General features: G+C 39.4%; 6 protein-coding genes and 1 long non-coding RNA gene across 17 annotated transcripts; 5 read left to right on the top strand and 2 right to left on the bottom strand.

Annotated features, from left to right (window-relative positions):
- Window positions 1-14,166: 14,166 nt before the first annotated feature.
- Window positions 14,167-35,352, bottom strand: pgbd5 (piggyBac transposable element derived 5). The gene is made up of 7 exons (XM_047602582.1): window positions 34,312-35,352; window positions 27,146-27,576; window positions 23,397-23,531; window positions 20,221-20,401; window positions 18,404-18,601; window positions 16,575-16,680; window positions 14,167-15,665 (listed from the first exon to the last, which is right to left on the bottom strand). The coding sequence occupies exons 1-7, from the start codon at window positions 34,697-34,699 to the stop codon at window positions 15,470-15,472; spliced, it is 1,635 nt and encodes a 544-aa protein (XP_047458538.1). The 5' UTR covers window positions 34,700-35,352; the 3' UTR covers window positions 14,167-15,469.
- A 143-nt stretch (window positions 35,353-35,495) lies between these two features.
- On the top strand, window positions 35,496-44,322 carry cog2 (component of oligomeric golgi complex 2). The gene is made up of 18 exons (XM_047602581.1): window positions 35,496-35,658; window positions 35,972-36,133; window positions 37,553-37,618; window positions 37,696-37,776; window positions 37,995-38,098; window positions 38,345-38,453; window positions 38,674-38,853; window positions 39,088-39,209; window positions 39,529-39,655; window positions 39,763-39,902; window positions 40,744-40,805; window positions 41,047-41,198; window positions 41,330-41,515; window positions 41,610-41,682; window positions 41,790-41,932; window positions 43,066-43,205; window positions 43,387-43,570; window positions 43,691-44,322. The coding sequence occupies exons 1-18, from the start codon at window positions 35,602-35,604 to the stop codon at window positions 43,787-43,789; spliced, it is 2,187 nt and encodes a 728-aa protein (XP_047458537.1). The 5' UTR covers window positions 35,496-35,601; the 3' UTR covers window positions 43,790-44,322.
- A 468-nt stretch (window positions 44,323-44,790) lies between these two features.
- On the bottom strand, window positions 44,791-48,851 carry agt (angiotensinogen). The gene is made up of 7 exons (XM_047602583.1): window positions 48,685-48,851; window positions 47,016-47,472; window positions 46,523-46,889; window positions 46,185-46,309; window positions 45,903-46,051; window positions 45,563-45,719; window positions 44,791-45,469 (listed from the first exon to the last, which is right to left on the bottom strand). Exons 2-7 carry the CDS (start codon window positions 47,430-47,432, stop codon window positions 45,293-45,295), a joined length of 1,392 nt encoding a protein of 463 aa, XP_047458539.1. The 5' UTR covers window positions 47,433-47,472; window positions 48,685-48,851; the 3' UTR covers window positions 44,791-45,292.
- A 2,299-nt stretch (window positions 48,852-51,150) lies between these two features.
- LOC125018921 (proteoglycan 4-like) lies at window positions 51,151-102,533 on the top strand. Of its 10 annotated transcripts, none has more exons than XM_047603360.1 (19): window positions 51,151-51,336; window positions 72,909-72,938; window positions 73,220-73,315; window positions 73,517-73,537; window positions 73,674-73,706; window positions 73,871-73,897; window positions 93,243-93,338; window positions 93,540-93,560; window positions 93,695-93,721; window positions 95,667-95,693; window positions 95,967-95,996; window positions 96,279-96,374; window positions 96,576-96,596; window positions 96,734-96,766; window positions 96,931-96,957; window positions 100,786-100,881; window positions 101,083-101,103; window positions 101,249-101,281; window positions 101,570-102,533. In XM_047603360.1, the coding sequence occupies exons 1-19, from the start codon at window positions 51,285-51,287 to the stop codon at window positions 101,602-101,604; spliced, it is 822 nt and encodes a 273-aa protein (XP_047459316.1). In that variant the 5' UTR covers window positions 51,151-51,284; the 3' UTR covers window positions 101,605-102,533. The 10 variants fall into 10 exon arrangements, with proteins under 10 accessions (XP_047459316.1, XP_047459319.1, XP_047459315.1 ...); XM_047603359.1 differs by lacking the exon at window positions 51,151-51,336 and adding an exon at window positions 72,091-72,152; XM_047603358.1 differs by lacking the exons at window positions 51,151-51,336; window positions 72,909-72,938; window positions 73,220-73,315; ... (1 more) ...; window positions 73,674-73,706; window positions 73,871-73,897 and adding exons at window positions 91,150-91,242; window positions 92,000-92,029; window positions 92,311-92,406; ... (1 more) ...; window positions 92,765-92,797; window positions 92,962-92,988.
- Window positions 53,643-54,837, top strand: LOC125018923. Its single transcript, XR_007114005.1, has 4 exons — window positions 53,643-53,730; window positions 53,894-53,920; window positions 54,078-54,098; window positions 54,811-54,837. It is a non-coding gene; the product is annotated as an uncharacterized LOC125018923 (long non-coding RNA).
- LOC125018918 (deleted in malignant brain tumors 1 protein-like) lies at window positions 55,037-62,918 on the top strand. Of its 2 annotated transcripts, none has more exons than XM_047603354.1 (14): window positions 55,037-55,208; window positions 55,960-55,986; window positions 56,563-56,583; window positions 59,782-59,808; window positions 59,966-59,989; window positions 60,104-60,199; window positions 60,284-60,319; window positions 60,395-60,539; window positions 60,740-60,945; window positions 61,370-61,545; window positions 61,649-61,879; window positions 61,973-62,133; window positions 62,451-62,695; window positions 62,784-62,918. In XM_047603354.1, the coding sequence occupies exons 1-14, from the start codon at window positions 55,130-55,132 to the stop codon at window positions 62,828-62,830; spliced, it is 1,521 nt and encodes a 506-aa protein (XP_047459310.1). In that variant the 5' UTR covers window positions 55,037-55,129; the 3' UTR covers window positions 62,831-62,918. The 2 variants fall into 2 exon arrangements, with proteins under 2 accessions (XP_047459310.1, XP_047459309.1); XM_047603353.1 differs by having other exon boundaries at window positions 59,963-59,989.
- Window positions 79,122-81,995, top strand: LOC125018920 (CUB and zona pellucida-like domain-containing protein 1). Its single transcript, XM_047603356.1, has 9 exons — window positions 79,122-79,278; window positions 79,366-79,401; window positions 79,477-79,621; window positions 79,822-80,027; window positions 80,454-80,629; window positions 80,720-80,951; window positions 81,045-81,204; window positions 81,527-81,771; window positions 81,861-81,995. The coding sequence occupies exons 4-9, from the start codon at window positions 79,913-79,915 to the stop codon at window positions 81,905-81,907; spliced, it is 975 nt and encodes a 324-aa protein (XP_047459312.1). The 5' UTR covers window positions 79,122-79,278; window positions 79,366-79,401; window positions 79,477-79,621; window positions 79,822-79,912; the 3' UTR covers window positions 81,908-81,995.
- Window positions 102,534-103,387: the final 854 nt, after the last annotated feature.

The raw sequence follows: 103,387 nt of genomic DNA, 5'->3' as shown, positions 1-103,387 counted from the left end.
GCAAGTCCCTCCAAAATCAACCCAATATTCTCAGAATAGAACACGTTGTTATCAGAGATCGAAGAGATTCCAGAACAGCTGACACAAAGTTAAAGATAATATCAGAAATTGAGGAGGGTTTCATTTCAAGACGCTACGTTCATTTTAAAAAATGCTGCCTCAGGTGAACTGTCGAGTGGTTAGAAAATGTTACAGGCTGGAAATGTCGGAGCCTCATTATGGCGCACCGTTCGCGTTCCTTGCGGAAAACTGCTCAGGGGTGAGGTGGGTGAGGGGAGGGGAATGTAACCTCATTTCTGGAGATGAATGTTGCTGTTGTTAGAATTAACCTCAATTAAGGAGGAATTATTAATTGTACGCAAGGGGCCAAAGACCTCCATTGACACCCAATGAATGTCAAGAATCACATGTTTGTTTCATGTTGTTGTATCAAATCAACATTGGGCCTAAAGGTTAGGTGTGCAATCGTTCAATTTTCTTTTGAAACCGCACTGAGGCATGAAAAGTATCCATCTGTAGTGGTTCCTCCTCTTCACACTGGACATTTGAAAGGACCCTGTGTACTTCCTGTGTAACAGACAGAAGCAGAAAGTGTGGCTGTGTAGCTGCTATGAAGCTTTGGCTTTAATGCTCGGAAGAGGAAGAATGATTAAAAAAATATGTTTCGGTGTCATATCTGTGCCTGAATACTATTTTAAAAGTGATTTGATACATGGCCATTATAGCAATACATAGCAGTATCACTCAGGAGGTAATGTATCCACATGTTTCACATTACCTTCAATATCCCTGTTTGTATTATGCTTACAAGGTTCATATTCCAATTCTTTTATTGGAATAACCACAAAGCAATCATCACAGGGTCAGGTTATGTTCCAGCATGGCAGCACTGTTTGATTTGTGTGACTAAAGGTAAACTAAAAGGGACACCGGCGTGAAATCTGGCACGAGTTCTGCACCTGACGCAGCGTTTAAAGGCAGCAGGACACACGGACACAGTGGAAATAGAAAATAAGAGTAGATATACAAGTAGTTCACTCTAAAAAGAAATTCAGAGGACCTGTTACAACCATTTAATTAAATGCATTGTCGCAATACAAAAGTAATAACAAAAAAATATTGATTTAGATTAAACTAAGTTATAAACAATATTTGATGCGTTCAGTTGACTCTGAGATCAGCTTAATATCGTGTGCAGTCTTAACTGATATTTATGCGTCACTTGGCATTGTACTGGTTTAATGTTCTGGTAACTTAACTTAAAAGTCACCAGATGACTCAGTATTTTTAATTCAAGTGTCAGTGCCACTCTAAAAAACATATCTTTTCACTCAAACAAAGAAAATCAACGCAACAGTTTCCATTAGTCTTTTTGAGTTCCGACAACTTCTCACTCCCTATTTAACCAACAGACTGAGTTCCGGGAATTATCTTTTCTTCTATGAATCAGTCAAGATGGACGACTTAGCCTAGTCCACTGTCAGTCATAACACAAGTGAGAATTATTCAGAAGTGAAATCATACTCACCCTGAAATGTTCTTTCCATCAGCGTTGTTCAGGAAATGTACGAAATGTAAATGTTGTTTCGTAATTATGATCAAAAACTAAGCTAATGAGCGCCAGTAGCTCAATAACTAAAAGGTTGGTGGTTTGATTCTGTCCATTGTGTCTTTAGGCAAGACGCTTAACCCACGTTGCTCCCAGTGTGAACTCTACTAGTGTATGATTGCGAGAGCGTGATGTTTGGTGCAGATTGGCATCCACGTTTCCGTCAGTCTGCCCCAGGGCAACTGTGACAATTGTGGTAGTTTACCATTACCAAGGTGTGGCTGTGCTATATAAAACTGATGCACTATTATGAACTATTATTATTATTATATAATTTTAAAATGCACGTCAGCTTACAAAACTGTGTTCATTACTTGGTTAGTTAAGCACATAACACTTAAAAAGTCCTTCAAGATAATGTGAAGAAACTATTTGAAACACCTTAATTTTTATGAGTTGTCTACTTAAAAATGACTGTTAGCTACAACAGTTGGCAAACATTAAGCGAGTTATAACTAAAAACAGTGATGGTTGCAGAAGAAAAGATAATTCAATGTATTCTGTCGGTCAAAAGTCGTTTCATGAGAATTGTCGTCGGAACTCGGAAAGACTAATGGAAACTATTGCGTTGATTTTCTTTGTTGAGTGTTGCACTATATTAGCTCAAACGCACATGCTGCTTTTCTCTGGTGACATTACACATGGCTTCTAGCAACTGCGGGGTGTAGGCGTCAGGATCAACGTGTCAGTGTTATTGATGGATTAGGGCAAAAATAGTGAACTCTTCCTAAAATTCTGCTTAAAAAAGGGCCCCATCTGATTCAACCCCCCTCCCTTTTTCACCAATCAAACAGTAGATAAGGCCAGTCGGCTGACATTACTCTGACTTAAATACATTCTTAGTAAAGTTGTTGTTTTAGGGTTGATTTAAGAGGCCAAAATATCTCAACAGCAAAATATCCCTGAGACGTCTCAGCTGCTGCTCTGAAGGGTGAAGTCCTGTTTTAGTCACGATCACAAGTTGCCGTATTAAATGAGTTCACTTCTTTGCGACTGCCTCTGCGTTTGAATCATAGCAGTGTTCACAGTAAGCTGTCAAAGAGTTACGACATCGCACCGCAATGAAGCAAAAGATGACAAACCTTGCAAACCATAAACCTCCATCGTGGTAACAGATCGACATAGGTCCCGATAAGGAACTATTCAGGCGAAGGTTCTGGTAATAATTGATCTATTCTGTCAGAAATCAGTTGCGATATCTTGAGTCACTCTGGGCCACATTTCAGTGGTTCCGCCGCATGTAAAATGAGTGCAAAGGACAAACTCATTAGGCCTCCCTCCGTATCAGGCAAATATATTTGCACCTGCAAAACACTCCAGGTGACACCCTGAGTGGGCCTTCAGAGGACGCAACAAAACCCTTTTTACTTTCATGCTGGATGTATGGAAGTGGATGCCTTTCTGTGGGCTCTTATCATGATTTATGGAAAAAAATAAAAGCCCCTACAGGTCATACATTGTCCATATACATGCACTTAATCACGGCTGTTTGCTTATTGTAGACTCCTAGATTCCTAGCTGGACTGTACCGAACCCCTCCCTCACCAAACAGCTAATAGTTTCCTCTTGTTTTCTCACATGTTTTACAGCCTCATAGATTAGAGGTGATGAAGCACATGTGGTCACCATTTGTTTAGTCACATTGTCTTATAACTGGAAGCTTCCATCCAACATGTCAATCGGCTGGTGGAATTTGAGCACATTTGCTCGAATGCTGTACTTCAATTGGGAACACTGCTTGAGTATTTCAGTGTACTTCTACTCATCTTTCACATTTACCACCACTGCCAATGAAAATGTTTTACGTCACTAGTTACTCTCCGAATTCAGATTCATTGCGTAATGTTACCTCTACTAATACTTTTTGAAAGTGTGACTGAAGTAAAACTTAAGCAAAATATTTCAATACTTGTCTCAGTCACATGCAGCCTACACTCTTCTCTTCTCTTCTCTTCTCTTCTCTTCTCTTCTCTTCTCTTCTCTTCTCTTCTCTTCTCTTCTCTTCTCTTCTCTTCTCTTCTCTTCTCTTCTCTTCTCTTCTCTTCTCTTCTCTTCTCTTCTCTTCTCTTCTCTTTGGATCTTCTGCTGACGAAAACGAGCAACATATGCAACTGGAAAAGTTACATTTTTTCCCTGTGCACTAAGTTATTTTTTTTTTCCAAATATGTTGTAGGGACCACAGTCTTTATTTTCAAAGTTATAACTCAGAAAACAGTTGATATTTATTGTGAAAGTAACCAAAAAAAAAAAGACATGTTCTGCATTCTGCATAACAAACACAATCCATGTGCATGGCAATAATGTTCTCTTACATTCCTCAATGCCTACTTAGTCCATCCTAAATTATACTGGCGTTAACACACACACACACACACACACACACACACACACACACACACACACACACACACGTGTGGACAGGAGGGAAATGATATGCAGTGATATGTAGTGATATGCAGTGATGTGCAGTAGCGGGTCAGTGGGTTGGAGCATGAACATACGACGAGAGCAGTCGATGAGTGGTACCTGCTGCTGCTTAAGCTGCTCATTGTTCTGTCTGTTGTCGCTGCGTCAGTTCGTTCCGTTTCAGAAATCTCTGTGGGGGGACTTAAAATTCTTGTTGCTCATACACTTAGAGAGACACAAAAGAGTCTTTGTATTTAGAAAATAAATAAAATAAAATAAAACATGATCTCAAAATTTGAAGTCCTACTGAGGCCGGGCACTTGAGACTACCTGGCATTAAAACAGTGTTTCACTTGAACCATTTCACATTAGGCCAGATGTAAATCAATGAAATGATGAACTATTTCCCAGAAAGCAGAAACTAGTCACATATTAAAACCGAGTTTAATAAAAGGATTCTTCACTAATTCATACAGGTTAGTCTGGTTTGTGTTGGGATAGTGATTCATTATTTCACAGATCTGTCTGACATGTTAAGAGCTTACAGTCATATGAGGTTTAGTTATACACACACAGTTTCTGGAACAGTTCCTCCCACAGTACAAACACATTCAAGTTACTGTACGTTGATTAGAAACCTAATAGCACGTAGGAGTAATGTCGTTTATCTCTGATAAGCTCAATGATAAGCGGTAATATCCATGAAATAGTTCTGTTGAACATATATACAGGCTTAGTAACAAGCTGAATCAGGTGTGTGCAGCCAAAGTAAATAACCATGAAGGTAAATATGCCTAGTGTATAATTAAAGCCCATCATCAGCACAAGATCCACCCAAAGCTTGTGCCACTGATGGCCCCACATCTGGAGCGTTCTTTGTCCTTTTACAGTGTAATGGGGACATGTCACATGACAAGAGATTTTTTATTTTTTTTGATGCTGCTCGTTTATCTACAGCAACAGAAACACTGTTACTATGTCCCCCCCACTATGTCCAGTAATAGCGATGACTAAATTTAATGATGTCATGAGTTATGATTCAGTAGCTGTAAAATTCACCATGGCTTCCTTTATTTTCTAAGCTTCAGCTTTATGTGCGTGCGTTGTTTTTTTGTTTCACAAAGTTTCTTCCCTTCCAACTTTATAACTTTAAAGACAGAAGAAAATATGGCATAGGCTACGTAAATATTTCCTGGTCGCTTAGACAGGTCAGACCGTGTAGGAGTCACACGCAGGCAAAAGGTTTGATTCATTTAGAGAGGGTGTGACCAGAAATCTAGTTATTGATTAGCTTAAAATTATTAAAGTTTCTATCGCGTAAACTTTTAAAAGTCCATAATAAGACCATTATAAATGTTCTAACTCTGGCCTGGATGAGTAATTTTAGGGAGTAACTGGTATACAGCGTCCTCAGCTATGTTACTTTGACCAGTTAGATACTGCACTGGTGCAACTGATGATCAGCTATCAGCGAGTGCAGTTAAACAAGCTAAAGTTCTGGCGAGTTACATTAAAAAGGCACCCAGCTATGGGAAAACTCAGTATCTGGCAGCACGCACAAACACACTGACAGACATGCAGTCTCTTGTAGCTAAAGGATAAGCACATAATTCTCTATGTGAATAGTCATTACATAATGAAAAGAAGTTTCTATAGCTTGTCCTAACCTGTCTGACCAGAAACTACCCTGTGTACACAGTCGCAACGTGTGTGCATGAGTACCAGACACATGTTGTACAGCTTGTTGTGGGTGGACAACCATGGCAGATCTGCTTTATGAAAATAATAAGCCCCCTTTCACCCCTTCTCATTACCCCCCTCTCTCGCCTCCCCCTTCCTTCCGATGAGATAAAACATTATCCCATTATACGATGAAGGCCTCTGTCGTGCCTGAATCCCCCTGCTGCAGCCAAAATATCCCCTAACACCTACACACAGCCACTGAACACATGGCGCAGCCTGAGGAGGCTAGGAATCACACATCCCCTACCTCACGGCCCCCTCCTCCCCCGTCCTCTCTCCCCTTTCTTCTCTGGCAGCTGTGCGTCATTTTAAATGTTTTCTATGAAACCTGGTATTCATAACTGCAGCTCATGATTCCACCCTCGAGTCCCACTAATGTTGTAATGGCAACAGTTTAATCTGTACGGTGTTGACCCCGAACTGTTGTTTAGATTTGACCTGAGTGGGAGAAAAGAGAGCACACTCACTACAGCTGGGATCCATTGTTTCCATGAGAAAGCATCTATCTATCTATCTATCTATCTATCTATCTATCTATCTATCTATCTATCTATCTATCTATCTATCTATCTATCTATCTATCTATCTATCTATCTGGAGAGAAGCTGGTGAGTCATGAGGCAGCAGCAACCAGGAAGGAAACATGGCAGATAAGTGTTAGATCCCCTCACACACACTCTCATACCACCTGACTGGAAAAACAAAAAAAACAAAAAAAAAACAGAAAACAAAACGACTCCATGCAGAGAGTTTCTCGACACCTACATGCAAAAGACTCATCATTACAGGGGGCTAATTAGCGTCATCGCTGCCGCTGTCAAAAGTCCAACCGACAGCCCTACTGACGCGTGCTCCTTGAAACACAGCGGCCTCGTCGCCGAAATCATATTTCATGTCAAAACAAGTGGCTGACATTCTCCAAACAGTTCTCCTCCAGGCACGTGTAACAGTGTTGCAAGAGGCCAGCAGCCAGGTTGTTTAAAAAAAAAAAAAAAAAAAGACATGGTGGGGGGGACCGTGGTTAATCATTGAACATAATCTAGGATGCCTTTGACAAATAAATGTGCAATTAGACAAAAACATAACGATTCAACGTTATTCAACGATTGCGCGATTTCACTGTTTCTAGAAATGACTCAGATTGCGCAGGTGACGCCTCATGACGCAACACTAACCTCCGTAGGCCAGCTATCGAAAGAAAACCATAAATATAATCATTAGATCAATGATTACACACATGTCTGTGTGTGTGCATGTGTGAGCGCGCGAGTGTGTGTGTGTGTGTGTGTGTGTGTGTGTGCAGGGTTAAGAGCTTGATTGAAAGAAGGTGGGCTGAGAATGTCATAACCTTGCACTCATAGGATGGGTGGAGACTCTAGACACTGTGGAGACAGAGGTTATAAACTTGGAAAGAACGTTTTGTCACGAAACTCTATTGTGATTCCTCTCTTATATTTCAGATGAGTAATGTTTTATAATAGCGCACGGAAGCACTTGTCTGTTGGCATTGCACAGTAATAGGTGGCGTGTCACGTGCGTTTTACAGTGTATAAGGAGGAGCAGAACATAACAACGCGACGGGGACAATATAACACATCATAAACCCCGCTTGAACTGTTATTTTTTACTAAATGGACTATATATATATATATAGTTTAACAGTTAAGTTTTGTCGGTGCCACACAACATGCTCCTCTCACAATACTATGTGGTGTTATTGCTGCTGTTGATTCCTCATTGTGCGTTTCCCTCCCTAAGTCACTGGAATCCTATTGAAATACGACAGAAATCCAGAAATGTTTAAATCGTACATTTAAACATGTATGTTCACAGAGAATCAAAATGAAAAAAAGGCATTTTTCCTTCTTGAAATGAGTGATGGGACTTGAAAACATGACAATAAAAACAGACTACTGCAGAAAAATAAGTTAAAAGTGACTTAATTTATTTATTTTTTGCCAAGGTATACTGCTACATGTTCACACGCATATATTAATTTGACAAATGTATTCATTTTGTTGATAGCTTTTATTGCAAATTCGAATTATTAATATGAAGTAATGTGCTATGATTCAGTATCGCAGATTAAGCTGCATTATGGTGTTTAAAGTGGATAAAATAACAGTGGTTACAGATGAATGCCTCCACAGTTATGATCCAGTTAAAGGCAAGTCAGGTTTATTCACGCACTGTAGGGCATATAATTTAAAGTGCTTTGCACAGAGCAGAAGAAGAACGTGGATAAAAGCAATGAAAATAACAACAAGTCTAAACAAAGCAGAATATTAAAAGACAAAAAAAATAATAAAAATACATAAGGAAGCATAAAAAAATATATGAATATGAAAACAGTCTTGACAAACATCTTCAAATTCAATCAACTTTTAATTCTGCAAGAAGAACTGAGAAACTGAAAAAGCTGTGAGTGCTGAGACCAATTTCGTCATGTGCCTGCGTCTCCTCTGCTCAGGCCTCTCCTGTGTTTGTCCACCTCAGGGAGTTGCTGGTGGTTGTGCGAGCCCAGGAGACGAGGAGCTGCAGCCCTATTGATCTTTCTTTTGTGTAACTTCTCCACAGGCCTCTCAGTTCTGTGTAAATCATTATGATTTTTTTCCCCCCTTCATGCATGGGAGAGAATCGGGCCCTCGTTCTCCATCACTGCCTGTTTTTTTCTCTGACTCTGTCTCACAGACACTCACTGCACCGCACACACAGTCAGAGGCAGGGATAATATTTTCCTTGAAAGCTTCTTGAACTCTGCAGATGGGAAAACATGCCACTATTTTCTGCCAAACTGCTTCTTCTCTGAGGTTAAGTTACCTCCAGTTTTAGGAGGTCAGCCAGACAGTGTGTTATGGAGCATGTCATCAATAAGGAGCAAAAATAATTCAATTACACAGTCTCACTTTGGTGCCCAGACCGGTCATAATCCATTTACCTTCAGAGGTGATCAATAGGTTGACGGTGGGGGTGAGTATGGAAATTGTGTTTTGCTGCCCTCTACTGGTTTTGTCTCACATTACCTCTAATGTGGACTATCAGTTACATGTTTAACCTCCCTCCACTCCTCATTTCCGTAACTAATCATATTGTCTTTACGTAAACAGTTATGAACAGATGATTTGATCATTTTGGACAGATGGAAATGAATTAAAGTCCATCACTGAAATACACTAGGCATCTACTGGTGTAAGATATATATATATGTTCTATATATGCTATAACTTGTCACAGAACTGATTAAATGAGATGAGATGAGATGAGATGAGATGAGATGAGATGAGATGAGATGAGATGAGATGAGATGAGATGAGATGTACAACAAAACAGAAATCTCTTCAGGTGACAGCTATCCTTTTATGATTTTGTGACATATTTATTAGGTGTTATCTTATCAAAGTAATTTTTCCCGTTAACAGCGCGGGTTGGCAGTTTTTTCTTCTACCAACAGCCTTGAGGCTGATGTAGAGATAGCTGTCTTTAATTGAATCCAGAGCCAAACTGGTTTCTCAGCCTCTCCTCCCTTCCTCCACTTTGTCTTGTCAGTCCAATCAGTACTTAATATTTGAGTGGGTTTGGGTTTTTAGGCACATTTACCACTCTCCAACTTCCTCTGAGTATTTGAAGTAGGAGTCAGGACTTTTCATTTTCACTGCACATAGTCCTCTCAAATAGTTTTGAAAGCCGAAAGGGCTGAGAGTAAATTCACTGTTGTATTGTTTATATATATATATTTCATTTCTTAAAGGGCTGAGCACCAAGTGTGACCTACTTTAACTTATCTTCTCCCCACTGCTCTTCTTCCGCAATCAAATTTACATGTCACGGTATTTAACGATTCCAGTGAAACACTAGGAGTAAATGTCAAGATAAAGAGGGCTAGAAAGCTATTTGTGTGCAGTTCCAGTACACAAAATACTTTCCATCAAACACAACAAGTCTCTGGACAGCTTTACCAAACCAGGAACATTTATTAGATACTGTGTGCAAAGTGGTGGTTGTTTACAGAGCTCCGACAGAATCCAGTGAGTGCGAGCTGGTGGAAAGCTGTTAAGGTTTACACACAACTTTTAAATTTAAATCATGACTGCTTCAAAAAAAAAAAAAAAAGGAAGCACACACAACACAGCGCACACACACACACCAGTCCTTGGCAGGAAGTTTAGGAGCTGGGTGAGGGCACAAATGACACGGTAGAGTTGGTCCTTTATAATACAGCTCATAACGGAGGGTCAGACCAGGTCAGAGATGACACGAGGACCAGTCCCATCACAGCCGAGTGGAGCAGGCTGGATTTGAAAGTGGACGTACGAGTTTGTGAAAATCAAACCTCAGCACACATTGACATCCCTTAGGCTTTTTGTCACCTAGGCAACTGAGGAGCGGCTCCTCGGGTTGAACAACAAACAATTTGTACAGTACAGAGAATTTCCAGCAAGCAGCTTTTTTTTTCTTCTTTTTCTTGAGTAACAAATAAAGAAAAGCAATTTCACACGGTAGTTTTGCATCTCATGTGTGCACAAGTGGATTCTCCGATCCCACAGAAGATTTATCAGGGGACGTGTGGGGTCAGAGAAGAGAGTATTTGATTTCACGCCAAAGGCAAGGGAGTCTTTGTATTAATATCTGGTTTCAACATTCTCTTATATTATTTGGACGTCTAGGGTTGATTTGAGTCCAAAGGGAATTTTTTAAATTAATATTAATATCAGTTGCATTTTCATAACTTCAATATTTTCATAACATCAAAGGTACCACAGGTGCAGATCTGGACCCAGATTTTCTTGGGATTTTCGATCGTTTGCCACAGAACAATAAGCTTCTCCAACTCTTCGACAGCTCTCTCGGGGAAAGGGCGACTTTTAACGAAGACACATTTACACGACAACCTTGTATGACTCTCCGTCGTTCTAGAAAAATTTGGTCCGGGTATTTTACACGTACTATTCCACCCAACTTTAACGTCACAGGCACGCACACACTCTCTACCCACCATTACAAACTCAGAATAAGTAACAAAGCTGGCCCGGGAGTATTATTATTTTAGTGGTATGTTATATGAGCCTGGTGTTCACAACAAATACAGCTCAGTGTATAGCGGTTTGATAGCACCTGTTAAGGTTAGATAAGTTGATTAACTGTGTGTATGCTTTTTAAATAAGAGAATATACAGTGCTGTTAGTTATGAAGCCCTGAGGTCAGCCGTTTTAAGATGTTGTCACCGCTATGATTCTTTCTGACAGCTGTCTACGCCCATGATGACAGAGGTCTGAGATGGCACAACGACACGCACAGCGCACAACACGCGTGGACATCATCTTATACACGACTGCATTTCATTACAACAAAACAACCGACAGTCTAATTTCATCTGATTGACCTAAATGGATGTTTTTGACACCTCTGCTAATTATAAAAGTAGATAAAAACATCAACACCGTTTTAGACGAGTCCATTAAAGTGACACTTGAACTTTTCATATCTACGGGTATAATTAGTTTAATGGTTCAACCATACAACTTTCCCACACAGTAGTTCACACGTGTGAACAAAAATGAAAGTTGTTACTTCTTCTGAACCCCGTAATATACAAATACATTCATTCAGATCTATTTGAAATGTTTAAAAGAGTGAATATTGTGAAGTTTTTCTTCACCTGCATAAAACATTTTCTGGATCTTAGTTTCTACTGTGGACGTGGTCATGTACTGTATTTCTCTAATTTCTATTATCAGCATCAAGCGGGACTTGTTATCTATTTATTTATTTAGTTTTAGTTCTTTAAACCTGTATGTTCCAGTCATTCACATCAACTTTATTCCTGGACACCAACAACACCGAACCACTGCACTGACCGCAATAAATGAGCAGAAAAGGCACATTGGAAACATCTGACTCATGGCTGATCAATGGAGTGAGCTGACTGGAGGAGATTTCTAAAAGCACCCCAGAGGTCAACCTGAGAATTTAAAACAATGCCATGCGTTTGATCTACATGGGGCTACGGAGCAACCGTCCATCTGAACAAAGGCATCACAGGGACGGTCCTCGGCTCTCCTTTGATAGACGATGAAAAGGAAGCGACGGGAAGCTGCTCGGCTTCCCTTCTGCAACGGGGCTGATAACATTATTTCAGAAAAACTTAAAAAAAAAAAAAACGCCCCTGTCTTTTGCCTTTCACACTCACATATAATTTGTTGCCAAGTAACAGTGGCCATGCAGAGTCTCCGCTGCATAATTCCTCCTCATTTGAGATCTGAGCACTATGAGGCCTGCAGAAAATCTTGCAGAGATGAACAAATGCAGCCGAGGTTTCCTTTTATACATGTGCGATACATTGTAGAGGGGACATTTATACTCCTTGACAGTTATGTATGTGTGTGTGCTTTAACATCCTGGTGTTTTCACTCTACATCAACCTGTCTTTTCTGTTTCTGCTCGACTCTATGATGATTTCATCCGCGCCCCAGACTGCAATATCTGACACGTATGATGGAGTTCTCTGTGAATGATCGTTTTATGCTAATGTTACTTTTTGGTAAAGGACACACTTCTTTTCCTTTGATTCAGGGACATTTCAGAAGCAAAGTGATTATTATTTCAATGCCACAGAAGCAGCAATACATTTATGGAGGTACGAAAAAAAGAAATACACCTTTAAAAATTAATTGCACGGTGCATTTTAAACAACTGTTATAAGAGCAAGGTTTAATCTGTGTATTTTGACCGACCTCTAGAGAGTTTAGTTTTCACTTAGCTGCAGAGGCATTAAGCGTCCTCCAGGGTATGTCAGTACACCGTGATATCCCTGGTGGGTGTGTTCACAGGTGCGACAGAGCACATCTGTGATCACAGGCAACCGCAACGAGCATCAAAGACTTGGACGCTCCAACCAGAGAGGGCAGCAAATCACTGCTATTCAGGTACGTGTTACGTAAGTTCATCCTTAAATAGAGCCAAGACGTTTCCATGGAAATTTTAGCTGAACTCACTGATAATTGTCAAATAGTAATCTGAATGAATGGGCTTTTCCATGAGAGATTGGGCGCACTGGTGCCAGCATTTATCTGTTAACGTTAAAAAAAAAATAGAGGTGGATGGAGCCAGACTTAATTTTTCAGCAGAGGTTTTTACTTTCCGGGGGTGCAGACTAATCGGAGGAACGCACTTTTACAGCAGCCACAGGTGCATTTCATTTTATATGATGCAGTCAAGTGACATGAAAAATGTGCAGTTTCTCCATATGAAATATTCTATTAAAATCATAGGTTGACAAATACGTGACGTGACAGAGGTGTCTACTGAGATTGACAGTGTTACTTCGAGGCGAACAGTGATTAGACATGGCAACAACGTTCAGTGGTTCACGCACGCACACGCAGGCACACACACACACACCCATACACAAGAAACAACGGCGATGCTTTGGATTAGTGAAAAAGTTAAAAAAATCACAATCTTGAGTCTCAGACTGATTATGGACATACACTCACAATAATTTGTAAACAAAATATACAGACATACTGTACCTTCTACTCTAGATCTACAGTGGAAATCTTTTCTGTTTTGGTTATATCATGGTTTTCTTATTTCATTGGTGCGTTTTTTTTTATATAGTCCATTTCTCGTAATATTTACAGAGTTTATCTACGAGAGCACACTGTATTATCTTCTCTGAAAGGATTCTATAATAAACATGTGACTAACTTTACAGCTCTCCTCAAAGTGCACGACTGTGATGGGGGGAAAAGTGCAAGAGTCCTGTCGCTCAACATCCGTCGACCGTCGACACATTACTGTATAATACGTATTCACACATTGAACCATGCATACACAATGCGAAAACCTCTCACTTAAAACTCGATTCCAGCGTGACAATAACATATTGACTGCAAAACATGTTAAGCAAAGCAAAGTGGACAGTCCTTCTTAAAGCAACACACAGCAGTGCAGCGTGATTATGGCGAACGTCAGAGGATTACTGGAGCACTTTTATGAGATGAATGTTTGTCCTCTCACACCTTCTTTTGGGTTGGACACGAGGCAGGTCTAAATCTGTTACTTGGTGAGAAAGGTACAGCTGGTAGAAGGACAACACTCCCATCAATTAACCATCCAAAAATTAAGCCGAAACAGAAAAGGTGACTTTTCTACATATGGTGTATCCACAGGTGTAATAAATATTAAGTTAAAGGATCACTTGTGAAAACAAAGGAGCCATGATCTTTTTTTTTTTGTGGTGTATTTATCCTGTTATAATAATAATAATAATTTCAGCAGCTCACAGCCCCAAAGCCTTTTATCTACATTAAAATTTCTTACAACATATGCCACCAGTCATTCAGGTTTTACTTCCTGGACCTAATTCTTGCCAAGCAATATCATCTTGCTAGGAGATGAGTACAACCGTCCACTGTCCAAGACTGTACTCATCTCCTAGCAACACTGGCTTACTGAACATTTAATGGAGGAGATTTTGAACTTGTTCAGTACCATCAGCTGTAGTGAAACAGAAGAATTCTCTGCCATTAGACGCCATAGCCACAGGCAAATTTTCTCCATTGGCCATTAGTAACTCACAACTTTAAAGTAGCCTACTTTGAGATTTTAATCTCAATAAATATCTGTTGAGTCACTATTCGTTGTCAAATGCTTCAACAAAATTCAAACCAGCTCTTCAGGCATGCTAGGCTTCACCTATATTTACATACAGGTAACGGTGGCGTCACTGTCTGGATATTTTAAAAGTTAGTTTCAAAAACACCTGCAATTACATCTCACTTCCACCGGGGTCGCTGTTTCATTCTCCTTTTCCAGGTTGCCACTTTTTATTGAATTTTTAGTCATAAATATTTACTGACAAAGAGGAAAAACCCATTTTTCAGGGCCTTTTAGGTCTTTTCTGGGTCCTTGTAGCTGTTTTACGCTGTGAATTGGTGGCGCACTGCTGGGTGTGGCTTTATCCCAACCCGACAGTCCCCCTCTAGTGAGTACAGTATGCAGCAACACGACACATCTCATCACAATAGCCATACATTTACATCCTCGGGCTCAACGTCGCGCACACGAATGGCAGTTCCACTTACTAAACACATACACACACAAAGCTCACCCGGAGCAGAAATCATTTTCACACTGAACAATAGAACATCACAATCCAGATTCATAATGCATGCAGCGTGTGAACGCACCATAGTCCTGGTTTACTAAGCTTTTGTTACAGGGTCACAGGTGTCTCTGCAGAGTGTGAATACTGAGCTACATGTAGCCTGTCAGCCTGACGAATAAGCACGGGAGATTCATTCAGGCTCTTAATAATAATAATTTCACCTTTTCATACAGTTAAGCCTTGGAGCTGACATCATTTACGAGTGAAATCTTCCCTGTTCCCGTCTTCATCTCTGCTTGTGAGCTACTCCTGCTGACAAATCCTTAGTAAAGCTCTGTGGTTAGTAGTTGCAGTTGAGGAATATGAACTGTCTCATGGCTCAAGATTCTGTATTGTGTAGTGCAGAGTTGGGAGTTAATGAATATTTACAGAGCCACTAAAACAGCTATAGGAAGAGAGACATAGGCTTGGCACTGCTTCAGTATTATTACACAGACACAGACCGCGGAGTCTGCACAACCGAGTGTAAGTATACGCGTGGGGATTGTGTGTTTCTGTTGTGCGCTCCTTCTGTCCTCGCCGCCCTCCTCCCTTTTTCCTCCTCACTGCGTGGGGGAGCAGTCGTCCAGATCCAGCAGCTCTCTGACCAGTCTCTCTCCAAACTGCGCTCGGCTGTAGCGTTTCACTGTGTAGGCGTCAGACATCTTGTAGAGGATGTACGCGTTGTTGATGGCGATGCTGATGCTCAACCAGAACACCTGCTGCCAGGTCTTGTTGGGCTTGTGGAAGATAAAGTACCTGTGTGGACACAAATATCACTCGATTGTTCCCATTAACGTGCTTTCTACATGATGGATGAATAATGCAATAAATCACATGTAACATTTTGACTTCACGGGTGTCAAAAACAGAATAACAGCACACAACATTCACTTTGAACATTATAATTAACTATGACAGGTATTTATTTGGGATAGAAAAGCCTAGAAAAAAGTAGAAAAGCACAACTTTCGAAAGATGAGCAGTGAAAATGTTCTGAATAATGAGGCTGTAACCATAAAATGCATGTTATGTTTTTGTTGTTTGGTACTTAGTAATTATCACGGTTTAGCTGACAACCATCTAATAATTTCCTCTGTAGTGTGAATGGTTAAGACTGATCCAAAAGGGAGAGTATTTTACATTTTTGTTCAAATACAGCATATTGTGAAAGCAAGGTTGAGAGGGCTTATTAAATAAAAAATTTCCATTATTTTAAATAAAAATCGTCATTATTATAAATTTAGGAGTATGTGTTTTCTTATTTCAAAAGTGTCTTCTAGCTGAATATTTGTAGCTGTATCTGCAGTAGCACAGATTCATTCATAATGGTAATTCTGTACATTTGATTACACTGCTTATTTTTATTTTACTTTAATTTAATCTCTTTTAATCTTATTTTTCTTTCTTGTGGTTTTATGAGTGTTTATTTTTATGTGCAATGACGCTATGGTGATCCTTGTGGATCACTAAAGTCTAAGTCTAAGTCTTATCCTGTTTATTCACTGTTTATTAGTATCTATATTGTAGTTACTTAGTATCTACATATTATAGTTACTATGGGCAACAATCCAGGACCTGAGTGCATAATTTCGTTCCATCTCATGCTTCTGTATGGTGGTGAATGACAAATAAAAATCCTTGAATCCTTGAAAATGTTGCACGTACTTGCTGTACTTGTCGTCGTATTTGCAGATGTAGCTCAGGTGCGCCGCAAAGGCCTCGACAGCCAAAGGACATGGGATCTCCCCACTCTTCCTCTTAATGATCATACCTGAAGGAAACACAGACACACGGCAACAAACTTACAGCGGGAGACAGAACGAGATCCGTGGGGACTTATTTCGAGGACTGTCCACATGTTTGTTTCACTGCTGTTTACATTTTAGTTACCAGCTCTCGTAGACATTTGGCTGCTGTAGGGTAGATCTGTTTAATGGACCTTTTTTGTCACAGTCAATTGGACTTACAGTCCTACAAAAAACACATCGCGGCTTATTAGGAAATGTAAAATTTCTACACAGCTGTCACTAATTACCAGAATCTTCAGTGGATGATTTTTAGATCTGAGTCTTAGAAGTCTTACTTTGGAGAAGGGTGGAAATACAAAAGAGAATAAAGAAGTTAAGAAAAGAAGAATTAAATTAAAACCTGTGCACAATGAAAAGGAGTTGAGACTCACCATTTGTCATCACGCAGACATTTATACTACCGACTGAATTACATAATGTCACGCACCCTGCCATCACTCATGTGGATAAGGAGACTTTAAATGCTAGGTAATAAAAATAAAAGAGGTGTTTATTTATAGGATTGGATTTAATCCCGGTGAAAAACGTTTACACACTCACCCCCACACACACACATTCACACACACACACACACATTCACACACACACACATGCAGGCAGAGGGCAAAGAAAATCAATACTGGAATAAAAACTGTTTAACTGATTTGGAGCCTCACATCCACGCTCCTCATGAAGCCTGCAAGCAGGTTTAAAACCCAGCACAACTGTTTAATGGAGAGTGGATTACGGTGTAACAGGAGGGGAATATCATGATCCTGTCGCCTACAGGAAATGGATTATCAGGGATTAGAAGCTCTCATTGATTCTACCTGACATCGGCGCTTAATGATGTGCCAATTTCGCCTGTTGGTAGCAAAAATTACAGTACTTTAACTGAAAAACAAATTAATTGGGGGGTTAATTGGGGTTATTTTTTTTTTAACCTCCTGAGACCTGAGCTTTTGTCTGGTATGCGTTTTTAATGTCTCCCAGGTATTTGGGATTAGTAGGAACCTAAGATGTATAAAAACTAAGCATTATCTTCTAACAAGAAGTAGTGGTTTATATGTGGACACTGTGGACACATTTATATTATAATAATGTCATCCAATGTGTGACAAAATATGAAACTGTTCATGTTGATACCTGAACATGGCTGAGCAAAGACAGAACAATGGAGTCTCAACGTCCTCAAACGAGTACTTGCTAATTAGCGACTTTGTAGCTCATTGCTATTGGTACAATTTGTTAAATTTGTGCATCATATAAAAATAGAAACGTTAATAAGAATAAATAATTAAGTTTCAACCATAAAATTCAGTGATGTTTTCTACCTCATCCACTTTTGTCCCGTGAACGTCTGTAGAATGAATCCACTGTCGTGTTTTTACACCGACTAATGTATGGACCCTTTGCTACCTCTAGATGGCAGACTAAAACGTCCACTAACGAGGACGAGATTAAATGAAGTAGAATAAGCTGCGATAAAACCTAAAACTTATTGCCCCTGTATGAGAACGTATTGTCTCAGGAGGTTAAAGTCTTTGTGCTTTGCTGCAGTTAGGAATAAATGCATTTAGTGCAGGGATGTATATTATATGAATATGTACTAAAACACTTTCTACTACATTCAAATGGGACAAAAAAACATTAATATCATTCACATAATTGCGCAGAGTGAATTTTAGGACGTTATCTTCTGTTCACCTTGTTTTGTTGGGGAATACGCGTTGGTGAGGAACCTGAAGTGTCCCTTGTTGTACCAGCTGATCAGTGACATGGTGCCTTTCATCATCACTCGTGACTGGCCGCGCTGCGCTGGCGTGGAGTCACAGACCAGCATGCTCTGTGGTAAGCCTGTACAGTCACTTTTCCTGGTGCTCAGCAAACCACAGCAGAAAATATCTAAAGAAGGAAGCAGAGACAAACAGAAAGACACGTTAGAAGCTGTACAGACAGGGAACATCTACTAGAACATACACAGATAAATTTACTGTATAGGCACCTATTTGCTTTAGATGGAATATTTAACAGCACAGTATGAAAACATTACTTAACACTTTTGTGGTAAGGCGATGAAATAGAAATGAAAAAATAGAAAAGCTGCAAGGATTAGAAACAGTAGAGCCAGTAATCAATAACTGATTTTGTGTTTGTATAAAATAATATTTTCACTGCCACAAGGGGGAGACATATGTTCATCACTGTACCTTTAAATATTTTTTGATTTACTATTTTCTATTGGACAAAACAATTACTCACCACAACACTAATCTACTAATTAAGAAAATTATCACGTGTTTTATGTTTGGACGAAAAGCAGAACAAGCTGTTCTTCGCTAACATATCGCCTTTCCCTGTTTACCCGTCACTTCCTGCTTTAATTCTTACAAGGCTGAGTAGATGCATAACAATCATGTGGCTGACTCCTGCCAATTTGTTCATGTTCGCAATCTGGAGGATGATTTATATCTGTGTAGTACATGCCGCATGTGTGTGAGTGAGTTCACACTAAGCAGCGCAGAATAATACACAGTAATTAACTCAGCTAATTAAACCAGCAAGATAAAATTTTAAAAGAACAATGTCAGACAATGCCTTCACACGCTCAGAAGTTTTTGGGAAAACGTCTCGTGGTAGCGTTTCCTAATTAGAATGATGAAATATTGATTGCATCCTATTATTTTCTGCTGGGCGCTCTGTAGCTCTCCTCTGAGTTTTAAATTGCTCTTCTGTTACTGTTTAGCAAAAAACGCTTACATAAAATGGGGAATGTAAGATCTTTTTATTTTCCAAGTTGATGAGATTTTTTAAGGAGCCCGATGAGGTGATTGTACGTCGCCTTCACAGATTGGCTCAATGTGATCCTTTTATGAGTTCTTGGCCCACATTTGCAGTTATTATGAAATAAGAAATGGTGAAATCAAATGTGACTCACCCTGACAAAGAAGAAAATGAGATTATTCTACCATCACTTCCCACTCTGATAAAATATGTCACATATGTAACAGTGAAACAAATAACTTGGTCAAATAGTGCCATTTTTTTTTTTTTTAAATGATGTGTCCTATGTTATTTAGTGAACAAGTCAAAAGGATTTAGTGACAGAGTCAGCTTTGAAGCGTAAGGATAATTAGATTGTTGTTGATGTTTCAAGGATTTTTCATTTGGGAAAATGGGATGCTAAGAAATAACACTTGACTCTGTGGAACACATTGATTTGGTGCACAAAGAGATTGGTATTGGAAGAAAATGTGATTTCAAGACTGAAAATTAAACCGAATTACAAATGAAAAAGTGTGCTGTGTATTTCCAACCCGATGTCATCGTCTCTGTGCTGTTTAGCACGGAGATGCTATCATCATAGCATCACGGAAAGTAAATAACAGTAAAAAACAAATAATGAATTCAAAAAGAGATAACAATGTGAGAAGGAGACAGGAGGAAAACAGCAGAATATAATGTATTTTTAGACAGAATGACAGAGAGACAGACTATCCACTGCTACCGACTTGTTTGTATACCTTGTTTGCTGAATTCTGAGAAGAGGCCGAGGCTTGTGATGGACGGCCCAGTGAAGATTATGGTGTTCTTGCCGGAGATGTTCTGGCAGAGCTGCTTGGCCACGAGGCTGTGGAGCTGAGGTTTGTTCTTCAAGGTGGCCAGGCCATCTGTGCCCTGTCCCTCCTTCAGATGGACCGAGATCTGCAGAGTGGGCGGATTAACACGGGACACGTAGATAAATAGAATATAGAGGAGGAACAAAGAAGTAGCTAACCTTATTGCAGCTTATCTCGAAACAGTTACAGAAAAATTCTATACATATGTATATTCTTTTTTTCCAGTGGAGGCTAAAAGTTCAGAGGCTGCTCTGAGGAAACGCTGGAGAAAAGGATTTGCCGAAATCTTTTTGGGCTCATGAATGTGTATATGCAATATGCAGACTGGAGGAGCAGCTCATTTCAATATCTGCTTTAAATAAATAATCTGGTGTCAATTTGACCCAGCATGCCTCTCATTATGCGGCCATTTTGACACAGTAGGTAAAGATTTGACGGCCCAAGGATGCCGTTAGCTAAAATTTGCCTCCATTGGGGCTACGCTGCTTTCTTAATTTGGGGTGTTGTTTGAGAAAAGTTCATGGAATCACCTCTTTATTTCAAAGCCTGCCCGTTTTGTACAAGTCCTTGTTATTTACAGCAATAGATTAGTGCGGTGGTGCAAAATTAGAGTAGCTCAGTTTATCTTTAAAACGTTGACGGCTGAAAAGCCTTCGTTTGACACCCATCAGGGACTCTTTGGGTTGATGTTGGTGCAAGAAAACAACCCACAAGGTGTCTAAAATTAAAAAAAATCCTCATCTGGAGAAACTGAATGTGTCCGATACGCTTTGAGGATTTTTCTAAAATCCTGAAATATATGGGTCTAAAAACTGGGACCATGAATATTCACAGCAAACGTCCAGACAACGTGGCCAGTAGTTAGTTGTTGAGAGGGAGTTGTTGCTCAGCATCAAGGCGGGCTGAGCTGTGTAGTGCCTGATGCAGAGATGCAAGCCTCAGTGGAGACATGAAGCAGCGCCCTGCTTCCAAACAAAGCCATTATCAATTATGCACAAACAAAAATGTTCACTCACAAACAGTCCTGTGTCCCTTTTGCACTTTCCGCTGCTGTTCACGAGCTGAATGGCATTAGCCTGATTAGCCAGCATCTACGTTACACTATTAGACTAAGTGGTCAGATCCATGCATCTGTATGTGTGTGGTTGTTTGTGTATCCTTGTGTGGTACACTGGCTAATGGAATCTCATTGATTCGCTCCATTAACTCATTTTATTTCTTACGTTTTTTTTTTTTTTCCTTTCGCTCCCTCGACACAATTCATTTGGACAGAGAAGATCTCAATGGAGACACACGTCATTGTACAGAGGACTGGTAAAGATTGAGTGACGGCTAAATGGCTGCAGTCACCGTGAGTGCTAATGCTCATTTGTTAAATGGATGGGATAATGGAACACGGCTTTAAATGACAGACTCCGTGACGCCCCTTGCACTTTACACGCTGTTTCACACAGAAGATCCAGGATTACAAGAAAAAATATGAATGGTCAACAGATCACTTTAATTTACATATATTTAACTTGAGGAAAAAGAAATCTAAATTAACTTTCTGATTGGGTTCCAATCTCCACTAATGCTATTCTGGCCTTCATCCAGGATAACAAAGGAAACACTTCTCCTACAGAGTACGTAGTCCTACGTCTGACATCAGTCTATTTATAGGCTCTGTGCAATAAAAATCCATTTATTTAGAGTGTTGCATTATTATTCCTGGCTGGTTGAGTCTATGGTTGTGCAGCTCACTCTCAAACGCAAAGAGGCTTTCAAGGTTTTTGTTTCTGTTTGTCAACACCTGGTTGTCAACACCTGTATGTTCGCCACATGTTATCTATATGGGATCACTGGGTGAGTGAGGAGTTCAGGAGGTTTCGTGATTTTTTTGTGCAAGGGAAAGTCAAGACTGCAGCAGCACTTGTGGTGCATGGACCAACTTTATTAGACGGAGTTGATCCTGATCCGGATGAAGTGAAACTTCATCCGGATCAGGGTCAGGGAGGAACCTGATGAAGGCTATGAGCTACGAGCCGGAGCACGTCAGCCTAATGAACTTGCTCCATTTACTGACAAAGACCCCAAGAAAGTGGACATTTTATGAGTTCCCAGTTCTGGGTTAGTGGTTGAGTTGCTAGAATAAGATTAAGGTTTGTCTGTCGGTATTTTTGAATAACGAGACAGATTCCTTCAACTTCAAACAAATAAAACCATGACTATAGAGGATAAATGCATTATGTTCTGTCAAGTACACAATTACTCGTGCATGTGTTGGTGTGAGCCTGCGTGCTGTGCGGTGTGGGTGGCTGAAGATAAAACCTGCACAAGATTCCCACCGTGATAAATCAAAAATAGCTTTCAGTCTGCAGGAAGAACGTTGCAGACCATTATGTGTAAACACATGTGTGTGTATACATTTCTTTATCCAGTATAGTGACCTCTATGATGGAGAGAGTTGGATAGGGGTATCAGTGATGCTGCAGCACTGGGCCTCAGTGTTACATAACCAACCAGCGTAGGAGCTGAAGGTTGCAGAAAGGGTAACGTTGTTAGTCAGAGGCGCGGCTGTGCTTGCTTGAGAAGCGACAGCTCGGATATAGCGCTGAGCCAGTAGCTAATCCAATGCAAAGAAACATCTGAAGAATATCAGACAACTAATACTTTTTTACCAAGAAAACTTTCTCAAGTCAAGATAAGTTTGGTACATTTTTAAAACCCCAAAAAAAAAAGAATCCAATTTTCTTCAGACAAAGCACCCCCAATGACAAATATGTGGATTTTCTTAATATAGTGTGCAAAAAAGAATTGGTTAGATACAAAAATATGATGCAACATCCTGAGAGTGAGGTCGGAAAGTTGGTGTGGTTCGAAGGCTTTGATGTTTCTGTGAAAGCTTTTTCGGCTTGACTCCAGGTAGACTGAAGACCGATGTCAAATATTTGAAAGCAGCAAATTTAAACAGAACCAAAGCAGACACGGTGTATTGCTCTGTCATTTCTTCTTCTTTTTGAATTCAAATTAGACCTGAAACAGTTGTGATTGTGAGTTTCCCCATCTGCCGCTTTGTCTCCATTGTGTGCGTTGTGTACCTGGCAGATGAATCCGGTTGACGTGCATTGTCGAACCCAGAGGCTGAACTTCCTCTTCTTCCTCTTCCTCAATTCTCTTTCTGTGCAGGTGGTGATAAACACGGGATCCTCATCTATTAAGGGCTCGTGAAGAACCTGGAAACACACGGGCAAAGTTACTGTACACATTCATTTTCTCTGTTTTATATAATTATGCCACAAAAACACAAAAGGTGTTACTGGGGAATAAAAGTGAGATTGTGGGTGGTGTAACATTACAGCTAGCGGTTAGAGAGAAAAAGCAGCCGATGGAAGAGCTTCACAAGTATGTGTTCGATACTATGAGAAAGAAAAAAACAGTTCAAGGTGCAGCTCTTTCTGCAAAACGCCTCCTCCCTTGTCAGTTTCATATTTTTTCTGTTGTTCCAGTGGTTGTTTTGTCTTTTACTTCTGCGTTTGTGTGTTACATTACTAAGAAATCACCTCCATGTTCGGTACTGGACTATGACTAACAAGTTCAGGTCAAAAGAGACAAAACGCTGCACCCAAAAATAGACAACAAATGACTCCAACTTTGTCCTCGGGCAAACACTGAGAAAAAGAGGTGTCTTCAGACTGTATATTCAGTGGAGAGAATACCCTTTGTTATCATGGATCACAAAAAACAGAGGCTGTGCTGCTGATAAAAATGTAAACATAAATTTTATGGTTAAAGATGTGATAAGAGAACGCTTTAAACTACTCACCATTTATAGTAACTGTAGGAGTATAAAACCGCACTAAAAGCACTTAGCTCAACTTCAAAATATTTGCTTTATGTTACTTCCCATGATAATAGTGTTTTAAGTTTGGATATTTGTTCCTTTAATAACTATCCCTGAAATAGTTGTGACATTATTAACATAAATGGTAACATACAACTTGAAGAATAAACTACCCAAACTGTACTAAAATATGTATGAAACATTGTACAGAAAGCTATTCATCCTTTAAAAGACAGTTTACCTTTTTTCAATATATATAAACCTTTTAAATGAGGGTGAACTGCTCCCCTGGTATAGATGAGGTCACTGTCTCTAAATGTGTCAAATCAGATGCGGAAAATGCATTTTCCCATACGGGACTAAGACAAGTACTTAATAAGCTAGCATTTACATATTCAAATGCACACACAGAGGTGCAAACACACGACAAACATTAGTCTTTCAAATTTCCCTCAGCTCTCCCTTCTTTCCTGCCTCTTCTTCCCAGACCGTCATGATTTGACTAAAGCTGACGTGAGCGGTAACCAACAGCTCTGTCCTGCTCTAGAACCAAGAGCAACAAGTCATTTCCCAGTCAAATAATGAGTTATGGATGATACAAGTCGATAATTAATGAAGCTATCTAGCCTAGGGATGGGTGACATCACCCTAACCACAATGGCCTTTTAAGAAAATATCTCATCTTGCAGCTGCAACACATTAACGCGGTAGCAGCCTCTGCAGCCTGTTTGTCCTGGCTTACAACCACACTGAAAAACAAAGTGGTTACGTTTGTACAGGAATGCTTGATGTAAATCATTCGCATGGACTTATTAATCCTGTACTGTAGAGAGAAAACAAGACGATCCATTCATCCGCTCCCCGTCTTGCAGTGGCTGCTCTGTGAGGACTGCGACAAATGCTCTTAAAGATTTTACACTTGCAAATCAATACAAAGCCCAGTCAACGGATCAGAAAATGTGAAGCACTGCTGCCAATATGCGTTAACATGTTAAGATACATACACACTGACACACTGCACACAGACAAGGCTAAAAGGCAGGCAATTCCAGGTCAAAGACACACACAAACAAAGAAACATCTTGAATTTGAACACAAATACTACATGTTGTTCTGAAATTAATCAAATCTTAGGCAAAAATCTTAAAATAATTATATAATTTCAATCTAAATATTGGCAGCTTTGTTGTTCCTCAGCTTTTGTAACTTTCACAATGGACATTTTTGCTACTTGGATGGAAACTAAGGAAACAACAGAGCAACTGATGATTAAAATCATAATGAGTTTCCTGCTCAAACTCTTAACAAGTACATCAATTTCTTTCTCTGCTTCCCAGAAAGTCAGTTAGATTAATTTTTCCATTGTCTGCAACAGTTTCAGTCTGTGCCACTCTCCCAATCTGGGCCCACAGTCGGCCTCTGGCACCGGGAACGAACAGATAAAACAAACTGGCCTAGATACACATATACCCCGCCACTCCTGACGGCAAGCACACACACACGCACACATGCACACACACCGTCTTACAGTCTGCCCTTTGTCGTTTTCACATTTAAGTCTCTATATCAGCCAACCATCAATGGCGTGGTAATCAAATACACTCAGCTGTTTAAATTATTTCAATGGTAAAATGGCACAGTTGAATCAGATATGCGCCAGTGTATTCCCAAATGAACCCCAGCACTAACAGCATCTTTCATTACACGATGATGTTACAGCACTCGCACTGCAGAAAGACCAAAAGCAAATGAATCATCCGCTTCGCAGTACTTCATTAATTTTTTAAAAGCCTGACACTGGCTTCAGGGGTGACAACACATGCCACTGGAATATGATTAGCCACCCCCAGCGCTCTCCTCCTAACAGGAATCTGAATATGAAGCGTAATTTCTTAATGGTTACAGAAGAACGTGTAACTTATATGAAAAATAATAAAACAGATTTTATATAGAGATGATTCGTGACAAACGTCTTCATAAAGGTTGAAGGTTGAGACAATGGGGACAATCAAGAGCAAATTTCACGTTTTAATCTTCTTGATTTTTGCTTTTGTGCTTGATTTCCTGTTTGAGCTGTTTGAGGCTAACACATTCTGTACAACAATGACACCGAAGGACTGGTTTGAGTTGAAGCAGGCCAGTTGTTTGTGCCCTTCAGATCTGCAGTTCTGCTGTTTATCTGGAGAAGGAAGTAAAGCACGAGTTGAAAAAAGTCCAGCCCACCCAAAATAGAGAAGCAAGGCTGGTGCTCCACTGCCCCAGTTGCATAAATGTGGATCTAATGCGTACAGTGCGACAGAAAACTAGCTGAAGTCTGTTAAAAATGGGAGCTTTCCCAGATGCTGTGTTGACCTGGGAGCTTCCTAATCTACTGCATTAACTGTACGCCCTGAGATCGATGGACTCAGGTCAGACAGTTGAGCCCAGAGTTCAGAGCAAACAGAGTGAAGCAGCTGTTATGCTGCAGTCAGATGGAACAAACTACCTACAGAAGTGAAAGCAGCTCCAAGAGTGAATGTTTTTAAATCCAGGCTGAAAACTTTTCTCTTTTCAAGTGCTTATGTGTGAGCTCTTTTAATGCACTTTAGCATTTTGATTTGTAATTATTTTAAAGAAATTCTGCACTCGTACTTTATGCCCTACTTTATTTTTTTTTCTCTCTGTCTTTGTAATGTTCCTACCATAACTTATTGATTATAACTCTTGTTTGTTGCCCTGTGTATGAAATGTGATAGATAAGTAATGCTGCCTTGTCTTGCCTTGCCTAGAGTGAAAAAGTGTCAACACTGCCAACACTGGGGCTGAAAACATGATTCAATTCTAAAAATGATTCTTGGCCCGTTTGCCTGGTGTTTGTCATCTCTAAATACCCACGTTTCTAGGAATGTGCAGTTGTGCTTGATGTCAAGTGTGCTGTTAAAATCTGTGGGACAATTTTCATGACACCCCAGATGAAGTTTAAGGTAACTACCTTAAACCATAGCAATTCTGGTATACTGTACACACCTGTGTCTGAGATGGTCTGAAGGTGCAGCTGAACGACTGCTGCAGCGAATCCAGGAAGGGCTGGATCTTGTAAAGACCCTGGTTGCTTCCTTGCGACGGCCGGAAAGCCACAATGTGGAAGTACTTGAGGATCTTCTCAAAACGAGCCTGGCTCATCTTCAAGGCGATGCTCCTGTTGCTGAAGAAGCCCGAGCTCCAGATGCTGAGCACTGACTCACAGCGGTGCACACTGGTGGAAGTGACAAAGCCCAGGAATGCCTTCATCTCCTGGGCTGTGACAGGACGCCAGCCTTCGTCTAAGCCGAAGCGCTCCTGGAACTTCTTGGCGTACATGTTAGTCTGTGTGACCATGTTTTGGATGCAGTTGTCCGGCACGAAGAGCTGGAAGAAGTCCAAGGCTGTGGCAGTCTCCGGCATCTTCTGAGCAGGGCCTGGTTCAGGAAAGAAAGGCGAAAAAAGAGTGACATATTATGACAGGAAATTGTGCTGATTGACAGACAGAGAGTCCCACATGTGTTAATACACAGACACAATTGTCACTTGCTCACTCCCAGTTTTTAAACGTTGCTACAGGGCCTTCAAATTGATTGACTTTGCTGAACAAAAGGTTTCTATTTTGATACTCACACAGGACACTATAAAATTTGACTTTGTCGAGAAGTTTCAAATGAGTGTGGGATGCATACAAAGTGTTTCTTGCTTACATAAACATACACTTACATAAAGTGTCATTTCAAAAGAAAAGGCCAAACAGTAAAAGAGAAAACATCCATAAAGTTATATTAAATATGTACTAACTTCACAAACAATAATTCCTTGTGTTTTTTTTGTTTTTTTTTAACTTATGAGCCACACCAGCTTTTAGTATGAATGTCAGAAGCCCAGGGCAGCATTAGGAAGGTTACACGACATGACAGCCGACACACTGTGATGCTTGTCACAGTTTGGCGTTTCTACGGTCGCGCAGGTTTCCGTGTCTTATTGCTTTACTGCAATGGCAGGCATGAGTCAAAACCATGTTCCAGTGTAGCGGAACCAGGAGCCATGACTGAAAGACATCTGAAATCTTTCAATAATGCATCAGCTGATGAGAGACGGTTTATTTTAAAGAGCATTTTACCCTTTATGACCAAATGCTGTGGGGGGGAGGGAATGTCATATTGAGCCATGTGTAACACCTGAACATGTGTTGAACTTGTGGCACAATATAAGATAATGAATAAATGATTCAAACAGATGCTGTTGTGGAGATTATTAAAAAAAAATCTGGCAAAACAGTGTAACGGATAAATGGTGAAACTACATTTATCCCTAAAAAATAGATAAAAAAGCAATATACTGTAGATAGTATAGGTTAATGAACAGTTCAAACTGTTTGATTAATCAACACATTAGTTAGCATAAATTTATTGATGAGCCAAAATACTAATTTAAAAGAAATGAATAAACAGTAACATAGTTAGCTTAAAGTAATGAACAGTTCAGTTAGCTTAATGGAAAGACATTTGAAATGGATAAATGGATAAAACTAATGGATAAACAGTAATGTACAGTAGTTAAAGCAATTAATTATTTAAAGTGTAGTGTGGTGGATTATTGACAACTAATTTAAATATTTAGCTTAAAATAAAGGAAATGTTGAAAGTAATGACTGACCAGTTAAAAGTTAGCTTAACATATTGGAGGTAAAACAACAATCTAAACGTAATGAATGAACACAGTTAGCTTAAGCCACTTCAAATAGTTACCACAATGGGGTTTTGAAATAGCTAAGAGCATCGATAAATAGTTACAATGCATATCTAAAGGTATTAAACAGTAACCGTTAGCTTAAAAGCTATACACTGTTGATATGATTAGTTTTATTGACAAATGGTTGAAAAGGTTATTTTAAAAGACAGGAAAAGTTTGAAGTAGTGGCGGAACAGTTAAGTTGTTAGCTTAAAGTAACGGGTAAAAAGTAAAAGTACTTATCGTAAATTAATGGATAAACATAGTTAGCATATAGCTCGTAATGGATGAAAAAAAATTCTTGAAATAATGTGTAAAATTGTGAGATTAAAGTGATGGGTAATCATTTTGATTGTTAAATAAATGAATGAGCTGTTTAAACAATTAGCTTAAACAGTTGAGAGCAGAGGATGTTATGCTTGGAGTTAAAACCTCTGTGGCTTCTCTTAACAGTATTTTCCCTCACTGGTTGAGGGGAGGGTGACATTTGCCTCCCATTTAAAAGCTCACTATTTGCGCGCTATTAGCTGTTGCATTGAATCCACACAGTCAATACACAGTGCAATGATTGGGTTGTATTTGCTCTGTAAATTGGAGGTTTTCTCCAAGGTTGTTGGATCCGCGAGAGGGAATTTGGACGTTGAGCAGAACAACTTCAGGCTCAATTAAACAGCACGATCCCATTATCGCAGAACAGCTCAGAACAAGGTTTTCACTCTCTCTTTTATCTAGTTGTCCTCTGGAGCGGCTGCAGCTGCCAACCAAAATAATGAAGGACTTTTGCTTGAGTCTTTCAATGTTCGGTTTAAGATAACATGTTCGTGACGTTACCCTTAATGGTACGCTGTTCAAGTGGGGAGGATGACAAGCGGAAAAAACACAGAGTGGAGTACAAGCAAGCCCACACAGTTGATTCTAGCAGACAAGACAGCAGAAGCAACCGGGGCACAGCTCAAAATTCCTTCATTTGCATCCCATTAGGCTTGAAGGCTGAATATAAAAAACAGGCTTTCTTCCAGGCCACTCCTCAAAAAAAAAAAAAGCCATCAGACATTCAGACTGATTCTCCTAGGCTCCTCTCAGAAAGAAGCCAAAAACACAATCTGAGGAAGGACTCATTATTTTTCTGGATAATGGATAGACCCTCCCTTTATAGATTTTTCTTCATACAGTCATGCCAGCTCATACTCAGTCCGCCCTGAATCACAAAACTGGATTAAACATATACAGAATAACTCTAATATTAGCTTATGTTTCTCTAAATAGGGAACCACAAAAACATTAATTTCCCACATTACTCATTACAAAAGTCGACCTCAACCCACATACGGGAACAAACATAATCCCTTGTGATTATCAGCAATCGTAGTATTTTTATTGTCTAGGGGCAAACATCTGCCTGGTAGAGCTTTTATAGCCGCGGATTTACCAGAGAGAGATTACTGTGTATTTGCAGTCGACAAACTCTCAGTGTAGGCTAAACATGCTTTAAGCTTAGTTTTTAGTGGATATTAAAGGCAAGTGGAAATGAGTGCGATTTCCGCTTATCTTGACTGAAAGGGTTTTCTGAGGCAATATTCTGACATCAATATGCCAAGTTTTAAATGATGGAGAAATCACAAAATTAATTTTTATATATTCTTGTAAAATACATTATAAGTATTGTTACTGATTATAGAGTTTTAGAGTATTATGACTATTCTTTCCATAAGACACCTGCCATCAGGCTGATCTATGGTTTATGACATAATAAGCGAGTGAACTACTTAAGGAAATTATTGGCAAATATTGTCTCAAAAGCCTGAAAAACACTGCCTGAAAGGTTATTTTGTGATTTACTTAAACCAACTCTCTAAGTATTTTACTCCATATGGTATGTGTTGTCAGTGTTCTCAAGTATTTTCTGCCCGTGTCACGTAATTTTATTTTGTATTTTTATCTTCACATATCTAGGTCTCATGCTGGGTTGAATATCTTCTTTTTTGTGTGTGTGAATTTTTGGACAAATGTGTTTTGCAAAAAGTGTGAGACACGCACCTTGGCTCGTCAAACACCCAGTGAACATAAGCTAGAGAAACCGGCTCTGAAATGCAATTTAAGCACGCTTAAATGAGGATACAATTTTGCATCAGTTTAAACGTGTTATTTCCATATAGTCTGGCCTTGGAAAGAGGCAACATGCAGACAAAACAGAAACATAAACTGACATATGGAGAGAAGCAGTAATCTGTCAGACAAGCTCAGCAAAGTGAGTGAATAAATATCCAAATCCCTTCACACACCATGATGATGAGGAGGTTATATAATCTAAGATGTGGATGCATGCTCATAATCCTGGGTCGTTCTTATGCTATGAGCATTGCAGGGAGATTAAACAGCACCTGTGAGAAAAAACATTTAAAATGCCCTTTTAAAAGGAAAACATCACAGACAATGAGGATCTGCTGCTGTAAACAAACGTTTTAAAAAAAAACAGATTCTTCTTTGAGAGTTTGTGTGACTCGATGCTCTCTGGCAGTGGCTGATGATTATGCACACTGTCCAAAGAAGTGGAGCTGTCACGTCCACAGTGTGTCAGCACAGTGACAGACAGACTATCGGGCAGGGAGACAGGCAAGAGACCAAAAGACAGATGATAGATAGACAATGATACATGGTAAAAAATATCTCTGTCAGTCTAGCATCGGGCAACTCAGTGGCTTAAGTAGCTTTCCGTGCCATTAAAAGCCATGGAGACACATTCATGTTTATATGCTGATGCTCAGGATGGAGTCGGGGAAATTTAATCGGAGTGCGTTCTTGGCTACTAGAGGTCTGAAGTGTGATTACGCTCTCATCCCGGAAGCTCTTGATCATCTCAACCCTGATACAGGACGGCAGGGCCCACGCTCTCGCTGGCTGCGCTCGTGCAAACAGACGCCAAGTGCGGTTCAGCAAATCACACCACACTATACAAAGCAGACGGACACACCTGCTACCACCCGAGCTAAGTCAACAGAGGCGCAGCAGGCAAACAGAGCAGGACTGTCCAGGATGTGGGAGTACAGAACATCCTGTAACCCAACGGTTCTCAAACTGGGGTCCCCAGACCCCTGGTGGTCCCCGAGCCATAGCTTCGGGGTCCCCAAAATAATTGTAATAAATTCTTAAAGGTATGTCGTATCATTAAAAAAGTGCACAATTACATGTGCGGACTGCTCCGCCAATAAAACAAACATGTTAAACCAATTACTCCCTCCAAGGTTAGCTTTGGGTCAATAAAAAGTCTGATATGATTGTGACACTATGTAAATCTTTCACGCGTGACTCTACTGTATCTGTCGCTTTACTCATGAGGCATTTGCCGCACAGCTCCTGCGCTGCTCAGCATTTTTTGCTTGCGACAATGGACAAATATTTCAGTACGTCCATTTCAAGTGATAATAAGCCCAAACCAGCTAAACCGATCAAATACGACGTCAGTTATCAACAGAACAGCGAGGGACGACCAAAAAGTGGTGCCTTCAGGTGGTAGCAAATGAAGCCCTGAAGCCAGCCGAGCTAAAATGAGATCTCATTATAAAGTAGCCAGAGCATAAGGACAAAACTAAAGATTCCCTCACGAAAGGGTGAGGAATGTTGCTCAGTTTTCTGCCAATAATTTGAATAGGGTTCAATAAATTATGTTAAAGCTGGAGCACTTAAGTATGCTTTAAAATAGTTTTGAAATGAACTGGTTGATTTAGACTGTGCCAGTTTTGATACTGTTCATTTTCTGATAGCTTCAAGATCTATAACATGACAATGATAAATGTTGTAAAGACAAAATGTCATTTGAACAAAATTATTGTGTGTAAAATGAAATGATGTTAATTTCTATGAAACAGGTCTTTTAGGTTAGCATTTACTTTAAAACAAAAACAAATTTAAAACAAATGGTACAAAACATACGTTTAATTGGCGTGAGGAGTATGAAGGGGTCCTTGAAGGTTTTTTCCCTTGTAAGGGGTCCTTGGTTTCAAAAAGTTTGAGAACCCTCCTGGTCTCCACCACGCAGCACAGTTTGGTTCCGATTACTTTAGGTATTAGAACACACTCGACTCCATATCCGGGGCCTGATTTTTAAAAAAGTAGGATTAACCAAATTAAATGGATGAAAGAGAATGGAGAAAAAAACAGCTAACCCAGAAATAAAAAGAGCTGTTGTTGTTTTTTTGTGTGTGTCCTCTTTAATAATCGTGTTATTAGAGTGGCCACTACCAGTAAATTTGAAAAATACATGCTCTGAAAGAAGACACACACAAAAAAGCATTTTTACTCATTACTGGACACTCATGTGTGTTCTATAATTATCAAGTAGTATATTGTTAGTCTAATAGCACAACTGCCTAAGTCATACTTGAATGAATGGTTTTAGAAAACAAGAAGAAGCTGAATTTTTTAGCATTTAGCCCATTATATTTTTTTATTGATATTATAACACTAAGTCAAAAAATGACTTAGGCAATAATGCTATTAGGCTAACAACATTTTACTGTCAGCATTAGCACAGTTTGCAAAATCAATCTTTGCACACCTTCTGGACACTTTAGCTACTATGCAGTGACTTCCTGGCAGTAGAACATTGTGCTTATTTGTAACTGTGTTCCTAAGGCAAGCAGACTGGAGATCAGGCCATATCTGCTGCCACCACATGCTGGTTCAGTTCCAAAGCTGCAACAGCGCAACATGTCACGGCGGATACAGGATGGCATTCTAGCAAATCTAAAGGAGGCCTGATGGAAACCGCTGCACTATAAGTCCAGACCCAGCTCCCTGATGTATACTGGACTCTTCTAAGGAGACGGGTAGTGACAGCATGGTGCAGAAGAAGAACAAAGGCATAGCAGTGTGAGGACGTGGTGCTGCTTGAGTGTCACGACTCCTGCTTGCACACACAGTATTCAGACACACTGAACTTGTGTCTCATATTTATACAGGTACGAGTTCTGAAAATTAACCTGGAGACAAAGGACAACCTTGTGCATTCACCCTGCACATTGGCCTATGTATATACCTTAATATGTGTGTATACATGTGCACAGCCTGGAGAGACATCATGCTGTTTCTCTAAACCAAACAGCATGTCTCCCTGCACTGCTCTCAACACAAGGCAGCATGTGTAACCACAGCACCAAGGGGCGAAATATCAAAGGCTAAGCGTTTCCCATTAACTTAATACAGCAATTAAGGATGAAGTGCCACGCTTCTGTCAGTCACTTACAACAGGCAAGGAAGATGCACATAGCTAAAGGAAACTGTGCAAAAACAAATAGCCTTCTGATCACCAGATCAGGAGCCACAAAAACGGACCTGGTCTGTTTCTGTCTGTGTCTGTGCAATCACTTCCCAGCCAGGGGCCATTCTTCCCCACTGCACAAATGACCTTATTCATATTGGCGTGCATCGCGTCTCACCATATGTCTCTTGGTACGGCGGCACCGTGACATCCTGCAGAGTCTCCGTCCAGCCCTCCTCCTCTGCCTGACTACGGGACAGGGAGCCCGGGGGACCGGCTGCGCTGGTGCCACCCCCTGCTCCCCCACTGTGCCCACTCTCCTTGTCGCCCCGTTTTTGGTGGTGATGGTGATGGTGCTGCTGCTGCTGCTGCTGCTGGTGGAGGTCCTCCTCGCCCACCTCGGCTATGTAGTTGTCTGAGTCCGAGTCTCCGGAGGTGCTGTAGAAGGGATTGTCGCTGCTGTCATCTCCGGACTCGCCGAACACGTCGTCGGATATCTGCAGGCTCTCGTACCGGGAGCGGGCCGCTTCCAGGAGAGACAGCGCCTTCCGCCCGCACTCCGCCATCTCTCTCTGTAGTGATGCTCGCCTCCCTCTTTCTTCCTCCCTCTTTCTCAACCTTTCGCCACGGCGTGCAAGTGGTCACGATCTCGCCGGAGCAGGGAGTGTGCGCCTTATAATGTGGCGACAACACCCTCCCCTATCTTAGGGTATGAATTACGATCCACCTGCCCTCCCGGCTCTGATGCGCTGAAGAGCGTGTGGATCCGGCGAGAGTCCTCTTCAAGGGTACTACTATAATATTTCCGCCCCCCCTTCTCTGCCCACAGCGCTGCGTACTGGCCAAAATTACCAATAGTTATGGCACTGCATCCGGGTTGAGAGACTAGCGACTTCTCCACAGGGAGAACGAGAGAGAGTAGAGGCTGCCTCTGCATCACCTGACAGCGTAGTCCTGCACAGTCATCCAATGAGATTAAATTATCAAAACCAAACTGAAAGAGAGGAGCGGCTGATGGGGACCTGCTGGAGTTTGAATTATGACGATTAATATACATATTACTAATGCTTAAAACCTATTAAGGAACACGGAGAACATGGAGAGGGGATCAAATTGATTGTATGTGTATGTGCAATTGTGATTTTTAAGATTACTTTCTAGCAAAACGGCACTTCACTGATAAAACTACACCCAATACATTGGGCATATTTTGACTTTTCTAAATAAGAGTCTGATTAAGGATAAATGAGAGTCACAATACTACACAGCATCTTAATATTGACAGTGCACTGCCTCAAGCCATGGCGCAACACATCCTCTAGAGGGCGCCGCAGTACCACTCTTTACCGTGATTCTTCTTCTTCGGTGGTGCTCTTGCCATGTTTGCGGAAGCTGAGTTGTAACAGCTAACTAAAGGCTTGTCATCTTTTCTGTGAATGTTGTATCTGCCTTTGTTTTGAGGTCCAAAATGAATCTACCAAAGGGGCCGGATTCTCTATGTTTCGACAAGGATGTTTTTATGAAGGTGAGAATCCGTTTAAAAGCTAACATTAGTTAATTTTGCCGTACTTATTAGCTTTGAGCTAGCTAAATGTCGAGAGTCGTTGACGCTCCTTTATCTTGAAACACACGTCTGTAATACATATTTTATCAAGTCAGCACAAGAAAGCGTGTACTATTCAATTCACAGACATACCTAATGTGTGTTAATGGTAGTGTCCAACTGGCAAATGTAACTGGTCACGGCTACAACTTCACGTTCTCTGTCTGCGCCTCCGCTTGATTATGTGTCAGTGTCACTGTGTACATCTCTGACAACCCTCTGTCTCTGTCTGCAGGATGACTTTGACGTTGACCAGTTTGTGGCGGAGTGTCGGAAGCAGGTCCAGCTGGAGGAGATGAGAGAGGACCTGGAGCTCTACTATAAGCTACTGAAAACGGCCATGGTGGAGCTCATCAATAAGGACTATGCAGACTTCGTTAACCTCTCGACCAACCTGGTCAGTTGTTCATGTTTGAACTTAAAAATCACATGCCCAATAAGAGACGTTAGGAAGAAGTGTCCCAGTCCCAGTCAGTGTTGCACATGGTGTAGTGATTGAGCTGTAAGCCATTATAATTAGTAGATATGAGTTTATAAGTCTATGCAGCATGCCCAATATCTTGATAGATCAAAAGAAGATTGATAGAAAATTATTTGGCAACTACACTGCCTGGCCTAAAACAATTGCCACCAAAAGAGAAAGGTCATGCACAATATTTGGTTGGACCGCATTTAGCTTTGATTACAGCAGCATTCACTCTGGCATTATTTTGATAAGCTGCCTCCACAGGCTTGTACAGTAGGCACCAGGCATGATGGGGCATCACTTTTTTTTTCTTTTTTTTTTTTTGATATGTTATATTGATCCCAGAGGGGAAATTCTGTCCTGCTGTTTGACCCATCCATTTGTTCACACACAGTAATGTGTACAGTTGGAGCAGTGGGCTGCAACCCTTCTGATGGGTGTGCCCGGGGAGCATATTGGGGGTTAGGTGCTTGCTCAGGGCACCACAGCCAAGGACAGGACGGGAGTGCCCTGAGCAAGCAGCTAACCCCCAATATGCTCCCCGGGCGCACCCCACGCACTTCATCTGCCTCTCTTCTTACCCTGATGCCCCATCACTCTTGGACAGGGTAAATCTGGACTCATCAGACCACCTGACCTTCTTCCATTCCCAATCTTGATGCTCCCTAACAAACTAAAGCATTTTTCCCAGTTAGCCTCACTGGTTAGTAGTTTTATTAGGGCTACACAGCTGTTTAGTCCTAATCCCTTGAGTTCCCTTCACATTGTACGTACGGGAATGCTCTTACTTGAAGATAATGGTTCCCTACTATCCTTCCAGTTTTTAATAATGCTTTAGGCAGTTCTTAACCCACTTTTAGTAGTTTTTGTTTCAGTCTCCTTAGATGCTTTCTTTACTTGATGCATGCCAGTGATTTGACTCTTCTCAAACAGACTAACATCTTTTCCACGACCATGGGATGTGTCTTCCCGCATGGTTGTTTAAGAAATGAGGAGCTGCTCATTGCATCAGGATGGGTTAAATAACTTGTTGCCAGCTGAAAGATAATCACCCATATAGTAATTATCCAATAGGAGGCTCATACCTCTTTGCTTAGTTAAATCCAGGTGGCGCGTGGTTTTGGCCAGCCAGTGTATTATGATAATCAGTTTGTTATTTTTGTAATTTTAAGCAGATAATTCCAAACCTTTGCTGTGTTGAGTCCTTAAAAGGCAGACACGGATCCCAAAGTAATTACAGGGCAGTAAATAACTGTGTGGAGGTTAAGCAAAGTGATTAAGTGTTCATTTTCTCACTTATAGTGTGAGCAGTCACTGTTCCTAATTTTACAATCTGCTCCCTTCTCTCAGGTGGGGATGGACAAAGCCCTGAATCAGCTTTCTGTGCCTTTAGGACAGTTACGAGAGGAGGTTATGGTATGTGCTCTGAAGAAATATACTGTAAGCTTTAAATTATTTCTGCCACAGCGCGTTTACGATGTAATTTATTGCAGAGCCTGCGGTCCTGTGTGAGCGAAGTGATACAAGCTATAGACAACCAGCTGTCTAAGCAGGAAGACCTGCAGAAAAAAAAGGTTGAGCTCATCTTCTTATCTGATGCTGTACTACGTTTTGTACACATAATAAATATATTTTAAGACCATTTATACGTGATGATTTATCTGTTTTTGAATAAGTTTATAACAATACTAGTTTTCCATTTTTTTATGTAGACAATAGACAACAAGACAAGACAAGCAATATGACAGTCTCCGAAAATTGTAATCTTCTTTTCATTTTCACCCTTCATCAGGTGTGCGTACTGCGGCTGATTCAGGTTGTACGCTCAGTGGAGAAGATTGAGAAAATCCTTCACTCACAAAACTCTAAGGAATCAAGCTCTTTGGAAATCAGCAGGTGGGGAACTGACATTATCATCCAACCGCTGTTTTGTAAGAATATGAGAAAAGCTGAGTTTCAATATTTTACTCAAGTGGTCTGAATATGTGCTGATGTAAAGCATTAAATACACAAATAAAGGTCAGAGTACATTAGAAATACTGATTTGTTTAGCCTGGTCTTTGCTGTGGCATAATGCTTGGGACTCAGCCCTCTTTCTTAATGCCTGTCTGTATGACTTTCTGTCTCTCTGTACATATACAGTCCCTTGTTAGCAGGTCAGATCCTGGAGAGAATTGCTACAGAATTCAACCAGCTGCAGTTCCACGCTGTGCAGAGCAAAGGCATGCCTCTACTGGACAAAGTCAGACCTGTAAGTGTTAATCTATCAGAGAGCTGATAAATCCAGGGACACTCACTTAGTCAACCAGTCAGTCTGACTCGCTGCTCTTCTCGTAATCCATCATAATTATTAGACAAAGATAGCCAGTGTCTGGGCAGTCCCTCTAATAAGTGCTAAATGAGCTTCACTTACAGTGCTCCCATCTCCACTGATGATAGAATATTTGACCCTATTTCATGTCCTCTGCCAGCGTATCGCAGGGATCACCTCAATGCTGCAGCAGTCTCTGGAGGGGCTGCTGATTGAAGGTCTGCAGACGTCAAATGTGGACATGGTGCGTCACTGCCTCAGGACGTACGCCACCATAGACAAGACACGGGACGCTGAAGCCCTGGTGGGACAGGTGCTGGTCAAACCTTACATGGACCAGGTACACATGCTGAATTATGGTCGACGATTTGAGTGAATTTAGGCTTTTTTGTAAGGGTTGGTTAATAAATGAGTTAACATTTGCATAGAAAACCACTCATGACAATACACAGCAATAATGAGTTTGTAATTAATATCAAATTTTTCTATATGAATAAGAATTCTACAGAAGGAGAGAATTTTCTTACATAGTGGACAATATGAATGAACAACCACAAATCTCTTCTCCTTTTAGGTGATAGTCGAGGAAGTGAAGTCCAGTCCAGGCGGTCTGCAGCTGATGTACACTAGACTGTTGGAATTTGTTCCTCACCACTGTAGATTGCTTAGAGAGGTGACTGGAGGAGCCATATCCAGGTATTATTGTTATCACTGAGCCATATTCATTCAAAGAATTTGTGTAGTTCTTTGTTGTGTTTTGAACCCCCTTTGCCTCTATTAGGAAAAACAAATAGTCTGCTTTCATCTGTTGAGCTGTTGTATTCAGCATATTGACCAGGCCTCATGTCCCTCTGATTTTCATGTTTATTTATTTAGCTTAAAAAATGTACATGTATATAACAGGCATCACTTTCTGTCCCAGTGTTTTCAAAGATGTCCATGGGTTGTGCACGAGAGATAAATCAAAGGTGATAGTGCCGGTGTGTTAAGTGTATCATGTTCCCTGTCTTCCCAGTGACAAAGCTGACACGGTGCCAGGTTACGATTTCCTGGTGAACTCCGTGTGGCCAGAGATGATCAAAGCAATAGAGGAAAGGTTGCCGTACCTCTTCAACCCTGGAAACCCTGACATATTCTTTGAGGTACAGCCACATTGACACTGCCTGTAATGTATAGTCGCAGTCACGTAATTACGAATTACACTTTCAACCGCGTTGATTTTCTGTCACGTATTCATCGTCTTTTCTAGCGCTACAGCCTGAGTATGGACTTTGTGCGGAGGTTTGAGCGACAGTGCAGCTCGCAGGCCAGCGTGAAGAGGCTAAGAGTTCACCCATCGTACACCAGTTTCCACAACAAATGGAACCTGCCTGTGTACTTTCAGCTGCGGTAGATATTACCTTTATGCATCTACACTTGACGTAAATCTGACATAAAATTGATTTCAGAATACACAGAACATGTCTCATGGTTCTTTCCAGACTGTGTGTCCCTTACTTACTCATACTTACTCACGCTTACTCTTAGGGAACAGTTTTGCTAATGTTATCCAAGCTTGATATTTATATTTAGAACATAACTCATACATATACACTGTTTTGAGTTACATAAATTTTTGCTTGTCGTGGATAATATGTACAGTTAAATCTATGTTTAATATATATTAAGTCAGTTGTTGCTGAACGTGGAATTCTGTGCAGCTTGTAGTTTGACGAATTGACACGTCCTGCTTAAAGGACAATAGAGACAAGCTTTAATTAAAATAACAGCCTGTCAGCATTTTTAGCAGCTAAAGACAATTTGGCAGATTCTCACAACTTGAGCAAAGCCTAGAAATCTGGAAAATTGCTTGACTCTGAGAATTTGTCACAAAATGATGACAAGAAGCAAAATATAAATTGAAAATGCGTGTCAGCGTATTGCTCAACATATCCCAAAAATGCGATGCTGGACCTTGACCGTGTTTCGCCATTGATCTGTGTGGAAAAAATAGTTTGTCAACATCCTCCCGCCCCTGCTGACATGCTCACATGCAGGTTTCGTTCTCTCACGTCAAGACAAAGATTAGGGCTTCTGTCCTCATTTTGCAATACAAACCTCCACAGTTCTGGGAAGTGGAAAATTTCCACTGTTGTTGATGAGCTCCTATCAGAGCTGATGCAAGAAAGTAGCTGATAACACACTGATTGTTTTGTCCTTCCCCGACTATATGTTTTACCTTGTTTTTCAGATACAAGGAAATAGCAGGATGCCTGGAGAATGCTATAAGTGATGGATTAGAGGCAGCACCAGGTAGAAAGTTACTATCTATCATACACGGATCAGCCACAACATTAAAACCACTGACAAGTCAATAACACTGACCATCTTTTGACAATTCAGCGTTCTGCTGGGAAACGTTTGGCACCCACGAAAATAGCACCGACACAATATTAGGAAGGTGGTCGTAATGTTGTGCCTGATTGATATATGTATGCCAGTGTGTACCCAGAACTTGCAGTAACTATGTGTGTATGTTTCTGTCCATGTCCAGCTGGCAGTGCATACCACCTGCAGGCTTCTGAGGTGTTGTGGTCTTGTTTAGTGCGTTGTTGGTCCGACAAGGTCTATCTGTCGCCTCTTGCCCATCGCTTCTGGAAGCTTACGCTGCAGCTGTACTCACGATATGCCATGTTTCTTGATGAGGTAAACAAGACAAGAACTTATTCTTTAAAATTCCTTTAGAGGAGCAGCAAGCCAGGGGAGCCATATCCAAATGAATAGCCTACTGTGTTTACTTGATCTTGTTCCTCATCATGATCTTGGTGTCCATGCAGGTGCTGACCAAGACTCCGTCGCCCGAGGTGAATAAAGAGCCCACCAGGCCTCTGCCGAGCTCAGCCTCTTCCACGTCCAGTCGAACGTCACTGGACGAGGCTGGCAGTGAAAGCGGGAGCCCTGCCTCGCTGTCCACAAAGCACCTGGTTTACATCGCAGCGGATATCCAAAAGCTGCAGGAGCAGGTGAACACACACCATCTAAATAAATATATATCTGCACTGTTTTAGTTTTCTGTTTTCCTCTATTGTTTCTACCCAACATTTGCCTTTCTTTTAGATCCCAGAGTTGTCAGAGATGGTCAGACAGCGGTTAGAAGACATGGGATTTAAAAACTTTGCTGTTGTGGAAGGTGAGTTTTCGCTTCCTGTTCAGTGTTTCTTTGCCTTCCCTCCGCAACTTTACCACAATAGGTATGGGACTGTATGTACATGTAACAAGTGCTGTCTTCTTTCTCAGATGCTCTGGCAGACTCTAAGGCCTGCCTGTCCAGCAGCATTCCCACTCTGAACACCAGGATGACCCAACACCTGACTGAACGCTCCTGTCGCTTCCTGAAAAGTGCCTCTGAGGTTCCACGACTCTACCGCAGGACTAATAAAGTAAGTGAAGTTGCAAACAGGCATGCAGGTTTTTCTCCTATATTATAATATATTATAAATTATTATAATATTATAAAAACACTTTTTGTCTGATACAGAAGAAAAACTTGAAAGTTGGTGCACAAGAGTGTATGTTTCTGATGGAAACATACAACTTAATTAAAGACTAGAATTTTGACTTGCGCTCACTGACCTGATTAATGACAGCGTGATGATACACGTTAACACAAGAATGAAATTCAGCCAAATGCTGTTCTTTTCTATGGAGTATTATTTTCATTGTTAACTCTAACATTGATAATAGATATCTACTGTTTAATATTTCGCTGTCTCGTTCTTACACTCTTTCAACATTTCTTTGTAGCAACGGCAGAAAAATCCATGCTGATTATTGACGCACTGAAAACTACTAAATAAGGATGTCTCAGTCAAGTTATTCTCCCTTAATGTGCTCCAAGTTATCATAGGTTTCTCCTGGTACCAATTCAGTGGTCATATTACCTTTACAGAGTTATCCAGTGTACGGTTAGTCAAAAAACCATACAGAGCATTTGCTGGTTTTTCCTCACAATTGGATATAGGAAATACTGACTACTAACTGTTTCACTGAATAAACGTTCTGTGATTGGACCTCTTACTGGACCTTGTGCGTGTTGCTGTGAAGTCACTATTGTATCTACATTCCCATTTACAAATGCAGCAGAAATTTATTTTGGTCTTCCACCAGTTGGGGGAAACTAGTTTGAAATGCAAACAGAGCCTCCCTCTACCAGTCCTTTAGACACCTTCATTACAGTATTTGCGTATATCCCAGTATTTTGTAATGTTTAAAAGTAGGTGAGTTTCTCCTTCTGACCAGCGTCAGCCTGAGATGACCATAAACAGGGCGTAAAAAACCTAAACTACTGTGTGCACTTATGCATCCTTGCAGCAAGGTGAGCCACAGGAGGTTAACAACAATTTTAACTGAAGATGCATTTGGCAAAAGCTCTTTTAAGTTCAGCTCTTTAAATCCACAACATGTTGCTTTTTCTTTGATAGTTAAAGAGAGATTCTTACAGAAATGTTAAAAAAAATTAAAACAAATATGAAGTATTTATCTTTGTTTAACATTCTTCTTCCTCCCCATGTAGGATTTGCCAGTGCGTGCATCAGCGTACATGGACAATGCCTTACGTCCTTTACATCAGTTGCTGACTGACTCAAAAGGGCTCGTCACCCCCCAGACAGCACAAGAGTGGCTGCGAGTCGCGCTGTGCGACTGCACGCAGAAGTAAGGTTAAAGTACACCGCAATGTTGCTGTTGAAATATGGTCTGTGCTTGTGATTCATAAAAACGTTTTGCATTTTATACGAATGAAGGAAAGCATTTCTTCTGCATCTCTTTCATAAATGAAGATGTTTCCAGCTGTAGCCCACATAGATTGTGTGCCTCACTTTCTTTTCATGTTCAGGTACTTTGAGACCATCTCTGAGGTGCTGAGCTCAGTGAGAAAGATGGAAGAGAGTTTAAAGCGTTTGAAACAAGCCAGGAAGGGTGCAACCACAACTACCACATCTGGAGCGAATGGTGGACTCACTGATGACGGCAAGATTCGCCTTCAGCTGGCACTGGATGTGGAATATTTGGGGGAACAGGTAGGAGAAACACCAAAAACATACAGTACACAGGCTGTAGATAAGAACTGCAACTGCTACGGACTGCTGTGTTATATTGAAAATGTGTTGCATCACTCTATACTGTTGTGTGCGTCTCAGATCCAGAAGATGGGTCTTCAGCCAAATGACATCTCCATGTTCTCCACCCTGCTGGAGCTTGTGAAAGAGGCCCGGGAGCTCGCTGAACAGAACCAGTAGCAAGTTGACTCCACAGCGACTGAAACCCTTTAACATGCTGCACTCACCTTCCCGGAGACTTGTGTGGGAGATGAAAACAATTTGTTCCAGTGGTGTTCTGGTAACAGTTTGTGATGACCAGACTGTGAAGAATGTAGCAAAAAATCTCAACTGCAGATTCGGAGGCACGAATCTGACTGAGCAAAAAAAAAACTACTACTGGATCGGTGTTGGTTCTGCTCTAAGTGCTATGGATCAAAGGAACCGCAGGGTACTACTGTATGTTCATGAAATGCACTGATGTATACAATCTTGTATACAATCAGAGCAGATCGTACAGTGTGTTGGGCCAGAATGTTGCGTAACAATAGACTTAAATCTAGGTTGCAAAGGGAGAATGTCAATCTGTAAAATATTTATCTGATTTCTGCTTCATGGTGACGGATTAATACGTCTGTGAATGTGTTGTACACGTTCTAATCATAGCTGTATAGTATAATATAATATGTTTAACATAATTAACTTGGGAATAAAATGAAGAACTTTGGATACAATTTCAAGGAGCGTCTAGTTGTGTAAAATTCACATGCGATTTCACTCAAAGGAACTTGTGACTCAGTACACGTTATTCAGTGATCTGTACTGAATATCCCTATATTTCTAAAATACTGAACTATTCAGTACGGAATAAGCCACTTAGATGAGTTGTGAAACGTCTTAAAGGAAAAAACAAAAGATGCATCTTCTCATACATGTTTCCATATTCCACATTAACTCATTTCCATTTATATTCTGTACATACAGTATAGTAGTTATGAGTAAAGCATAATATTTTCTAGGATGCATCATAGAATCTCAGACAGTGTTCTTACCCCCAACATACAGGATATTTTTTATGTGAAATCTGTTAATTGCTTACTTCAGTGGCAAAAACATCTGTGATGATATAGGTTTCTGTCCTGACCTGCGATTATCAATTGAATCTAATTAATGTGGCTGATGAAAAAGTGTCCCATTTTAGCTTTATTTGCAAACAAAAGTTTTATTTCAGCAATCACAAATCATAACAAAACAAAAATAGACTCTTAGTTACAATATACAACGCGTTAAGTCATTCAGGATCACAGACAATTGTGGTTACTGTACCTACTCTATGGAAAAATACTGTACAGAACTCTGCTGTAATATGTTTTTAGGATTCTAACAGGTTGCTTGAAAGAAGCTTAAAGTAACATGTTTTCATAAATACTGACACAGGGACCCTCCATGACTCCTGAGTTTCTGATAATTTTGATACTGTTGCTGATGCTGGCAGAGCCATCTTCATCAAAGTTCATTTCTCTTGTACAATATGTGACCATTATTTTAGATGAATAACTAGGCCTTGCTCTTAATAACATGCCTCCCGAATGACCAATTTCATCCCCTGCAGATATATAAGCTGTGCCGATAAAGCACGTTGTAGAGAAATGTGGCTGGCATGTTGAACATTCTTCATATCAGAGGTTTTCTGATAATTTATCTTTAGAGTGTAGGGTTGGTAATCTTGCCCAGCATGAGGATGGAGTTGGAATCTCCCTCTATAACAGAAAAGAAGAAAGGCCTGTTGATGGACAGTTTCAGGGGGACGCCTTCTTCCTGTGTCTTGTCCTGAGGTTCTGCCCCTTCTTCTGACATTTCAAACAGCACCTTGTTAATGGCCTGAGAGGAGACAGAGAAATCTGTTAATGATGTTTACAAAACCAGTGAGGGTTTTTTTTTAATTGAGAAAAACCGACCACTCATCCTGTATACCTTATTTACGGTGAATGGTTTGGTGTTGCTGAGTCGGCTGAACTCAGCTTGGGAGCCCAACAGTTTCTCCTCAATTTCTGGATTCATGTTGGTCAAGACGTCGCGGAGATCATTGTCAGAGGACATGGAGAACTTTGGGAGTGACAGCTCCAACAAACTGGAAGGGGACAGGTTTTTAATTTTAGTTTGTGAACTGAAATGGGATTCCACATTTTACCCTAAAACTCCAAAGCCTTTTTTGCTGTACACTGATTTAACTACAGTCACAAAAAAAAAAGCACAAAATCTTAAAAGATAAAACAGGATCTGGTAACAGTCTCTTTAAAAAGGAAATTCTCACCCTTCCTGGAGGCTTTCGTACCAGCCAGACATGACATCGGTGCGCAGCTTTGACTCTATGTCACTGAGGCTGGCCCCTTCATGAGGCAGGGCCAGCAGCATGTAGGACCTTTTGCTCAGAGACAGCTTCACGACGGTGCACCTTCGCACCTTCAAGATGTCAAAAGAGCAATATTATGAGTCAGCTCGGAAACAAAATTCACAAACATGCTTCACATGATCATGCAAATGTGTTCTCTGTTCCTCATCGGCATAATGACACATCTATTGGACCAAGATTTACCTTGTCGTTCAAGTAGTGGTACTGGCCCGTGTGGGTCATCAGTGGAACCATTACAGTGGTTGTTTCGTCCACACGGAACTCCTGCATGGAGGTCTTTTCTGGTTGGAAGGCTGTCCTCCAGTTGCCTAAACGGACACAACCAGGACAGAGTCAGGAAATGCAGGGCAGAGTGTTGTTTTTTAACACTAGTATTTATAGATTTTCAATTTGTCTCGATTATCATCTAGGTCAGTGTAGGGTTAGGGCTTACTAAGTACACAAAGTTGATAACAATGGACTGGACTTGAATGGTTAGTTTCTGCTCGCATTGTTAACCTAAAATACAAACTCAGACAGACCTTGGAAGTTGAAGGAGGTGATGAACAGAAGGTCACTGCTGGAATTCAGATCTTTGATGATGTTCTTGACTTTCCCATCTGAAGTTTTATCCACGAAGGTGTTCACCAACTGCTCTGCCTCCTGAGGTTTGGAGAAGTCCACGCTACGGATGAACGACGTGTCTGAGAAGTCCTGTGTGCCTTGAATGAAGTCCTCAGATAGCTGAGCGTCCTGGCGAGTGAATGCCCACACCTGTGTAGTGATTTCGTCTTTGGGTCCGTCGTCCACCAGAGAGTTGATGCTCTGCAGGGTCTTGAGGACCTTGTGTCCGTCCACCAAGGACACACAATCCTCTGGGTCAGTCCCACTACTCAGACCCAGTAGAATCTGTTCGGAAAGAAGTGAAAAGACACAAAAACTACAAGTCAAGATCAAACAAATCAGATGCATGCTTTGGCACTAGCTTAAAACACATTTTAAACAGTTCAGTGAGAGAAAATTAAAATTAAAGACCTGGAATGAGCTTGCTGTCTTCTTGGAGGCTCCCAGGTAGAAAGTGACAAGGGATCCATAGGTGTTGACAGGAGAGAGGAGGGTGTTGGTGCTTTGCTGCTTGCTGCTTAGAGCCTGGTACATCCTAAGGCCCAAAGAGTTCAACAGCTCTGCCAGGACCGCTGTCCTCTCTGTGATGTTCTGCCTCTGCGAATCCAGTTTTGATAGGTCCCTGTTGTCTGGTGTCACAACTTCGATATCAAGGGGGGACACAGGAAGTGTCTCCAGAGGCTTAACTGTCTGGGTCTGTAGGGTCTCACAGCTGACATTCTCCGCAGCGAAAAGATGGAAGGGGTGAACGTAGACCCGGTTGGCTTGACTTCGTGAGAGGCAGCAGTATAGCAGGAGGACTAGAAGAGGTAACCGGAGTCCCTGCATTTTATCGTTGGTCGGTAATTACCTTAAAAATTGCTTCTTTCTGGTTGGGAGGGAGACAGATAATTTGAAGATTAATCAGCCTCAGTATATCAGCCTCTGAACCTGCTCCGTTGTCCTGAGGGTCTCTGAGTTTAGAGTCGTCTACGACAGCTGTATTAGTGTGGCTTTCATCACAAATCTGGCTGAATCTGGTTTTTGGTCTCAGTCCTGTCAGGATTGGCTGCCAGGAACACTGGGCATAGAGCGCCATGTCACTGACTGATTGATTGCTCTTTGTGTGTTTTCTCAGTGAATGAGAGCAGGCATTACCCTCTGCAACAGAGGTCGCATAGATAATGAAGACGTGTGTGTGTGTGTGTGTGTGTGTGTGTGTGTGTGTGTGTACGGGTATTTTTATGTGGCTGCTCACTGACTTAAATAAAATGGATGTTTAATTTGCATACTGTCCTACTCAGATCTGGTTTAAGCAGTCCTCAGACTGGGAGTATAAACTGATTTATATGCTAAATTTTTCAAGAACATGATAAAAAATGGTGTATTCATGTCGCACATATAAACTGCAGTTAAATTTGGTGTGGTTAAATTTATAATTGAAAAGAAACTATACATACAGGTCTATTACTGACAGAAGGTATTATTAAGAAGCATTTTCATAGCTATCTGCTATTTCGCTACAGATGGTTATCTAAGCAGGAAACGCAATATTATTGAAAAACTTGCAAATCTAATACAGATGTCAGGGAAGGAGAATAACTTTAAGTAGAAATAGGACTTGGCTTGAACATGCAGAAATGTGGACTGATGGACTCTTGGAGTAGATGAGCAAACACTAGTTTTCTCCACCTGTTTGGACATGTACCACAGGACATGGCCTTGGTCCCTGATCAATAACCAGTGCTCTCATAGTTCTTAAACACAACCAACAAGTCTGCGCAACTGTACAATCTATGACAAACGTAAACAATAAATAAAGAAATTCGAGTACTCCACATGTAGAAGCTTTGCATTAATTAACTGTATCATTTAAGTAGACAAACCTCAAACTTCAAAAGTAATTAAATTTAGATAAAAAAAAAAAAGTCAAGGCTTTTGTTAGTACCTATTTTAGGCATTCGTAACACTTACTTTTTGGGATTTGGAGAATGTAAGCAATTAGTATTCGTCATTTCAAGACATTTGTAAGTATATGACAATGAACTGTCCAGCATAGTCAAAGGGAAGTTGCTCAGATAAAGGCCAAACTTTCTCTTACCGGGTGTGTCTGCTGCTGCTGCGACTGCTGCTGCTTTGGAGTGAGGCGCTGTTTGAGGTCCGGACTCCTCTGCTCCCTTACTTTAACCCAACAAGCCCTAGTCATCCCTGGTTACTGATTAACCAAAGAAGCACCGAGTGAGGGGCTCTACTGCCATGACTCACAGCCCGCTTTGTACTGACAAGCTCTGGCTTCAGATAAATAGGTCTGACAGAGAGCGGAAAGAGACCACAATGTCCAAATGAAGGGTGACGCAAGTGCATCCTGGAAGGGGTGAAAAGGAGAGCTCAGTTTCCACAAAAGAGAAGTAGGAAGCAGGGGGATACAGAGGCTTGTTTGCGTTCAGTGTTGTTTTCACTGTGACTCACTCAAATATCACCATGTCATGGTGTGATGTTTATTTGTGAAAAGAGGATTTTGCTTTCGAAAATTTACACATTTTGCTCAACCCAGGGGTCAAACAACTGTTATATGAACAAATGTCAAATCATCAAAGTAGATTCATTTCAATCTATGCAAGATTAAAAACCAAAGAGAGAAAGTGTCTAATAATGAGATTTCCTTTCATTATTCTGCTACTGTTATTCTTTATTAATTCACTTTCCCATTTTCTCTGATATAGAGCAATATAAACCAATCAGCTCATTATATTATTAACATTATTCATTTTACTTTTAATAGAAATTTTCACTACTCTCCAAAGGCGTCTAATCAAATCCATTTTTATATTCCATCTCATCTTATGAATAGGGTCAGAAGTACAAACAACCAAATGTATTGGGAGGAGCAAACACTTGACATGTTGATCTTAATAAAGCAATGTACTGTAGTCCAATAGTCCATCTGTGCATGCAATGAGGAAAACCCTGCTGTCACACCTGTTTCAACAGGGCAGGCTACACTGGATTTTCTCACTGTTTTATAGTCCTGACTTTATCTTTAACAACTGTGTAACAACTGATACCTGTTTTTGTCCTGCTAGCCTACTATTATTTATGTATTACAGCTACACTTATCCATCTTCTCTGGTCTCCTAAGATGACTATCTTAACATCAGTACACATATGGAATTTGCATGACAGCATGCTCGCATACAATTTAGGCACTGGTGCTGCACATCATCATCATCATCATCATCATCATCATCACTGTCATCATGTGAATCATCTCTGATGATGTGGCCCAGGGTCTCTTTAATATACTATATACTAGATGACAGTCACACTATTAATCATTATTGTTAATTAAGCATTATACAACAAGTAGTTCCAACCAAGCAATCTGATTGGCCAATAAGACATTTAGAACGTTCCTTAAATCAGCATTACAGCACAACTGACTCATCACTAAAAATATTGCTCCGCCAAGTCTGTGGCAACGTTGTATCCATCTTCATGGCAACAATGTAACTGTCAGAGCTGGAGCAGGAAACGGCTTAAAAATACGCTACAAAACGGATAGGTCTGTTGTTCATTTCGATTTATTTGGTGGTCTCGATTTCGATGAATACGCTTTATTACAAAATAAAGCGTATAATTAAATATATATTCATGTTGATGGACTTTTTTGCTCTCAAATACTTAAGTTTTTTTTGCAAATGTGCTTCCCGTTTCCATGGAAATAAATGGGGTCTGACTAATAACTGGAACGCAACCAGTCGCGTTTCTAGACTCCTATGTGTAATGGAACCTAGTTCACCACTACAGCATCCGAAATAGGCGCAAATCTTTCTTTTTTTTTTTTTTTTTTTGGTTATTTTCATCCTCCTCCAACCATTCATCGAAACTGAAATGACACTTTGTATCACGTAATGTAACGTTAAATAATCCGCTCAGCCGCTTCTTGTGAAAAACTTAAAAAAAAAATCAACAACAACATTGACATATTAATAATTGACCTAATATTTAATTTTTTGTAAGTGACCATGGTATAAGCGGGTTAATGCCCTTCGAGGTGTCCATTATCTGAAATTAATGGACTTCGCGGAAGCAACCGTCTTCCGCGCCTCCGAGTCATTTTGGATGATGGATACCTCGTCGGGCACGAACCCTTATGAAACTGACAGTCAGTTCAAACCACTGCACATTTGTGCTCACAATGGGCATTATTCATTGAGACATCAGCAAATATGATACATGAATTTGTTTTAAAGAATAAGCCCACAGCTTATCATGTTATCATGTTATTACGTCAAGTTATTTAGTGTAGTTTAGTGCTGTTTTATTTTATGTTTTCCCAGGCTTTTACCAAAACCAAGTCTACTAGTTTCCTCCAGGCTATTAGAAAATATTCCCACTATCAAATCCAGCCGTGTGCAACTGTGTATGTGTTATTTGTTCATCTCTCATAAGTTTGTCAAGTACTCAAGAACAACACCTTAAAAATACATAATGAAACCGGAGGTGGAAAGACTTTGCATGTCTTTTATGATAGTTAACCAAGTGTTCGTTTTCTCATGCACCCTGTGTAATCTGTCAATTTGGCATTCTGTGACATCAGTGCCTTTATGGGTGCTATAACAACATCTCCATGTTGGCTACTGACTATATAAGCTGCCATGTTCAGCACCTACAGCAGGTTGGTAGGTGAACGAATTCACCATGTGGGCTCTCTTGTTTCTTTGCAGTGTGCTCATCACACATGGGCCTCAAGGTACTGTACACTATCTTCTGATGTGATGTGAAGTATCATTTTAATGTTTAGTCCTTATGTTAACATTTCTGTCTTCTTACCTGTTTGTCCCATCATCCTTCAGGTGCTGTTTCATATAACAAAGGTACAAACATAACTAATTAATACTATGTCCTATTGGTTGCCTAAGCAGTAGCTATCTGTAGAAAATGTGTTGCTTTCAGTTCATTTTTCTAAAGAGTTTGAGACTAAATGGATCCAATAACTAAGAATATGAAAATATAATACAATACATACAGTATATCTCTACGTTCTTCCAGATAACTTGTAGGTAGAGGTTAGAAATAACTTTTGTCTGACAGTTTTCCTCCTCTAAAAGTATCGGTACATCTGAGAAATTAAGAAACTTTTTAATTGTCTGATGTCATTAATTATTTCTGTGTTAATTCTGTTTTTCTTTCTTTTTGAAAATTTACACATCCACAAGTATTAAAGTTTGCTTGACAAATAATTTAAGCAATGGTTTTCAAAACATCGCTTTCCATTACATTATCCTCTTGTGTTTCCAACCATGTATGACTCTCTGAATAGTTACCAAGTCTATGACAAAAATAACAATTTAATAATAAAAATAAGTGTGACGAGCAGAGCAGGAGTAAAATCTGACAGTTATCCTGATTTTTCTTTTTTAACTTTCTTTTAACATCTACATTTATGTAAATGTTTGTTTTCCCAATGATTTAAAAACAAAAATGATAATCATAAATTAGTTACTGTAACAAAGTCAGTTTAAAACAGAAGTAAAGCTGAGTCCAATTCACCACTGTGATCCTGATTTTTCTTTCAGTTGCCCCAGAAGCAAGAAGAACAAGAGGTATTAAAATGTTTCTTTTATGAAGTCTATTTAAGCAAAACTGATTGAAAGAAATTAGTTCTGCAAGAAAGTTGGTGTTAAAAAGTAAAGATAAGCCCTCAGGTCTTTACCACTGTGATCATGATTTTTCTTTCAGTTGACCCAAAAGCAACAACAAGTACAGGTATTTCAATATTTGTTTAACCAAGCATTTAAAGCAACAACTCTACTGAATTCATCTTTTCTTACTGAGGATCTTCAATAGTCTGGTGAGACATTATCCTCCTGTGTTTTCCAGCGTCTTCATGTCGTAACAACTGTTTTGGTTTCACTGGAAGCTGCCACTGCGATCAAGATTGTCAACAATATGGCGACTGTTGCCCTGACTATAACTGTAAGTGAAACAAATGAACAGTATCAGTGGACTCTGCAGTCATTTCTTGTAGGAACAATCAGTTTGTCAAATTCCACTGTGATGCTGTGCAGAGTATGACTCAGGACAAAGTCAGATTTAGTTTGAAACTAAAAGTCATTGTTTAATCATTTATTATGTAGTGTGGAATGACCATTTTAATCTTGTCTTTCTATCAAATAGATTACTGCTCACCAACCACAGGTATGTAAATGTTTGTTTGTTTATTAAGTTAGTTATTGCACCAAGTCAGTATAAAAGTAATAAAGCTCAGCCCTCAGACCTTTAACACTGTGATGAGAAGAGGAGTAAAGGAGTAAAAACTGACAGATTTGTCCTGATTTTTCTTTCAGTTCCCCCAGAAACAACAACAACTACACGTATGTAAATGTATGTTTGATCAGTTTCGTTAAAGCAAAAATGGTCATTTGAAATTCGTGATTGCACTAAGTCAGTAGAAAAGTAGTAAAGCTCAGCCCTCAGGTCTTTAACACTGTGATGAGCAGAGCATGAGTGAAAACTGACAGTTTTATCCTGATTTTTCTTTCAGTTGCCCCGGTAACAACTACAGGTATTTAATTGTTTGTTTGACCAATCATTTAAAAACAAAAATGACATCATTAAATTAGTTACTGCACCAACTCACTATAGAAGTAATAAAGCTCAGCCCTCAGGTCTTTGACACTGTGATCTTGAATTTTCGTTCAGTTGCCCTGGAAACAACAACAGTACCATGGACTACAGGTATTAAAATACTTCTTTGATCAATGATTTTTTCAATCAAAAACACAATATTAAATTACTTACTGTACTAATTCAGGATAACAATGATGTAGCTTAGCCCTCAGGTCTTTACCACTGTGACGAGCAGAGCAGGGGTGAAAACTGACTGTGTTATCCTGATTTTTCTTTCACTTGCCCCAGTAACAATAACACCTACAGGTATTAAAATGTTTTTGGTTCATTGATTTTAAAGCAAAAATGATTATCAGACATTACTTCTGCAGTAAAGTCCACGTGAAAAACTATACCACTGGGGTATCTGTAACTGTGATTGTAAGACTGTGATGAGCAGAGCAGGAGTGAAAAGTGACAGTTTTGTGTTATCCTGATTTTTCTTTCAGTGACCCTGGACCAACATCAACTATAGGTATTAAACGTTTGTTTGATCAACATTTTAAAGTAAAAATGATGATATTAAATTAGTTACTGCACCAAGTTAGTATAAAAATGATAAAGTTCATGCCTCAGTTCTTTAAGACTGTGAAGAGTAGGAGTAAGAACTGACAGTTTTACCCTGACTTTTCTTTCAGTTGCCCCGGAATCAATATCACCTACAGGTATTAAAATGTTTGTTGGATCGTTGATTTTAAAACAAAAATGATTATCAGACATTACTTCTGCAGTAACCCTAACCCTAAATTATTGGGGTATTTACAACTGTGACGAGCAGAGCAGGAGTAAAAACTGACAGTTTTATTCTGATTTTTCTTTCAGTTGCCCCGGTAACAACTACAGGTATTTAAGTGTTTCTTTGACCAATCATTTAAAAACAAAAATGACAACATTAAATTAGTTACTGCACCAAGTCAGTATAAAAATGATAAAGTTCATGCCTCAGTTCTTTAAACTGTGAGAGTAGAGTAAACTGAATTTACCTGATTTCTTTCGCCCTGGTAACAACAACAACCTGATCAGGTATAAAATTTTTTTGATCACGATTTTTAATCAAAAAGACATATTAAATTACTTACTGCACTAATCAGTAAAAATATAAGCTAGCCCTCAGGTCTTTGACCACTGTGATGACAGAGCAGGGGTGAAAATGACTGTGTATCCTGATTTTTCTTCAGTTGCCCAGTAACAAATACAACTACAGGTATTAAAATCTTTTTGATCATCGATTTTTAAAGCAAAAAATGATATTAAAATTACTTCTGCATAATCAGTGATAAACTAATATGTAGCTGACCTGTCTTTAAACTGTGATGAGCAGAGCAGGAGTGAAAACTGATAGTTGTGTTATCCTGATTTTTCTTTCATGCTTGGTACCAACAACAATTATGGGTATTTAAAAGTTTGTTTGATCAACTTTTTGAAGTAAAATGATAATATTAAATTAGTTACTGCACCAAGTCAGTATAAAAATGATAAAGTTCATGCCTCAGTTCTTTAAGACTGTGAAGAGTAGGAGTAAGAACTGACAGATTTACCCTGATTTCTCTTTCAGTGACCCTGGTACCAACAACAACTTCAGGTATTTAATTGTTTGTTTGACCAATCATTTGAAAACAGAGATGCTAATACTAAATTATGTTATGCACTAAGTCAGTGTAAGAGTAATAAAGCTCAGCCCTCAGGTCTTTGACACTGTGATCTTGAATTTTCTTTCAGTTGCCCTGGAAACAACAACAGTACCATGGACTACAGGTATTAAAATACTTCTTTGATCAACGATTTTTTCAATCAAAAACACAATATTAAATTACTTACTGTACTAATTCAGGATAACAATGATGTAGCTTAGCCCTCAGGTCTTTACCACTGTGATGAGCAGAGCAGGGGTGAAAACTGACTGTGTTATCCTGATTTTTCTTTCACTTGCCCCAGTAACAATTACACCTACAGGTATTAAAATGTTTGTTGGACCATCGATTTTAAAGCAAAAATGATTATCAGACATTACTTCTGCAGTAAAGTCCACCTGAAAAACTATACCACTGGGGTATCTGTAACTGTGATTGTAAGACTGTGATGAGCAGAGCAGGAGTGAAAAGTGACAGTTTTGTGTTATCCTGATTTTTCTTTCAGTGACCCTGGTACCAACATCAACTATAGGTATTTAAACGTTTGTTTGATCAACTTTTTAAAGTAAAAATGATGATATTAAATTAGTTACTGCATCAAGTCAGTATAAAAATGATAAAGTTCATGCCTCAGTTCTTTAAGACTGTGAAGAGTAGGAGTAACAACTGACAGTTTTACCCTGACTTTTCTTTCAGTTGCCCCGGAATCAATATCACCTACAGGTATTAAAATGTTTGTTGGACCATCCATTTTAAAGCAAAAATGATTGTAAGACATTACTTCTGCAGTAACCCTAACCCTAAATTATTGGGGTATTTATAACTGTGACGAGCAGAGCAGGAGTGAAAAGTGATAGTTTTGTGTTATCCTGATTTTTCTTTCAATGCTGGTACCAACAACAATTATGGGTATTTAAAAGTTTGTTTGATCAACTTTGAAAAGTAAAAATGCTGATATTAAATTAGTTACTGCACCAAGTCAGTATAAAAATGATAAAGTTCATGCCTCAGTTCTTTAAGACTGTGAAGAGTAGGAGTAAGAACTGACATTTTTACCCTGATTTTTCTTTCAGTGACCCTGGTACCAACAACAACTTCAGGTATTTAATTGTTTGTTTGACCAATCACTTGAAAACAGAGATGCTAATACTGAATTATGTTATGCACTAAGTCAGTGCAACAGTAATAAAGCTCAGCCCTCAGGTCTTTGACACTGTGAAGAGTAGAGCAGGAGTGAAAACTGACTGTGTTATCCTGATTTTTCTTTCAGTTGCCCCAGTAACACCTACAGGTATTAAAATGTTTGTTGGACCATCGATTTTAAAGCAAAAATGATTATCAGACATTACTTCTGCAGTAAAGTCCACGTGAAAAACTATACCACTGGGGTATCTGTAACTGTGACTGTAAGACTGTGACGAGCAGAGCAGGAGTGAAAAGTGACAGTTTTGTGTTATCCTGATTTTTCTTTCAGTGACCCTTTTACCAACAACAACTTCAGGTATTTAATTGTTTGTTTGACCAATCATTTGAAAACAGATCTGCTAATACTGAATTAGGTTATGCACTAAGTCAGTGCAAGAGTAATAAATCTCAGCCCTCAGGTCTTTCCCACTGTGATGAGCAGAGCAGGGGTGAAAACTGACAGATTTATTTTATCCTGATTTTTCTTTCAGTTGCCCCTGTACCAACTACAGGTATTTAAGTGTGTGTTTGATCAATTTATTTAAAAGCAAAAATGATAATATTAAATTAGTTACTGCATCTAGACAGTATAAAAATCATAAAGCCCAGCCCTCAGGTCTTTAACACTCAGTGCGTGTACATGCAGAGGTTAATGGAGCTATGCCTGAAATACGACTTTCTGACTACAGTCCTTGTCCCAGTTTACATGCAGCGGAGAAAATCGAATAACTGTCCTCCTCCTCCACACTAGGTGGCAATATGTATCTTTTCAGTGGGTTAGTACTAGGGCTGAACAATATATCGTTATCGTATCTGTATCGAGATATGAACATTCAAGATATTAATATCGAAAAAGAAACGATATAGACGATATACAGCTCTGGCCGTCACAATAAAAATCATTTTTACGATTGCCCTTGAATGCATCGCTCAGACTAGGCAACCGCCAACCTTATTTCATGCTTGCTGTGGATCAACAGCTGAAGCCAACCATTGAAAAAACATAGGGGGGCGGGAATGAGGGAGAGTGCGGGAGATAATGCTGCTGGTGGCGGTGCAGAATTCGCCAAAAACATAATCATCCTCCCTTATTTGGAGGTATTTTGGATTCAAAAAGGACGATGTCAACCGGAATGAGGTGTTGTGCAGGTCATTTAACAATCATTTTTCACCACCTGAAACAACACCATCGCGAAATTCGTGGACGTGATTTATTTATTCATAATTTATGTTAATGTTGATGACTGATAGCAAGTTATTAAAAATAAAACTGCACTTTCCAAATATTTTTTGTATAGATGTAGTCATGTCGTCTCAGATAGATAGAGACAGACAGACAGATAGATAGATGCTTTATTAATCTCAAACTGGGAAATTTCACCTTGCAGCAGCAAAGTACAGGCACTCAACACCATACATACTACATACATACATAGAAACACAATCTACTATATACACGTTATTTACAGAATTATAAAAATAAGTGAATTAAAGCAAAACGTGTACACAAGGAGGGAAAAGAAATAATGTACAGAGTGTTATCTGTCACATGCAGGTGAGGAGTTGAACAGGCGTATGGCTTGAGGCAGGAAAGATTTCCTGTAGCGTTCTTTGAAACAACGGAGTTGTCTGAGACTCTTGGAGAAGGCGCTCCGTTGTCTGTCTATCGTTTAGTGAAGAGGGTGGTCGGGATTATCCATGACTGATACAGTTTGTTAAGTGTCCTCCTCTCCACTACCACCTCAAAAGTTTCCTGCCTGCAGCCAATGACAGAGCCACCCTTCCCTCCCCCAGAAAAGGGTGCTTGCCACAACAGACTGGTAGAAGATCTCCAGCATCTTACTGCACATGTTGAAGGATCTCAGCCTTCTCAGGAAGTAGAGTCTGCTGCAGGCCTTCTTGTATACAGCTGTACTGTTGGCCTTCCAGTTCTGTCTGCTGAGGGGCTGAGGAGCTGTTCCTTTCCTCCTGAAGTCAACCACCATCTCATTGGTCTTGTCCACATTAAGCAGCAGGTGATTCCTTACAACCCACTCCACAAATCTGTCCACCAGTCTTTTATACTCCTCTTCATCCCGTCCACCGCATATACACCCCACAACTGCAGAGTCATCAGAAAATTTCTGTATGTGACATGACTCTGAGTTGTGCTGAAAGTCAGTGGTGTATAAGGTGAACAGGAACGGAGCGACACCGCTCACCACCACATCAGAGAGGACAAATTTCACAGTTGCAGCAGCAATGTACAGGCACTCAACACCATACATACTATATAACAGGAAAACACAATATAGTATATACACGATACAGTAACCAGAAAAGAAATTAAATAGGACACAGAGCAGGCAGCAAAAAGACATTAAATAGGACAGACACAACAGTCAACAAAAAATCCAGCCATGACGGGCGTACGCAAAGGAAAAGGCATCAGTGGTGTCCACCAAGAAGCACTGTATGCTAAGACTGTCCAGGTGGTTGATGTGATGAACACTGTTGTAAAAACTGTCAACATAATTCGAGCTAGAGGACTGTACCACAGAGAATTTCAAGCTTTCCTATCTGATGTGGAGCTGCGGCTCTGTGCTGCAGTGGTTTTATTCACTGAGATCAGAAATCGACCAGTTTTTGAAAGAGAAGGGCCGACCTCTTCATGAACTGAGTGACCCTTTGTGGCTGGCAGACCTGGCATTTTTAGTTGATCTTACTCATCATCTGAATACACTGAACAAGAACCTACAAGACAAAGAACAGCTGGTGCCACACCTGCATGCGCACATGAAAGCCTTCTGTGTAAAGCTCTGCCTGTTTGAGACACAACTACGAAAGTTTAATGCTCCCCACACTATCTGAAATCAAATCTGCTTTTCCAAAGGCTGACCTTTCTGCTAAAAAGGAAAAATATGTGTCTGTGATTGCATCTCTCATGACAGAATTCAACCTGCGTTTCCAAGATTTTTCTGTCATTGAAAAAATAAATCAAGCTGTTCTCGACCCCCTTTCTGGTGGATGCAGAAGAAGTGGAAGAGAGTAGGCAGTTAGAACTGATTGAAATGTGTGTCTTAATGCACCACACCACATCCAGGGTCACAGGGTCACGGTGTAGGGGCTTGCTTCCTCATCAGGGACTGAGGAAGCACAGTAATAGGGACACTGTCACTTTTCATTATCCATTGGCACAGCTTGGGGGGCCTGGTCCTCCGCTAGCAGGGGGATCTTGGGCTGGCGGTCTGTGGCCCCACGGCCGTTGGTAGGGGTATCTACCTAGGTTCTCTGGTGTCCTCTTGGCCTGGCTTTGTCTCCTGGTGCTGCGTGGCGACGGGTTCGTGGCGGCTTCCTTGGGTACCCGGTTGTTCCGGTATCGACTGGTTCGGGTGGTGGCTTGGTGCTTCCCCTCTCCCTTCGATGGGGGGCTGGGGTCTCTCCCTGGCGGGTGGGGGTTCTCTCTTCCCGTGGTCTCCCTGGCCCGGGTGCGCCAGGGGCATGGGGCCGGCTCCCTGGCCCCCCTGCTCGGATGGCCCGTCCCTGGTTGGGCGCTGGGCCGGTGCCCGTCTGCGGGGGCTTTGCTGGGCTCCTGGGGGAGTCCTCTCGGCTGGAGAGGTGTCCATGGCTGCCCTGCGGGCGGGGGGTGGGGTCTTTGGGGGGGGTGTTGGCGGCGGTGGGTGGACGGGCTGAAAACAGTTTTAATTGTGATATCCTGATTTTTCTTTCAGTTGCCCCAGTAGCAACAACAACTACAAGTATGTAAATGTTTGTTTGATCAATTCTTTTGAAGCAAAAATTATCAGCCACTATAAAAATAATGAAGCCCTCAGGTCTTTACCACTGTAACAAGAAGAGCAGAAGTAAAAACTGACAATTTTACTTCTATGACCCTAACCCCTTTTCTTCCAGCAGCAACAACACCACCAGGGACCACAGGTCTTTAAATATTTCTTTGATCAAACATTTAAAGCAACAACTCTACTGAATTCATCTTTTCTTATTGAGGATCTTCAACAGTCTGGTGAGACATTATCCTCCTGTGTTTTCCAGCACCCTCATGTCGTTACAACTGTGGCAGTTACCTGGGAATCTGCTCGTGCTCACACGATTGTCAATACTATGGCAACTGTTGCCCTGACTTTGAGGGTAGGTATCATGTCAGCCAATGTACAATACATCAGTGCCCCACCCCCCACATGATTTCTGAAACATTTTCTTTTCTTCAAATAGCGTATTGTTCAGTGACAACTTACCCACCAAACACAGGTCAGACCCTCAGTGTGTAAAAATAGCCTTTTGCATTATACTTCTGGCAATGACGTCTACCATATCCACCTTCAGCGGCCCCTTGTGGAGGCTCGTTGTTTAGCTCCGGCACTTTCTCCAGCCCCAACCATCCCTCCTACTACCAGGACAACAGCTACTGTGTCTGGCAGCTAAGGACTACATATGACCGAAGAATATTCCTGGCATTCACATACCTGCAGTGAGTAAAGAAGGGCGTGAAAGAGCAGTATTATTATTTTCATTACTATTATTACTATCAAAAGTTAGGAAATTATGTGAAAACAGATGTAAGATATAAAAAACAAAACAAAAAAGAACTTAATAAATTTGTTATAATTTTTCAACTTTTTCTCAACAATCACAGTAATTTAGAGCTTTTCCTTTTTTAAAAAATAAAAGACTGGAGAGCTGCTGCTCCTGTGACTACATATCTGTCTATGATGGGCCAGATACTTATTCCCCATATTTGGGGAAGGTTTGCAACAGCAGCATGAACTCTTTCCACTCCTCTTCCGACTACATGACTGTGGTCTTCCGCGCTGATGGATCTGTTGTCGCTCGAGGGTTCAAGGCTGAGTTCTTCAGCACTCTGACACCAAGCTCAGGTACAGTTACTGTACAAATAATAATGGATAATAATTCAGATCTTTACAATCACTCGAAGTTCGTGGTAGACTGTTCAAAGTCGCTTTCAATTTTAGCAAAATGAAAAGAGTTCAGTTCATCCTTAGAGCATTGTGAATATCTACCAATGTCTACCAATTCTCATGCCAGACCATTCAGTAGCTTCACTATAAATAAGCATGTTAACCTCACAGTGGGACATTGAATGAATAAAGCCAGATTGCACCAAATACCTGTCAAGAAATTACATTAAATATTTTTGGAAATATCTCTGTCAGGACCAAGTTGAAGACCGAGCAACCCAAGATCCAAACCACTAGAATGATTAAAAATAAACAGTGTCATTTTACTAGCTATCCTAAAAGTAATTCCAGCTGTTGTCTTGTGAACATCACTTTATGTCAGGTCACGTGGACTGCTCCTCAGATTACATGACCATTGTGCTTAAGAACAGTTACCTGAACTCTCTGGGCTATAACGGCAACAGTCTCTATCTGAATGACCCGTACTGCAGACCTCAGATTTCCAGTTACCAGGTGGTCTTCAAATTCCCCATCAACAGCTGTGGCAATGTTAAAGGGGTAAGAAATGCTCCACCTTCTGGAGAACACTTACATGTTTTCCCCTTATAATTCTCTCTTATAGCAAGTTTTACATTTTCCAATGTCTTCTTCTTTTTAAAAGTTTCACAACGGCAAAGTCGTGTACACAAACGCTCTCCATACCAGCGACAACAGCTCCGGAGAGATCACACGGCGCTCTTACTTCAAGATGAACGTCAGCTGTCTAATGGAGCAGGACTCAGTCTCCCAGATTTTGTATGTTGTCCAACATCCTGGTAAAAGCAGCATTATAGGCACGGGCAGATTCAACACCAGCATGGCCTTCTACACGTCCAGCAGCTACTACTCTAGGGTGTGTTTGTGGTAGTTAAGGAGTGACTGCGAAGAAAAAATATGTCCTGCTGGAAATATATGATGCTGATATTTTGCTTTCAACTTCTGTCAGGTGACTCAAGATCCTTATGAGGTAGCACCCAATCAGAACTTATATGTCCAAGTGGACCTGACACTGGGAGACAGCTCAGTGGTCATCTTTCTTGATACTTGCGTGGCTTCACCATCCCCCCATGATTTTGAGACCAGACGTTACTACTTGGTCCGTAACGGGTAAGATGAAAGTGTGCTTTGCTTATTTTCCCGCAGTCTACAGCATGGGAAAACAAGAGAATTTGTGATGGGAATGCTATACAGTGACATTCAGTGATACTTATGCTTACAGTAATTTTATACCCCTACATTAAAGAAAAAGAAACATTGCACTTTCACCACACTATTTTATATCGACATTTTAAGATTTTATATTCAATCACATTATAATTAAACTGATTATTGAGTCTTTTTTGGGCTTGTGACTTCCTAACTACAGTTTTTAAAATACTAAATATCTGTACTTTCAAGTAACACCATCTTTGTTTCTCTTTTAGATGTCCCATTGATAACACCTACTATTCCTACGTTTCTGGCAATTGCACCTACGCCCGTTTCACATTTAAGGCCTTCCAGTTCCTCCGAGCTAGTGAGTCGGTCTTCCTCCAGTGCAAAGTCCTGATATGCCAAGCCTCTGACTACAACTCCCGCTGCCGCCGTGGCTGCAGCAATCGTGTTGCCAGAGACCTGGCGTCACAGCAAGAAAGCCAAACTCTGGTACTGGGTCCCATTAAACTCAAAGGTTTGTATGAATTTACACCTGTGAAAAAAGTTTTAGGCTACAAGAAAGAAGTCACAGCAATAAGACTTGTTACTATTCTTTTTCACAGGCCCTGGGAAACAGGAAGAAGGGACTAATGAGCAGAGCAAGGCCTAACTTGACACTGCAGCATCATACTCCAATCAACTTTTAACAACTCTTTCTGTTCCATTTTATTATGATTTATTGTGATTAAAAGCATCATTAAAAGACAGTTTGTGTATTTCATTATGTCAAACCTAATGAGCATGAAATAGTGACATCCCATAAATAATAACATGTCTAAAATATATTGAATATACAAATGTGGAGGAAAAGACAACACAGAAGAAACATTCAGTTTTTACTTATACTTTAAAAAACTTTACTTATAAATTAGTTAGATTAATCCATCTCACAATAAAATGATTCACTATACCAGAAGGAGAGAGTGATCACCCAAAGGCTTCAACATTCACAATTACCTATCAATCTACAACACACCGAGAGAACATAAGGCAGTCGTTACTGGATGTCCTCGTTACTGGTGAGGAGGTGGCCCTAAAACAACAGACAACAGTACCCAAGACTAGTGTCCGACCGATATGGATTTTTTGGCCCAATATCGATAGCCGATATTAGACGAGGTGCAACCACCGACAGCCGATATGCAACCGACATAGTGCGTTTTTGAGCTGGATTGAAAACAGGCCGATTGTGCATAGATTTTGCACCGATATTATTATGTAATAGTACAGTCACAGTCACAGTAGTACAGACAGATGCTTTCTTAAACCAATGTCTTTATTTAAGACTTTTAACATTGAACAGACTTTTTTAAAATGTCAATTAACATTTGGACTTAGAGACTTAGAAAGAGTGCAGATTGGCACACAAACAAAAATTAAATAATGTAGCAGAACTTTCAATAAATAAATACAAAAATAAATAAACCAATCTAAATAAAGAACACGCTGTCACGCGAGTTGATGCTGTGGTTGTACACACCCGTGCTGGTTAATGACTTATGGGGACTTTTCGGCTCAGGAGGGAGTGGAGCGTTGATGCGAGCCAATCTACTTCAACCATCCACCAGCCACAGAAAGGGGGAATGATAGGAAAGTTTTTTCTAATTTACTGAGAAACAATGCCCAGGTCAGCAAACATGCCCAAAAACACGTCGTTCATTCGTCCCCTTCATAACCAACCCCGCTGTGGACACACACACACACCCACACGCACGCACACGCACACACAATCAAACCAAGCCAAAATGACGACAATAAAATATAAGTGATCCCGCGTCGTGTCGGGGAGACTAGTGTTTTCTTGGTTAAATCCTTTTAGCATATATTAAACTGTAACCCCTCGATGCTTATTTGCAAACTGCTAACGTCACTCATGTAATGCTACTACTGAGACAAAATCTACAATGATATAGAAAAGTTGCCTCGCAGTTATTTTACACCGGAGATTTTGGCCAGACACACTTTTGAAGGGGCAATGAAATGTGGCCTATAATTGTTGTTCCAATTATGTTTTCATGTTTACAGTTACTTAATTCATGAACTAACTAACCGTGACTTGTCACACTTTGTTTTTTCTATCGACGCAACATTTCACCGATACGATTGAACCCCCGATAGAACTGAAGCCGTCCTATTGGGACCCGATATGTCGGTGACCGATAATCGGTCGGTCACTACCCAAGACACAAGACTCCTTGCTTAAGTAGCAGTCTTACTGCGACACGATTTTGCTTTTTTGACACTGAACATCTATCCAACCATTCAGATACAATACTCAGTAAATATTCAGAAAAACACAATAATCCTTATTTGAAACTTGAGAAAAGAGGAAATTGAGGAAATTTTTTGAAATGGATAGAATTATTATATACCAATCCTACAGCACGAGTAATGACGAATTACAACTTATCAAGCCTGCTTACTCTAGAGAGGTCAACTTGTCAGGGCTGTCCTCTCTCCCCACTATTGTTCATTTTGGCCATTGAGCCTTTATCCATGTCCATTAGAGCCAAAGCCAATTTGTCAGGAATAACAATCGGTGATCATGAACATAGGTTATCGTTATATGCAGACGATGTAATTCTCTTTTTGTCAAACTTATCAGACAGTATCCAGACATTATTACACCTAATTAATAGGTTTGGTCAGTTTTCTGGATACAGTATCAATAATTCTATACACACAACAAAAGAACTAATCGAGTTATAATTAATGCGAGGGCTTGCCCTATCTTGAAATGAAACTTCAAACTTTATTTATTTATATAGCACTTTTCATACTTAAAAGCAACCCAAAGTGCTTTACACTTTGGGTTGAGGTGAGGTGAGGTGAGGTGAGGAAACACTGGAGGACTAAAACACTAAAACAATAAGACAATAAAATATGGTAGGACATTAAAACAAGTAGATAAAGAAAAAAAAATTAAAAAAAATAAAATAAAAATAATAAGCATAGATACTATAGATAAATAAAGTAATAAAATAATAAATGAAGAGTTGAAACACTCTTTACCAATAAAAGCTCATTAAAGCTCAAAAGTAAGTTAACGAACCATGTAAAAGTAAACCACATAAAATACAAATAAGATAACTACAAATCCAATGTGATAAAATACAGATGATAGGAATTAAAATCATGAAAAGGCTTGATTTAAAAGGTGAGTCTTGAGCCTCTTTTTTAAAAGTATCAACAGTCTCTGCTGCCCTGAGGTTCTCCGCTGTTCCACAATCGGGGGCCATATAAGCTGAATGCCACATCCCCATGTGTCCTAGATCTAACTTGTGGTATAGTTAAAAGACCAGTGCCGGAGGACCTCAGGGTTCGTGAGGGTTGATACAGTAAGAGTAAGTCAGAAAAATAAGAAGGCCCAAGACCGTTAGTCATTTAAAAACTACTAAAAGAACGTTAAAATCAATCCTGAAATGCACGAGGAGCCAATGCAGTGATTTTAAAACTGGTGTAATGTGCTCTCGCCCTCGGGTCCTCGTCAGCACACGAGCAGCTGAATTTTGTAAAAGTTGTAAATTGTAAGTGTTCTTTTTAGGATGACCAGAGAGCAGAGCATTACAATAATCCAGACGACAAGAGGTAAAAGCATGCATCAGCACCTTTGTGCTAGCCCGAGAAAGAAACGGGAGGGGTCTGGATTATATTCTTGAGATGGTAAAAACCTATCTTTGTAATATTTTTCATATGCGGAATAAAACTAAGCTCAGAGTCAAAAATTACGCCCAGATTTTTTACAGATTGTGAAATCTTAAAATCCTGTAGTTTTGGTAAAAGTTTCTCTCTCTGGCGCTCAGGACCAATGACTAAAACCTCTGTTTTGTCCTGGTTGAGCTGTAGGAAATTCTCTGCCATCCATGACTTAATATCTAAAATACAGTTTAAAAGGGCATCAGTAGGCCTTGTGTTATCAGGAGACACGGAGATGTACAGCTGTGTATCATCTGTATAACTATGAAAATTTATGCCGTGTCTCCTGATGACGTGCCCCAGGGGAAGCATATATAAGTTAAAGGGGGTTGGGCCTAGAATTGACTCCTGGAGAACCCCACACTCAATCCCATGGGTTCCTGAGGAATATGTATCCAAACTTACAAAGAAGCTCCTATCAGAGAGGTATGTTAGAGAAACGAGTTCAGAACAGTGCCAGAGAGGCCGACCAGGTGCCTCAGTCTGTTAATTAAAATACGATGGTCTACTGTATCGAAGGCGACGGTTAGATCCAGCAGAACCAAGACTGTGAGTTTATGGTTATCTAAAGAGCACCTGATGTCATATAAGATCTTTAAAAGGGCCGTCTCTGTACTGTGGTTCATCCTAAAACCAGACTGATGCTTCTCTAAGACGTTCCTACTCAAGAAATCATTTACTTGAATAACAAATATTTTTTCTATAATTTTGCTTAAAAATGGTAAGTTGGATACTGGCCGATAGTTGTTTAAATTATTTGGGTCCAAATGGCTCTAATTCAGAAGGGGCCTCACCACCAAAGGAGGCAGGGAAGACACCTGTCTGAAGAGAGCAATTCACCAAATATAGCAGCTGTTCCTCAAAAAATCCATAAAATGTTTTAAAAAAACGGTGTGGGAATTGGGTCTAAAAGGCAGGTTGTGGGCATTACTTGGGAGAAAACTCGACCAAGTGTCCTCGCATCAACCAGGGCAAAATTCTCCAGTGTTTCCTTGCGTAAAATCAATGATCCAGGTGTGTCAATGGTTAAAATCTGTTGAGGTAAAAGACTCAACCTAATGTCATTGATTTTACCTCTGAAGTGGTGGAAAAGGAATTTGGGGTCGTTTTTGTGTTCTGTGATTAGTTTATGGAAGGGGGAAATTCTGGCCTGTTTGACTGAGTTATTGTAAGTTTTAAGGAGCTCCTGTAATATTTCATAATGTACTGTAAGCTTTGATTTTCTCCATCTCCTCTCCTGCAGTTTCTTTTCAGATGTTTAATTTCTTCATTTCTCTACGGCGGTGTAGGTCTCAATTTAATTATCTTAATAACAGGTTAATAATCAGCCACTGATTCCAGCGCTGATTTCAGTTTGTTGTTAAAATCATTATTAATAAAATCACAGGACGCTGGTAAAATCTCTGCAGGAGTGCTCTGTAAAACCTGGATAAAATTTGCAGCCACTTCAAGAGTAAGGTAGCGTTTCCTCACTGTTCTCACAGGGGCCTCCTGGTGGTTAAAACTGGTGATGTTAAAAAACACAGAAATAGTCAGACACAGCCAGATCCACGACAGAGGACACACCAACGGATAGGCCATAAGATATGACCAGGTCCAGGGTGTGCCCCCTGCTGTGGATCGGCTGCGTGACATGTTGAGTAAAATCAAAGCATTGTAAAACATTTAAAAGTTCTCTGGACATAGAGTCCGAGGAGACATCCAAGTGTATATTAAAATCACCAGTTATTAAAATTCTGTTATATGATGAGTGGATAATTGATAACATATCAGAGAAGTCTCTGATAAAAGAGGAGGAATAATGGGATGGTCTGTAGATTGAGACAGAGGATAGGTGGGCTGCTAAAAACAAAGGGATAATACTCAAATGAAGTGTAACTGTTAAAAAGAGTTTCATTTGTGAACATGTTATTTTTTGTAATTGATGCAGTGCCTCCTCCTCTTTTGTCCCCCCCTGGTAGAAAATAAAAAGTTAAAATTTGGTGGGGAAACCTCAGTGAGAACAGCAGGTGCATTGGTGCCAAGCCATAAACTCAATGACTATAACAAAGCAATCAAACAGGCTAGACAATCATTCTTTTCTAAAATTACCAAGAAAGCCAGGCGCAGAAGAAGAAGAAGGTAAACGGAGCCATCTGAGGGATAGCGCGGATCTTACCTGCACCAGAAGTAGCGCGAACATTACGTACAAGATTAAAAAATTTACTATTATCCGTCTGGTTGTTGTTTGAAATACCGGTCTGCGGCATGAACGCCTCTTGTTTATTATATCACGTAATACGTCAAGCGGAAATAGTGGCGACGAAGGTTATATGCTTTCAGCACTGACACATGCGGTGAACATACCAAACACACAGCTTTCCAATTTACTTCCGTGAATAAATAGGAGGATGTCCATTTTCCTGGAACTCTCTGTGTCCACTTTTCTCTTTTTTGACAGAGACATCTTGGGGCATTGAGGGTGTCCAAAATAGAAGATGTAAAAATGGCAGCCACAACACAAGGTAGCTCCAGATTACATGTACTTGCTTAACATACCTGCTCAGCCGTGGTATAAACAGTTTGCTTGCTTAACAAAATTGCTATCGCGACATCCAGTGGACACATTTAGAACTGCAGTTTGTTTCATGGAAAAATTACAGCTCATTTTTATACTTTGCAAAATCATCTCGCAGGCCGGATTAAACCCGTTGGTGGGCCGTACGTTTGACACCCCTGGATTACAAGATGTTTTTAATTATGTGTCAGTGAAACTCTACACATTGGAGGATGATGCAAGTGCATCCTGGAGGGGATGAAAAGGAAAGCTCCAGTAGGAAGCAGTGGGATACGCAGGCTTGTTTGCATTTAGTGTTGTTTTCCCTGTGATTCAAATATCACCATATCATGGTGTGATGTTTATTTGTAAAGAGGGGATTTTGCTCTGGAAAATGACATATTTTGCTCAACCCAGGGGTCAAACATCTATCATGTAAACAAATGGCAAATCAGCATCAAAGTAGATTAATTTCAATCTATGTAAGATTAAAAACCAAAGACAGAAAGTGTCTAATAAGGAGATTTTCCTTTATTTTTCTGCTACTGTTATTCTTTATTAATCCACTTTCCCATTTTTTTCTGATATAGATCAATATAAAGCTCATTATATTTTTATCATTATTCATTCTTCTTTTAATAGAAATTTTCACTACTCTCCAAAGGCGTCTAATCAAATGCATTTTTATATTCCATCTCATCTTATGAATAGGTCCGAAGTAACAACCTAATGCGTTGGGAGGAGCAAACACTTGACATGTTGATCTTAATAAAGCAATGTACTGTAGTCCAATAGTCCATCTGCGCATGCAATGAGGAAAATCCTGCTGTCACACCTGATTCAACAGGGCAGGCTACACTGGATTTTCTCACAAGAAAAAAAATGTGGCGTGTTTTATAGTCCTGATTTTATCTTTAACAAACATTGCTACTATGTAACAACTGATATCTGTTTTTGTACTGCTAGCCTACTGTTATTTATGTATTACAGCTACATTTATCCATCTTCTCTGGTCTCCTCTCAATCAATCATGATTTGGGTTTTAGTTTGTTGCTGGTGAAACAAGTGTGAACAAAGATTCAGTATCTAGTCTCAACCAAAACTAGGATAACTTATCAGTCATATAATCTATACAAATAAATTTAAACATAATATTCCTCAGCACTGCACAAAAAGTGGGGACACCTTGAAAGTTGAAGCAGTATCCTAAAAGCATCATTATACGCCACCTGAAGCTTTTTCATTGTTGCTTTACTGTAACTGCACCACAAGTGACCTGTATAGAGCCACCCCCTCCAGCACCAGGCTTCCCCCACCACGTGGAGAAGAGCCCTTCAGCGTGGCACCAGCAGAATTGTGGAGAGTCTCCCTCATGCTGAGGGACTGTGCAGACCAACATTCTGGGGTGCTGACGGACATCTTTAACTCCTCCCTCATCGAGGCAGCCGTCCACATGTGCCTGAAGACTGCCACCATCATTTTGGTTCCAAAGAGCAATACAGTGACAAGACTGAATGACTATCGGCCAATGGCCCTCACCCTAATAGTTATGAAATGCTTTGAGAGACCTGCATCAAAATGTCCATCGATGTCACTGTGGACCCACACCAGTATGGTTTCCATAGCAACCAGCCCACAGATGATGCTGATTATGATCTCCTCTGTGGTTCACACCGCCCTCAGTCACCTGGAGAGTAGGAACTCCTATGTTCATATGCTCTTTTTGGATTTCACATCAGCTTTCAACACAATAACAGACAATAACAAACCCTGATTCATAAATCACTTGGACTGAGCTCCTCTCTGTACAACTGGAATTCTTGTCAAACAGGCCACAGACTGTAAGGATCAATAGCATCTCCTTCTCTTCCATCACCCACAGTACTGGCTCTGACCAGGTCTTTGTTGCCATTTTTATTTATATTTCACTTAATTTATATTTATTTTATGTATCTTGTTTATTTACATCTATACTGTTTACTTGGTGTCCATCTACTGTATTATAGTTACTCTGGGTAATAATCCGGGTGCTGCGTGAGCAATTTCGTTCCATCTCATGCTTCTGTATGGTTACAAATGACAAATAAAAATCCATGAATCCTTGAATAGAGCGGTGTGCAGTAACATCTGAAGAGGACTATCTTAACATCAGTACACGTATGGAATTTGCATGACAGCATGCTTGCATACAATTAAGGCACTGGTGCTGCACATCATCATCATCATCATCAATGTCATTATGTGAATCATCTCTGATGATGTGGCCCAGGTCTCTTTAATATACTATATACTAGATGACAGTCACACTATTAATCATTATTGTTAATTAAGCATTATACAACAAGTAGTTCCAACCAAGCAATCTGATTGGTCAATAAGACAATTAGAACGTGCTCAAATCAGTATTACAGCACAACTGACTCATCACTAAAAATATTGCTCCGCCAAGTCTGTGGCAACGTTGTATCCATCTCCATGGCAACACTGTAACTGTCAGAGCTGGAGCAGGAAATAGGTTAGGTTTGTTGTTCATTTCGATTTATTTGGTGGTCTCGGTTTTGATGAATACGCTTTATTACAAAATAATGCGTACAATTAAATATATATTCATGTTGATGGACATTTTGCTCTCAAATACTTACGTTTTTTTGCAAATGTGCTTCCCGTTTCCATGGAAATAAATGGGGTCTGACTAATAACTGGAACGCAACCAGTCGCGTTTCTAGACTCCTATGTGTAATGGAACCTAGTTCACCACTACAGCATCCGAAATAGGCGCAAATCTTTTTTTTTTTTTTTTGGTTATTTTCATCCTCCTCCAACCATTCATCGAAACTGAAATGACACTTTGTATCACGTAATGTAACGTTAAATAATCCGCTCAGCCGCTTCTTGTGAAAAACTTAAAAAAAAAATCAACAACAACATTGACATATTAATAATTGACCTAATATTTAATTTTTTGTAAGTGACCATGGTATAAGCGGGTTAATGCCCTTCGAGGTGTCCATTATCTGAAATTAATGGACTTCGCGGAAGCAACCGTCTTCCGCGCCTCCGAGTCATTTTGGATGATGGATACCTCGTCGGGCACGAACCCTTATGAAACTGACAGTCAGTTCAAACCACTGCACATTTGTGCTCACAATGGGCATTATTCATTGAGACATCAGCAAATATGAAACATAAATTTGTTTTAAAGAATAAGCCCACAGCTTATCATGTTATCATGTTATTACGTCAAGTTATTTAGTGTAGTTTAGTGCTGTTTTATTTTATGTTTTCCCAGGCTTTTACCAAAACCAAGTCTACTAGTTTCCTCCAGGCTATTAGAAAATATTCCCCCTATCAAATCCAGCCGTGTGCAACTGTGTATGTGTTATTTGTTCATCTCTCATAAGTTTGTCAAGTACTCAAGAACAACACCTTAAAAATACATAATGAAACCGGAGGTGGAAAGACTTTGCATGTCTTTTATGATAGTTAATCAAGTGTTCGTTTTCTCATGCACCCTGTGTAATCTGTCAATTTGCCATTGTGACATCAATGCCTTTATGGGTGCTATAACAACATCTCCATGTTGGCTGCTGACTATATAAGCTGCCATGTTCAGCACCTACAGCAGGTTGGTAGGTGAACGAATTCACCATGTGGACTCTCTTGTTTCTTTGCAGTGTGCTCATCACACATGGGCCTCAAGGTACTGTACACTATCTTCTGTTGTAATATAAAGTATCATTTTTATGTTTAGTCCTCATGTTAACATTTCTGTCTTCTTACCTGTTTGTCCCACAGTTTTCCTCCTCTAAAAGTATCAGTACATGTGAAAACTGAAGTCTGATGTCATTAATTATTTCTGTTTTACTTCTGTTTTTCCTTCTTTTTGAAAATGTACACATCCACAAGTATATAAATGTTTGTTAGACAAATCATTTAAGTTTTGTCACATCGCTTCCATTACATTATCCTCCTGTGTTTCCAACCATTGTTTTACCAAGTCTGTTACAAAAATAACGATTTAATAATAAAAATAAGTGTGACGAGCAGAGCAGGAGTGAAATCTGACAGTTATCCTGATTTTTCTTTCAGTTGCCCCAGAAGAGACAGAAGTGCCACCAAATATTAAAATTTTTCTATAATCAATCATTTTGAAGCGAAAATGTTTGTTAGACATTACTTCTGCAATGAAGTCGAGGTAAAAGGGTAAACCCCTGGGGTATTTATGACTGTGAGGAAAAGAGCAGAAGTGCAAACTAACAGTTTTACTTTTATTGTCTTGACCATAAGTATTTGAATATTTGTTTGACCAATGGTTTAAAAAGAACAATGATAAAATTAAATGAGTTACTGCGCCAAGTCAGTATTAAAGTAATGAAGCTCAGCGCTCAGACCTTTAATGCTGTGATGAGGAGTAAATGAGTAAAAACTGACAGATTTGACCTGATTTTTCTTTCAGTTGCCCCACAAGAGACAGACGTGCCTGAAGGTATTAAAATTTTTCTATAATCAATCATTTTGAAGCGAAAATGTTTGTTAGACATTTCTTCTGCAATGAAGTCGAGGTAAAAGGGTAAACCCCTGGGGTATTTATGACAGTGAGGAAAAGAGCAGAAGTGCAAACTAACAGTTTTACTTTTATTGTCTTGACCACAAGTATTTAAATATTTGTTTGACCGAGCATTTAAAGCAACAACTCTACTGAATTCATATTTTCTTACTGAGGATCTTTAATAGTCTGGTGAGACATTATCCTCTTGTGTTTTCCAGGACCCTCATGTCGTAACAACTGTGGCGGTTTCACGGGAAGCTGCTACTGCGATCAAGATTGTCAACAAAATGGCGACTGTTGCCCTGACTATAACTGTAAGTGAAACAAATGAACAGTATCAGTGGACTCTGCAGTCATTTCTTGTAGGAACAATCAGTTTGTCAAATTCCACTGTGATGCTGTGCAGAGTATGACTCAGGACAAAGTCAGATTTAGTTTGAAACTAAAGGTCATTGTTTAATCATTTATTATGTAGTGTGGAATGACCATTTTAATCTTGTCTTTCTGTCAAATAGATTACTGCTCACCAACCACAGGTATGTAAATTGTTATTTGACCAGTCACTAAACAACAAAAATTATGACAATATATTAGTTACAATTAGCAACACACTCAAAAGCAACATGGTAAAGCTCAGCCCTCAGATCTTCCTAATCCTGATTTTTCTTTCAGTTACCCCGGAAACAACAACACCATGGATCACAGGTATTAAAATGTTTCTACAATCAATAATTTTGAAGCAAAAATGGTTGTTAGACATTTCTTCTGCAATTAAGTTGAGGTAAAAGGGTAAACCCCTGGGGTATTTATGACAGTGAGGAAAAGAGCAGAAGTGAAAACTAACAGTGTTATCCTGATTTTTCTTTCAGTTGCCCCAGAAGGAACAACAACTACAGGTATGTGAATGTTTGTTTGATCATTTTTGTTAAATCAAAATAAGTCGAGGTAAAAGGGTAAACCCCTGGGGTATTTATGACAGTGAGGAAAAGAGCAGAAGTGCAAACTAACAGTTTTACTTTTATTGTCTTGACCACAAGTAATTAAATATTTGTTTGACCAAGCATTTAAAGCAACAACTCTACTGAATTCATCTTTTCTTACTGTGGATCTTTAATAGTCTGGTGAGAGATTATCCTCTTGTGTTTTCCAGCATCCTCATGTCGTCACAACTGTGGCGGTTTCACGGGAAGCTGCTACTGCGATCAAGATTGTCAACAATATGGCGACTGTTGCCCTGACTATAACTGTAAGTGAAACAAATGAACAGTATCAGTGGACTCTGCAGTCGTTTCTTGTAGGAACAATCAGTTTGTCAAATTCCACTGTGATGCTGTGCAGAGTATGACTCAGGACAAAGTCAGATTTAGTTTGAAACTAAAGGTCATTGTTTAATCATTTATTATGTAGTGTGGAATGACCATTTTAATCTTGTCTTTCTGTCAAATAGATTACTGCTCATAAACCACAGGTATGTAAATGGTTGTTTGTTTATTAAGTTAGTTATTGCACCAAGTCAGTATAAAAGTAATAAAGCTCAGCCCTCAGACCTTTAACACTGTGATGAGAAGAGGAGTAAAGGAGTAAAAACTGACAGATTTGTCCTGATTTTTCTTTCAGTTCCCCCAGAAACAACAACAACTACAGGTATGTAAATGTATGTTTGATCAGTTTCGTTAAAGCAAAAATGGTCATTTGAAATTCGTGATTGCACTAAGTCAGTATAAAAGTAGTAAAGCTCAGCCCTCAGGTCTTTAACACTGTGATGAGCAGAGCATGAGTGAAAACTGACAGTTTTATCCTGATTTTTCTTTCAGTTGCCCCGGAAACAACAACAGTACCATGGACTACAGGTATCAAAATACTTCTTTGATCAATGATTTTTTCAATCAAAAACACAATATTAAATTACTTACTGTACTAATTCAGGATAACAATGATGAAGCTTAGCCCTCAGGTCTTTACCACTGTGATGAGCAGAGCATGAGTGAAAACTGACAGTTTTATCCTGATTTTTCTTTCAGTTGCCCCGGAAACAACAACAGTACCATGGACTACAGGTATCAAAATACTTCTTTGATCAATGATTTTTTCAATCAAAAACACAATATTAAATTACTTACTGTACTAATTCAGGATAACAATGATGAAGCTTAGCCCTCAGGTCTTTACCACTGTGATGAGCAGAGCAGGGGTGAAAACTGACTGTGTTATCCTGATTTTTCTTTTAGTTTCCCCAGAAGTAATAACACCTACAGGTATTAAAATGTTTTTGGTTCATTGATTTTAAAGCAAAAATGATTATCAGACATTACTTCTGCAGTAACCCTAACCCTAAATTATTGGGGTATTTATAACTGTGACGAGCAGAGCAGGAGTGAAAAGTGACAGTTTTGTGTTATCCTGATTTTTCTTTCAGTGACCCTGGTACCAACAACAACTTCAGGTATTTAATTGTTTGTTTGACCAATCATTTGAAAACAGATCTGTTAATACTGAATTAGGTTATGCACTAAGTCAGTGCAAGAGTAATAAATCTCAGCCCTCAGGTCTTTCCCACTGTGATGCGCAGAGCAGGGGTGAAAACTGACAGATTTATTTTATCCTGATTTTTCTTTCAGTTGCCCCTGTACCAACTACAGGTATTTAAGTGTGTGTTTGACCAATCATTTGAAAACAGAGATGCTAATACTGAATTATGTTATGCACTAAGTCAGTGCAAGAGTAATAAATCTCAGCCCTCAGGTCTTTGACACTGTGAAGAGTAGAGCAGGGGTGAAAACTGACTGTGTTATCCTGATTTTTCTTTCAGTTGCCCCTGTACCAACTACAGGTATTTAAGTGTGTGTTTGATCAATTTATTTAAAAGCAAAAATGATAATATTAAATTAGTTACTGCATCTAGTCAGTATAAAAATCATAAAGCCCAGCCCTCAGGTCTTTAACACTCAGTGCGTGTACATGCAGAGGTTAATGGAGCTATGCCTGAAATACGACTTTCTGACTACAGTCCTTGTCCCAGTTTACATGCAGCGGAGAAAATCGAATAACTGTCCTCCTCCTCCACACTAGGTGGCAATATGTATCTTTTCAGTGGGTTAGTACTAGGGCTGAACAATATATCGTTATCGTATCTATATCGAGATATGAACATTCAAGATATTAATATCGAAAAAGAAACGATACAGACGATATACAGCTCTGGCCGTCACAATAAAAATCATTTTTACGATTGCCCTTGAATGCATCGCTCAGACTAGGCAACCGCCAACCTTATTTCATGCTTGCTGTGGATCAACAGCTGAAGCCAACCATTGACAAAACATAGGGGGGCGGGAATGAGGGAGAGTGCGGGAGATAATGCTGCTGGTGGCGGTGCAGAATTCGCCAAAAACATAAATCATCCTCCCTTATTTGGAGGTATTTTGGATTCAAAAAGGACGATGTCAACCGGAATGAGGTGTTGTGCAGGTCATTTAACAATCATTTTTCACCACCTGAAACAACACCATCATTAATGTTGATGACTGATAGCGAGTTATTAAAAATAAAACTGCATTTTCCAAATATTTTTTGTATAGATGTAGTCATGTCGTCTCAGATAGATAGAGACAGACAGACAGATAGATAGATGCTTTATTAATCTCAAACTGGGAAATTTCACCTTGCAGCAGCAAAGTACAGGCACTCAACACCATACATACTACATACATACATACAAACACAATCTACTATATACACGTTATTTACAGAATTATAAAAATAAGTGAATTAAAGCAAAACGTGTACACAAGGAGGGAAAAGAAATAATGTACAGAGTGTTATCTGTCACATGCAGGTGAGGAGTTGAACAGGCATATGGCTTGAGGCAGGAAAGATTTCCTGTAGCGTTCTTTGAGACAACGGAGTTGTCTGAGTCTCTTGGAGAAGGCGCTCCGTTGTCTGTCTATCGTTTAGTGAAGAGGGTGGTCGGGATTATCCATGACTGATACAGTTTGTTAAGTGTCCTCCTCTCCACCACCACCTCAAAAGTTTCCTGCCTGCAGCCAATGACAGAGCCACCCTTCCCTCCCCCAGAAAAGGGTGTTTGCCACAACAGACTGGTAGAAGATCTCCAGCATCTTACTGCACATGTTGAAGGATCTCAGCCTTCTCAGGAAGTAGAGTCTGCTGCAGGCCTTTTTGTATACAGCTGTACTGTTGGCCTTCCAGTTCTGTCTGCTGAGGGGCTGAGGAGCTGTTCCTTTCCTCCTGAAGTCAATCACCATCTCATTGGTCTTGTCCACATTAAGCAGCAGGTGATTCCTTACAGCCCACTCCACAAATCTGTCCACCAGTCTTTTATACTCCTCTTCATCCCGTCCACCGCTTATACACCCCACATCTGCAGAGTCATCAGAAAATTTCTGTATGTGACATGACTCTTAAGTTGTGCTGAAAGTCAGTGGTGTATAAGGTGAACAGGAACGGAGCGACACCACTCACTACCACATCAGAGAGGACAAATTTCACAGTTGCAGCAGCAATGTACAGGCACTCAACACCATACATACTATATAACAGGATATATACGATACAGTAACCAGAAAAGAAATTAAATAGGACACAGAGCAGGCAGCAAAAAGACATTAAATAGGACAAAAACAACAGTCAACAAAAAAATCCAGCCATGACGGGCGTACGCAAAGGAAAAGGCATCAGTGGTGCCCACCAAGAAGCACTGTATGCTAAGACTGTCCAGGTGGTTGATGTGATGAACACTGTTGTAAAAACTGTCAACATAATTCGAGCTAGAGGACTGTACCACAGAGAATTTCAAGCTTTCCTATCTGATGTGGAGCTGCGGCTCTGTGCTGCAGTGGTTTTATTCACTGAGATCAGAAATCGACCAGTTTTTGAAAGAGAAGGGCCGACCTCTTCATGAACTGAGTGACCCTTTGTGGCTGGCAGACCTGGCATTTTTAGTTGATCTTACTCATCATCTGAATACACTGAACAAGAACCTACAAGACAAAGAACAGCTGGTGCCACACCTGCATGCGCACATGAAAGCCTTCTGTGTAAAGCTCTGCCTGTTTGAGACACAACTATGAAAGTTTAATGCTCCCCACGCTATCTGAAATCAAATCTGCTTTTCCAAAGGCCTACCTTTCTGCTAAAAAGGAAAAATATGTGTCTGTGATTGCATCTCTCATGACAGAATTCAACCTGCGTTTCCAAGATTTTTCTGTCATTGAAAAAATAAATCAAGCTGTTCTCGACCCCCTTTCTGGTGGATGCAGAAGAAGTGGAAGAGAGTCGGCAGTTAGAACTGATTGAAATGCAATGTGATGATCCTCTGAAGAGTCAACATCATGAAGGCACTCTTCTTCCTGTTAAGAAGGCCTTTAATGTCTTTGTTTATCCATGGCTTTTTATTGGAAAAACAGCAGACCTTTTTTGTTGGGACAATGTTGTCCTCACAGACTTTTATGTAGTCTGTTATGCAGCGAGAGAGGCCCTCAATGTCGTTTCCGAAGTCATCCTCAAAAGACTTCAGTCTGTGACATTATAACACTGTGCCTCCTCTGTGTCTGTGTCCATACCTTTGCAGTCCTGGTGCTGGCCGTGTGTTGTTTAGTACAGAAATAAAAAAGCTCAGCCCTCAGGCCTTTAACACTGTGACGAGAAGAGCAGGAGTAAAAACTGACAGTTTTATGCTGACTTTTCTTTCAGTTGCCCCAGAAACAACATGATTGTTAAACATTATTTCTGCAATAAACTCAATGTAAAAAAATAAACCTAAACTAATTTATAACTGTGGTGAGAAGAGCAGGAGTGAAAACTGACAGTTTTAATTGTGATATCCTGATTTTTCTTTCAGTTGCCCCAGTAGCAACAACAACTACAAGTATGTAAATGTTTGTTTGATCAATTCTTTTGAAGCAAAAATTATCAGCCAGTATAGAAATAATGAAGCCCTCAGGTCTTTACCACTGTAACAAGAAGAGCAGAAGTAAAAACTGACAATTTTACTTCTATGACCCTAACCCCTTTTCTTCCAGCAGCAACAACACCACCAGGGACCACAGGTCTTTAAATATTTCTTTGATCAAACATTTAAAGCAACAACTCTACTGAATTCATTTTTCTTATTGAGGATCTTCAACAGTCTGGTGAGACATTATCCTCCTGTGTTTTCCAGCACCCTCATGTCGTTACAACTGTGGCAGTTACCTGGGAAGCTGCTCCTGCTCACACGATTGTCAATACTATGGCAACTGTTGCCCTGACTTTGAGGGTAGGTATCGTGTCAGCCAATGTACAATACATCAGTGCCCCACCCCCCACATGACTTCTTCTAAAACATTTTCTTTTCTTCAAATAGCGTATTGTTCAGTGACAACTTACCCACCAAACACAGGTAAGACCCTCAGTGTGTAAAAATAGCCTTTTGCATTATACTCCTTGTGATGACATCTACCATATCCACCTTCAGCGGCCCCTTGTGGAGGATCGTTGTTTAGCTCCGGCACTTTCTCCAGCCCCAACCATCCCTCCTACTACCAGGACAACAGCTACTGTGTCTGGCAGCTAAGGACTACATATGACCAAAGAATATTCCTGGCATTCACATACTTGCAGTGAGTAAAGAAGGGCGTGAAAGAGCAGTATTATTATCATTATTACTATTATTACTATCAAGAGTTAGGAAATTATGTGAAAACAGATGTAAGATATAAAAAACAAAACAAAAAAGAACTTAATAAATTTGTAATAATTTTTCAACTTTTTCTCAACAATCACAGTAATTTAGAGCTTTTCCTTTTTTAAAAAATAAAAGACTGGAGAGCTGCTGCTCCTGTGACTACATATCTGTCTATGATGGGCCAGATACTTATTCCCCATATTTGGGGAAGGTTTGCAACAGCAGCATGAACTCTTTCCACTCCTCTTCCGACTACATGACTGTGGTCTTCCGCGCTGATGGATCTGTTGTCGCTCGAGGGTTCAAGGCTGAGTTCTTCAGCACTCTGACACCGAGCTCAGGTACAGTTACTGTTCGAATAATAATGGATAATAATTCAGATCTTTACAATCACTCGAAGTTCGTGGTAGACTGGTCAAAGTCGCTTTCAATTTTAGCAAAATGAAAAGAGTTCAGTTCATCCTTAGAGCATTGTGAATATCTACCAATGTCTACCAATTCTCATGCCAGACCATACAGTAGCTTCACTATAAATAAGCATGTTAACCTCACAGTGGGACATTGAATGAATAAAGCCAGATTGCACCAAATACCTGTCAAGAAATTACATTAAATATTTTTGGAAATATCTCTGTCAGGACCAAGTTGAAGACCGAGCAACCCAAGATCCATACCACTAGAATGATTAAAAATAAACACAGTGTCATTTTACTAGCTATCCTAAAAGTAATTCCAGCTGTTGTCTTGTGAACATCACTTTATGTCAGGTCAAGTGGACTGCTCCTCAGACTACATGACCATTGTGCTTAAGAACAGTTACCTGAACTCTCTGGGCTATAACGGCAACAGTCTCTATCTGAATGACCCGTACTGCAGACCTCAGATTTCCAGTTACCAGGTGGTCTTCAAATTCTCCATCAACAGCTGTGGCAATGTTAAAGGGGTAAGAAATGCTCCACCTTCTGGAGAACACTAACATGTTTTCCCCTCATAGCAAGTTTTACATTTTCCAATGTCTTCTTCTTTTTAAAAGTTTCACAACGGCAAAGTCATGTACACAAACGCTCTCCGTGCCAGTGACAACAGCTCCGGAGAGATCACACGGCGCTCTTACTTCAAGATGAACGTCAGCTGTCTAATGGAGCAGGACTCAGTTTCCCAGATTATGTATGTTGTCCAACATCCTGGTAACAGCAGCATTATAGGCACGGGCAGATTCAACACCAGCATGGCCTTCTACACGTCCAGCAGCTACTACTATAAGGGTGTGTTTTGGTAGTTAAGGAGTGACTGTGAAGAAAAAATATGTCCTGCTGGAAATATATGATGCTGATATTTTGCTTTCAACCTCTGTCAGGTGACTCAAGATCCTTATGAGGTAGCACTCAATCAGAACTTGTATGTCCAAGTGGTCCTGACGCTGGGAGACAGCTCGGTGGTCATCTTTCTTGATACTTGCGTGGCTTCACCATCCCCCTATGATTTCCAGACCAGACATTACTACTTGGTCCGTAACGGGTAAGATGAAAATGTGCTTTGCTTATTTTCCCTCACAGTCTACAGCATGGGAAAACAAGAGAATTTGTGATGGGAATGCTATACAGTGACATTTAGTGATACTTATGCTTACAGTAATTTTATACCCCTACATTAAAGAAAAAGAAACATTGCACTTTCACCCCACTATTTTATATCGACATTTGAAGATTTTACACATTCACATCACATTATAATTAAACTGATGATTGAGTCTTTTTTGGGCTTGTGACTTCCTAACTACAGTTTTTAAATGACTAAATATCTGTACTTTCAAGTAACACCATCTTTGTTTCTCTTTTAGATGTCCCATTGATAACACCTACTATTCCTACGTTTCTGGCAATTGCACCTACGCCCGTTTCACATTTAAGGCCTTCCAGTTCCTCCGAGCTAGTGAGTCGGTCTTCCTCCAGTGCAAAGTCCTGATATGCCAAGCCTCTGACTACAACTCCCGCTGCCGCCGTGGCTGCAGCAACCGTGTTGCCAGAGACCTGGGGTCACAGCACGAAAGCCAAACTCTGGTACTGGGTCCCATTAAACTCAAAGGTTTGTATGAATTTGCACCTGTGAAAAAAGGTTTTAGGCTACAAGAAAGAAGTCACAGAAATAAGACTTTTTACTATTCTTTTTCACAGGCCCTGAGAAACAGGAAGAAGGGACTAATGAGCAGAGCAAGGCCTAACTTGACACTGCAGCATCATACTCCAATCAACTTTTAACAACTCTTTCTGTTCCATTTTATTATGATTTATTGTGATTAAAAGCATCATTAAAAGACAGTTTGTGTATTTCATTATGTCAAACCTAATGAGCATGAAATAGTGACATCCCATAAATAATAACATGTCTAAAATATACTGAATATACAAATGTGGAGGAAAAGACAACACAGAAGAAACATTCAGTTTTTACTTATACTTTAAAAAACTTTACTTATAAATTAGTTAGATTAATCCATCTCACAATAAAATGATTCACTATACCAGAAGAGAGAGTGATCACCCAAAGGCTTCAACATTCACAATTACCTATTAATCTACAACACACCGAGAGAACATAAGGCAGTCGTTACTGGATGTCCTCGTTACTGGTGAGGAGGTGGCCCTAAAACAACAGACAACAGTACCCAAGACTAGTGTCCGACCGATATGGATTTTTTGGCCCAATATCGATAGCCGATATTAGACGAGGTGCAACCACCGACAGCCGATATGCAACCGACATAGTGCGTTTTTGAGCTGGATTGAAAACAGGCCGATTGTGCATAGATTTTGCACCGATATTATTATGTAATAGTACAGTCACAGTCACAGTAGTACAGACAGATGCTTTCTTAAACCAATGTCTTTATTTAAGACTTTTAACATTGAACAGACTTTTTTAAAATCTTAGAGTCTTAGAAAAAGTGCAGATTGGCACACAAACAAAAATTAAATAATGTAGCAGAACTTTCAATAAATAAATAAAAATAAATAAACCAATCTAAATAAAGAACACGCTGTCACGCGAGTTGATGCTGTGGTTGTACACACCCGTGCTGGTTAATGACTTAAGGGGACTTTTTGGCTCAGGAGGGAGTGGAGCGTTGATGCGAGCCAATCTACTTCAACCATCCACCAGCCACAGAAAGGGGGAATGATAGGAAAGTTTTTTCTAATGTACTGCGAAACAATGCCCAGGTCAGCAAACATGCCCAAAAACACGTCGTTCATTCGTCCCCTTCATAACCAACCCCGCTGTGGACACACACACACACACACACACGCACGCACACGCACACACAATCAAACCAAGCCAAAATGACGACAATAAAATATAAGTGATCCCGCGTCGTGTCGGGGAGACTAGTGTTTTCTTGGTTAAATCCTTTTAGCATATATTAAACTGTAACCCCTCGGTGCTTATTTGCAAACTGCTAACGTCACTCATGTAATGCTACTACTGAGACAAAATCTACAATGATATAGAAAAGTTGCCTCGCAGTTATTTTACACCGGAGATTTTGGCCAGACACACTTTTGAAGGGGCAATGAAATGTGGCCTATAATTGTTGTTCCAATTATGTTTTCATGTTTACAGTTACTTATTTCATGAACTAACTAACCGTGACTTGTCACACTTTGTTTTTTCTATCGACGCAACATTTCACCGATACGATTGAACCCCGATAGAACTGAAGCCGTCCTATTGGGACCCGATATGTCGGTGACCGATAATCGGTCGGTCACTACCCAAGACACAAGACTCCTTGCTTAAGTAGCAGTCTTACTGCGACACGATTTTGCTTTTTTGACACTGAACATCTATCCAACCATTCAGATACAATACTCAGTAAATATTCAGAAAAACACAATAATCCTTATTTGAAACTTGAGAAAAAAGGAAATTGAGGAAATTTTTTGAAATGGATAGAATTATTATATACCAATCCTACAGCACGAGTAATGACGAATTACAACTTATCAAGCCTGCTTACTCTAGAGAGGTCAACTTGTCAGGGCTGTCCTCTCTCCCCACTATTGTTCATTTTGGCCATTGAGCCTTTATCCATGTCCATTAGAGCCAAAGCCAATTTGTCAGGAATAATAATAGGTGATCATGAACATAGGTTATCGTTATATGCAGACGATGTAATTCTCTTTTTGTCAAACTTATCAGACAGTGTCCAGACATTATTACACCTAATTAATAGGTTTGGTCAGTTTTCTGGATACAGTATCAATAATTCTATACACACAACAAAAGAACTAATCGAGTTATAACTAATGCGAGGGAAGGCTTGCCCTATCTTGAAATTAAACTTCAAACTTTATTTATTTATATAGCACTTTTCATACTTAAAAGCAACCCAAAGTGCTTTACACTTTGGGTTGAGGTGAGGTGAGGTGAGGTGAGGTGAGGTGAGGTGAGGTAAGGAAACACTGGAGGACTAAAACACTAAAACAATAAGACAATAAAATATGGTAGGACATTAAAACAAGTAGATAAAGAAAAAAATAAAATAAAATAAAATAAAAATAATAAGCATAGATACTATAGATAAATAAAGTAATAAAATAATAAATGAAGAGTTGAAACACTCTTTACCAATAAAAGCTCATTAAAGCTCAAAAGTAAGTTAACGAACCATGTAAAAGTAAACCACATAAAATACAAATAAGATAACTACAAATCCAATGTGATAAAATACAGATGATAGAAATTAAAATCATGAAAAGGCTTGATTTAAAAGGTGAGTCTTGAGCCTCTTTTTTAAAAGTATCAACAGTCTCTGCTGCCCTGAGGTTCTCTGGGAGGCTGTTCCACAATCGGGGGCCATATAAGCTGAATGCCACATCCCCATGTGTCCTAGATCTAACTTGTGGTATAGTTAAAAGACCAGTGCCGGAGGACCTCAGGGTTCGTGAGGGTTGATACAGTAAGAGTAAGTCAGAAAAATAAGAAGGCCCAAGACCGTTAATCATTTAAAAACTACTAAAAGAACGTTAAAATCAATCCTGAAACGCACGAGGAGCCAATGCAGTGATTTTAAAACTGGTGTAATGTGCTCTCGCCCTCGGGTCCTCGTCAGCACACGAGCAGCTGAATTTTGTAAAAGTTGTAAATTGTAAGTGTTCTTTTTAGGATGACCAGAGAGCAGAGCATTACAATAATCCAGACGACAAGAGATAAAAGCATGCATCAGCACCTTTGTGCTAGCCCGAGAAAGAAACGGGGGGGGGTCTGGATTATATTCTTGAGATGGTAAAAACCTATCTTTGTAATATTTTTCATATGCGGAATAAAACTAAGCTCAGAGTCAAAAATCACGCCCAGATTTTTTACAGATTGTGAAATCTTAAAATCCTGTAGTTTTGGTAAAAGTTTCTCTCTCTGGCGCTCAGGACCAATGACTAAAACCTCTGTTTTGTCCTGGTTGAGCTGTAGGAAATTCTCTGCCATCCATGACCTAATATCTAAAATACAGTTTAAAAGGGCATCAGTAGGCCCTGTGTTATCAGGAGACACGGAGATGTACAGCTGTGTATCATCTGTATAACTATGAAAATTTATGCCGTGTCTCCTGATGATGTGCCCCAGGGGAAGCATATATAAGTTAAAGGGGGTTGGGCCTAGAATTGACTCCTGGAGAACCCCACACTCAATCCCATGGGTTCCCGAGGAATATGTATCCAAACTTACAAAGAAGCTCCTATCAGAGAGGTATGTTAGAGAAACGAGTTCAGAACAGTGCCAGAGAGACCGACCAGGTGCCTCAGTCTGTTAATTAAAATACGATGGTCTACTGTATCGAAGGCGACGGTTAGATCCAGCAGAACCAAGACTGTGAGTTTATGGTTATCTAAAGAGCACCTGATGTCATATAAGATCTTTAAAAGGGCTGTCTCTGTACTGTGGTTCATCCTAAAACCAGACTGATGCTTCTCTAAGACGTTCCTACTCAAGAAATCATTTACTTGAATAACAAATATTTTTTCTATAATTTTGCTTAAAAATGGTAAGTTGGATACTGGCCAATAGTTGTTTAAATTATTTGGGTCCAAATGGCTCTAATTCAGAAGGGGCCTCACCACCAAAGGAGGCAGGGAAGACACCTGTCTGAAGAGAGCAATTCACCAAATATAGCAGCTGTTCCTCAAAGAATCCATAAAATGTTTTAAAAAAAACGGTGTGGGAATTGGGTCTAAAAGGCAGGTTGTGGGCATTACTTGGGAGAAAACTCGACCAAGTGTCCTCGCATCAACCAGGGCAAAATTCTCCAGTGTTTCCTCGCGTAAAATCAATGATCCAGGTGTGTCAATGGTTAAAATCTGTTGAGGTAAAAGACTCAACCTAATGTCATTGATTTTACCTCTGAAGTGGTGGAAAAGGAATTTGGGGTCGTTTTTGTGTTCTGTGATTAGTTTATGGAAGGGGGAAATTCTGGCCTGTTTGACTGAGTTATTGTAAGCTTTGAGGAGCTCCTGTAATATTTCATAATGAACTGTAAGCTTTGATTTTCTCCATCTCCTCTCCTGCAGTTTCTTTTCAGATGTTTAATTTCTTCATTTCTCTACGGCGGTGTAGGTCTCAATTTAATTATCTTAATAACAGGTTAATAATCAGCCACTGATTCCAGCGCTGATTTCAGTTTGTTGTTAAAATCATTAATAATAAAATCACAGGACGCTGGTAAAATCTCTGCAGGAGTGCTCTGTAAAACCTGGATAAAATTTGCAGCCACTTCAGGAGTAAGGTAGCGTTTCCTCACTGTTCTCACAGGGGCCTCCTGGTGGTTAAAACTAGTGATGTTAAAAAACACAGAAATAGTCAGACAGCCAGATCCACGACAGAGGACACACCAACGGATAGGCCATAAGATATGACCAGGTCCAGGGTGTGCCCCCTGCTGTGGATCGGCTGCGTGACATGTTGAGTAAAATCATAGCATTGTAAAACATTGAAAAGTTCTCTGGACATAGAGTCCGAGGAGACATCCAAGTGTATATTAAAATCACCAGTTATTAAAATTCTGTTATATGATGAGTGGATAATTGATAACATATCAGAGAAGTCTCTGATAAAAGAGGAGGAATAATGGGATGGTCTGTAGATTGAGACAGAGGATAGGTGGGCTGCTAAAAACAAAGGGATAATACTCAAATGAAGTGTAATTGTTAAAAAGAGTTTCATTTGTGAACATGTTATTTTTTGTAATTGATGCAGTGCCTCCTCCTCTTTTGTCCCCCCCTGGTAGAAAATAAAAAGTTAAAATTTGGTGGGGAAACGTCAGTGAGAACAGCAGGTGCATTGGTGCCAAGCCATAAACTCAATGACTATAACAAAGCAATCAAACAGGCTAGACAATCATTCTTTTCTAAAATTACCAAGAAAGCCAGGCGCAGAAGAAGAAGAAGAAGGTAAACGGAGCCATCTGAGGGATAGCGCGGATCTTACCTGCACCAGAAGTAGCGCGAACATTACGTACAAGATTAAAAAATTGACTATTATCCGTCTGGTTGTTGTTTGAAATACCGGTCTGCGGCATGAACGCCTCTTGTTTATTATATCACGTAATACGTCAAGCGGAAATAGTGGCGACGAAGGTTATATGCTTTCAGCACTGACACATGCGGTGAACATACCAAACACACAGCTTTCCAATTTACTTCCGTGAATAAATAGGAGGATGTCCATTTTCCTGGAACTCTCTGTGTCCACTTTTCTCTTTTTTGACAGAGACATCTGGGGCATTGAGGGTGTCCAAAATAGAAGATGTAAAAATGGCAGCCACAACACAAGGTAGCTCCAGATTAGATGTACTTGCTTAACATACCTGCTCAGCCGTGGTATAAACAGTTTGCTTGCTTAACAAAATTGCTATCGCGATATCCAGTGGACACATTTAGAACTGCAGTTTGTTTCATGGAAAAATTACAGCTCATTTTTATACTTTGCAAAATCATCTCGCAGGCCGGATTAAACCCGTTGGTGGGCCGTACGTTTGACACCCCTGGATTACAAGATGTGTTTAATTATGTGTCAGTGAAACTCTACACATTGGAGGATGATGCAAGTGCATCCTGGAGGGGATGAAAAGGAAAGCTCCAGTAGGAAGCAGTGGGATACGCAGGCTTGTTTGCATTTAGTGTTGTTTTCCCTGTTATTCAAATATCACCATATCATGGTGTGATGTTTATTTGTAAAGAGGGGATTTTGCTCTGGAAAATGACATATTTTGCTCAACCCAGGGGTCAAACATCTATCATGTAAACAAATGGCAAATCAGCATCAAAGTAGATTAATTTCAATCTATGTAAGATTAAAAACCAAAGACAGAAAGTGTCTAATAAGGAGATTTTCCTTTATTTTTCTGCTACTGTTATTCTTTATTAATCCACTTTCCCATTTTTTTCTGATATAGATCAATATAAAGCTCATTATATTTTTATCATTATTCATTCTTCTTTTAATAGAAATTTCACTACTCTTCCAAAGGCATCTAATCAAATGCATTTTTATATTCCATCTCATCTTATGAATAGGGTCCGAAGTAACAACCTAATGCGTTGGGAGGAGCGAACACTTGACATGTTGATCTTAATAAAGCAATGTACTGTAGTCCAATAGTCCATCTGCGCATGCAATGAGGAAAATCCTGCTGTCACACCTGATTCAACAGGGCAGGCTACACTGGATTTTCTCACAAGAAAAAAATGTGGCGTGTTTTATAGTCCTGATTTTATCTTTAACAAACATTGCTACTATGTAACAACTGATATCTGTTTTTGTACTGCTAGCCTACTGTTATTTATGTATTACAGCTACATTTATCCATCTTCTCTGGTCTCCTCTCAATCAATCATGATTTGGGTTTTAGTTTGTTGCTGGTGAAACAAGTGTGAACAAAGATTCAGTATCTAGTCTCAACCAAAACTAGGATAACTTATCAGTCATATAATCTATACAAATAAATTTAAACATAATATTCCTCAGCACTGCACAAAAAGTGGGGACACCTTGAAAGTTGAAGCAGTATCCTAAAAGCATCATTATACGCCACCTGAAGCTTTTTCATTGTTGCTTTACTGTAACTGCACCACAAGTGACCTGTATAGAGCCACCCCCTCCAGCACCAGGCTTCCCCCACCACGTGGAGAAGAGCCCTTCAGCATGGCACCAGCAGAATTGTGGAGAGTCTCCCTCATGCTGAGGGACTGTGCAGACCAACATTCTGGGGTGCTGACGGACATCTTTAACTCCTCCCTCATCGAGGCAGCCGTCCACATGTGCCTGAAGACTGCCACCATCATTTTGGTTCCAAAGAGCAATACAGTGACAAGACTGAATGACTATCGGCCAATGGCCCTCACCCTAATAGTTATGAAATGCTTTGAGAGACCTGCATCAAAACGTCCATCGATGTCACTGTGGACCCACACCAGTATGGTTTCCATAGCAACCAGCCCACAGATGATGCTGATTATGATCTCCTCTGTGGTTCACACCGCCCTCAGTCACCTGGAGAGTAGGAACTCCTATGTTCATATGCTCTTTTTGGATTTCACATCAGCTTTCAACACAATAACAGACAATAACAAACCCTGATTCATAAATCACTTGGACTGAGCTCCTCTCTGTACAGCTGGAATTCTTGTCAAACAGGCCACAGACTGTAAGGATCAATAGCATCTCCTTCTCTTCCATCACCCACAGTACTGGCTCTGACCAGGTCTTTGTTGCCATTTTTATTTATATTTCACTTAATTTATATTTATTTTATGTATCTTGTTTATTTACATCTATACTGTTTACTTGGTGTCCATCTACTGTATTATAGTTACTCTGGGTAATAATCCGGGTGCTGCGTGAGCAATTTCGTTCCATCTCATGCTTCTGTATGGTTACAAATGACAAATAAAAATCCATGAATCCTTGAATAGAGCGGTGTGCAGTAACATCTGAAGAGGACTATCTTAACATCAGTACACGTATGGAATTTGCATGACAGCATGCTTGCATACAATTAAGGCACTGGTGCTGCACATCATCATCATCATCATCAATGTCATTATGTGAATCATCTCTGATGATGTGGCCCAGGGTCTCTTTAATATACTATATACTAGATGACAGTCACACTATTAATCATTATTGTTAATTAAGCATTATACAACAAGTAGTTCCAACCAAGCAATCTGATTGGTCAATAAGACAATTAGAACGTGCTCAAATCAGTATTACAGCACAACTGACTCATCACTAAAAATATTGCTCCGCCAAGTCTGTGGCAACGTTGTATCCATCTCCATGGCAACACTGTAACTGTCAGAGCTGGAGCAGGAAATAGGTTAGGTTTGTTGTTCATTTCGATTTATTGGTGGTCTCGGTTTCGATGAATACGCTTTATTACAAAATAATGCGTACAATTAAATATATATTCATGTTGATGGACATTTTGCTCTCAAATACTTACGTTTTTTTTGCAAATGTGCTTCCCGTTTCCATGGAAATAAATGGGGTCTGACTAATAACTGGAACGCAACCAGTCGCGTTTCTAGACTCCTATGTGTAATGGAACCTAGTTCACCACTACAGCATCCGAAATAGGCGCAAATCTTTTTTTTTTTTTTTTTTGGGTTATTTTCATCCTCCTCCAACCATTCATCGAAACTGAAATGATACTTTGTATCACGTAATGTAACGTTAAATAATCCGCTCAGCCGCTTCTTGTGAAAAACTTTAAAAAAAATCAACAACAACATTGACATATTAATAATTGACCTAATATTTAATTTTTTGTAAGTGACCATGGTAAAAGCGGGTTAATGCCCTTCGAGGTGTCCATTATCTGAAATTAATGGACTTCGCGGAAGCAACCGTCTTCCGCGCCTCCGAGTCATTTTGGATGATGGATACCTCGTCGGGCACGAACCCTTATGAAACTGACAGTCAGTTCAAACCACTGCACATTTGTGCTCACAATGGGCATTATTCATTGAGACATCAGCAAATATGAAACATAAATTTGTTTTAAAGAATAAGCCCACAGCTTATCATGTTATCATGTTATTACGTCAAGTTATTTAGTGTAGTTTAGTGCTGTTTTATTTTATGTTTTCCCAGGCTTTTACCAAAACCAAGTCTACTAGTTTCCTCCAGGCTATTAGAAAATATTCCCCCTATCAAATCCAGCCGTGTGCAACTGTGTATGTGTTATTTGTTCATCTCTCATAAGTTTGTCAAGTACTCAAGAACAACACCTTAAAAATACATAATGAAACCGGAGGTGGAAAGACTTTGCATGTCTTTTATGATAGTTAATCAAGTGTTCGTTTTCTCATGCACCCTGTGTAATCTGTCAATTTGCCATTGTGACATCAATGCCTTTATGGGTGCTATAACAACATCTCCATGTTGGCTGCTGACTATATAAGCTGCCATGTTCAGCACCTACAGCAGGTTGGTAGGTGAACGAATTCACCATGTGGACTCTCTTGTTTCTTTGCAGTGTGCTCATCACACATGGGCCTCAAGGTACTGTACACTATCTTCTGTTGTAATATAAAGTATCATTTTTATGTTTAGTCCTCATGTTAACATTTCTGTCTTCTTACCTGTTTTGTCCCACAGTTTTCCTCCTCTAAAAGTATCAGTACATGTGAAAACTGAAGTCTGATGTCATTAATTATTTCTGTTTTACTTCTGTTTTTCCTTCTTTTTGAAAATGTACACATCCACAAGTATATAAATGTTTGTTAGACAAATCATTTAAGTTTTGTCACATCGCTTCCATTACATTATCCTCCTGTGTTTCCAACCATTGTTTTACCAAGTCTGTTACAAAAATAACGATTTAATAATAAAAATAAGTGTGACGAGCAGAGCAGGAGTGAAATCTGACAGTTATCCTGATTTTTCTTTCAGTTGCCCCAGAAGAGACAGAAGTGCCTCCAAATATTAAAATTTTTCTATAATCAATCATTTTGAAGCGAAAATGTTTGTTAGACATTACTTCTGCAATGAAGTCGAGGTAAAAGGGTAAACCCCTGGGGTATTTATGACTGTGAGGAAAAGAGCAGAAGTGCAAACTAACAGTTTTACTTTTATTGTCTTGACCACAAGTATTTGAATATTTGTTTGACCAATGGTTTAAAAAGAACAATGATAAAATTAAATGAGTTACTGCACCAAGTCAGTATTAAAGTAATGAAGCTCAGCGCTCAGACCTTTAATGCTGTGATGAGGAGTAAATGAGTAAAAACTGACAGATTTGTCCTGATTTTTCTTTCAGTTGCCCCACAAGAGACAGAAGTGCCTGAAGGTATTAAAATTTTTCTATAATCAATCATTTTGAAGCGAAAATGTTTGTTAGACATTACTTCTGCAATGAAGTCGAGGTAAAAGGGTAAACCCCTGGGGTATTTATGACAGTGAGGAAAAGAGCAGAAGTGCAAACTAACAGTTTTACTTTTATTGTCTTGACCACAAGTATTTAAATATTTGTTTGACCAAGCATTTAAAGCAACAACTCTACTGAATTCATCTTTTCTTACTGCGGATCTTTAATAGTCTGGTGAGAGATTATCCTCTTGTGTTTTCCAGGACACTCATGTCGTAACAACTGTGGCGGTTTCACGGGAAGCTGCTACTGCGATCAAGATTGTCAACAAAATGGCGACTGTTGCCCTGACTATAACTGTAAGTGAAACAAATGAACAGTATCAGTGGACTCTGCAGTCATTTCTTGTAGGAACAATCAGTTTGTCAAATTCCAGTGTGATGCTGTGCAGAGTATGACTCAGGACAAAGTCAGATTTAGTTTGAAACTAAAGGTCATTGTTTAATCATTTATTATGTAGTGTGGAATGACCATTTTAATCTTGTCTTTCTGTCAAATAGATTACTGCTCACCAACCACAGGTATGTAAATTGTTATTTGACCAGTCACTAAACAACAAAAATTATGACAATATATTAGTTACAATTAGCAACACACTCAAAAGCAACATGGTAAAGCTCAGCCCTCAGATCTTCCTAATCCTGATTTTTCTTTCAGTTGCCCCGGAAACAACAACACCATGGATCACAGGTATTAAAATGTTTCTACAATCAATAATTTTGAAGCAAAAATGGTTGTTAGACATTTCTTCTGCAATTAAGTTGAGGTAAAAGGGTAAACCCCTGGGGTATTTATGACAGTGAGGAAAAGAGCAGAAGTGAAAACTAACAGTGTTATCCTGATTTTTCTTTCAGTTGCCCCAGAAGGAACAACAACTACAGGTATGTGAATGTTTGTTTGATAATTTTTGTTAAATCAAAATAAGTCGAGGTAAAAGGGTAAACCCCTGGGGTATTTATGACAGTGAGGAAAAGAGCAGAAGTGCAAACTAACAGTTTTACTTTCATTGTCTTGACCACAAGTATTTAAATATTTGTTTGACCAAGCATTTAAAGCAACAACTCTACTGAATTCATCTTTTCTTACTGCGGATCTTTAATAGTCTGGTGAGAGATTATCCTCTTGTGTTTTCCAGCATCCTCATGTCGTCACAACTGTGGCGGTTTCACGGGAAGCTGCTACTGCGATCAAGCTTGTCAACAAAATGGCGACTGTTGCCCTGACTATAGCTGTAAGTGAAACAAATGAACAGTATCAGTGGACTCTGCAGTCATTTCTTGTAGGAACAATCAGTTTGTCAAATTCCACTGTGATGCTGTGCAGAGTATGACTCAGGACAAAGTCAGATTTAGTTTGAAACTAAAGGTCATTGTTTAATCATTTATTATGTAGTGTGGAATGACCATTTTAATCTTGTCTTTCTGTCAAATAGATTACTGCTCACCAACCACAGGTATGTAAATGGTTGTTTGACCAGTCATTAGGAAAAAAAAAATATGGCAATATATTAATTACAATTAGCAACAAACTCAATAGAAACATAGTAAAGCTCAGCCCTGAGGTCTTAACCACTGTGTTTTCTTACAGTTGCCCCGGAAACAACAACAACTACAGGTATTTAAGTGTTTCTTTGACCAATCATTTAAAAACAAAAATCATAACATTAAATTAGTTACTGCACCAACTCACTATAGAAGTAATAAAGCTCAGCACTCAGGTCTTTAACATTGATTTTTCATTTGTACCAGAAACAACAACAACAACATGGACTACAGGTATTAAAATGTTTCATTGATCAATACTTTTGAAGAAAAAATGGTTGTTAGACATTTCTTCTGCAATTAAGTTGAGGTAAAAGGGTAAACCCCTGGGGTATTTATGACTGTGAGGAAAAGAGCAGAAGTGAAAACTAACAGTGTTATCCTGATTTTTCTTTCAGTTGCCCCAGAAGGAACAACAACTACAGGTATGTGAATGTTTGTTTGATCATTTTTGTTAAACTAAAAATGATAATATTAAATTAGTGACTGCACCAAGTCAGTATGAAAGCAATGAAATTCAGCCCTCAGATCTTTAACAATGTGATAAGAAGAGGATTAAAGGAGTGAAAAACTGACAGATTTGTGCTGATTTTTCTTTCAGTTGTGCCACATGTAACAACAACTACATGTACGTAAATGTTTGTTTGATGAATTTGTCGAATCAAAACTGATGATATTAAATTAGTTACTGCACCAAGTCAGTAAAAAACTAGTAAAGCTCAACCCTCAGATCTTTAACGCTGTGATGAGAAGAGGAGTAAAGGAGTAAAAACTGATGGATTTGTCCTGATTTTTCTTTCAGTTGCCCCAGAAGCAACAACAACTACATGTATGTATACGTTTGTTTGGTCAATTTGTCAAATCAAAAATGGTGATGTTAAATTAGTTACTGCATCAAGTCAGTATGAAAATAATGAAATTCAGCCCTCAGATCTTTAACGCTGTGATGAGAAGAGCATGAGCGAAAACTTACAGTTTCATCCTGGCTTTTCTTTCAGTTGCCCCGGAAACAACAACAACTACAGGTATGTGAATGTTTGTTTGATCATTTTTGTTAAATCAAAAATTATAATATTAAATTAGTGATTGCACAAAGTCAGTATGAAAGTAGTAAAGCTCATAACCCTAACCCTCAGTTCTGTAAAAGGTCTTTTTTAACCAATGGTTTAAAAAGAACGATGATATTAAATGAGTTACTGCACAAAGTCAGTATAAAAGTAATGAAGCTCAGCCCTCAGACCTTTAATGCTGTAATGAGAAGAAGGAGTAAAGGAGTAAAAACTGACAGATTTGTGCTGATTTTTCTTTAGTTGCCCCAGAAGCAACAACAACTACAGGTATGTAAATGTTTGTTTGATTAATTTCGTTAAAGCAAAAATGGTCATATGAAATTCGTGATTGCACAAAGTCAGTAGAAAAGTAGTAAAGCTCAGCCCTCAGATCTTTAACGCTGTGATGAGCAGAGCATGAGTGAAAACTGACAGTTTTATCCTGATTTTTCTTTCAGTTGCCCCGGAAACAACAACACCATGGATCACAGGTATTAAAATGTTTCTACAATCAATAATTTTGAGGCAAAAATGGTTGTTAGACATTTCTTCTGCAATTAAGTTGAGGTAAAAGGGTAAACCCCTGGGGTATTTATGACAGTGAGGAAAAGAGCAGAAGTGAAAACTAACAGTGTTGTCCTGATTTTTCTTTCAGTTGCCCCGGAAACAACAACAACTACAGGTATGTGAATGTTTGTTTGATCATTTTTGTTCAATCAAAAATTATAATATTAAATTAGTGATTGCACAAAGTCAGTATGAAAGTAGTAAAGCTCATAACCCTAACCCTCAGGTCTCTAACACGTCTTATTTGACCAATGGTTTAAGGAGAACAATCATGATGTTAAATTAGTTACTGCACCATGTCAGTATAAAAGTAATGAAGCTCAGCCCTCAGACCTTTAATGCTGTGATGAGAAGAGGAGTAAAGGAGTAAAAACTGACAGATTTGTGCTGATTTTTCTTTAGTTGCCCCAGAAGTAACAACAACTACAGGTATGTAAATGTTTGTTTGATCAATTTCGTTAAAGCAAAATGGTCATATGAAATTCGTAATTGCAAAAAGTCAGTAAAAAACTAGTAAAGCTCGACCCTCAGATCTTTAACGCTGTGATGAGAAGAGGAGTAAAGGAGTAAAAACTGACAGAATTGTGCTGATTTTTTTTTTTTACAGTATTAAAGTAATGAAGCTCAGCCCTCAGACCTTTAATGCTGTGATGAGGAGTAAATGAGTAAAAACTGACAGATTTGACCTGATTTTTCTTTCAGTTGCCCCAGAAGAGACAGAAGTGCCCCCAGGTATTAAAATTTTTCTATAATCAATCATTTTGAAGCGAAAATGTTTGTTAGACATTACTTCTGCAATGAAGTCGAGGTAAAAGGGTAAACCCCTGGGGTATTTATGACAGTGAGGAAAAGAGCAGAAGTGCAAACTAACAGTTTTACTTTTATATGTCTTGACCACAAGTATTTAAATATTTGTTTGACCGAGCATTTAAAGCAGCAACTCTACTGAATTCATCTTTTCTTACTGAGGATCTTCAATAGTCTGGTGAGACATTATCCTCTTGTGTTTTCCAGGACACTCATGTCGTAACAACTGTGGCGGTTTCACGGGAAGCTGCTACTGCGATCAAGATTGTCAACAAAATGGCGACTGTTGCCCTGACTATAACTGTAAGTGAAACAAATGAACAGTATCAGTGGACTCTGCAGTCATTTCTTGTAGGAACAATCAGTTTGTCAAATTCCAGTGTGATGCTGTGCAGAGTATGACTCAGGACAAAGTCAGATTTAGTTTGAAACTAAAGGTCATTGTTTAATCATTTATTATGTAGTGTGGAATGACCATTTTAATCTTGTCTTTCTGTCAAATAGATTACTGCTCACCAACCACAGGTATGTAAATTGTTATTTTGACCAGTCACTAAACAACAAAAATTATGACAATATATTAGTTACAATTAGCAACACACTCAAAAGCAACATGGTAAAGCTCAGCCCTCAGATCTTCCTAATCCTGATTTTTCTTTCAGTTGCCCCGGAAACAACAACACCATGGATCACAGGTATTAAAATGTTTCTACAATCAATAATTTTGAAGAAAAAATGTTTTTTAGACATTTCTTCTGCAATTAAGTTGAGGTAAAAGGGTAAACCCCTGGGGTATTTATGACAGTGAGGAAAAGAGCAGAAGTGAAAACTAACAGTGTTATCCTGATTTTTCTTTCAGTTGCCCCAGAAGGAACAACAACTACAGGTATGTGAATGTTTGTTTGATCATTTTTGTTAAATTAAAAATGATAATATTAAATTAGTGACTGCACCAAGTCGGTATGAAAGCAATGAAATTCAGCCCTCAGATCTTTAACAATGTGATAAGAAGAGGATTAAAGGAGTGAAAAACTGACAGATTTGTGCTGATTTTTCTTTCAGTTGTGCCACATGTAACAACAACTACAGGTATGTGAATGTTTGTTTGATGAATTTGTCGAATCAAAACTGATGATATTAAATTAGTTACTGCACCAAGTCAGTATAAAGGTAGAAAAGCTCTTTTCCTAACCCTCAGGTCTCTAACAGGTCTTGTTTGACGAATCATTTAAAAGGAACAATGATGTTAAATTCGTGATTGCACAAAGTCAGTAAAAAACTAGTAAAGCTCGACCCTCAGATCTTTAACGCTGTGATGAGAAGAGGAGTAAAGGAGTAAAAAGGAGTAAAAACTGACAGATCTGTCCTGATTTTTCTTTCAGTTGCCCCAGAAGCAACAACAACTACAGGTATGTAAATGTTTGTTTGATCAGTTTGTCAAATCAAAAATGATGATGTTAAATTGGTTACTACACCAAGTCAGTATGAAAGTAATAAAGCTCTAACCCTAACCCCCAGGTCTCTAACACGTCTTGTATGACCAATGGTTTAAAAAGTACAATCATGATGGTAAATCAGTTACTACACCAAGTCAGTATGAAAGTAGTAAAGCTCTAACCCTAACCCTCAGGTCTGTAACAGGTCTTATTTGACCAATCATTTAAAAAGAACAATAACATCAAATTCGTGATCGCAACAAGTCATTATGAAAGTAATAAAGCTCTCACCCTAACACTCAGGTCTGTAACACGTCTTCTTTGACCAATTAATTAAAAAATACAATCATGATGTTAAATTAGTTACTGCACCATGTCAGAATGAAAGTAATGAAGCTCAGCCCTCAGACCTTTAACGCTGTGATGAGAAGAGGAGTAAAGGAGTAAAAACTGACAGATTTGTCCTGATTTTTCTTTCAGTTGCCCCAGAAGTAACAACAACTACACGTATGTAAATGTTTGTTTTATCAATTTCGTTAAAGTAAAACTGACAAAATTAACTTAGTTACTGCACAAAGTCATCATGAAAGTAGAAAAGCTCCAAACCTAACCCTCAGGTCTCTAACACGTCTTTTTTGACCAATGGTTTAAAAATTACAATGATGATGTTAAATTAGTTACTGCACCAAGTCAGTATAAAGGTAGAAAAGCTCTTTTCCTAACCCTCAGGTCTCTCACAGGTCTTGTTTGACGAATCATTTAAAAGGAACAATGATGTTAAATTCGTGATTGCACAAAGTCAGTAAAAAACTAGTAAAGCTCAACCCTCAGATCTTTAACGCTGTGATGAGAAGAGGAGTAAAGGAGTAAAAAGGAGTAAAAACTGACAGATCTGTCCTGATTTTTCTTTCAGTTGCCCCAGAAGCAACAACAACTACATGTATGTATACGTTTGTTTGGTCAATTTGTCAAATCAAAAATGGTGATGTTAAATTAGTTACTGCACCAAGTCAGTATGAAAATAATGAAATTCAGCCCTCAGACCTTTAAAGCTGTGATGACAAGAGGAGTAAAGGAGTAAAAACCGACAGATTTGTGCTGATTTTTCTTTCAGTTGCCCCAGAAGTAACAACAACTACAGGTATGTAAATGTTTGTTTGATGAATTTGTCGAATCAAAACTGATGATATTAAATTAGTTACTGCACAGAGTCAGTATAAAAGTAGAAACGCTCCGACCCTAACCCTCAGGTCTCTAACAGGTCTTTTTCGACGAAACATTTAAAAGGAACAATAATGTTAAATTCGTGATTGCACAAAGTCAGTAAAAAACTAGTAAAGCTCGACCCTCAGATCTTTAACGCTGTGATGAGAAGAGCATGAGCGAAAACTTACAGTTTCATCCTGGCTTTTCTTTCAGTTGCCCCGGAAACAACAACAACTACAGGTATGTGAATGTTTGTTTGATCATTTTTGTTCAATCAAAAATTATAATATTAAATTAGTGATTGCACAAAGTCAGTATGAAAGTAGTAAAGCTCATAACCCTAACCCTCAGGTCTCTAACACGTCTTATTTGACCAATGGTTTTAAGGAGAACAATCATGATGTTAAATTAGTTACTGCACCATGTCAGTATAAAAGTAATGAAGCTCAGCCCTCAGACCTTTAATGCTGTGATGAGAAGAGGAGTAAAGGAGTAAAAACTGACAGATTTGTGCTGATTTTTCTTTAGTTGCCCCAGAAGTAACAACAACTACAGGTATGTAAATGTTTGTTTGATTAATTTCGTTAAAGCAAAAATGGTCATATGAAATTCGTGATTGCACAAAGTCAGTAGAAAAGTAGTAAAGCTCAGCCCTCAGATCTTTAACGCTGTGATGAGAAGAGGAGTAAAGGAGTAAAAACTGACAGATTTGTGCTGATTTTTTTTTTACAGTATTAAAGTAATGAAGCTCAGCCCTCAGACCTTTAACGCTGTGATGAGGAGTAAATGAGTAAAAACTGACAGATTTGACCTGATTTTTCTTTCAGTTGCCCCAGAAGAGACAGAAGTGCCCCCAGGTATTAAAATTTTTCTATAATCAATCATTTTGAAGCGAAAATGTTTGTTAGACATTACTTCTGCAATGAAGTCGAGTAAAAGGGTAAACCCCTGGGGTATTTATGACAGTGAGGAAAAGAGCAGAAGTGCAAACTAACAGTTTTACTTTTATTGTCTTGACCACAAGTATTTAAATATTTGTTTGACCGAGCATTTAAAGCAGCAACTCTACTGAATTCATCTTTTCTTACTGAGGATCTTCAATAGTCTGGTGAGACATTATCCTCTTGTGTTTTCCAGGACACTCATGTCGCTACAACTGTGGCGGTTTTCACGGAAGCTGCTACTGCGATCAAGATTGTCAACAAAATGGCGACTGTTGCCCTGACTATAACTGTAAGTGAAACAAATGAACAGTATCAGTGGACTCTGCAGTCATTTCTTGTAGGAACAATCAGTTTGTCAAATTCCACTGTGATGCTGTGCAGAGTAATGACTCAGGACAAAGTCAGATTTAGTTTGAAACTAAAGGTCATTGTTTAATCATTTATTATGTAGTGTGGAATGACCATTTTAATCTTGTCTTTCTGTCAAATAGATTACTGCTCACCAACCACAGGTATGTAAATTGTTATTTGACCAGTCACTAAACAACAAAAATTATGACAATATATTAGTTACAATTAGCAACACACTCAAAAGCAACATGGTAAAGCTCAGCCCTCAGATCTTCCTAATCCTGATTTTTCTTTCAGTTGCCCCGGAAACAACAACACCATGGATCACAGGTATTAAAATGTTTCTACAATCAATAATTTTGAAGCAAAAATGGTTGTTAGACATTTTCTTCTGCAATTAAGTTGAGGTAAAAGGGTAAACCCCTGGGGTATTTATGACAGTGAGGAAAAGAGCAGAAGTGAAAACTAACAGTGTTATCCTGATTTTTCTTTCAGTTGCCCCAGAAGGAACAACAACTACAGGTATGTGAATGTTTGTTTGATCATTTTTTTTTAAATCAAAATAAGTCGAGGTAAAAGGGTAAACCCCTGGGGTATTTATGACAGTGAGGAAAAGAGCAGAAGTGCAAACTAACAGTTTTACTTTCATTGTCTTGACCACAAGTATTTAAATATTTGTTTGACCAAGCATTTAAAGCAACAACTCTACTGAATTCATCTTTTCTTACTGCGGATCTTTAATAGTCTGGTGAGAGATTATCCTCTTGTGTTTTCCAGCATCCTCATGTCGTCACAACTGTGGCGGTTTCACGGGAAGCTGCTACTGCGATCAAGCTTGTCAACAAAATGGCGACTGTTGCCCTGACTATAGCTGTAAGTGAAACAAATGAACAGTATCAGTGGACTCTGCAGTCATTTCTTGTAGGAACAATCAGTTTGTCAAATTCCACTGTGATGCTGTGCAGAGTATGACTCAGGACAAAGTCAGATTTAGTTTGAAACTAAAGGTCATTGTTTAATCATTTATTATGTAGTGTGGAATGACCATTTTAATCTTGTCTTTCTGTCAAATAGATTACTGCTCACCAACCACAGGTATGTAAATGGTTGTTTGACCAGTCATTAAAAAGAAAATATATATATAACAATATATTAGTTACAATTAGCAACAAACTCAAAAGAAAAATAGTAAATCTCAGCTCTCAGGTCTTTACCACTGTGATCCTGATTTTTCTTTCAGTTGCCCCGGCAACAACAACACCATGGACTACAGGTTTTAAATTGTTTCTATAATCAATACTTTTGAAGCGAAAATGTTTTTTAGACATTACTTCTGCAATGAAGTCGAGGTAAAAGGGTAAACCCCTTGGGTATTTATGACAGTGAGGAAAAGAGCAGAAGTGCAAACTAACAGTTTTACTTTTATTGTCTTGACCACAAGTATTTAAATATTTCTTTCAGTATGAAAGTAATAAAACTCAACCCTCAGACCTTTAACAATGTGATAAGAAGAGGAGTAAAGGAGTAAAAACTGACAGATTTGTCCTGATTTTTCTTTCAGTTGCCCCACAAGTAACAACAACTACAGGTATGTAAATGTTTGTTTGATCAATTTCGTTAAAGCAAAACTGACAAAATTAACTTAGTTACTGCACAAAGTCATTATGAAAGTAATAAAGCTCTAACCCTAACCCTCAGGTCATTAACACGTCTTGTTTGACCAATGGTTTAAAAAATACAATCATGATGTTAAATAAGTTACTGCACCAAGTCAGTATGAAAGTAGTAAACCTCTAACCGTAACCCTCAGGTCATTAACAGGTCTTGTTTGACCAATGGTTTAAGAAGAACAATCATGATGTTAAATTAGTGATTGCACCATGTCAGAATGAAAGTAATGAAGCTCAGCCCTCAGACCTTTAACGCTGTGATGAGAAGAGGAGTAAAGGAGTGAAAAACTGACAGATTTGTCCTGATTTTTCTTTCAGTTGCCCCAGAAGCAACAACAACTACATGTATGTAAATGTTTGTTTGATCAATTTTTCATATCAAAAATGATGATGTTAAATCAGTTACTACACCAAGTCAGTATGAAAATAATAAAACTCTAACCCTAACCCTCAGGTCTGTAACAGGTCTTGTTTGACCAATGGTTTAACAAGAACAATCATGATATTAAATTAGTTACTGCACCATGTTAGTATTAAAGGAATGAAGCTCAGCCCTCAGACCTTTAACGCTGTGATGTGAAGAGGAGTAAAGGAGTAAAAACTGACAGATTTGTCCTGATTTTTCTTTCAGTTGCCCCAGAAGCAACAACTACTACATGTATGTAAATGTTTGTTTGATCAATTTCGTGAAAGCAAAAATGGTCATATGAAATTCGTAATTGCACCTAGTCAGTAGAAAAGTAGTAAAGCTCAGCCCTCAGATCTTTAACGCTGTGATGAGCAGAGCATGAGCGAAAACTTACAGTTTCATCCTGGTTTTTCTTTCAGTTGCCCCGGAAACAACAACAACTACAGGTATGTGAATGTTTGTTTGATCATTTTTGTTAAATCAAAAATCATAACATTAAATTAGTTACTGCACCAAGTCAGTATGAAAGTAATAAAGCTCATCACCTTAACCCTCAGTTCTGTAAAAGGTCTTGTTTAACCAATGGTTTAAAAAGAACAATGATGTTAAATTAGTGATTGCACCATGTCAGAATGAAAGTAATGAAGCTCAGCCCTCAGACCTTTAACGCTGTGATGAGAAGAGGAGTAAATGAGTAAAAACTGACAGATTTGTCCTGATTTTTCTTTCAGTTGCCCCAGAAGTAACAACAACTACACGTATGTATACGTTTGTTTGGTCAATTTGTCAAATCAAAAATGGTGATGTTAAATTAGTTACTGCACCAAGTCAGTATGAAAATAATGAAATTCAGCCCTCAGACCTTTAAAGCTGTGATGACAAGAGGAGTAAAGGAGTAAAAACTGACAGATTTGTCCTGATTTTTCTTTCAGTTGCCCCAGAAGTAACAACAACTACATGTATGTAAATGTTTGTTTGATCAATTTCGTGAAAGCAAAACTGACAAAATTAACTTAGTTACTCCACAAAGTCAGTATGAAAGTAGTAAACCTCTAACCGTAACCCTCAGGTCAGTAACAGGTCTTGTTTGACCAATGGTTTAAGAAGAACAATGATGATGTTAAATTAGTTACTGCACCAAGTCAGTATGAAAGTAATAAAGCTCTAACCCTAACCCTCAGGTCTGTAACACGTCTTCTTTGACCAATGGATTAAAAAATACAATCATGATGTTAAATTAGTTACTGCACCAAGTCAGAATGAAAGTAATGAAGCTCAGCCCTCAGACCTTTAACGCTGT

This window comes from Mugil cephalus, chromosome 13 (genome assembly GCF_022458985.1).
Source record: "Mugil cephalus isolate CIBA_MC_2020 chromosome 13, CIBA_Mcephalus_1.1, whole genome shotgun sequence".
Classification (NCBI taxonomy): Eukaryota; Metazoa; Chordata; class Actinopteri; order Mugiliformes; family Mugilidae; genus Mugil; species Mugil cephalus.
Note: the sequence above shows the minus strand (reverse complement) of the source record. Positions and strands in the feature narration are given on the sequence as shown.

Excerpts from the sequence above, each read along its gene's own strand:
- cog2 (XM_047602581.1), top strand. The coding sequence starts at position 35,602 with ATGAATCTACCAAAGGGGCCGGATTCTCTATGTTTCGACAAGGATGTT. Across the intron at positions 41,199-41,329 it reads ATGCCATGTTTCTTGATGAG|GTGCTGACCAAGACTCCGTC; the intron begins GTAAACAAGACA and ends GTGTCCATGCAG. Across the intron at positions 43,571-43,690 it reads TGGAATATTTGGGGGAACAG|ATCCAGAAGATGGGTCTTCA; the intron begins GTAGGAGAAACA and ends TGTGCGTCTCAG.
- LOC125018918 (XM_047603353.1), top strand. The coding sequence starts at position 55,130 with ATGAGCAGAGCAGGGGTGAAAACTGACTGTGTTATCCTGATTTTTCTT. Across the intron at positions 55,987-56,562 it reads GGTACCAACAACAACTTCAG|TTGCCCCTGTACCAACTACA; the intron begins GTATTTAATTGT and ends TTTTTCTTTCAG. Across the intron at positions 59,990-60,103 it reads AACACCACCAGGGACCACAG|CACCCTCATGTCGTTACAAC; the intron begins GTCTTTAAATAT and ends TGTGTTTTCCAG.
- LOC125018920 (XM_047603356.1), top strand. The coding sequence starts at position 79,913 with ATGAACTCTTTCCACTCCTCTTCCGACTACATGACTGTGGTCTTCCGC. Across the intron at positions 80,952-81,044 it reads CAGCAGCTACTACTATAAGG|TGACTCAAGATCCTTATGAG; the intron begins GTGTGTTTTGGT and ends ACCTCTGTCAGG. Across the intron at positions 81,772-81,860 it reads GGGTCCCATTAAACTCAAAG|GCCCTGAGAAACAGGAAGAA; the intron begins GTTTGTATGAAT and ends TCTTTTTCACAG.
- LOC125018921 (XM_047603360.1), top strand. The coding sequence starts at position 51,285 with ATGTGGGCTCTCTTGTTTCTTTGCAGTGTGCTCATCACACATGGGCCT. Across the intron at positions 73,707-73,870 it reads AACAACACCATGGATCACAG|TTGCCCCAGAAGGAACAACA; the intron begins GTATTAAAATGT and ends TTTTTCTTTCAG. Across the intron at positions 101,104-101,248 it reads TTACTGCTCACCAACCACAG|TTGCCCCGGCAACAACAACA; the intron begins GTATGTAAATGG and ends TTTTTCTTTCAG.
- pgbd5 (XM_047602582.1), bottom strand. The coding sequence starts at position 34,699 with ATGGCGGAGTGCGGGCGGAAGGCGCTGTCTCTCCTGGAAGCGGCCCGC. Across the intron at positions 20,402-23,396 it reads CAACCGGATTCATCTGCCAG|ATCTCGGTCCATCTGAAGGA; the intron begins GTACACAACGCA and ends CCCACTCTGCAG. Across the intron at positions 18,602-20,220 it reads CTCAGAATTCAGCAAACAAG|ATATTTTCTGCTGTGGTTTG; the intron begins GTATACAAACAA and ends TTCCTTCTTTAG.
- agt (XM_047602583.1), bottom strand. The coding sequence starts at position 47,432 with ATGCAGGGACTCCGGTTACCTCTTCTAGTCCTCCTGCTATACTGCTGC. Across the intron at positions 46,890-47,015 it reads AGACAGCAAGCTCATTCCAG|ATTCTACTGGGTCTGAGTAG; the intron begins GTCTTTAATTTT and ends CTTTCCGAACAG. Across the intron at positions 45,720-45,902 it reads TACGAAAGCCTCCAGGAAGG|TTTGTTGGAGCTGTCACTCC; the intron begins GTGAGAATTTCC and ends GTCCCCTTCCAG.